This window comes from Watersipora subatra, chromosome 2 (genome assembly GCF_963576615.1).
Source record: "Watersipora subatra chromosome 2, tzWatSuba1.1, whole genome shotgun sequence".
Lineage (NCBI taxonomy): Eukaryota > Metazoa > Bryozoa > Gymnolaemata > Cheilostomatida > Watersiporidae > Watersipora > Watersipora subatra.
Genome location: NC_088709.1, coordinates 21436759 through 21576616, shown reverse-complemented (window position 1 = coordinate 21576616; position 139858 = coordinate 21436759). Strand labels below are relative to the sequence as shown.

Genomic DNA, 139858 nt, shown 5'->3' with positions numbered 1-139858 from the left:
ATCCCAATCTACCTCTAACTCTAAAGCTATGCATCACCGAGCTACACTTTTATTTAAGTGTTTCTAACATGAACAAAGAATAACAATTTCTTTTAACAATCATTCCTTTAATAATTTGTTACATATAATCTAGTTTTTACATTGTTTGATACAACAGATTGTTTTGATGTTCTACATAATTACATGCGGTATCCATTAAGAGTTGGTCACGGGTTTGTTTAGCTCGAAACAAATGAAGTAAGTTGCATAATAGTCCTATAGGAATAGTTGCTCCAACATAGGCCTACAATAGTTGTAACTTGACATGTAAAGCAGATCTCTGAATGCATCAACTTTTGTGTAATGTTATTGACTATACTAAGTCTCTGACTACGTATTTAAAAGACCCATACATGTTAAAGTCTGAATCAAATAATCAGTATAATTACAATCTATAAATTTTAGAAAATGATGCAGCATAACAAATAAAAATGTTTGCTTGTTTGCAAATATACTACAATAACAAGCAAAAGAAGCAATTCTGCGCCGCGTTTGGATGCCCTCCGTAAACTTCACACATTAAAGCTATACAACCAAGTATATCACATTAGTTATTTTACTGTAAACAAATTCATTTGTAATTATCGAGTTTGACTCCTTCAGCCTCATGGCCCCAATCCCGAGAAAAGAAGGGCCATTGGCAAGTAAAATATAATACTAAATAATACAATAAAATTTATTTATCCTAAGTTAATCACCTCCATCGTAATATTATATACCAGCGCTGAATAATAGGATCGACAGATAATCAGATAAATATTAGTTTCGTAGATACTTTTATGCTTCAATCTAGTTCTCAAACAAATGTTATTTCACGTCGTAACATTTACAGCCCTGCTTATTATGTGTAAAATTGTACAAAAGAGACAACTTGTAATGTCTTACTACACGAATCTGTAAAGAAATATCGACAAGTTATAAATAAAACATTAAAGCTGGTGGATTACTATATAGCAGTAGAACAGGGAATGTTCCGCGCCATGTTTACCATAAGCTATCGTACTTACTACACGTTATCGTGTTCATAGACACTTCATCTTTCCTAATTATTATTGTGGTATACTTAGTCAATTGTATAATAGAAGTAAAGCGTTGTATGGTTCTCCGTCTAAAATATCTTCGCAATAATTGGAGGGCTAACCTAAAAGCGGAAATTTATATTTGATCAACCAATCCAATGAAAACTTGCTTTCGGTGCCAATCATAAGAACTCAAATATTTAGTTTCGTTTCAGCGCACACACCCCTGGTACTCGCAATTAAAACGTGTACATCAAAACTAATCGCAACAAACATATTAGTAATCATGTTATTTTATCGCTTTTTTATTTTAAACGTATTTATTGTAGAACATTTTCAATTTTTTTCATGTTTGATATCATGTTTACACATTGTTATTATTTTTTACCTTTCGGTGTAAGACCGATTGCTTTGATCATTATAATTATTGATAATCAATATGACATAGGCAAAGAATAAAACTTCTTATGATTGTTGCAGTGAAGCAATGGATTACGATAAAATTTGCCGGTTGGGACTGCTTTTTGAACCAGTTTTCTCAAAGTTTTTGTCACATAAATCATAAGAATTTTGAAAATAGACATTCTCTACATGTATTGGCTGATCTTAATTATAACGTTTGAGTAAACTTTCACAAAACTTGTCAACTGAAATTCAGGGTTTACCACATTTTGCTTTTTTTCAAATTTTTCACAATTTTTTCTAAGTAGAACGCTTAACAACATAAACAGTTATTAAGAACTGACGTTATTGCAATAGCTCTTCGTCTGGTTGGTAATGTGGCTGTTCGTTATACTGCGTTCTTACTGTTTTTGCAATTTGTTTTGTTTTACAACTACTCAGTATTTTGTCATGTTTGTAAAACAAACGATCTAAAACAAAATAGTTGAATTCTTTGACGCCATTTCTACCTTTGGACAATTTCGTACATTTGGGACTTTCTTTTAAACTACGCCTTGTGATTTTACCATGAGCATACAATCATCTTTTCTTTAAACTATTAGAAGGCAGTAACATTGGGCTGGCGCACTACTTTTAATAAAATATCCTTGTTTATTTTATTGCATGAAATGATACTATTGTACAGATTTATTAAATTGATTGCAATAATCATTGTATTAAAACTTGACTGAAAAAGATTATAGATTCTTTTTTTCAATAGATGGCAGTGATGTTATTTGAGCAAACTGTTTTTCTAGTTTGTTTAGCAATATATTTGGTTTTATTTATATTTATTTTATATAATTGTTTTTGTTCAGCCTACAAACTATTTCTATTGTAGACAACAACTGCAACTATGAGTATCGGGCTGCTTTTGCATTCCAGTGATGCTGAGTTTGAAGCGAGTATTGGCCAACTGACTGATCAGGTAATTATTTTTTAACCCGGTATATCATATTTCAAGTTAAGATTTATTCAATTTATACATGCAATGCTCTGTATACAGTAAGTTTGAAATAATTATTTTATGTGTATCTACAATATATTTTTCGTGGACACTCCATCTTTCCTATATGTCTGAAAGCTTTCAATGAATCATTAGAATCAGCAATTTTGTTACAGGAAGTGATCGGAATAATGCATGAAATCATACAAGAAATGGATAAAGAGCAGACACGGTTTGACTCGCTGTCAGCTAGACTTGATCTAATCAAGGATCAAGCCTCTGCTGATTTCAAAGAAGTTTCAAGTGAACTCGTCAAATCACAAAACACGCTCACATTGCTGATGAGTAGAAACATGTTCTGCTTTAATCTGGTATGTCAAGATAGCCTTTCGTCTTTTGAGGCATTTTTTAAACAGTTTTTATGTTGTCCATTCAGAAAGTACTGAAACAATCAGACTAAAAACCGCAAACTTGATTCATATGGCTAACTGCTCATGAATGCTTTTTTATCTTTGTTAAACGAGTCATTTAGCCAACAATCTTTAACATCTATAAAATCTATACTCGTTCATGCCCATTAGCCAATGTTCTTTGTCTTTCCTTCATTAGTTCAACAGTTCATAGTGTTCTGAATGTTACGATGAGATTCACTTCAACTCAGTCATACTGAAAATCTTAATAGAGAACTTTTTCAGTTGTGAGTGCAAAAGTTGTTTTATTAAGCAGGGTTGGCCAGAAACAAATCATTAATTTAAGTCATGATTTTTTAAGAAAAAAATTTCAATGATATTTTCCTAATTTTGCAAAAATCAGTGTTTCTTGACCAACAATCATGTTTTGATGCATGCGTAACAATTTTGTAAACACGCCTCTGTCATGATTTAACAAGAGTGATGAAGATAATCATCGCATGTGTTCAATTCTACAGAAGATCCTTAGAGGTCAGGACTCGTGGGTTTATACAGTAGACCTCAAAACAGGATCAACTTTGAAGTAGCAACTGTAACTGGTACATTTTCCCCTTACTACTCTGTTTAATAAATAACAGCAAATCATTTACTGCAATCAGCTCAAGTGCCAGTCTTGAGAGAGTATTTTCCATCTTGTTATGTTCATCTGAAGACAAGAAACTGGCTCGGCACCAACGCAGCTTCACATTATAAATCAGAATTATTAAAAACATGTTTGCTTTGTTTTTCGACACATGAATGTTTTAAGAAGTACAATTAGACCATTCATTTGAGATTATTAAGTATCATTATTCATTCTAATGGGATCAGTACACACCAAAAATTTGCGATATTACTCAATACATACGCATTTATTGGTTGATATAAAACGATTCAAAGATATGTAGCTAATGCTTTATTTTTGTTGCAAAAGCTGAGCATTCTGACTAATTGCTGTTCTACATCACCTTTGAGCCCATCATATTCTAATGAATGGTATTTTCAAATCTTTGCGTCCTCCGACTTCGCTTATGCTAAATGTTTGTAGGTTTCAATATCTTTCATGGTTTATCTGCTCAGTTTTTATGTGACGATTACAGGTTTCCAACTTATTTCAGTCTACGTGCCATGAGAAAACAGTGCACAACCTATATTTTTTTAGGTTCTCATCTGCTAGTCCCGGCTGTTTTGAGAATTTATTCGCTGAGGGTGGTTCAGACGAGATATGAGTTTTTAGCAGATTGCACCCCTCAATTGCTTCCTGTCTGTCTATGATAGTCAGTCAGGCTACAGTCGAAGTATCTTTTGCTAAAAATACATAAGACATGTTATATATAAAATTGAGAATGTAAACAATAATTTTTGCGTTGCCAAGATAATTTTCCACACAACCTTCTTATATCGGAAGTGGCAAAGTTTATTAACCTCTTCATAGAAAACATAGTCCGAAAAATCAACTTGGTCATGTCTGCAATGGTTTATATGCCTCAACTTTTTTAACATTTTGGCCTTTCAACTGTTAACAATGGGCTTTTCAGTTGACCTTATGCGTGTTTGTCTTCTTATCTAGTAGTGCGTTCTTCTTACCTACTTCGGTTTTCTTCTATATTTTTGTTAGTAGCAGCTATGGTGCAAACCTGCGATATGAAGGGCTGATAAGTAACTGTCTACATAGGTTCTAGATCTGAAATTTATATCAAATGTTTACATTTCACAAGGTTCTTAGCAGCCTCGATAGGTTAGTTGATAAAGAAATGGAGGAGTTAGTGCCTTAGTGGTCTACAGAGCCTTAACTGTTGACAAGTTCGTGTCCAATTGCCTGGAACATATAAATTGTCTCCCGCAGTCAGTCGGGACGACTAAGACTGTTTATGGTTGTGAGTTGCATTTGATAGCAGATCTCCAATCAGCTTGATTACCCGCAGTCGTCTGCCATGACTTTATATTGATCTGCCTCCATTTTAAATTTCTCTTAGCTACATCTTTATAGTGAAGTTTAGGCCTTCCTTTATTTTGTTTACCATCATATAGTTTCAATTATAACAGCTGATGTGGGTGCCGGTCTTGTTTTATTCTGTGTACATGGCTCAACCATCTGAGGATTTTTTAATAAGGGTGTCAGCCATTGATGATAGTCCTGCCCGTTTTAAGATTTATACCGTTGTTGTGGTCTTGTCCTTTTTCTTGATGTTCATGATGTCTCTCGAGTTCTCAGTATTACTGCAAATAGCTTCTGTACCTGAACTTGATGAATTGTCCAAATCTCTGCGACATAAAAGAGTGTTGACAGAACCACTGCTCGATACGCTTCGCATTTCATCATGATTGAGCCATGCCTGTTTTTCCAGTCTCTGCTGGAGCTCGCTAATATGGCTATTAAACCTAGTTCCCATAGAGTCCGCAAGCACTAGCGACAGCACCGCAGGGCTATCAGTGATGAAATGTGGACATGCCGAGTACCGTGGGTAGTTGCCAGCGGTCAACGCAAGAGTTAAGCGCTGTTCAACTTTCTCGAAGAGCCGCAAGCAAAGCCTTTCCTAAATGCTATGTACATGTGAAGGTCAGCATTTCGAGATGGCATGGCTAGCAGCCATTTTTACGGAATCACTAGCGATGCAGCTTTATGTGAACATTAGCCGCCGAGCCTAGCGAAGCAAGTGTTTTGGCTATGCAAGATTACCCCCATGGTCTCGCATTCGATATGAGAACCAGGCTTTAGTTTGAACAGGAAGGGCATACAACCTGTTCTATCAGCTTTTCAGCATGTATGCCTCATCAAAGGCGAACAGTTATCATAATACCTTTATTTAAACGTTTTGGCGCTCTATTTTTTAACCCTTCCCTTAGAGTGGTGCTTTATTAGAGGTGGCATTCAAATAAAGGGTGGCAGTGTATTTTTCAGACCTTCTTTTATGGTGGCGCTCTATTAGAGGTGGCGCTAAAATAAAGGTTGCGTTCAAATAGAGGTTTAATTGTAACTCAAAGATTATTACTGAGTTATTTCTATTATTGTCTGTAACATCTACATGTTTTCACCATCCATAGTGTTTGGTAGATTTTCAAAACACTCCAAACAATATGAATGGGCTGTTCTGTAAGCATGTTTACAACAGTATCATTCACACACCACGTTGTCTTTTTTCAAGCTCCTTTTTTAGCTATAAATAACATGTCCATGGATGGGTTCTCATGCTAAGCACTATGTTTTACCTTATAGCTTCGTGTCTGCGCTAACAATCACAACAATTCAGCAACTCACTAAATAGTCTGGAGTACTAGACTCTAACAGGTGTAACTGGAGTTCAGTGAGAAAGAACAGTACCATACTATGTACACGTATTATAAACAGATTTACATCTTATGCTTTCAATAGGTTATTAAGGATTCCCACGCATGTGATTATATCCCTGTTGCATATCACCATGAATGGTCACCTTGGGATCACCATGGTTATGAATTCTCTAATAAGCACAAACAAGTGATAACTTTTGTAACTCTTATGAAAAATTCAAAATTTTTCATAGGAGCTCAGAATTTTGAAATATAAATTCAAAATTTTTGTTTTTTTCTTGAAAAGGTACATATTTATGCTGGAAGAGAAGGAAAGAATCTATAATTTTGGGATTGATTCTAAAGCATAAGTCCTCTTCCATAGACCAAAAGCTTGCTGCCCGTAGTTTTATATCATAAACTGTAAATTTTGCGTGTACTATGGGTAAGCGATGACATAATAAAGGAATTTATGTAGTAAACCAGCGGAATATCATATAGTTTTGTCTATATAATCTTGTCGTTGCATTTCAACAAACTTTCACAGCTTATATATTGTGACAGGTAAAGTACTTGACTCAAACCTTATTGTACGTACATTCAGCTTTAGCTCAGGTTCCTAAGACTCGGTTTCAGCCAAATTCTTTTTTTAGCTCTTGAGCTTTCTTAAACAATTCTGTTTCAAGAACGCTGTTATTTTAATGGGGAATTAATCATTTTAAAATTGTAATATATTTGTAAATTGATGGTAAAATATTTTACAAATATAGTAAAATTTGAAATATATTGCAATATTGTTGTAAATTGTAAAATAATATTGTAGATGGCGTGTCTCATCCTTTTAGATGGTTACTGGTTAGTTTCATCGGTCGCCATGGGTCCTGTCGCTAGTCATAAGTCTACAGCTGTTTATGTCGACAGCGAGCACAAAAGCATTTCATCATTCTTCTATTCTCAAACATGTTCATTCATATACAAATAGTTACCTCGTTACAATTAATCCATTTGCGTTCTATCAACAGACACTGGTTCCGTTATCTTGGTATGCAATGTATATGCATAACACTTTCTAAGCTCGCATTTATCTCAAATGTTTGATCGAGACTCAAATACCAACCACCCTTTAAGCTCTAGATAAGGGACCTTGTAGAGGAATCTAATTTCATTTCTCCTTTTCTCATTACAGCAAAACGAAATGCAAAACTCGACTAAGCCATCTAAAGACATCGTTATTAGTGACACAAAACCGACCTCTACAGGAGATGGTCGACGAAAGTCATCACTCGGAACTACTACCAAACGAAAAGTAGTAAAAGTTACTCGAGTTGTCACGCGAAAAAAGATTCCTGATAACGAAGATCATATCGATCCAGAACTTAAATCTATTATGGAGTCGCGGAGAACTAGCATTAAAAACTACACAAATCCCCCACAAACAGAGTCAACTGAGAATGGGGATCCCAAAAGATCCGTTCGAGAAACTCTAGCCAAGCCAACAATTAATGGTCACAGCAGAAAATCTTCCATCAATTCAACGGGAGGGGCAGCACCCGTGACAAACATAGATGAAGTCAGCAGAGAGGAAGTGCTGCAGGCTCTGCCAACAAAGAATTCAGTCACAGAGGATAATGCTGCCGTTTCTGACACAGACACTGCTAGCTCCTCTGAGACAGCGATAGGTATGCTCTTACCTCTCATAGCCATGTGAAAGGTTACACGAGGCCTTGTCTTTCTTTCTTCTTTGGGTCCACAAGGTGATTTAAGGGTATAGATGATAGTCATCGCCTATCCCTATTGCAGACCTATTGCATAGGCTTTATGAACGTTTTAACCGCAATCAAGTTTTGTCGATTTTAATCTTGAAATATTCTGGTAATCAGACCACTTCAAACATCAAAAACGCGAATGATAGAAAAACAACCGATACTTTCTGATAAAATTTACTCAAATTCTGTATAAGTTCATCTTGAACGAAGGGAATTATTTGTAACTCTTTGAAAGGAAAGGCAAGAATGTATGCACTTACAAGGTGTCACTGAACACTCCACGGACTCATGATTCGTTCTCGGTAAACTGCATTTTTGAGATGAGAAACATGCCTCTCTCATCTGAATGACAAAAACCACCATTTTTTTGGTCAAAACATTGACTTAGTTTTCCATCTGAAGCAGGCGAAGCTTAACCTCGGATGTATGCAAGTTCTTTGTTCATACACTTGATGTTGTTTCATACCAGAGCAAGGATTAAAGTACCTTGTCTCCTCATGACCGCTTTCCTTTTTAGTAGAATACATGCGCTGCACCGCTTGGTCTATGGACTGCATAGAAACTGACACGAGTGGCTTAAGCCGTACCTGTCTTGCTAACACATATATAACCCACTCGGCACAGTGTAATCAATCGCCTATGTAAATAAGAGAGCTGTAGCATCTTTTTTATGAATGCGTTTAGTCTTTGTTGTGACTGTTAGTGCAGACACTGAGCTATGAAGTAATACCTAGTGCTTAGCATGAGAACCCATCTCTGCGCCGTTAGTTATAGCTAAAACAGAGACTTGTCATGTGAAGGATGCTGTTGCAAATTTGCTTACAGAACAGTCCATCTTTATCATCAGGTGTGTTTTGAAAATGTAGGAAATGGGTGGTTAGAAGGTGTAGATGTTAACAGGTCTTAATCAAAAATGACTCTGGGATAATCTTTAAGGCTGTTGTTGGGATATAATGTTATTTTGAGTCTCACTAGGCTATGATTAGGTTTGTATATTCTTTGTGGTGTGGTAGTAGGAAGAGGTGGTGACTAGTAGTCCCACTGGGTTATCAGTTCCACCTATCTCTGGACCTTGAGCTAATTGTTGCCTTTGATGATGCCTATGTGCCGCTTTTCTCTCTTTTTGACCTACCATTACACTTAGCTTCTGACCCTTTAGTTTTCAGTACCATAAGAAAATGGGGTGCAACATTAACAAGGCAGTATATTTGGGATGTATATCTAAGGCTGCTTTGGGATCATATAAACCTGTTTAGTATATAATAAAACAGTAGATAGAATTATTACATAAACTTGCTTATGTAACGTCCTGAGACATGGTAGATCTTATTAGTAAGCTTACTCACATTATCCATTGGATCGCCGAACCAACACCAAGCGATATATGTGAGTATATATTAGTATAGGTAAATCCCTCAGCGGATACTGTTTGCTATCTTAACATACATCTGTGCACTGTACATACCGAACTTTACACGCTCCGATGCAGAGGTTAAGGTAATGTTGTCATTTCTTCTACCACTTGGAGCTTTTTTTGGGATTTCAACCCCACCCAGTTGTTTGTAGGTCAGTCCCCTATACCACTAGGTCACTGCAACAGCAATCAATAAGGCTGGCTTGTCCTGAGGGGGATATAAGGTGGGCTTTAAAAACTTAAGGCTGTAATCACATTCATTCCACCTTTTGCAGATCTGGCTTTTGATTTCAACGCGAATGACTTTGAAGCTGAGAAAGTCAAAGAGAGAGTGTTTCTCAAGTCATGGAACCCTGTAGGTATCCCTTGCTAATTAAGATATGAATTATCATTAGATCTATTCAGTAGGGGATTAGATGACAAGACTGTATTATTCTGTTTGGATCGGGGCTGGTTCACACTATGTTGCAGTATGAAGACTCTAATCCCACAATACTTCGTTGATCTGATCATCTGCGATAACAATACTCGCACTAAATCCATCACATTTACTTCAACGAATAGTCCACAGCAAGCATTCTCATTAAAAAGGCAGATATATTGATATCATCCAGATATAGCATTAGTTTGGAGCGAAATCCTCATATGATTTGTGATTTATTTTATGTAAAATATAATGTAATAATATAGGTATATTTGAGTACTGGGTGTGTACTATGCTACTATCATACACTCTATCTGCGGTGACTGGTAGCGATTTTGTATTTGTGTGAGTAGCCTCTAATCTTGAGTGTTTGTAGAGCTTGGTTTGGTACGGGTGTTGGAAAAAGTAGGCGTGTAGCTAGTAACCTAGTCTACATAATATGATAGCCTTATCATATAATTGCGTGTTTACAACTAGCTCAACATGGTCATTACGAGATAGCAATTCTACACCCATTCATGAGACATATTACAGGTTATTCGTTGTTTACCTTCCTTTTAATCTCATTATATCGGCTCTTTTCTGTTTAGGTAAAGATTCTGAATGAGCTTTATGCGCTGAGACTCGCCAAGGAGGTATGTTACCTTTTCACAATGGACATTCATCTCTTTTGTTTTTCCAAATCAGCATTTTACTGGTGACTCTAGCTATAAGTGTGTTGGAGTGCGACTAATTGCCGCTAAATAGGTTGGACCACACCTGCTTCTGGGTCGATCATTTCCTGTCTAGTAGTAAACAGGTTATTCCATAGTGGTCAGCTACCCATCTAGTCAAATCCAGGTACTTCTATGAGTCCGACTTGGCATGAAGGACAATCCTTGCACGAAGTGACTTGGTCTCTAGGTTATTGTCATGTCTCCACAGGTACCCCTGCAAAGAACTGTGAATTTATCTCTAGGTTATTGTCATGTCTCTGCAAGTACCCCTGTAAAGAACTGGTCTTTGTTATAGCATTAATAATTTGTTGTTTTTGGAAATTGGGCTAAAACAATATGCAGTACTAGTGACTGGCAGACTCATGTGCCATGAAAAATCATCAGGTGTCCCAATAAAGCAGAGCGAATAATTATATGCATAAAAATTTCACCTACATTGCATGAGAATGGTTGGCTCAGTTGGTAGTGTTGCAGGTGGCAAGGCTTAAGGTCACAGTTTCAAATCCTGTAAGGCGTGTCTTTTTCCCTGAACGCGGTTGCGGATGGACACGGCTTTTATTATAGTAAATAATGGGCATTTTATAGGTATTACTATAGGTATAACAGTATTGCCTACTACCACAGGACCACTAATACTTACACCAATTTATGCGTATCAGTTGTCCTGACCAGGATATCGCTGACCAGGATATTCTTCTTTGTTGTTGTATATTACAAATAACTTTCTCATTTGTGAAGCAAATGAAGAATTTGTGACAAGTGATGACTCGTGTGCATCAAATATGCTGCCAATTTATTTCATTGAATAATTGTTGCAATATTATTTGCCTATATATATATCCGTCTCTTAGCAACGACAGATCTAGTCGCTAAGTGAAAGCAAAGAATTAGTGGAATCTGAACAATGCGATAATGCTTAATATTGTTGATAGTAAGGACCTGCAGAATTTTGAGTAACTTCTCCTGTATTAAACTAAAGTGTTTGTTTAAATGGTCAGATGTGTTTCTCGTCAGAACATCTCTGGCGGATTAGTTCTTAGACCGAATGCAGTGGTTTCTTGTGAAACCTTCCTGTTGATTCGGGGATATGAGGTGTTAAGCTCCATCTTAAGTTCACCATCGCAAACCATTTTACCTTGAAGTGGGAACCAGTTGTAACTATGGTGTTCACACTGCCCAAGTTTCTTTCTGCTTTGATGATGCTATTGATCTTTAAAACAACAAACAGGGCTTTCTTTTTTCTGCAGACATCAAGTATTCGCACTGAGGATATCATAAATATTCAGGGGTACTTGGAGCAGCTTCCTGTTGGCAAGGCTAAGTCAACATTACTTAAGACGTGGAAAAGAACATACTGTGTGGCTAAGGATGGAGTTATATACCTCTATAGGGTGAGTCACTCATCATTTTATGACTCATTGTATCTGTACTAGAAACTAACCGCTTCTAGTTTGACTCTCTGTCAGTATGGATGGAGTTATATACCTGTATAGGGTGAGTCACTCATCATTCTATGACTCATTGCATCTATACTCTCTACTAGCACAGCTCTTCATAAACTAACATCTTCCAGTTTAACTGTGTTGATATCTATTATTGAACAACCAAATCTTGTAGCATATATTATAGTTACACATACCTGTAAATTATGAGACAAGAACAATTTGTGGTGTCAATAGCAAATTTTACCAGGTCTACTGACTATTCACTCACTTTTAGACTTACATTGTTGTAATATTGTCAAAACACCAGTTACTAATCACATGCACAACAAGTGGTCGTAAAGGTATGCGGTAAGAACATAAAAGCTCTGTAACTTTGAACTATGCTGACCTAGATCATGGCTAACCTGTGGGGTACAAGGAACTGGTAGTATACGTATCAAATACACATTCTACTACACTACAGAAGGTCCTGTACTTTATGCATTCTATAGTAGTATGTCGTCCTGATCGCGTTTGCCTATTTTAGTCTCAAAACAAAGAGTCAGAGTCGTCTGCTTATTTCTCGATTATGGGTGGAACTCTAGAAGAATTGCCTAACAGGATGATAGGCATAGATGATAAGGTATGTGGTGAATTGTTTGTTCGGTCATTGTTCCATGGGTGGTTTGATAACTGACTATTACAAATATGACTGTGTATGTTGAAACAGTTGTATGTTGAAACAGTTGTATGTTGAAACAGTTGTATGTTGAAACAGTTGTATGTTGGAACAAACATTCTAATAAGAACATATTTTATTTTGTTTAATTTGTTTTAGTGCAAAAAACAATGATAAATACTTTAAATAGATATATATCATTAAAAGAAGTATATTACATATATATAACCTTGTGCAAAACACTAAATGTAAAACTAACTTTTGTTACATCCAAAGTAATAAAGTAATAATTAGTAAAAATATGTTTTTGTTGTTTATTTGTCTTCATCTCAAAGGCATGTGAATGTACATGCAGGCTTGTCAGTGTATAAGTTTAGTCATAGAATGAGTAATGGAAAAATTGAGTAACTCGCTCTGACACCAGATCTTAGTTAAATTAGCTTTGTTTATATATATATAAGTTTTCTAACAATTTTACATTATAGTTTTAATTTTTGTCGGGTTCTTCAACTTACAAAACTGTTGCAACAATTTTTGGTCCGTCGTATGGTAGATATTACTTCCTATATCAAGAAAATATTTTGCTCAAATTTTTTGTCGACTATTGAAAAACTTGTAAGTAGAGGTGACCATGAGTCAAATTCTGACTGCGTGAGGATGAAACGTAAGTGCAATCTTTAACACTGCCTGAGATCGTCTCATATATTTATTCATAGAATGATTTCAGATATTAATCCCAGCAGCTCTAGTTGAAGGCTAGTCTCCTGGCATTACATTTACTCAGTCTAGTTTTAAGTTTTCTTAGCTAATAGTTTTTTAAGAACTGGAAATTAAGTTTTGCTTTAAATTTTCAAGTGTTTAGATCAAATGGTTTTTTCATCGAAAATTTTAATTTTCAAGCTGAACAGAAGTGACATTTATTTGCAAAACAATCCAATGAATTGATCATAAATATCCTCATTCTGAGCTGGTCCATTTGTTTTCATCTTATTGCAAAAGTTTTATTGTAAATTTTTACTTATTACACATAAATTTCTTTAATTTAGCGGTTTTCCGTTTGTCAATGTATGGTCTAAAATTCCAACCGTATACATTGTACATTAGAACAATAAATTAATTTATCCATTGCTGTCACGCAATTCTCACTTTGATACGGATATTAAGCAAGCCAGTAATTTGGGCAAGTGCGATTAGGTTTTCATGACATGTTAAAATTTGCAGAGTATAATTTTATGATGATTTTCTGAGTGACGTGAGGGTTGGTCACACCAAAAAGAACCGATGTTTTGACACCTGAAGACATCAGTTTGTAGAGAGATCATTGCTGTCAAAGTCCTCAGTCTTGCTCAATTTGGTTCAGAGTTAAGGCATCATCAACTTGCTTATATTCTTATCAAATGGTTGTGTCACTTTTTCCTTTCCCCGGTTTATTCTTGCTTTTCTGTTAATAATAATTGACTCGTACATAAAAGAACAGTAAATTACCAAAATGTGACAGCGACACCTTTTGGCAGGTTTGCTGTGTTTGAGATGGCAACAATTTTTCTCTAATTTGCTGGAAAGTTATTATTGGCAAAAGAACTTTCTATTTTTTCTGTTGTTTGCTCAGGGAGTCTTCAGTTTAGTTTCGTGTGACAGTTTAATGGCAAACTTTGATTGTTTTTGTCCAAAAATGGCCTCGTCAGAAATGTATGCTTGGTCACTATGTGACCAAACTCCCGGTGGTGCATTAGAATAATGCTTGTTGATTTTATATATATACACACATGCATATATACATACACATGTATATCACACTATGCATGAAAAATGTTGTTATATATATATATATATATATATCACAATGTTTTTTCAAGCACCGTGAGATATCATTTTGAGTCATGTGTACAGCCAAGAAAGATTCCTGTACATACACTGGCGATCGGCAATGCTATATGATGTACTCCACATATATGTTGTTGTGACACATTTGTTCATAATGGTCACAAACCTGCTATGTAGTCAGACCTCTACTGTCTTTTATTCGCTACACTTTGACATCTACAAATTTTCTAAGTAGGTGTTCTATGTCATCTTAACTATTCGTGTAAATGCTTGTTCTGTGGGATGCAGAGGGGCCACTACCTTATGGTACGATGCCCCAGTGATGCTGATCACCGCGATTGGCTAAGGAGTCTCCACACTCAGATAAGATGCTCAGCAGCTGTCAGCTATATTCGACCTGCTCTGTCAAGTGCCCCTCATCCTTCCAAGGTTCTCATCGTTGACCTCGGCAGCTGTTCAGTGCGAGCCGGGCTCCTTGGTACCACCCGTAGGTATTTTTCAGTTAGCTGTCTTCTCGCCTAGTTATTTTTCAACTTCTGATTTTTATAACTCCTTTTATTTCTTTAGCTACTTCTACTGTTGTTAACAGTCTGCATAAGTTGCCTTTTGCTGCCAATGTTGGCTTTTGCTGCCGATGTTGCCTTTTGCTGCCAATGTTGGCTTTTGCTGCCGATGTTGCCTTTTGCTGCCGACGTTGCCTTTTGCTGCCAATGTTGGCTTTTGCTGCCGATGTTGGCTTTTGCTGCTGATGTTGCCTTTTGCTGCCAATGTTGGCTTTTGCTGCCGATGTTGGCTTTTGCTGCTGACGTTGCCTTTTGCTGCCAATGTTGGCTTTTGCTGCCGATGTTGCCTTTTGCTGCCGATATTGGCTTGTGCTGCCGGTCCTGATTTAAACCATATCTCTCAAACAGCTGACTTCATCAAACATGCTCAACTTATAGCATGGTAATTATCTCGACAGCAATCCATGATCGCTGTCGAGAGGATTCCTATGGCAGTATCTATTATAAATTATTGACAAATGAGAGCTGATACAGTTAACAGAACCCTTGCATCTTTATTAAAGTTGTAACATGACAAATGAGCCATGGAATGGATGATATGTCATGCGTCAGTAGTGCCTGCAGGTTGTGGCACTCTCATAGTACTGTTGGCAATGTGATGCCATCGCTTTATCGTGTTTGTTCATCTTTCTATTAACCACGTCTGCGTGAATTTGATGCCTCAACTAGCATGGAATGAATGCATCATAGCCAGTCACTGTAAATCCTAAAATCTTGATGTGAAGTTTTATTGGAAATAACATTGAGTTCACATGTAGTTTTTTGAAAAAGTAATGGATTCCTTACAATAATGATGTTGGGATGAAAATATAGCCACTGTTCCAATTTTCAATACCTTTCTCATTACCAGTTGGCTGGCAACGCTATCTATATTTGTCATATCTGATCACACCCGTCAGTTATACAGGAGATGGCATGCGATTCGTAAAAACCTTTCCTACATATTTTTTGTAAATTTTATGGAGATATGTAATCTCAGCTAATAAAAGTAACATTGTTTTTGTGTGAAGTTTGTGTTTGTCGGAGTTATATTCATCACTCTCTGTACAAACAGCCAAAGGAAGTAAAGATTTGGCCTGACTTGGCAGGTGCTATATCTATTATGAGATGTGGTTAGCAGATAGAGATGACAAAAATTGGATGGAAATTATCTAATTCTCATGCAAGAGACTGGTTTTTCAAACACCTGTGACTGCTAGTCAAGATGAAAAACGTTTTCTTTGACACTCTACAACAGTTGGGTGCCTTTTTAGTTCATATCTCAAACCGATGCTAAATACACTAACAGCTTTTGTTGACGATAAGCGTGAGAATTAATAGAAAAGAAGAGATTAGCAGACGTACACAATGTATTCCTTGTCAACACTGACTGTCAACAGAAGTGTTTGTTTCTGCATTTGTCAAAGTTTCTTTAGCTTATAGCCTGGTTCCCATATAAGCTGCAAAGCACCGGCGACAGCGCCGCGGGCTATCAGCGGTGAAATGTGAACCTACTGGCTAGATACCGCGGGTAGCTGCCGGTGGTAACGCAAGAGTTTAGCGCTGTTTAAATTTCATGAAAAGCCTCATGCAAAATCTTTCCAAAATGCACTGTACAGTTGAAGGTCAGCATTATCGAAGCAGCATGGTGAGTGAACATTATTTATGCGATTATTAGCGATGCAGCTTTATGTGAACATAGCCGCCTAGCATTGCAAGCATTTTGCTGCGCAAGATTACCGCCGGGGTCTCACAATCAATATGGGAACCAGGCTTTAGAGACATATTCTATGACTCATAGGAATTTACAGTGGAGTCCACATCATGCACAGCTTCTGGTTACAATACGCATATACATGTAAAGATGATACTCACAAAGCCAGGCAATTCCTGACACATACCACACATTCCTTAAGGCATTGTTGGAATTGAACAACCTTTAGAAAATCTACCAAAGTGGGTTCTTCTGTTACATTGAGGACAGCCTAAGTGCTTTACAAAGATTTATAGTGTGATCACCGCGTCTGTTTTAGCCTCCTATCCTCAGATTTTCATCCCCTGTGTTGCGAGTAAAGACAAGACTGGTAAGGTGGTATTTGGGAAGGAGTGCTACGAGCCAGATGTCAGAGTGAATGGTCTTCAGTTCCCAGTGGCAACAAATAGAAAGGTTGACAAGGTGGGTGTTGGCTATGGATTGTAATTGAATGAAGCGCTTCCATCATCTTGAAAAAATTAATTACATAAAAATTGGTTCCATTTTCAAGTTTTGTGTATTGTTTTTTCAATATACTAGTCATAAAAGTTAACATATAAGTTGTTATGGGGCTATTTGGGATCAAATCAATACAGAAAAATAAAACATTTAAGATCAAAATTATATATAACTTTATAATTCTATGGTTGACTATAATAGTGGACTTATTAAGTACTTAAGTTGAAATTAGTGGAAAATTACAGGATGTTTTATGGTTTTGCATATATGGTGTAGGCTGAAGTGCAAACAACTCATTTATAAATTCAGGTACAGTCAGATTTGGGCTTAGCTCTAGTTTACCAAACATGACTATCTCCTATCATCACTAGATTGTTATAACCACTTTATTGCATGACAGCAGGCGATGACGCGTAGCAGTAAACGAATCTACAACTTGAAATTGATAATTTTTTGCAAATCTTTGACACACTCACGGGTAGAACGTCTGGAAAAAAACTTGCATAGTGACTGACGTCTCTAGAGGTCTAGCATTTGTAGAATTAATTTGACGTTGGAGAAATCTTTATGCACCATTATACGTTTTTCAGTAGCAATGCAAATAGTTTACAGATATTTTATTACCTTCCTAAATAAAACTGCATGCATACAATGCATGCACTACAAGCACGCACTAACTCAATCAGTTAAGAATACTCGTGCATTACAATTGTTTACCTCTCTTTGCTGCAATTAGCCATACTGGTCCTGTAATGGTACCGCTTTCAGACGAGAGTTCATAGACCTCTAGTTAATCATGGTGCACGGGACTAGGTTCAGTGAACCCAAAGACTCTTAAAACTTTAATAGATGAAACACTTGAGTGTAGCATGTACAACTAAGTGCTTATACGATTTGTACAGCAGTTAATTGGTATGGCCACTGCACTTGTAGCATAAAGCAATTCTTTCCTTCATCAGTGGCAGGTTCATGCTGATAGTATCACAGCTAGAATCAGTTTAAATTGTTATTTGAGCCCTTATCACCATTGATGATCCTGGGAACGTTTTTACAATGGACACTGTACCCAGATATTGACTCGATTAATAGTGTCTGTTATCATTTGTAAGGGGTCCCTGTTAGTACTGTACAAATTCAGCTCTCAAAGACCAGTTGCTATGTACGATATTTATATATTCATCGGCCATCTTGCTTTACTCTACTTCTCAACTTGCTTGCTCTCAGTACTAAATACTTATCCTTTTATTTGCTTCAAGTTTCGGTCAGAATATCCTCTTTTTTCTGCTTTGGTTCACTCATCCTCGTCTTCTTGTGATCTCACTTTCACCATCTTTGTTATATATAATTTTCCATGATTTTCATACTTCCAGAATATATTCAGCTCCCCGCTATTCCATGATTACTGCCACAGCATTCAATATCTAAGTCTATAGTAGGGTACCCATGTTTCAAATTAAATTCTCCTTCCTCCCTTCCTCCATCTACCATTTATGTTTTTGTTGAGAACAGTGGATGTATTCCCACTGCCAGATATGTTAACTTATTTACTATCATTGTTGGATTCAGAATACTGAATGGTTTAACTCCTTCATACGTCACTGATATGTTTCAATTCTCAAGTACCAGATATCCACATCATGATGTTTTTATTCTGTATTTACCAAAAGATACACTCAATAATTGTATTGCTGATTACTTTAATATTTTATCAAGAGATAAGATGTATACATAAACTTACTAGTTTCAAATCTTCCTTGTATGAATTTTTGTTTTTGCAGTTTATGTTGTGACATTTTGTTTGTATCAATTTTTTTTGACACCATTTGTGTCATATACACATCGATACCTTTTTATTGATTTATTTTGGGTCTAATCCTTTGCTTTATGACTACTAAGAGTGACAAGCCAAACTGAGCTCTAATGTAATCCCAAAACTCAGGGTTAACTACAAACTCCATGTTGTGAGATATTTCTGCATTATTGCTAAATTCCTCAAGTGTTTTCTGCATTATTTGTATCACAACAAGACTTGGAGCAGATTAAAAAACTTCAAGTTTTCATGAGTTTTAGGATTAGAGCTATGCTTGGCTTGTAGCACTTGGTAGTCAAAGAGAAAAGGATTTTTATTTAAATAGATAAAATGAGTGTACTTTAAGCTTTAAAATGATCTATAGATTTACGCAGTTACAGCTAAGCTAAGGTGAGAAAATCTTGAATGAACAACAAACACGAGTGTTGCCATAATTTTGGACACCGCTGTAAATATTACCAGTTTACTATCTGTCCTTTGTAGTGTTGGTAAGTTTGGTAGTTGTCTTCTCATGATAATATTAATACATAATATTACACATTGTTTTATAGTACAGAGTAAATGTGACAGCACTGCAGGAATTGTTCACAGATGTCTTTGAGCAGCTGGGTGTGGTCTCCTCTGACTATACGGTAAGTCAGTCTTACCCTCTCTATGAAGTGTACTCGTATCAGCAGCGGTGTGTACACCTGCTAAATTCTTTCATTTTCTTGCACGCACACCACAGGCAGATCTCTAAGTTTGACTTAATATCTCTGTAAAATTCTATCCTGTAGAAATGAGAGCTCGTAAGAACATCTTAGTTTCTTATATTGGAGAAAAATATGTAAACAAATGTATTTTTGTCGGAAGCAGATCAAAAAAACATAATCATTGGTTGAATTTTACGTATTGTGTCGTCGTTTCAGAGTTAACCACATAAGCATTAGGAATTGATAAGTCAATTGAGAAAGTACCCATAAGTTTGTTGGAATCAACTAAATCCTCACAATATCCATGTGAAACCCATATGGATTTTGCTAGACATAGAACAAAGGACTGAGAGAGTAATGCCATTGAAGTACACAGGCACATATCGGTTCCATTTGAAAGCATTACTCTGCCCATAGGGTACACTAGCTTTAGTCCTATTACTGTGGTAACACTTCTTGGCTGCCTCATCCTCAAAGCTAACAAAACTAATTATGTTAACTACATTCTATTCTTGATAACAGCTTTTAGCTCATTTTTCTCAATTTTTATACATTGACTATTAAAGAATTCATCATTTAAATAATATTAGCATTTGGGTAGAAAAAGAAGACGACTCCAAATATCAAATTGAGAGTGAGAAGTCTTGTTTTTAGACTAGAGTTCTGAGGTTTCTACTAGCTAGCTACTAGTTGAGTGTATGGTATAAACAGGCCGCTACTGTCAATAAGCTGTTGACACGTTTGAGCTTTTCAAAAATGTTTATTCCGCCTCATATTTGCTCTGTATCTATATTTAACATTCCGAATAGTTTAAGTAGGTGATAATATAGTATAAGATAATATAATGTGAGTTGATGTAATATAATGTAGTCTTTACTATAAAAAGCATCATGTACATCTGTCTGTCAGAAGCCATCCTAGATGGCGTTAGAAAAGATTACACCGCGCAAGTATCAAACCTAGGTATTCAGATTTCAATCCAAGTGCACTACCATCAGCACCACTTTACCACCTTTACTCATCTAAGAATATTTGTGCACATAGTTATAACACATGATGATCTCTCACAGTGCACCAGACTGTCAGGGTACAGATATAGTATAATAGTAAATAATATTTACAAGTCAAATGTTACACATTGTGTGCAAATAACATCTAAAACTACCTACATGTATATCTGTAGATAACATTTGATTCAGTGTGTGTAAGTAAGGTTTCAGACGGAGTGTTAAGGTCACATCTTAGACATGACCTGAAATCTGGTGATAACAACAACTATTGGCCACCTCCACCAGCAACACTATGAATGTACTCATAAGGCCAATTGTTTGCACTATGCTTTACTTGTACACTCAATATGTATAGCACATTAACGGTAAGCTCAAAATTGTTATCTATATATATACATATATATATATACATATATACATGTAAATTTCAGTGTTTGTATTTTGGTTAAACCCTGGGTCCAGTTATAGCAATTCAATTCTAGCAATGAAAAATTTGCACAGCACTAGATTTGATCTCGGGACCTTGAGATCTAGAGGCGATGAACTTAACCATTAATCAACATGGCATACTATGGATTCATTGGGCAAATAGTCATTAAATTGGTTAAGATACTCATGCTTAAAGCGCTTTTTTGGGGTTAATAACTAGCACTGTTGACCGTTAGGCGTAACGATTGACCACCCAAGACGCGGGTTTGGTTTTAGTAAAGATCTACTTTTCCAAGAAGTTACTCAAATTTATTAAGTAATTATTCTATTACCCGTGCAATGCCGGGCATTCAACCTAGTAAGTATATAAATGTACATAATCAGATTGATAAAAATCCGGTGGAAATGTCATGTTATCTGCAATTATAAGCGTATATTAGCATAACATTCTCCTTTGACTCTGTCATAACAGGAGGTTAGTAATGCCATGACAGTACTTAAGATTGCACACGGTTAGAAGTGACCTGGTATTTATTGTAAGCCTTGCATTGTTTGCTTAGGATGTGGACATGAGACGTAGGAGTGTTTGTTTATTACCACCTGACTTCCTCCACTCATTCATTGAACTCTCAAAATATAAATTGCTTCTAATGTTGGCAATGCGTATCTTGTCATGGTTAGAGTACACTTGTGTGATTACTTCAGCTAGCAAGTTTATTGATAATAAAAAGGCTGACACTCCCTCAGATACTTTCAACTTTTGTTTATATAGAAACCTTGTAAGACAGTTGGTAGATACAGGGCGGATATTTAGCCAAGGAAAGCTTAGAATCACTCCATGACATATTTCACTTTACAGAATCCGAATCTGTGTTTATATGTGTCTGCAGATGTATGTACATGATCATTTATGTAATTTATTTAATGTAAATGTACGTTGATCATGATCAAATCATTGGATTTGATTGGTTAACTGTAACCCTTTTTTATTTTTATGATTTTTGTATGGTATAATTTGTAAAACATTTCTGTTTGAAATGAAATTATTGCCAATAAATTAATATATATATCAAATGGAATAAAATATACTCAAAAGCGTTCAAAGTATTGGCGCAAAGATTTTGTATTCTTGAGCATGTACACGAATGACTCTTCAGCCAGCATGAGCAGCGTGACCTTGTATGAGCATTCCCTCCAATATCGAATATGATATCTGCTTAGCTTACTGCCTGCAGAGGCAGCGTAGGTTTTAAGAGCATTGCATGCAAAAGCAATAGTTCCGTGATCTTGGCTGAACATGTCTGAGACCAGTGGCAAGGGAACCTTGTATGCAATATATGACAGTTTGTGGTTATTGGTTATTTCTACCGTGGATTCTTAAACTTTGACAGCGTCGCTGTCTTATCTTATCGGAAATAGTTGCCAACAGTAACTACTTCTGATAAAACAGGGATAAGAGAAGACAACTTCTGATGAACAAAACATCAGTAACTTACAGTATGTTATGTTTTTACGTGTTTGTTGTTGCAGGTGATGTTAGCTACGCCTCACAACTTTAGCAGTCGTCTGAAGGAGGAATTACTGAAAATATTATTTGGTAAACTGCATGTGGTGGCAGTGAATATGGTCAACCAATGTCTCCTCACTCCCTATATTTATAATGCTACCACAGGACTGGTCGTCGATATAGGACAACGGGTTGAGCTCGCGGCGCTTACTGATGGTTAGTGCTGTTTGGAATTTGGCCACCTCTACAGTTTTCAATGTGGTCTTTGTGGTACTTGATTGATAGAGATTAGGAAATTGTTATGTTTTGACAGCTTAGATAGATATTAATTTTATTTACACCAGTCAATGCCATTCAAAGCAAACTTGATTGAGACAAAAACAACAACAAAAATAGTTAAGTAAATTATATGTATTGAAAAAAAAGCTCTTTTTGCATAACACTGTTCTGTAATGTAAATTGGCAGTGTTGGCGTCTGTATTGTCAATAAGCATTTGAGAATCATTAACTGCTTATAACCAGTTATCAACAAATTATGTCAACAAGCAATCAGCAACAAACTTGTCCATAAGCATATGTCTATTAGCAATTGTCAATAAGCAATTGTTAATAAGCAATTGTTAATAAACAACGGTCAATAAACAACGGTCAATAAACAACAGTCAATAAGCAATCGTCAACAAGGAACTGTCATAAGCAATTGTCAATAAGCAATTACCGATAAGCATATGGCACAGTGAGAGCTTCCCACAGTATGTCCTGCTCATAGTACATTGTAATGTTTTATTGCAGATCATAACCACTAAATACACTAAAGTTACTGTAGATAACTGTAGTTATTAAGGTTAACATACTATTTTGTTACTGATTTCTAATATGTACAGTACGTATATAAAATTTTTGATGATTTTCACCAGGGGTGTTTTCATTAGATAATTACTATTGGTTTCTATACCACTCTATACAACACTTTCCCCTTACGATGCCAACCCTGGAACGGATTTAAATTTTATAGTGAGGATGCAGTGTATTAGTTTCTATCTTACAGATTTTCACTTTTTGTGGGGTGCGTCTGAAATGCCCGTCCCAATTCACCACGAAAAGTGTAGGATTTCTGTAGCTAATAAGCTACAGATATACGTAACATATGAATGGGATGCCAGCTAGGCTGATATTTTTTGTTCAGTCAGCATATATATATATGATATATATATATTTATACAGTGTATAAATATATATATATATATATATACGTGTATATCTATTTCTATATATCAGTTGAATGATAGCTTGCGCTCTCTCCGTTCATAAGCCTTCATAATTGAGGAATGAGAAATCATTTATGTATATTTCATTTGTTGAAATGTGTGGTCTTCATTGAACATTACAATTTGTATGGAATATGGATGGCAAAGCCTTTTGTTTTTGTGTTGCAATAGCAGTTGTTGTAAATGGGCCAACTTTCATGCAACCACAAAGTTCTGTACATGCAATTAATGAAATAACAAAAGAATGGGCTCTGTGTGGCTTGAACCCAGGTTATTGCGATTGCGATATTTTAAAAATTTTGTAGATATCTAAGCAAACTGGTAAGTTTTCTTTAGACACATGTATTCTTTTCAAGGATTAAATTTTATATCGTTGAGACAATCGATCTACAGACTGTAGTCACAACTTTGAACCACTGGTACAAGTATCTAGCTGCTAGAATACTTGTACCAGATGTGAGATTACATGCACCAATTACTGTCATGATGTCATTTTAATATTATTGCATACTGTCAGTTCTGTTTTACATTTTATCAGGGATTATCTGGAAAAATACAATCAAAATAACAAGATAAAGATGGTATGCTAATGAGACAGGGTGGTAGGGTACATATACCAATGGTGAGATAGGTAGACCACTGGTAGTCCATGGAGTTGTCCTATCATACCTATTCTTCACCTGATAACATCTTAGTAACTTCTATTGAAATTCCAGGGTATTTAGTGGAAGGCGGCCTTAGAATCCCTTATGGAGGAAATCACATAACAGACACTCTAAACTCTTGTTTGATGGAGTACAGATTGTATACTCCTGCTGAGCATCTCATAACAAGGCTTATCAAGGAAAAGGTTGGTGGTTTAATCGTTATCACATTCTCGCTGCCCGTCTACAGTCCAAAATAAATCACTTTCAAGTGGATTCAGACTATATGTTGGCCACGAATTTATTTTTCTGGTTCATCTGTGGAATTTAATTTTTGATTTCCTTTAAACCAAAATTCATCTTTCAAGAAAACTTTCTCATCTTACAAAATTCATCAAATTACAAAAAAACTTTCATCCATGTATTGTGGCATATATAATGTTTTCGTGTGTGTGTTTCTACCGTAATCCTCTCAAATTCAAATAATCTGTATGGTTTTTGAGGTTTTTAAGTGCGTCTTGCATTCTTTAGCTAGTCAAACTTAAATAGCACTCAATTTTTGTTACAATAACATTATTCCTAGTATTGCATCACACATTACAATAATTATATTCTTATTATACAATAATTTAGGAGACGTCAAGAGTAAAATATTGACATGTTTTTTATGAATATATGAAAAATGTTTTTACTTTACTCATATAAGGGTACGGTTTATCTAAATGTTGGTACCTTTTTATAAACATATTTTATTACCAACGTACATGACTACAATTGAGCTTGTATTTTGCATACTCCAACTGCTAGACTTGTGTACACATCTGGCATGCAACTATTTGTTGCATCTGTGGTTATAGATATGCCAGATTTGTGTTATTCTCCAACCAAAAATGGGTTGAGTTTGTGATTTCTGGACTACTTCTACAATATTTAGCGCTTTTCCTGACGATTGCTTTCATTTATAGATTTATCTCCACTTTAGATGAACAACTCCCAAATCTAATCAAAACACGAATGCCTTAAACGTTTTAGGCATCTATTTATTCTGTCAAAGTAAAGTTCCTTCAAGGTGTTTATTATGCTTGATGTGTTTATTCATGTAGACATGCTTCATATCTCAAGACTACGACAACGACTTGCTAGAATGCATGGGGGATAACTCTCGGTGTCAGGCTACCATTGATCTTGAGCAGTTTGATCTACCAGAAGGAGCTCATCTCAAGTTAGTTGAGAAATTGTTTTCTCTTTTTATTATATTGTTCATCAGATAAGTTTTTGTCAGCATGCTATATTGTAAGCGGTGTTGAGCCTACACTCTACACCCTACACTCTACAGCAAATTCTATTCAATAATACAGTAACCGCTCCTATAACGTAAATAATCCACTCCAAGAATGTTAGCATTATAGGGATTTAAACCATAACTGTCACGAACAACTTTTATCGTATTTACTAGGTAAATCAGACACGCTGATTCCGATTTTGTACTCAAAATAAAGATTAGTCCACTAACCTTCAAAGTCATTTAGGCTTTTTTAAAGCGTTTCATTATCCGTTTCAAAAACAACACAATTGGCATTACAAGCTCCGCCCATAAATATGTGACGAAACCTAGCTTTTTCAGAAACGGAAGTTAGGAATGTTTAGTCCGATTTAGAATAATAGAGATGGGTGTCTTAAAACCCATTATTATCTAAATCCAGCCTGTAAAATAGTTTCAGTTTTCTATGAAAGGGATATAAACTATTTCAAATTGCTCGCAGCTTGTTACATGACGTTTAAATGGGCTGGACGCCGAGAAAAATGAGCTCAAAAAGCGCGGTTTTATCACGAGCTAGCGTTGTTATTGCGCTTTTTAAATATGCAATGCTAAATAGCTTATCTACTTTTCAGAAAAGACTGGTATTATTTTTAAGGGTGAATTTAGATATTAATGGATTTTAAAACACCCATATCTATTATTCTAAATCGGTGTAAACATCCCTACGTAACTTCTGTTCCTAAAAAGCTAGGTTACGTCAAGTATTTATGGGCGGAGCTTGTTATGCCGATCGTGTTGTTTCCGAGACCGATATTAAAACGCTATAAAAAGTTCTTCATTACTCTGAAAGTTAGTGGCCTAATCTTTATTTTGATTACAAAATCGGAATCAGTATGTCTGATTTACCTAGTAAATATGATAAAAGTTGTTCGTGGCAGTTATGGTTTAATGTTAAATATGAGCAGTAAAATTTATGTAAACTGTTTAATTCGTTCCAAGATTGTCCCAAACTCACCCTTTGGCCGTTCGAATAGAAAACAGCTAAACCTAGCTTTTTTAGTTTAATGACTGTACAGTAGCCGTGGCGTTATCAGTTTATATCAACAACTTCTTTTTCTTATTTTATCTCTTTCACTTTGTTTATAATTACGGTAATTTTTTCTGTTAAGTTCAGAGGAATCTCACGTCTGCAATATCAATTTAAATTGAATTTTTGACTTCTTTCTAGACAGCAAGGTCTATGGTGGAAAAAGAACAAAATAAAACAGATATTTGATGTCTAAAATAAAGTAAAACAAAAATATACAGTTACTATGGTAAGATTTGTGTCTGTCTGTTTGTCCATTTTTCCGAAGACAGGGTTAGAGGTTGGGATAAAATATTGATCCCAACAAGACTCCGAGTCATAACATTCAGATTAGTAACACTAACAACTGCACTAATCAACCACCTTTAAGTATTTCTGAATAAGTGTGCAGCTACTTATTCTCTCCGCTTTATTGGTGATCTCTAGACACACTAGACTGGGAGGGTGCTAGTATATATAATAGAGATACCCTTTTACATCGTCTTCTCTCGCAAGTGCAGCAAGAGAGAAAACGATATTTTTACGCTTAGTTATCAAACCCTCGTTACTCAAATTGAATTTGAGAACTTGCACCGACTTGACACTTTACGTTTATATGGAACTTCTGGTAGTATGAAGGAAAAACTTTATTCTTGGACTTTTTACACAAATTATCAATGTTATGTGGAATTTACGTTATAGGAGGTATAGGTTATAGGAGCGTCTACTGTATTTAATATAATAAAGTTGTGACTTGTCTGTTAGTTTGTTAATGACGCCATTCGGAATGTAGTATTTTAAAAATAATCTCTAAACATATATAGTCAAAAAGTACAGAACATAAGATGCTGTGATAAGTAAACTATATTTCCAAATATTATAATAAATAATTAATAAATCTCTGCGTTGCTATTTGAATAATGTATAATATAGTCATATATGATCATATATAGTAATATATGATGAAATATTTTATAGATATTTTAAGCAGCTTTTGTCGCAAATTTTTTGAAATGGAGAAAATAATATTTGTGAATCTATCGTGCATTACAATTAACTTTTTGTAATAACAAAATGCTTTTTGCGAATGTATAAATAAATTAACATAAATCGATGTTTATTTCAAAGAAACACGAGTAAGTTGGGGCATTTATAGTATTCTATATATTCGGTATTTCCTGATCTCTACTTTCCTATAGTCTAAAGAACTCTAACAGATTATTCCATATTCGTATACCTAACAAGCCACTTCATATCTGCATTCCTCAAACAAACACCACTGAGCATATCAGACATAAACATCTTACCATCCTATATCTAGAACATTCTATATGGTAAGGATTTTTTTAAATACTACCAAATTGCCATGCGAATTGCTTGTGTTCTACACAGCCTGATTCGCTTTTGTTGGCAGCGGTCGGCAAAATGAAGTCAAGATTAAACCAAACAGGGGTAATCTGCAGCAACATGTAGGGCAGTTGAAATATTCCAAACCTTGTTTGTTGCTATTATTAATAAGAAAGTGCTAATGTGAGTCGTCCTCTCTTATTGATAGGCTCATCACAGTCGATTCCGCTCGGTTCAAGGCTGCTGAGGGGCTCATAAAGTCAGAGCTGCTTGGACTGGATAGTCCGACGCTGCCTCAGCTTATTCAGCGCACGATAGCCAAATGCCCGATGGACTCACGGCGGGAAATGTGGCAGAGCATTTACCTCAGTGGGGGCACAACTCTTCTTGAGGGCTTTCCTGAGAGGCTGGAGACTGAGCTAGTCAAAATAGCGCCTTCGTCTGTTACAGTCAAGGTAGGCATGTCAGATGGATTTTGTGATACCCGACTTCTGGCCCTGTCTGCTGATGCCACCCACACATAGCGTACATTTTTCTCCTATTTGTATGTGTTGAATCGCATAGGCAGTCTTCTTAATGCAGTTCAACTTTTCTAAATGAAATACATTAGCTTTGTAGGTTGAAACCATCGTATGTTGAAGCAAATATCCTCATAAGAATACACTCTAATTCATTTAATTCATTCTGCAGAACAAACACTCAAAATGTCTCAATAATGACAGCAAGTAATTGCCCTTAGCATTAAAACAAATGCATTACATAATACTGCTGTAAAAACGTCATGTCAAAGGTTTTGTTTGTAGATTGTTACTATTATATTATAGTTATCTGACAATACCATAAAATTGGCTCCATAATGATATGACAACTTGTTCATAGGAGGTTTGTATGAGAGCAGGTTTTTCAGATTTATTTGGAGTTGTCATTCTTTTTATCGGATGGCAGCCAATGACTGTTGCTAGTAGAAAGGTGTTGAGATACCTCTGCCTTTTTAGTTTAAGACAGTTTTTACTGAGGACTTTTCTTCAACGAACCTACATGCTGTTAAGAACTAGAGAACATGTTTGTAAGCTCTAAAGTGGTGGTCCTAGGATTTGAACCTCCAATCACTCATATAAAAGTGCATTGGCGTTGTCTTGCCATGCCTTGTTTTGTCCTTTGATGGTTGTGTGATTCTTAACTTGTAATTTTCTATTTGAACAATCAACAATTATTTTGCTATTCTATAAATATGTTTCAGAACCAATATGTCTCTAAATTGACATCTCAGTTTCTTGTTATACATTTGCTCAATTGTTTTTTTTTGCCTAATCAATCGATGTCACTCGTCTTTTTCCAGGTTCATGCGAGCGCTCATCGCTACCATGCAGCCTACATCGGGGCCGGTATGCTCGCCACCCTCCCCAACTTTAGGCAATCATGCATCACCAAAGAGGAGTGGTCCAGTCATGGCAGGGCTGCACTCAACAAATGGAAGCAGTATTTCCAAAGTGCTTAGACTATTTAAACTAGATACTATGCAAAATATAGCCTGTGCTACCACAGTATGACTGAGCACCTGAAGCCAAAATCTATGGACAGAATGCATCAACTAGGTGGCTTCTACATGGCTCTGGGCTGCTATAGTACTCAGCTATGACTACCTTGGTAATTTGCTATGACATTGAAGACATTACATAGCTGCAAGGCCACAGCTGCAAATGGATTGCCTTCTTATGCGGTCTGTCTAAAAGCATAATGGTTAAGGTACTGACTGTAGTGCTGAAGTTGCAAAGGGCTTGACTTTAGTATCAAAGTAGCAATGGGATTGACTGTATTGACAAAAGAGTAAACGCTTGACTGCATTGCCAAAGGAGCAAAGGCTTTGTCTGTATCGCCAAAGGAGCAAAGGGTTTGTTTGACTTATGTATCAAAATAGCACAGGGCTTGATAGTATTCTCAATTAAGCAGAGAGCTTGACTATAGAACTACATGGGAGGAGGTGTGAATGAATCGCTACCATGAAAAAGGATTTGACTGTAATACTATAATAAGAAAGTATTTCAGAGTAGCTCTACAGTAGCAAAAGGATTTGACTAGTGATTCTATAAAAAATCAGTTTACCGTACGATTACAGTATAAAAGGGTTTGACTGTAGAGTTGTGGTTCTTACGAAGTCAACAGCAGTTATGCATATTTGAACTCAGTCATGTTTATGTTGAGTAAAAGAATATTCTCAGAAATAGACAAGTCATTATTTTTGTATTGACACTTTACATTCCTTATGTTGTATTTCCATATTCAGTTGTTTTGTACTTTATACAAATTTACATTCCATTATCACTTTTCCTTCCATTTGCTTTTTTCAAATTCTTTTTAAGTTGCATGTGAAGCTTAAGTTTTGTTCGCTCCTGGGAAATATACTCACTTTGAATTGTATCGGGCATCGCTGTAGCCGAGAACGACAGCAGTTTATTGAGAATGCCGATACTGAGAAACAGTTGTTCAGGTTAACAGGATTCCTTCAGTGTTATTTAAGCTTTGTTAATTTACCTTGAAAACCACCAGAGTAGTTACTGTTCTCATTTATATAACTGTACGATACACTAATTTAACAGGTTTTAGAGAAAATCATGGTTCTACATAAAGCATCATCAAGTGCATGCATATAGCAGCCAGAATTTTCACTCTCTGATAAATTTAGTTGAGTATAGTTTAGTATAGAGAGCAGTTTAGTATATCACTTGCTTTACATAATGACAGAAGAAAGCAACTCCCATTTTAAAAGACAGTTGCTGGTAGCGAAGATTTAGCTGCCTTTGAACAGAAACCACCATATACCATTACATGCAGAATTTTATAGCAGTTAAGATAGAGTGAATTTTCCACCATCAGCAACTGGCAATCAATTTTTTCAATGAACATGCAGATGCAATTGACCTTGACAAAAATAAAAAATAGCCTAACTATTTGCTTATTGTATTCGCAACTAATTAATTTTGCAACATAATTTGGGCAAGTCTTCAAATAATTGGTGGCCTTGAAACGGCTGGGGTTTTTGGCTAGTTTTGGGAAATGGCTGGAAGAATTGGTAGCTGGATTAAAATGATGACATCAATTCCATCCTTTCTGCTACAAAATGAAGCTAAAAGGCTTTTGCTTTATTTTGCTAGAACAAAGAAATTTCTCCATTTAATGGTGTGCAATATGTGGTAATTCCATAAATAAACATGACTCCAGCAAGGATGTTAAGGTGAAAAAAGTGTGAACTATTGGGTGGTCTCATAATTTTTTACAATACTGCAGATGATATGAGACTCTCTAAAAATGTCTCTGAAAAGATTGGCCCTTTTAGCTATTCACCATTTTTTAGCTAGACTGTGAGTAGCTAGAAAGCTAAAAATAAGAAGCAAGAGTCTAATGTTGTGTGAAACAACATGCAGAGCACAAGCTATGATCAGCATTGTTATGACAACATTGACTGTTTCAAGATTGTTGTTATTTGGCTAACAATTCTCAACATGTTTAGCAAGAATATTTTTGCAGCAGCTCTTAGTTACTGAAGTCTTTTTTAAATAAATATAAAATAATTTTATTGGAACACTGTAATATAAAATAAAGGTCACCTTTAGCATATCAGATTCAATTGTCAACAAAAACCTTATATACTAATTTTTGAAGTTACTTTTTGTATACTGTTCCAAGTAGGTGATACAGCAAATATTGTAGACACTAGGAAAAACATTTCAAAATAACTTGCAATTGTAATACTAAGAAACCACCAACCTGAAACAACAACCCACAATCATACAATCATTAGGATTTTAACATTTTGTATTAAACGCTGACGTATCTCAAAAATTGATTAAGGCAGCGAATAGCAATACTGGTTGTAATTTATAAATTTATAAATAGTAACAATGAACAATAGAACTTCATATATACAATCAACACTGGGATGTTAATATATTAATGTTTTGTATGAAGCATAGTTGAAGGAAACATTAGCATACATGTAGTCCTTTGACATGACACCTCATTGGTTCTTTAAGATGTCAGGCTTTGAAGCCTGTGATCAGCTTATGTCCAAACTATGAACAGGTTTCCTGTATAACAAAGTTTATTCCCTACTTAGTACTTAGACAGCAGAGAAATATTAATTTATTTATCTTAGTTAAGACTGGCATATGCTAAGGGTGTTAATGTTTCCAAGGCTCTACTCAGCCATAATCCTTGCATGATGTTAGAAGCTGCCTTCCATCTCTCTTAAGGCCAAAATGAATAATAGACTAAACCAACAATAAGCCGTATAATTCCTTAGACACATAGGGGAGGCTAGGACTTGTTACAAGCCTTTTCTCACTCACTCGAAATATTTACAATGATCTTGACAGTAAGTCAGCTTCGAACTACTAATGTTACTAGTACTATCACTACCGCTAGTTCCCTTGCGACTACCATTGTTACTGCTAGCACTCCTGTTACTACTAGTACTACTATTACTACTAATTCTACTAGGGCTACTGTTACTAATATTACTAGTACTATTACTACTACTACTACTACTATTACTCGTGCTATTTCTATCACTACTACTATTACTACTACCTCTGATACTATTACTGTTACTATTACATCCTTATATATAGCTACAGTGCCCGTAATGAAAATAGTTGGTAGTCAAGTGTGTGTTTAGGGATCGGGAGGTAACAATACTAGCAGCACATGCCAGAAATCTGTTTTATGCAACCAGTCAAGATTTATTTGTCAGACTTTTGGCTGAGCCCTTTAGCCGTTTGTAAGTGTTATACCAACTAGCATAAGTTCTAAATAAGGTGTCTAGCCAAATAGTTCTCAAAATTTCATTTGAATTTTCTTTTATTCGTTCAATGCATAAAACATAAAACGCATAATGCATAAAACAATTGCTAAAAAAGTGTTTCTCTCTCTCTTCGCTTCTTCGCTACTCAATACAACCATAGTTACATTTATACGGCAGTTACGCTCTCTAGCAAGCTCACCATTTGAAGGTTGTAATGGTACGCAATACGTATACTTATAACTTCTACTATTACATTAGAACTGTGTCTATTTGTCTGAAGCCTTATTAAGAGCGTAGGGAAAAGATATAGCATCGCACAGTAATCAACCCCCCGATATACAGATTCCTAGTCAAGTGCACTACCATCTGCAGCACTCCATCACCTTACCAGTTACCACATCTAAGAATAATTGTGCGCATAGTTATTCCACATGGTGATCTCTCACAATAGACAGGATTGTGAAAGTACTAATAACCTATTATAGAAGACACCAAATGGAACTATGGCTACATAATATTTTAAATATATCGGTGTATGAGAAATATGACAACTTGTATATCAAGTGTATAGGAAAAGCTATATCGGCGTAGCAAGATAAAGCTGTATATCAAGTGTATAGGAAAAGCAATTGAGAATGGAAGGTAGCTGTAAGGCTGGTTCTATTAGAACAGCAGCAAGATAGGATGCCGCTCTGCCCTTACTCAGCAGGCCACTTAACCTGATTTGTCTGAATCTTTGGAGATAATTAGCTAAGTCTCTGATTAGATGTCTTGTGGGAGCAGCTCTGCATTGCTCTATTAACGATCTGATAAATTGCTAACCAAGTTTCTCTAAAAACCGATGCTACAATAGGGTGCTCTCCGTAGTATCCTCCAAAACTGCATGTAGTCTCAAGCTAACTTGATGCTTACTAATGATGATATGATGAACTCATCATTCTGTTGAACTTTGACCCTTTCTGCTTATCGCTTCTTGCTGTCTAGATGATTTCTGAACAAGAAAAAGGGACGTAGCGTTGCGTAGGAGAGAACGATCTGGATTATGTGAATAGCGCTGAACATGGAGTACGCAAACTAAGCACCCATTGGTAAGTACTATTACTAGAATTGACAATCTTACGCTTGCTTCTGATCTGGTTAGTAGCTAGTTAGGATGACCATGGCATAAAGAAATTTCCTTTCTATTATGAATTATGTAATGTGTGGTTAGCAGTTATACCAGTTCTGCATAACTTTGTGTACAACCTATGCATTTGCTTATTTATAAAAATGATGTATTATAATACATGGCTATAAAATTATACAGGTGTTGTAATACATAATTTAATAGTATACATAATATATAGTTTTTGAGCCGGACAAAAAGGATGTAGAAAACGAAGAGTTAAAACGAATTTGGCAAACAAAGAGTTATACATAGCTATTGATTTAGTCTCAAGAATATAGTCACTAGATAGGATGATTCAAGCCCTGACTAATGCCCAGCAGGATAGAATTCAATTTACTCTTCTCACCATGATCAAATGTGTACAGCTAGGATATACAACAAGGAGGTAGCTTTTTATTCTGACCATGCTGCTGTAAGATTTCTCAGACTAATACTTTCTGCAGGTTTAGCTAGTGCTCTAGTCTGCTAGTTGTTAGGAGAGACGCAGGCAATAAATGCATTTGTATTCTCAGTGTAACTATGAACCTGCAGCGCATAGTCATCTACAGTGCTGTTGATACATGTCATATCATACTCTTTCTTTTGGTGGAAAAATCAACGTAAAAGTCGTATTGTTGTCAGGTAAAGTCTAGGAGAATAAGTCTAGGAGAGTAAGTCTAGAAGAGTACTTACGGTATGAAAATCGTACTCTGTTTATCCAGACTTGATGTTCTGTTCTAGCAGTATATGGAGTGTTTAACTGCACTCTATAGTCTAAATATTTGATCTGAATAGACAATCAAACCATTCTAAACCAATATTTGCAGAGCTTGAAGGTAGAGAGAGTGGTTATTTATGAAAGTTATTGCATTGTTACTAACAACTACTCCAGAAAATTTTGTTTTATGAAGTTTCAGACATATTTGGTTAATAAAGGCGTGAAGTTTATCCTCATCTTTTAATGAAAGTTGCCTCCTGGAAACAACACAAATTTTAAAGATCCTTTTTGGTATCACTGGTATGTTGTGATGTTATGGGATCAGAATGCCATTATCTTCATGTAAATGAAAGGAGAGGCTAACACTTGAAAGAATGACTCATTTTTTGTTTAACTTGGTTGATTATTTTTGTTATCGAATAACAATAGTGATACTGTATGGTGGAACTTATAGTAATGTTACCATACTCTACGTTTCACCAGACTTGGTTCCCTTCTTTACCAATTAATAAGTTCTACCAAAAATGGTCCTTTTTCTTACCATACTATAGTATGCGATCTATGATCTGAGTTACGACGGTTGGTTGTAAGTTGACACCTTCGTAACTCATAACTTCGTAACGATAGTGAGTGTACAATTTTCAACATAAAATCTAAAAGTGTTGTTAATAATATTATATATTATAACAATAATACTGTGGTATATTTATATCTCCTGTCATTCCAATTAACCTTCGTCAAAGATTTATGACAAATGGTCCTATACAAAGACAGCCAAAAATTGTCTTTAAATCTGCTATGAACATCTTGAACAGACAGTTGACTCCCCTGTCCAAGATAGCATAAGCTGGGTGTAAAACTTCTCTTCAAGTTTGTTCTCATATTGACATCGTCTTTTTCTTCTGAGAGGTTAACCACGACAAAGTTTTATCAATGGTAATCTTGAAACATTCTGGCAGCCAGATCAATTAAAGCATAAAAAACAATTGCAAATGATAGAAAAATACTGATACGTTTTATTAAAATCTATTAAAGTGTTGTGTAAGGGATTTTTAAAATTAGACGCAGGAATACTAATCTACAGTCTAAGTCTGTAGGAAGGTCAAAAACTAAGTTTAGTTATCTACTTTCTAACCCTCTGTACTAATCCATGCTTCCCTACACGGCATTACTATATATATTGCTATGCATTGTATATATGATCAGTTTTACATGGTTTACATACGATGAGTATGATGTAGCAAAAATATATACAAATATTTATATACAGTAGGCACTCCTACAAAGTAAGTAAACCATTTTGAGAATATTTACGTTATAGTGATTTTACGTTATAAGAACAGTAAAGTACATGTAAACTGCCTAATCTGTTCCAAAATTGTCTCAAAATCACCCCTTTGTTCCTTCAAAAAGGTCGAAACTATACTGCAATTTAACACACATAGTATGGTTACCTTGTTTATGGTGTAGATGTTGAACCTTTAATTTATATCTTCTATATTGCTAAAGTCCTCTACATCATTATTTGTGCGCACGGGTATACGCTGTGCATAAATGTCATGTGTTTTTGCATATTTTTGGCCCATTTTATAAAAAATTCACATACATATGCTCCATGCCTTTCTCCAGGCTGCTAATATTATTTGGTTTGAAAACTTGGTCTGGTTCCTAAGAATCAGCCTCCCAAACACAGACCTACAGGCTATCTGGTATAAAATGAAAGAACTTCCCGGCATCACAAGGCTTACTGATAGTAGAATATATAGTGTAAGCTAGTTTATGTAAAAACTAACATTTGTGAATAGTGCTGAAGAGAAGTTCTGCATATAGGCACTGAGGCCAGCGCTCGTTCAATGTTTCCTTCCATGCTGGATGCCTACATAAGGAAATAATTGCATGCTCAGTGTAGATTACAAGAATAGTAACAGACGCCGAGCTGGGGGCACGTATTACGCTGTTAAAACAAGATCATACGTCTGCTTCTCATTCCTTATTAGAAAATAACCATAATTCTTAAATGTTTGCTGTTAACAAAATTGAGTTTAATACTGAGCATTATATCATCTACTTTCACAACTCAATGTTAAGAGGTCAAGGTCATTGTGCTGACATAGTAATGATTACAAAGGCAGCAATAGTACGTTGACGTTTGCTTCTTGATGTTTTATGTCACTCTCACTATTTTCTATGTCTACGTTAGTTATTTCTTAACAAACCCATTAGAGCGTGTCGGTTTTTTATAAACACGTATAAATAAATAATAATGTGTATATTTATATTTACAGTGGTGATCATAATTATGGGAACAGCTAGCAAGTTTTTTGTTTTCGTTTTCATTTATGGCATACACTCTCTTTATTATCACAGACCGTACATACTGTTAACATACCGTACATACTGTACATATCTGAGAAGTAAGTTTGGTAGACACTCTGCCTGACATCAAAAGTATTCTCAACACATATTTTACCATATTCTGTGATTGACTTTGAAGGCCAGCCAACTAAATATTGCTAATTGACTAATATATTACTCTAAAGGTTACCAAATTAACTTTCATATAGTTACATGAATGTGGATGTTCAAAAACCATGTTTAATTGTGCCAATGAATACAAACTTTATTTTTAATTGAACTGTTGTAATATTGTGCAGATATCGTTATATGTTACTCCAAAACCAGGCTAAAAAGGCAAATATCAGTTGATAATATATATTAATATTCATGTGTAGAACACTCTTAGTTTCTCAATGATGAGTATGTTGTACTAGTTCACCTAAAAATACTTAACAAACTGAATTAATAACAAATAACGTGTTTATTTTAAGTCGCCCATAATTACGATCCCTCTGTACTTGAGACACTCTTTCTAGGCAGATACAGCAATTGTTTACAGCTTGGGGCATCTGCTAAACAACAGAACTAGTAAATTAGATTGCATGAACTGAACAGCACTCTATACCTAGAGTAGTAAATATACAGACCAAACAGCATACCATTATGATTTCATACCACTCATGGCATACTGATGTATACTCGATGTATAGAGGTCAATGGGATAATTCTTTTTACAGGTTTCTCTATTCTTATTAGCCATTAGAAGAGTTATAGTAACTGTAGGATTCGGGTAATAAGCACAAAGTGCAGTCATCGCTGACAGAATAATTCAATGATATTTGAGTAATACAAAAGTTAAGGGTTGTCTCATTGGCAATCGGTTTATCAGGCCTGTCAAACAAGTTATCAGTAAAGCCATGCCTTCATCAATGAAATATTCCCCAAAATGTTTTACTTATTTTAAAATTTTGTCTTGATGACCGCTTGGAGTTTATATCAATTACTAGCAGGTTGGAGAGCTTTCACACTACTGTGAGAAACTGCAATGACAGGGTGTATGGAGCGTTGCATAGCGTAACTAAATTATTTGTTTAGACACTGAAAAGGTACCTATCTCAGCGCTGAAGAAGTACCTGTCTCTCTCTTTCATGATGTAAACTATCTTATAATGGTCAAATCGGTTATATGTCTTATTTCCAACTCAAAATTAAGGTAGCAGCATATAGCAAACTGCAGATTAAATAGTAGTGTATGACAGTCAGAAATTTCTAAATAAGGCTCCAACAAGGTAGGATTACCTTATCCAAGATACTGCCATACAATATACTTCTGAAGTATTTTAATAAACAAAAACAATAATAGTTGAAGGTGAACAATCCATAAAAGTCTTGAGGCGTATGACTATATGACTATATAACTATATGACTATATGACTATATATGACTTGAGGTATATTGTATGACAGTATTTTACCCAATATACTGCCATCCAATATACATGCACTTTTAAACTTTCGTGGTCAGAGAAATAAAAATACTTCAAGGTGAATTATTCAAAAAACTATTGCATCGCCTCCATTGTGATCTACATTGTGTAGATAATGGTTTGTCCAATTATACACTAAAGTATTTATTGTTCATTGTTAGGTTTGAGCAGTTTTCATGCAAATATTATTGCGGAGCTGGTTGAATCACTTGAGTGCCAATAACACATAGATAAAGAGTTGCTGAACTCTTAACTATATAGTACTACTAGATGAACGCCCGGTGTTGCACGGGTAATAAAATAGTTACCCAATGAATTTGAGTAACTTAAGCTAGTAAATCAAGCAGGTCTAAATCTTTACTAAAAATAAGAGCCGCGTCTGAAGCCAGCTTAATAATTGTTACGCGTAATGATCTCTCACCAATCATGATGTTCAAGCATGCTACTAAGAAATTAACCGATAATATTTTTTCAAGCGCTTCGAGCGTGTGTATTTTAACCGATGTAATTAGTATGACCGCAATGATTCCATTGCATAGCAATTTAGCCGCTTGACTTATTAGATTGAATGTCTGCTTGAAGATTTGGACATTCCGAGTTCGAATTCAGTGCAAAGCAGATTTGTCAAACTCTAAACTTCATCGCTTTAACTGGAAACAAGAACAACAGATGACAGACATACAAACACGGAGATTTATTTATAAAGATGTAACTCGCCACGTGGTGACATTAAAAAAGACTAAATTAATTAAAAGTAGTGATTATTTTACATTAAACAAGATATTAATGTTGAAAAGTTTTCAATTGAGAAAAATACGATATGTTGCAGTTTTTGTTATAATAAGTTACTTGCTAGTCCAGTGAATTGTTGCATTGATATTAACTATGAGCATTGATAGATCTAAATTATTTTAGTAGTCTGCAAATAATATTTCTAGACCAACATTAATTTAGAAGATGTACAACAAAGATCTCTCTGAACCCAAGATGTCACTTCATTTTTCTGCAACATATATAGAGCTCAAAATGAAAATACTTTCGTATTTTTCATCAACAAACAAATCTGCGAGAGCGTTGAACTTTAAAGCAGGAATCTACTTTGATGAACAGCTGGTCAAGCGTAATGATTGCATAATAAGCCTGCCCACATTTTCACTTCACTGCCTGCTTAGACTTGGCATGTGTTACAGACATAATTATGTTCAATGCATGAGCGCATGTGGTCTCCCAATTGTGGGCCTATCTGGCCCACAAATTGGTCGGAAGTCTATGATCAGAGGCTATCAATTAGTACTGGATAGTGTAGGAGATATAAGTGGATATAGTCTGTGAACCAGGTAGTCAGTGTTCTATAATCTGAGGCTATCCATTAGTAATCCATGATGACATAAATTGTAGAGATTTTGCAGCACCGCTGAAGTTTGTACGTATCTCATAATCAACTAGAGTTACTAGAACCTATGAGTAAGGGTCACCATCCTACCCCCCCCCCCATCAGTGGCATTGTAAAGGTCACTCAGACTAAAAGACTAACCAGCTACCCTGAGGCCTGTAGAAGCTATCTCCATATCTTTTTTGAGACAGCAGTGTCTAGTGAAACGAAGCGCCTTGTTTTCTCTTCTGTGTCTACATAAAATTTGTTTGCTTCTGAGGTATAACTTGCGAAGTCTTCAATAATTTCCAATATGGCTGAATACATGAGATGGTAAGACCAGCAGATTTCATTGTGCTTTGTGTCTACCTTTTGTAACTATATTCCCTGTGTGTGTTTCCACAGAGGATAGAGTGACAAAAAGCTAGCAACAACCCCTCAGTGTATGGATCCTGACTATAAACTTCATTGAAGGATGGTGAATCAAAGCTTGAGCCATTCTAGTGGTGGATCCAGCAAAAAAGGATCTGATAAAACCAAGGTAAGTTTTTTAGAGGAGTATAATCAAACGGCGACTTACAACCACCTCTACTTGTAAAATTTTCAGTTTATGTCATGAATTTAGAGTAAGTAATTGCCGCGGTATACCAAATAATTCTCAGCATATGATATCCAAGATTCTCAAAAATTATTGGTCTAATGCTGTTTGATCCAACAGCTGGTTGGCCGGTTATTTGGTTGGTGCAACAGCTTTTGTAGAGATATGTTTACATCAAGTTTTGGTCAATTTTTATGATGACCTGGTTTCACATGCGTATGTTTCAATCCCGTAACAGGGTCGATAGATATTACGCTCTGTTCAGAGATTTACGATTTACAAAATTCCTCAGACGACTCAATTTGGTATAGCAATCTTGCAATATCGAATCACGATATAATGCTAATCGTCTATTTATAGCCGATTTGTGAAATATTGCATTGTGTCATGATATTATTGTGTAACAATTTTGTAAATTTTTGTTCATATTTATTTGTATATTTTCATTTTAAAAGAAACTGTTTTGTGATTGTGATAACCAGAAACATTGATTTCATGAATTCCCATGTTTATGGAAGACCATAGAATGAGCTTATTATAAGACTAGAAGGCCTATGTAGTTCAGTTCCAGTGACTCCCTGTTAAAATCGTCAAGTGTGAGTTAGATCACCATTACACGATTATATCATTTATACGATTAGTGATATCTCTTTAAATGGCAATTTTCAAATCATCGACCTTCAAAATTCAGAATCGGCTCTAGTGGCATCATATTTGCTACAAATCAGAGACTAGTAGGCTAATGATAGGTAAGGCCTAGTGTACTGAACATGACTTGTATGTATTCCACAACTAAACTCTCTACGGTACAAATTCCAAGTGACAAAACAAACAAGATTACTCTCACCTTGAACAGTATGTCATGTACAACGCAATGTCATATCAAACAGAAAGCAACTCGAACAGATCTTTTTATTTACAATGAATGCAACACAGGTCACGCACAACTACATTTTTCAGTCCTATTGGGTTATTAGTGCCCTGCAAAAAGTGATAGAATTTGTGTTTGTAATATGAAACTGTAAACTTAATCTGCGATGATTTGTTACCGCAACAAAATAACCGCTTGATAGAACAAGTTCAAACTGCGGTTCAGCCAATTTCTTGTCTTCTTATCAATTGGCCCAAAACAAAAGTTTTTTGGAGATTTGTTGGCTGATTGAGATTTTGACAAAACCTGCTCAATTAGCTAGTGTACATATAACCTTACGGTACACACTGTAGGGTAAAAAACTTTAGCTGGTTCATCTCATGAACATGTGACCAATAGTATGAACTAAACAGCTGGCATGCTGTAGAAGAGCATGCTATACAATTTCATTGATTTTTGTACTAGATTTGATTTCCTGTGTGTTTTGGTATGATTACCTCACTTTGCCTTATATTATATAATTTTCTTAGCAGTGGCTTTGCAGGCTAGAGACCTCGACCCTTGCTTGACCCTTTATCAGCAAGTTGGGGTTACATTCGTTGAAAAGGTCACTCACTGGGGAAAGGGTAGCTGACCTCAAGATCCCTATCCCTCTATCTCTTTATCTCTCTTTCTCTCTTTCTCTCTCTCTCTCTCTCTCTCTCTCTCTCTCTCTTTCTCTCTCTTTCTCTCTCTCTTTATTGCTCTTTACCTCTCTCCTGCTCCTTCTCTCTCTTCCCCTCACCCTCTTTCTCTCTCTTTCTCTCTGTTTCCCTCTTCTCCTCCCCCTCCCTCTTCTCCTCTCTCTCTCTCTCTCTCTCTCTCTCTCTCTCTCTCTCTCTCTCTCTCTCTTCTCCTCTCTCTCTCTTTCTCTCCCTTTATCTCTATCTCTCCCTCTCTATCTCTCTCTCGCTCTATTTCTACCTCTTTCCCACCCTCTTTCTCTCTTTTTCCCACCCTCTTTCCCTCTTTTTCCTCCCTCTCCTTTTTCCACTTTTTTTTCCTTTATCTATCTCTCGCTCTATCTCTTTCTCACTACACTCTGACATGCAATCACTAAGTTTTTCATCGTCTGTGAACTCCATTATAATCAAACCCTATTAATTTCTGCTGTTAACTCCTACATGTACATGTAATTGACAAGAATCTACCTCACAACTTCTTTTTATATTTCTTCTTTTCTTCTGAGCGTCTGAGTTGAGGCACTTTTTCCTGCCTATTGTAGCCAGGTAGTAGACTAAGGGTCAGGAAGGTATAACTCATGAACAATTGGTTTGAATTTAAATCCTAAAAAGATCACTGGTAGAGGCAGCAAGAATATGCTACCACAAATTGCTTTCTCTGCCAAATCAACGATACAGATTTATTGCCTAACATAAGTTTGTTAAAAAAATTGTATAATTTTTTATTATAGATATGAGTTTCATATGTAACACAAATTATACTCAAACTAAATTTATCAGAGGTTGAAAATTCTGGCTGCTATATGCATGCACTTGATGATGCTTTATGTAGAACCATGATTTTCTCCAAAACCTGTTAAATTAGTGTATCATACAGTTATATAAATGAGAACAGTAACTACTCTGGTGGTTTTCAAAAATTATAAACTAAATATTATATGTAAGATTGTATTTTCTGTCAGAAAAAGACAGCATGGGCAGATTATCATTATGGTTTGAATAAGTATCCACAAGCTATAAACATAGGCTATATACATAGAGGTTGTAAAAGATAATATTATGCAACAATGCCACATTGTGATGCAATGTAGGCTCTGAAAAGTTATAGCAGTTAAACAGTTCTACTGGGTACATCAGCTTAAGATGTTCGTCGAGACTTTTTCCTAGGCCGTGTTCGCTCAGTTTTGGAGAAACGATCACCTACTGCATGTATGTAATAAAGTTTTCAACACCCAAGTTTTGTAGACAATACGCTTTTGATGATCAAATTATATTAATGATATTGATCAAGTTTTCTGTACACACTTTTCAAACTTGCTGAGTTTCGTCTTTCTCTTGTCTACACTGAGCTAAACATTTATATTCACCAAATGTCGATCACCAGCAGGCTTGTGTTGCGCCAGCTGATTTAGATATTTGAAACAACCACTTCCGCAGAAAAAACGAGAATAGCGTGCCAATTTTGAAAGTTCTCTCAAACTCAAGTGACAGGCCTACAGTTAAGTGCTGAAGGCTTGTTGAGTCACGCATATAGCAATAGAAGATTGCTAACACTAATTACCTACAGGGTGTTGGTTCAGTCTCCTTAATGCTTGTAGAACCTGCTTAGGTACACGAAGTTCTGCTAATCATAGAGTGCTAGCAGGGGTCAGCACAACGCCGCTGTACGCTTCTTTGGTTTGATCTAGGCTGTGAATTGCTCTCAGTTATGATGATGTATTATAATATACTGTATTATAATATACTGTATTATCTTATACTGTATTATATTATACTGTATTATATCATACTGTATTATATCATACAGTATTATATTATACTGTATTATATTATACTGTATTATATTATACTGTATTATATTGTATTATATTATATTGTATTATATGGTATTACTGTAAAACTTCTAATTGAATGCCATGGTGCTCTATCTTTCGACCCTTCGTCTTTCCTTGCGGTCAATTGGAAGCGGCATTCAAATAGAGGCTGGCGGTGTATTTTTCAAATGGCTCGTCAGAATTTTCGGAAGATAAATTTAGCCCTATTACGGGCGAAGCGAATGTTGCCTATATCGTGCTTCCTTTTATCGGTCGAGCGATATTAAAACTTTTGGATGCAATAAATCTGCTAACTTACCTCCAACTTGTTAAGGATATCTTAATAAATATGCATCGAGAAACCAAGAAATATTTCTACCAGCTAATATCTATTGCTTGCAATTCACCTGCAATGATATTATAGCCTATGTCGCTCTTTGCAATTTGTTGGCACTTTCAATTTTTATTTCATGCCAAATTTGAAGAAATATTTTTATTTTACATTTATATTTACCAATGTTGCATAAAAACTCATTGCACTCGTTGATATGTTTGCTACAGTTTGCAGCCAAAACTAGCTTTTTATGTGCAATAGAAAAGGAATTACGAGCGTCAATCACTTGTATGATCAGATTACAGCAATGGTACTATCAAATAATATGCATTAAATTTGCAAATTTTTTAGTTATATAATGGTAATCTACCAAATGCTACAAAAATATATTCTTGAGCAAGTGATATAATGAACCATACTTGTATTACATGCAGAAACCAAAATCAACGTTTTTAAAACAAAAATATTTCCATCACTTGCTCGGATAGCCGCGCTCTGATTGTTGCTTTTGATGAAACAAACATCTTCTGGTTGTCCAATACCTTCCACAATATCTTCTGCCCTCAGCTAATAATTAATAACTGGGGACAGTTATTAATTATTTTTATGGTGTTGCTTTTAAAGTTCATCTACCATCGTAAATTTAAACCGTTTTTCATATATGTACTTTGAAGTATCAAGACTGCATTAAACAAGGAGCTATGATTAGCCTGAGATCGCTACGATTAGCCTGAGTCCATTATTGATTATATCTACGGTGGTGCTTTGAAGGTTTTAACGAAAAAAAAACGAAAAGCTTTGGAGATAATTGATTGTTAATAATGTAAATGATTCACTATTAATACGATTATGTGTACACTTTTCTACTGATCACTCGATATTATGGGTTCATAAAGATCAAAGGTAGACAAAGTGGTGTTTAAATAGAGATGGCCTTCAAATAGAGGGTGGCGCTCTATTTTTCAATCCTTCTCTCATAATGGCGGTCAAATAGATGTGGCGTTCAACTAGATGTTTTACGGTGTATTGCATTTCGCAGCGTTTGACTATATCATATTCTGCTCTAGTATATTAAGTTACATTATAGTCATAACAGATCTGTTATATATTACCATCAAATATTATTAGTTAAGTTATTGAGGGGATGTCATCAAGCAGGTTTTAGGCTCCTCTTGAACATCATTATGAAATAGCTCTTTCGCAGAAAGTAGCAAAAGATATAATTGGTAACTTGTCATGACAGTTTTCGTCAATATTTTGTTAATACAGTTGTTATGGTGATTCAAATAGGAAGTCAGTGATGCTTATCATTGTAATTAGGTTGCCAACAGTACAGCAGTAATATCGGCAAGGGAATATCCTTTGTGGATATCCATCTCTGGCCTCTCAGGTTACTCATACTACATTCGTGCTGGTTTAACGGCTCACCTCTAATATTGTATCTTGAATCATCTGAAGATAATATACACATAGAGAAATGATGCCCTTCATGTAATCTTGCAGTCAGCATGCTAGAAAAGTTTGTCTGCAGTTCATTGATATTTAAAGTACATATAATATCTCTACTTGTCTACTGCAAGCAGTAGGTGTTCTTGATGAAGGTTGTAGTGTACCGTGATGTCATACAAACTTGATTAGGTGTTTCAGAGTTTATATATATTAAAGATTATATTATATAAAAACTATATCAAACAAAAATGTTTTTCAAATTATGCCATAGAAGAATCATAAAACAAAAGTATACGGCTGTATACAGCTCTATAATACTACATATAATAGAATAGAGCAGTATTAATACTGTCTTACACTAGTCATTGCTATACTATACTAGTATATGTGCTATTTATTTAACGATATGTTATTACAGAGAGAAGAGGTGTCCCCAGCAGATGATCGTCCTGCCCACGTACTTAATGATAGCGATGGACACTTGATTTATAAGATAGGAGATATTATCGCTGATTGTAAGTTAAAACACAATAATAGTAGATGTTTTTCTTACTATATTTATTGGCAATATCTTCATTTTGAACAAAAATGTTTTTCAAATTATGCCATACCATAATCATAATGATAGCACGGCTAGTTAATCAAATCAAATAAATGGTTTGACACACAGTGTTTACATCGTATTACATCTATGTAACTAGCAAAGAAGGATTGACAGCTTTTATTATTCTAAAGAATGCCACACAACATTTAAAATGTTAAATATTTGCATTGCCGCGAAACCACAAGCTTAAATAGAATAATTTTTGCATCTCGTACAGGTTAATCCATCCTCGTAACAGGTTAATTTTTTTGAAGCCATTTCTAGCTGTTCTGCATTTTTTGAAAGCCATTTTGGCAGCATAAAATATTCTACTTTTATAGCAACTAACACCATGACAGTGTAGTGTGCCATGAAAAATCACCTAGTGTAATAACTAACAGCACAGTTATTCCAAAGTATGTGAGGCTGTTGATTTGTGCAGGTGGTAGAGTGAAGGTCAGCTAAAATAAAAGTCGTGAGTGGGAATTTCAATGAAAGAAATACTTTGCTTAATTCAAAACATGGCTGTGGACAGACAGACAGACAATTCTCTCACCATAGTAATAATTAGTAGACTGACAGTCCTGTCAGCCGTGAGAGATTGCAATGTGTAATAAGTATCCTCACAATTATTCTGGTATGCAGCAAGGTGATTTAGTGGTGTAGATGGTAGCGCACGTGGTAAGCTGGATCTTCAAATTCGATTGCCATGTGATGCAATATTTTTTCATCATGCTCTAAGCATGGTTTCAGACAGACAAACAGACAAACAAACAGGCCGATATACATGGCTTTTACTATAGTAAAAATAATGTCTGCACCATATTTTAAATTCATTTAATTTCATTTAACTAAAAGTAGATATGACAAAAAGCCATGATAAGCAAGGATGTTTGTGCTAGATTACTAACTCTCTATTTTAGTGCCCAGCATTTGCAGTGAGTAGAATATTAACAATGTACTTGCTTTATCTTTTGTCTAAAATGGGATGTCTCCATATACCCTTTGATAAATTGTTATTCACGCTTAGCTTATGAAATAATCTGGTATTATACGAAATTTGCTAAGAAATCAAAATATGTGTATGTGTATACTTACATGTATCTCCTGTTGCAGATGAAGTGTTGGGCTGCCTAGGAGAAGGTACATTTGGCAGGGTCCTTGAGGTTAGGTGCTTAAGCAGGTAGGTTGGGAGCTAGCATAAATTGTAATTATTTCAATACAAGTTTTTTTTGTTCATTTTGATGAAATTAATTCCTGACAAAAGGTTTTGTTGACATATACTAAGTATTTTTGCTGTAAAAGCTAGAGTTTCGGTCGTAGAGTTTTAATGTAAAGTTTTTTTGCGGTTAGCAGAAAGTTATGCACAAGAATCAATGCATTTGACAACCAAAAGCCATGTTTAGCATTTGTTGTAGTTTTGTAAAATGGGCTAAAAAAGAAAACCTCTATTACCATTTTTACATTTTGAATATAAAAACAGCTATTAAAAATATCTGGGGCCATATGTTGAAAAATTTCAATAACGGAAACACGATTTGGTTGCTGTTTATAATTTTTTCATCATAAATCAAAAAGAAAGATAAATTTGGAAACTGGGGTATTATTCTGTGAACCCTGATTAAAAGGAAATCTAGTTGGTTCATTTTTTTGCAAAATGATAGCCCAATATCCTAAATTTATTGTTGCAAAATTTATGGGCGGATCTGTTAACTTTGTGATTTGTGATCCGTGATCAATGTTTTTGTATAAGTACGTTGTACTAAGTATGCAGTAGGCTTTCCGTAGCGTAAGAGTCAATGTCCAGTTCAGTGTTTAACAAGTGATTTGTTTGTTTCACAACTTTACGTCTACCTTATACCTGCTAGTAAGTAACACCAACTTGAAATGTGTTTGCCAGTTTTAATGGTCATGCATTTTGTAAAAACTTTCTTCACAAAATTGACAAAAACAACCAAGTAAAAAATGCTGAGTAATTCATTTTTTGTTTCAAAAGGATAGAAGGATGGATTACATAATAAAAACCACAAATTATATAAAAAGATATAATAAAAGATGTCTGTAAGTATGGTGTGTATAGATTGATATGCCTTTGCAAGCATAGACAGTGCAAGGTACAGCGGACACCCTTACAACACAAACCTCATTTTATATAAGTTCTACTGAACGTAACGAATATGGCCAAATATATGTGAAGTTTTTGCATCGTTTTTACAAAAGAAATTTCGTGGCGTAAAGCGAGAAGTCCTTACAAATTTTAAAACTCGATTTGAATAATAAGAATCCCATAGCCTTAAAAACTTTTTTTTTATTTTACCGCACTTGAAAGAGAAAAGCTACATATATGGGTATATTGGGTATCTTATTATAAATAAATTATATATTTTATTACTTCATTGTAGACATGTAAAATTTTTTTTTTGTTCTTTTTGCAGGATAGATCTTGCTGAGAAAAAAGTGACAACGCTGATTTAAATTAACGTTGAAGGTGTTAACCTACCCTTATTTTAAAATTATCAAAAGCACAGACTCTAAAATAAATGAAGTCGATAAGGAAAAAGGAAAAAGTTGTCGATACAAACGAATAATGTCGCAGTTACTGTACAGTCATTAAATTAAGAAGTTAAGATCAGGTTTTTTTCATTTTGAAGAGTCAAAGGGGTGAATTTGAGAGGAATAGATTAGGCTATTTACATGTATTTTACGCCTTATGTAGTATAAATTCTCCATCACATAAACATTCTCATAACAAATTATATACGTTGTAGGGGCGTCTACTGTATTGGTTAAGACTTAGAACAAGGGAGTGTCTTATAAATAATTCCTCTCAGATCTTCATCCCTTGCATGATCTTCCAGAACATTCTTAGTGCTAACATAGTAGTGCCAAGTTAACATCACATTGTAAACGTATGCTGAAAGATTTTGCATTTTTTATCAATCATTCTAGCAAATGATGTCATTTTAAAATCAGCCTACCAATTTACATTAAACACCTTATATGGATATATGTGTAGCCTATGAGATGAGCGTACTAGCTCTGAAATAATTAGGGGGCACTCAGCATACACCTAAAAAATCTTCAGTGCATAAGCTCAGAGCTAAAAGACTATATAAATATCTAAAAATTTTGTGACACCAAAATATTATTACTGCGTTTTTATGCTTTGAATGCTTCGTCAGCTGCCAATGAGTTTGCATCCTACCCTTTCAATGGTTCAGAGTTGCATCACAGATCTTTCGAAGATTCGCGATGTATCCCTCAAAACAGAACTTGTTAAAGTCATCTCGCTTTCTCGAGTATCCTAGCACAAATTTAGTGAAGCAAAATGGTGTGCCGAATGCATCGGGATTTTACTGTTTCTATGATTCGGGGTGGAAGCAACTCAGAACTCACTCGAAGCATGGAAATACAACCAATGACAGAAGTGCCTATTAACCAATCTAAAATTAAAATTAAAATTAAGACAGCGGGAGCTCACTCAGCACCAATTTGCTTCACTGCTCTCTCATGCCATTCTCTCCGATTCAAGCACACAGTTTCAGCATATAGTTAGCCCGCACTAGGAAGGAATATTGTAGTTGAGTTTCTGAGACTAATTAGCAATTCATGTAGTTAGGAGAGTACTTATTAGCGCTGACCAGGCGTAATGAGTAGAGCAACAGCTTTCTATTACACCTTTTTATTGCTTTCTTATGTTCTCCCTCATGATTTTTATCTTTCAGCGAGGATGGCAGTCCTCTCGCTTTGAAGGTAATAAAAAATGTTCCAAAATATCGAGAAGCGGCTATTTTAGAAATCAATGTTCTCGAGAAGATAAACAGGATGGACCCTGATGGACAATCGTAAGATTACAGTAGCTAAGCTTTGCTATAAGGGCATCAGCTGACCTTGATATGGCCTTGACCTTGATATGTATGTCTTTTAGCTGACCTGTATTGCAACTCCTGTAGTCAGCTAATAATATATCTCTGCTAAATTACTTGCGGTGTATTTCTCTTAGCTGGCCTGTGGTACAACTATTGTACTGTAGTCAACCTGCGCTATAGTATTGTACTGTAGTGTACTATTGTACTGTAGTCAACCTGCGCTATAGTATTATGAGATGATTTGCAGTGCTTTCCCATTAACTGATTTGTGGTACAATCCCTGTAGTCAGTCTGAGATATACAGTGGAAACTCTACTTACAAAATTAATACGTTCCGGAAGCCGTTTCGTAAGTAGAAAACTTTGTAAGTAAAACTGATTTCATCATATAAATGCCCTAACTCGTTCCAAGCCTCCATCTAACTCAGATATAACATTTGTATAAGTTATCATTATATTCAGAGGTTAAACCTTGAAACAAATATTGGTTAGAACTGTATTACTACTCAATAAGTAAAAAAGTACGCGTGGAAAAAGATAAAATAACGAACTGAAACTATCAACAGTATGTTTGTGTACTTTCGGTAGTATGGATGAAGTTGCTCGAAGACCGCAGAAAATGGGAAGAAGATCTGAATCTGTCAGAAGATATGGGTGTTGTATTGTTATTTAGGTTCTGTTTTAATCAGAATAAATGTTTCTAAGAACATAAATAGAATGATTTGTTTACATCAGTATGAACTAAAAACTTTGTCATCATACAGAAAACACAGAACTGAATTGCTAGAAACAAAAGTTGTCCTACTCTCTATGTGATACATCATAACTCCATATTATACAGCGAATGAAAACAAAACACTTGTCATTCATTGACTTTCGCTAGCAAATGAAACTGAGACACATTTTATCCTGTACCCGACAAAAAGCAAACGGGTCAAAATACGAAAGGCCTTTCATATCTGAAAATATCGTTTGTAAGTCTAAGCAAATTTCTACCAAGCCAATGGCCATTTCGATAACTTGAAAATTTCGAATGTAGAGTTTCCACTGTATAGGCTATAGGTGAATCGCAGTGAACCTTCCAGAGTTAATCCGTAGTAGTTTTTTGGTATTTATTTGTTGTATCGCTCTAATAGTTAACAGATCTCTAACAGTTGATATGCAGATTCAACTCCCTAGTTGTTAGTAGAGTTCTAGTATTCAGCCTGCAATCACCTCAACTAGTTTTTACACCGTTAAACTCTGGTGGTTCACTTTAGCATCATTATAAAATAATTAGCCTGTGACACCAACCAGAATGTTAGCCTGTGGCCCAACTGCAATAGTTGGTCGATAGAAAATATTTGATAGTCAGTCAGTAGCACAGCCCCATTTAGTTTTTATAGCATGTGACACCAATCAGATGGCTAGTACGTAATAAAATTACAGCCATCAATTTGAATGAATGTGTGTTTTAACCAATTTACATGCCTCACTGTAGCTCTTATTATTTCTGTATCTGAAAATTTTAGCCTTTGTGTCAAGATGACAGACTGGTTCGACTATTATGGACACACTTGTATAGCATTTGAGAGCTTGGGCTTGAGTGTATTTGACTTTATGGTGAGTTCAATTCATCCAATATAAAATAAAATCCATATGAACTAATTCATATGGAAATATGTCCTTGATCCATTAATGGTAGCTGAATTATCCACAGAATATGAAATGTGAACCAACTTGTCTTAAAATGACTTTGTTATAAGTTAGCTGTACACAAGTTTCATGCTGTACAGACTTTTAGTTAACTTTATATGACAAACATATATTTTTAGCTCATCATATGTAATACATATACTGAGCATATGTATTACATATTTGGCATGTAAGTTACACAAACATGCCAAGTATTTGTGTAACTTACCTATAAGCTGAAATGTGGCAATTTCTGTGAGCCCACTAGCAGGAGCACTGCAATAGCACAGTAGCACTTCAGCGCCTCGACTAGCTGCAGTGCTACTGTGCGCGCTCGCGCATGCCCACACACGCAACACACACAAACCGTACAAACCGGGCACTGAATCAGAAATCACAAAGTTTCATGTTCCAGGAACTATTGATCAGCAGTTACAAATTCAACGGCAGGAAACTAATAAATTTTGGTAACACATTGTCCAAATATAATACCCATTGAATGCTTTAATTTTATAGAATAGTCAATATTGTAAGCCTACAGTTTTGAAATATAACCTATAGCAAGCAGATATTACTATCTCCCTCTCTTTTCTCTCCCCTTCCCTTACCAATAGTTTAACAGGTTTTCCATCCAGAGTTTTTCAGACTGCTATTTATTGTGTTTCCATGATGCGGATGATGCGGATGATGCGGATGATGCGGATTTAGAATTGTGTGCTTGTTGAAATACCTTGCGATAAGCGCTTCTAAAGACAGTCGCATGTTGCGGATTAATGCGGGTGCTTTGTTAAAAAAGTTAAGGAATTTTACACCAGAGGTCATAATAGCACGCTTGTAACTGTTCAAATCGAAATACGAATGACTGAAGTGTGAAAAATGTTTAAAATGGAATAGCTTGCACAGTATTTTTATGTGAATCATTTGCAAGTGCCATTTCCATCTTTCGCAAGCACAAAATATTTGATAAAAATTTGCGAGTAACGAAACTCGATTGACTTGCTGGTTGTTGTCATCTTCATCTTACGGATGATGGATTACCTTGTCATGGAAACATATTGATTGAGTGGTGGATTATCTTCTCATGGAAACATATCGATTGAGTGGGCTACCAGTAACTGTGATAAAAGCAGACTTGTGGATTATCTTGTCATGGAAGCATATTGATTGAGTGGGCTACCAGTAACTGTGATAAAAGCAGACTTGTAATTAGTAACAGTAGATGATGACAAAAGAAGGTCAAATACACATGAGTCATACATAGGATGTGTCAGCGTTTGATATAATTGTATCTCATTGTATTTGTAGAAGGAAAATCATTACTTCCCCTACCCTATGGACCATGTCAGGACTATTGGAAGGCAGATATGCCAATCTGTAAAATGTATGTATATATTTATAATGTGCATAACTTTATATCTCTTTATACATACTTTTATAGTATATCTTTATACAGTCGACCCTTGTTTGCTAGGATTAATACAGTCTGGGCCATGTGCGGACATTGAACAAGTCTGGGTAATGTGCGGACATTGAACAAGCCTGAACATTGAAAATTAAGTACTGTACAATACTGTATGTTGAACAGTATATAATGTCTTGTACACATACTCCTAGATTACAATATAGTATAATATGTATACACAGTACACATAGGAGAGTAAAATATGGTTATACCTGCAATAGGGTGAAGTATGCTACTAATAGCAGTAATAATAACAAACTAAAGTTATGGTACAACACTCACCCAGGTGCATGAGTTGCTTGAGTCGCCTGTCATGAGAGCCACCTATCAGTCAAAGTTGTAATTATTTGAACAGACACGACCGACCGATGCCCGAATCTCATAAGTTAGGGGAAGTGAAGTCCGGAAAAGTTGGGGTCGACTGTACTTACCTTTATAGCAAACCTTTCACCATATGAGAGTTACGAAAAAGCAGAAAGCTATATGACATAGCATACAGATTTACACTAGGAGGCCTGCATTGTGGAAAGGCCTTCAAAATTGTCTCAAAAAATAAAACCAACCCTTGGAAGTAAATTCAAAGCTGTCTTTTGTAGTCTGATGGGTATTTTAATGTTTCCAGTTTCTCCCTTATGCAATAATATGAAGCCTGAGCCTTACATAGCAAAAACTACATCTGTGAAATAAATATATATTTTATTTACACATAAAATATTGTTCAGTCACATATATGGTAATTCACTTGAGCGGATGTACTTGATCAGTTGGGCTAAAAGCAAATGTAAACCCTGCATAAGTTTCCAAATCATTGTAAGGTCAGTGCAAGGTCATTGTAAGATGATTTAGGTTGGAGAACATGTGCTGAAATAAAATAAACTGGTGTCAAAATTGAAATAAGAGTCATCTCCTCTATTAAGTGCTTTTGCTATTATTGACTTAATGTTATTAATGTTTTTCATCTAAAACTGCATGATTGTTCTCTGTTGCATTGCTAATATTTCCTACAAGAACTATAAATAGTCATAGAAAAAGACGAATATATTTTAAATTCAACATTCTAACATAACCAATGCATGAGACAGGCAACATGATCGAATACACCCAGCGATATCCTCACTACATACTAGTAAAATCTTCAACTTCCTATCTATTCCTTTCGGAGCACTAATTGTTTTGGTGATTTTCTTTAAAATCTTTTTAGATTCGATTAAACTCTTAATAAAGTTTCTCATGCACTCAGCATTTGAGAAGTATGTACACATTGTTAATAATCTTTACTAGAGTGTTCCGTTTGTTTGTAGTTCTGCATGACAACCATCTCACTCACACCGACCTCAAGCCAGAAAACATCTTGTTTGTGAATTCAGACTTTGAATTGGCGTACAATGAAAAAAGGGTATGCTACTTGAACATTTGTAGGAATCGTAGCTGTGCTGTGTACTGACTGTAAATATATATCATAGGTTACTATTCAGTTTCCTATAGTGCATTATCTATTAAGTCTTGTTTACTAGTTGTGTTACTCATCTGCTAGTCTCTAATCAACTAGCTTCGGTTTCTCTTGCTCCTATTTTAGTAGTTCACTTACTACTAGTTGGTGTCTGCGGGTGTAGAGACTCTTATATTACTGTTTACTTGTGTCTTGATTATATATGTACTAGCTACTCATGTCATGACTACCTGTGTACTAGCTATTCATGTCATGACTAACTGTGTACTAGCTACTCATGTCATGACTATTTGTGTAATAGCTACTGATGTCATGACTACCTGTGTACTAGCTATTCATGTCATGACTATCTGTGTACTAGCTACTCATGTCATGACTATTTGTGTAATAGCTACTGATGTCATGACTACCTGTGTGCTAGCTACTCGTGTCATGACTATCTGTGTACAAGCTAATCGAGTCATGACTACCTGTGTACTAGCTACTTGAGTCATGACTACCTGTGTGCTAGCTACTCGTGTTATGAATATCTGTGTACAAGCTACTCGAGTCATGACTACCTGTGTACTAGCTACTCGAGTTATGACTACCTGTGTACTAGCTACTCGAGTCATGACTACCTGTGTGCTAGCTACTCGTGTCATGAATATCTGTGTACTAGCTACTCGAGTCATGACTACCTGTGTACTAGCTACTCATGTCAAGACTACCAGTGTACTAGCTACTCATGTCATGATCATTTGTGTACTAGCTACTCATGTCAACTTTCTATCAGTATAATATCAGATATCCAATTATGTCTAGCAGATATATTCATAGTATCTGAATGTAAACAAGAAATAGGTATTTCAAGATAATAAATTTGGCAGAAATAGTCTATTAAACAATTGTGTTTCATCTCTTTTGTTTAGCGCTGTATTTTTTTATATCGGATAAAATCTAAATTTCGGTTTTAAACATCGTACATAAAAACAAAATAAATAAAAAGTTCAATTTCGTTGTAATTTGTTCTGATAACTATGGCAAGCACAAATAGATGTTTATTGATTTGGATAAGAAAATCTTCTGTTGAATTGAGTTTGCTGCCAAAACATAAAACACAGGCGTATTTAATAAAGTTAAACTCTAGTGTTAGTAGACACAGTTAATGAACTCTGGTTATCTTCAGATAACTCAGCGGATGATAGCCCACCCACACCCACAGGTTATTAACATCTAGTTCCGACACACTATAATGAATCAGCAGACCACGTTCATACAGTAATCATACCTCTGATATAACAGTTGTTTAATTGCCTCACCACTCGCTGCTAGCTAATGATTCTACCAGTAGATCGTTGGCAGGAAATGTTATCTATTCATAAAAATAGAGGTTGATGAACAACTTAACTATTTCGCAAAGGAAAGGCTCACCTTAATACCTATACAAAAATATTTATCACTCATCACAGAGTTAACAGATTCACCCAAAATTTGCCACAATGAATTTAAAATATTGGGTTATCATTTTCTCAAAAAAGTGAATTAGTTTTCTTTTTACTCAGAATTCACAGCGCAATGTCGCGGTTTCAAAAATTTTTATTTTTGGTTTAGAATGGATGAAAATAAAAATTGTAAATGTGTTCTAAACCTATTTTTTGTGAAATTTTTCAACATTGAACATTAGATATTTCTGATAACTAAATTTTTATATTTTAGAATGGGATCTGTTTTTGGTCAAACTTTGAAAGATGGCAGTTTTATTTTGCAACCGGCTTTATGAAACTTAAAAACACTAGATATAGCTTTTGTTTGTCAAATGCATTTATTCTTGTGAAGCATCTTGTGCTGGTACCAAAATCAAACTTCAGATTAATGTTTTTACAGCAAAAACCAAGTGTACATTAGTAACACCTTTTTCGGCATGAACATATTCCAGCAGAATGAGCAAACAATTCCATAGTAGAAGATTTAACGCGCATAGTTTGTTGCCTGTTCTCTCCAAGTAATGTAGCAAATCTCCTAATATTGGCTCTGTTTGGACACTTTGTTACCATTTCTGCAACAGCGCACATTAGTGAAGAAAAGAAAAGTTTTGACTAATCCAAACATTTCTGTTTGTATCAAACATTTTTATGTCAGCATTCAAATATGCTTCTATTATCTTGTATGTAGACGACAGCTAATGGGAACACAGTTTCAGATCTCAATCAGTTACATAAGTCCTTTTTAGAAATAAGTATGTTCAGCTGCAGACAACTAAAAAACTGACAACTTAAAAAATGTGAAAAATGTACGATGCTGAAAATATATTTTCTTAAGTAACATCTGACTGTTATTTCAGCACAAGAGTGAAAAGGTAGTCAAGGATCCTTCCTGCAAGCTCATAGACTTTGGTTCAGCAACATTTGACGATGAACACCACAGCTTGGTTGTATCAACACGACATTACCGAGCACCAGAGGTTCTGCTAGGTAACTACAAGTCACATAAAATAATGCAACCTTATTCGTCGAAATATTTTCACAAATATACTTCACACATTCAATAAAACTATTTTTATTGTTCTTACGCGTCTGTTTTATCGTCATTGTAATCCTGTCACTTTTAGCGGTGATATTTTATAACTTACCGTAAAAATTCGTTTAATTTTTTAGCCTTAGCTTGAAGGAGTACGTATCATTGTCTAATAATCATGACGAGCCTGTTGGTCATTTGTGATAATCGAAAAGTGCTGCAAAAATTATTTGCGAAGTGTTGGGTCACATGATCAGATTACGACTTGCCGATTAGACCAAACCGAAACAAAACTGTAAAGTAGCGAGCATCTATATTTGATACGGGGTCTTCGGTAAAACCGGAAGTGTTTGTCATAAACTAGTGCTACGATAAGTTTTATATCAAGCTTTTTATTGGCCTTACAATTCACGTGAGAACATCACATGACAAGACAATAACCAAATTTCATGGCTACGTCATCGAAATAAAGAGATTCCAATCTACGTCGGCTTTTCGTTTTTGAGCTTTTAAGAGCTTGTAATCACATTTCCACATATTTTGCACCTACAACACAACAGAGTAAGACATGGTGGATCTTTTGATACCAAATAACTGTAATGTGAATTTTGTTGCAAGTCAACCTTTAAGGCTGGTTCACACTATATCACCGTATCTCGGCATCGATGCCACAATACTTCAGTGACGTAGTGTTATCAATTTTATTTTTAAATTTTGATTAAGAAACTTCTTTGTTTTCACTGAAATCAAATACTAGTCCCGCAGCAACGGTCATAAACGGAAATAAATCACTCTATCAGCGACCGCGAGTTACCATCGCCGAAGTGGTTCACATTTTAAAGGCGGTTGTCGATGCTCGGCGAAAGATCGGGAAAGTTTGACAGCTGCAAACATTCCCGACGTGTCCGCATTGTTTCATCGATGCCATCGGTTTACAATTCACATAATCGACGATGAACGATGAAAGAAAAGTGCTGACATACGACCATATGAACCGGCCTTTAAACTGTCAATAGCAATCTACTGAATGGTGTTAAACCTCAACCACTCTACCAGATGGCTGTGTGTTAGCATAATAGGAGCCAAATGGTATTTTGGCAACCAGCATCTTATGCATTTAACAATACTTGAAGTATCAAGTGTAAAGCACTAGGGCTACAGGGTGAAAACAGAGCCTCACATCTGGTTATCTGCCATCTCAAACAAATTTTCATAGAGATTTGTATCTGACGATATTTAGTTCAATTTTTTAAAACTTAGCGAATCTAATGTTGCAAGGACACTAGCTGACCAATTCACAGGCGATTGTTCGATCGTGACAATCATTGATTAAGCAAATAGTTCAACCTGCTGACTCAGAACAAGATTCATATCACACTGCAAACATTTTTATAACTAGTCAATCTCGTTCACCGTGAGAGATTGTCATGAGTATTAGGCATTCCAAAACTGCTGCAAGGTAGTTGAGTGATTCAGATGCTAGTGTCCTTGGCTGGCCGACTGTCCAGGTTTGAATCCCCTACAATGCAATCTTTTATCTCAACATTTAACCGAAGCCTTGGATGGACACGTTTCTATAGCAACGGTTATCTCATTTTTGTATGATTTGTAACCAGTAGGAATATCATATGCATTTGTGTATGCATAATGTTTGTCGTCACCGTAGACCAATCAAAGTGCTACTTTATGTCGCCAATTGGTCAATGCAAACATCAGTCAAACATTAATAGCCGACTATTGGTTACAGTAAATGGTTTAAAATACATGTACACCTTTATTAACTGAGTGTTTGTCATTTGTTATTTAAACAATAACAAACAAAGTCTTGACAGAAATATGTAATCTCGAAGTGATATATCAAGAGAGAGCAAGTCTAAATGCATATCCAGATTTGTTATTTTTTATCATGCTTTTGGTTGTCTAGCTAATAAAACTTTGTGCTTGGTGATTTTTTAGAACTTGGCTGGTCACACCCATGTGATGTTTGGAGCATAGGCTGCATTCTCTTTGAGTTATATACTGGATACACTCTTTTCCAGGTAATTCTTAAGTGACCTTTGACCTTTGGTCATCATAGTCTTACCAATGACTTGCAATGTTTCTACTCCTAAAGTTTATGTAATACCTTAATATATTAGAAAGTAGATATTATATAAATAATTGTTTAGAGGCAAAGTTTTATTTACATTCCTCAAACTCAGGCAAGTATAGTACAACTTTGACCTTCGCACAAAAAGGTCAAAAGAAACTTTGTAAAATTTTGCAGCTTATCCATTTCCTTTAGCATAAAGAACTTATAATGGTCAATGTATTTTTTTTAAGTGAGTTTATATTTGTGAATTTCTGTTTACACCTGTTTCTATATACAATTGTTGTTTGTTGATTATATTACCAAGTTTACATAAGTCAGATTTGTACCGTTGCAATGGTTGTGATAACCAATTTTCTTTAAGCGTTTCAAAATTATAAAAGCGATACATGTACTTTGAATATGTTAAAAACCCTATCTTATATGTCACCAAGAAATCTACAACAAAAATTAAAGAAGTTCATAATATCATGATTGTGACAGATATGCAAATCCAATAAAAACCAAAAACAATAAGCAACAATAAACAGCACACAATAAGCAGTAAATGATAAAACATATGTGCACAAGTAATTTTACTATATGTACATTTGAATAAAACTATCCATAAGGAAGTTGTCATCTCTTTTAAAGACGTAGGCAACTGGATATTATTACTATTCATGCTCATCTCATAAATTGGAAACATGAACATTGCAGACCCATGATGACTTAGAGCATTTAGCTATGATGGAGAGAGTCATAGGACAGTTTCCATATCGGATGGCGCGCAGAACCAAGTAAGTTCGTAGCTAGATTGAAATGTTTGTTAATGATTTACGTCTGCATAGATTCCACAGAATTTTAAGCCAAAAAAGTTATTGCTCAGAAATACTCTAAATACCTTTTGTAGTTGACTGTTTTCTTTTTTAATCGCTAGTCAGTGTTGCCTACCAAATAATCTTGTTTTAGTCTTAAAACCTCATTCTCTGGTCTGATAGATCCATTTCATATAGCGTTCAGTAACATTGAGAAGACAAATTATGGAGAAAAAAGTTTTTGCCATGAATTGTTTCAAACAATTGTGCTAATTTTTGTTTATTACATCAAAAAGAATACTAAATAATTCTCAGCGTTCCTCATTTAGGATGCCATTTTTCTATCACGGTCGTTTGGATTGGGATGCAAATAGCACTTCCGGACGATACGTTCGCGAAATGTGCAAACCTATATTTGTAAGTGGAGCATGTGTGATGGTTGAGCCCCTGACCCTGAGGCTTGACATATACATGTGGTATGTGATGGCTTTCCGTTTGCTTTTCTGTATGACCTTCACCTTACCTTTCTTTCTGATAATATCTTTGGTGGCTTTTGAATCATACTAATTAATAGTAATCAACTCTATTTCTTATTAATTTCCCACAATTCTCTGCCCTACTCTGATTTGGTGAAAGTCAATATGTTTAAAAAAAAATTTTTAATCTATTGAAAGAAATATAAATGGAGTTTTAAAAACTTGAATACAAAATATGTCTAAAAAAATGATGAGCCAACGCATTGCATGTATACATTTAATTTTGATTGGTATTCTTTGAAGTAAACATTACTAACATTGTTTGTTTCAGATGATTTTAATTAAATTGTTTTTATAATATTAGATAATATATAATAAAAAGAATATTTTAAGTAAACATATCAGATCATCATATCATGCTGTGTATGAATAAAATGGTACATTTAAAAGATTAATAGTGTACATGTGTTGGTGATCATATCATACCACATTTTATAATAATCCTCGCTGAGAGTTAAAAACGTTAATATTCATTTTTAATTAGTTTTAGAAGCAAAAAATGAATCTTAAGACTGTATAAAAAGAAGTTTAAATACTCGGCTAGTAGCAAAGGTTTTCAAGCAAAAAATTTAAATATTTCAACAAAAACTATTAAAAACTAAAAACACTAAAAAACACTAAAAACATTGCATACAGATAACAGTCTTTAGTGTGGTCTCTACCTTGGTAGGCCCATGTCCAGCAGAAGTACTTGCGTGCAGCAGGCAATCAAAAGCTAGTTTTAACACCACTTTGTTTGCTGTGGATTGAATGGAGAATCATGCTAAATTATTTTCTTTTGTCAAATGAATGCTATTTGAGATATGCTTTGTTGGCTGAAGCTGTGAGTATGCTTTCCCTATAACTAGTGTATTCATGTTAGTTTTGTTTAACACCTGTATTGTTACACAGGTAAGTCTTTCAAATGCTGACTCTTCCTAAAAAGGAAATGCACAACAAATCTTAAACATCAATCTTTAGAAATCAGATCACTCAGATCCCTTCTCAGCATATTATAGCAGCATCTCTTGAAAAATGGTTTAGCTACAAGACCAGCAAAACCCATAATTATTATTGCACATAGCAACCCAATTAATTGTGAATACTTCGCATTATTTGTACCTTTAAATTTTTTCAAATTTTGTCTTTTAAATTTTAATTTTTTTTCAAATTTTAATTTTTTTCAAATTTTGAACAGATTTAAAATTTAAAATCTTAAACTATTATTAAAATTTCAAATAAATTTCTAATTTTTCATTTAAATTATACTAAATTGCTTTAAAACTGTATGTAGAGTTGGTGAGTATGCTGCAATTTCCTCTCACCTTAATTTTAAGGTAAGTGTTTATCCGCCCCACCATCAATAGAGAGTCACAGACTAGCAAACCAGTTAAAGCAGTTGAACAGCAAATGACTGCTCTCTGTTTGCTCGCTATTAGTTCATTAAGACTATAGCTTGCCTCTTGCTCACCATCCAATGCTTACTCCATCAATTAAATAATCTTTTAATTCCTTGGAGGGTTGTAAAAGTTCTTTTATCTGAAATAAGGACTAGAATATATGTATTATTTGGCTGCTAGTATTATGATATAAAACTGTATTTTATCTTGAGTCCAGTGCTTAGCAGCAAATCGCAAAACACAATTTAACCTGTGAAAACAAGTAACATAGAAATAGTTCATAGCTGTTTAACTGATATAAAATGACCTTATAAGTTTTCTCATTGCAAATCAATGTCACCTTTTCAATATTTCAAATGTCAGAAGTTTCTGTGAATGTCTATGACTTTATGAACAGTCTGATGCTGCAAGTACAAAACAGAAAGAGATGATACTAAAAAAATTAATGCTTGATAAGTCTTGAGCCATAAATGGAATTTCTTTTGAGAATTAACCGCTCATAAATTTACTTATTTTTTTAGAAGTTTAGAGCAAAATCTAAAAATATTTTGGCCTCTTTTAATTAGCTTAATGAAAAAATCAACATTTAGTTCTTTTGAATCTTAATTCAATTATCCTATTTAATTCGTGTAGCTGCATGCGCATGCCTGCCAATTATAGCAATTATATATACAGTCAAACATGGATAACTCGAACTTCACGGGACCGAGCAAAAGTGTTCGAATTATCAGAGCGTTCAAGTTATCAGAGCACTGTCACAAGTCTATGTATTTACTTATTTATTAGTAGATACATGTACATATGCAAACTATAATATAAATAAAAAGCACAAATGGCTTGTTTCAAATTATATGCTTCTAATGTAAAGTTTAAAACGTTTTTATCAAAAAGTATAGAGATTTTTCTATCACTTGAGATTGGTTTGTTGTTTGAGGTGATGTTATTGCCAGAACGTTTTTTTAGATTGACATTGGAAAAACTTGATCGTTGTTGAAATGCTCAAAAGAAAAGACATCTTTTTCTTTTGAGCGTTTTACCCACGATCAATTTTGCCAATTTTTCTTGAAGTTTATGCAACTTCAAGAAAAAGTTACCAAAGAAAAATCCCTTACTTTACCTGGGATTCGTTAAGAGCAACACTCCGAGGCAGTTCAATTAAAAGTTTTACGAGGTTTTACGGTACATTGTATATCACTCACGCTTTTTGAATGGAGACTTATTGAATGTACACACGTATTCTGTGTTTAGGTCAAACGATGAATAGTTTTTTTAGCTAAGACAACGTATACGTTTAATAAAAACAATTTTTAAGACGTTTTAAACATTCAACATTCCGACGTTGATTCAACACGGAATCAACGTCGGAAAACTCATCGTCACGGGCTAGCCGGGTCACGCACTCAAGGATTTTCGCCACGCACATACAAAACAACATGCTGTTTTTGTTTTGTATGTGCGTGGCGAAAATCCTTGCGCGCGTGACCCGGCAAGCCCGTGCTATTAATCGTATAGCAGTATAAATCAAATTTGACCAAACCTTTAGAAAAGTCGTTGACAAAATTATTTTGCCGATGGTGGTAATAACAACGCTTATGAATTACGAGAAGATGAGGTTTACCTCTATGGCTTTGAATAAAGTGATTTTCTAAAGCGATAACAACCGTTTCGGCAGCCGTTGGGCAAAAAAACAGTTCGAATTAACAGTGTTGAGTTCGAGTTATCTATAGCAATTTATCATTACGTGGGAACGGACCAAAGAAACCGTTCGAATTAACCATGTGTTCGAGCTATCCGTGGACGAGTTATCCATGTTTGACTGTATATACATTATGTGTAAATTTTTATTTTAATTCAATTTTAATACAACAGTCTATAAGTTTGTAAACACAAATAAAACATGTTATGCAACTGTCAAAACTAATTAAAAACTTATAATCGATCTCTATTAGTGATTGTTGTATCATTGTTTTCATATCTACAGTAAAATCAGAAATTAAGTGCATAGGGCAGACAACTCTTTATGAAAGTTGTATGACTCTGTGAGCTTAGAGTTTGGCAATTGCAGAAAGGTGCTTGTTTTAAAATTGCTATCAGTTTTACTTCAAGGTGTTAGATCGCTAATCTTAGTAGAAAAGATGTATCACGCCAAACAGTTCAATGTCATACATTTAAAAACCTATGTTTACTTATAGCGATATATACGGAATGACAATGAGGCTGCTAGGTCACTGTTTGACTTAATTATGAAGATGCTAGAATATGACCCAGCAGAGCGTATCACATTAGAGCAAGCGCTAAAGCACTCGTTTTTCACAACCGAAGAAAAGCCAGCAGAAGATCTAATCACTCAGACCTGTAAGTAACCTTTTTTATTTACATTGTAACACTAAATTCTGTAGATCTCATTCCGCAGTTACATTGTGGCTATGCAATAACAACATGCCTGGTTGATGCATTGACCAATAAGTATTGGCTTTAACTGAGTAAAGGCCACAATAGCCACGTCAGCTTTGACAAACATTTTTACTCTTTGAACTACCATCACCAACTCGATTGTCAATCATTTAATTTCTACAATGGAACCTGAGCAGTTTGTGGCGGCAGGGCCAGTTATGTAACTATTTGTTCTGTTATGTTTTTATTGTAATAGGACCATCAATACAGATGAATCTTTCACTATGTATCCATTAAGTGATTAATTCACAAGTTTGCGTCACCCGTAAGATGCAGAAGGCAAAATCTCGCAAGTCAAATGAGTTTTGTTTCTTGCAAAGTTTTACCAAATGTTTCAAGTTTGTGAAAGTTGAAAACAACACTCGCGAGTGATGCGCAAGAGAATGCCGCGCAAACTATTTTATTTTAAACATTTTAAACACTCACTCGTTCTTATAATGATTTGAGCAGTTTTGAGTCGCTATGACTTCTGGCATAAAAATCCTTATCTTTGTTAACAAAGCGTCTACGTTAATTCACAGCACACGGATTAACTGTTGCTTAGTGAAATACTTATCGTACTATTACTTAATGTGTGGACAATTCCAAATTCGCTTCATCAGCACAATTGAAACATAGTTGATGTTACTCGCTAGTGAACCTCAAATAAAAACTGTCAGATCTAAAAACAAATAAATGGATTTCAGCGTTCTGTTTAATTCGAGTTAGTTATATGACCAATCACAAATACTCTGTCAGCAATCTGACCAATCACAAGTACTCTGTCAGCAATCTGACCAATCACAGGTACTCTGTCAGCAATCTGACCAATCACAGGTACTCTGTCAGAAATCTGACCAATCACAGGTATTCTGTCAGCAATCTGACCAATCACAGGTACTCTGTCAGCAAAGACCAGCAAGCTGGTTCAACAAAAACACTTCATTTAGTAGCCGTTGTGTGCTGGCTACACAAACGAGGCATCTAGCCGGTATGTGTAACCATGGATTCCAAAGTGCTAGTAGTTCAAGCTTAGGATTTTAATATTGATCTCTATAGATTTACTTATATCTTGTCATCTATTTTTGGCAAGATGTATTTTCCAATTAATGTCAACTGCAGGTTTTTTCAACTTGGAACCGAATGTGTGAAAATTGAATGCAAGGCTTTATAAATGCACACAAATTTGGCTAACAGCAGCACATAGCTGAGTGCTCTGTTTATTATTCATAAAAAATTGAAATTGAATGAAATTTTTGAATTATTTTACCATCATTGTTGTCATATTTGCCATATAGGCATTCACCGCAGTCTCCACTAAATGGAAGAAGGAAGCTTTTTCATACGCCCTGGTATATATACTTGGGGGCATCTAAAGACCGAGAAGGCTACAAAGTCCTTTAGGGTCATTTCAGAGGCATGGCTTCCCAAAGCTGATCGGGTGTATTTAGCCCAAGTTACTACAGCGTATGTAGGCAGGCGCACAAAATACACCCACATATAAAACAATAGTTTTAAGGAATTCTGTCATTTGGAAGTTTATTTCTAGCTTTTACTCAAGTACTTTAACTTGCTGTTTTCAGGCTATTTAATGTTTCAACATAACTTTATGTCTCCTCATCGCTGCCACATACTACTTTTTTTATTATTTTCACAGATGATCGTAGGACACTCAGAATTTCCAATGAGCTGCACCATGCATTTCCTCAATTCACTGTCGCACAAATCGCTGTCATTGTGGAGATGGAGATCACAGCAGATGCTGCAGCTGTCAAGTTATTGGAAATGGATGCTTCAAAGAAGACTCCAATTAGCAACGGGGACACAGACAAGCCAGGTATGTACTTCGCACATGTCATAGATGTCATAGTCTGGTGAGGATCCAATCATAAACCACTTTATCACATGCAGTGGACACTTGTTTAAGTTGAATTCACAGCTCTGTGATTGCTTAACTTGGTTCTTTACCATGTTTTTTGTAGTCAATACTGATTAAACTATCAAAAAACGTATTTATTAGGTTCTGACTGTATTTACTAACCAACTTCAATATATATATATATATATATATATATATATATATATATTAATCTTTCATTTATTATTTCAGTTTTTTATGAATATTTATCTGTTTTAATTTAATAAGAAGATATTCATGGACGAAATTCTGTTAGTTGCCATAATGCTTGGCTCTTACACACTCTCTCAGATGGTGAAGCGCTACCTGAAGTGACTGAAACAGCGATAGCAAATACTCCTGAGTCAGTGGAAGCTGAAACAAAACATGAAGAGCAAAAACAACCTTCAGTAGCCAAAAGTTTAACGAGTGACAGTATGGATATGGAGCCAATCGAACAGAGAATAGCCAAGAAGGTATTTTCATTGAAAATTGAATAACGATACAAACTGTAATAAATTGCTTTGGTGTGAAGTAAAGATAAAATACATGTACAATATATAGTTATGCTTCAGTCAACTTGCTCGACATTTCATTCGTTTTCACTTTAATTTTAGTTGTGTTGGAGTTGTCCTCTTAATAGATTATAATTGCAGTTAGTTACCTATTTAAGAGGACTATAGTTATGTCTATGTTAGATTTATCTTTTTAATATTGTACAATTGCGGCCATGTTAGAGTTGTTTCTTTAATATACTACAATTGGCCACAATTGAAGTTATGGTAGAGGTATTACCTTAATAGACTACAATGGCATTCATGTTGGAGTTGTCCTCTTAATGCGCTTTAATGGGGGAGTATGTAAAAGATATCCCTTTAAAAGATGATAATTGTAGCAAATATCTTAACCATTTTGATAGATTGAACATGACAGGTTTCAAGCTCTTAATAAACAAGTGATGCTATAAATGTCCTTGAGTGTAATGTGAAAATTCCTTTTAGCCTGTGTACCACCGCAGTGACACTGTGATATGTTGTTACAAATACTAAGTCTAAACAGAGGACTGGTCTGAATCAGTTCTCACTCTATACAGGCGTCAGCTCTAGCTCTCAAGGATGAAAAGCTAAAGATATCTGGTAAGAAAGCTCGCCATCCACCTACCCCCCCTGCTATTGTATCTCCAGTTCTGTCACCAGTGAATCCAGACCTTCCACAGATTGTGGTAAGTTTTTACTTACAATAGATGTTTGTACTTACAATAGATGTTGAGCAATTTCTCATATTTGCTGTTTTAACTAGACATTGGATTTGAGCCACATCCCAACTTGTTGGAAGAATGCAACTTTATTAGCAAAATAAAAGAATAGAGTTAATGTAGTCATGTTTTTAAGATTAGGAAGCCTGGCCCCGAGATAATTTGGGGAAACATTTTTCAACCTCATCCTACGTCCAAGTGAACTCGGCATTCTAGTGTCGCTTTTGTGTACTTTGTAGGATTACCAAATTTTAGTCATTTTGTGTAATTTGTGTTTTCAGTATAATCTAAAATTTTCAAATTAATTTAACTGCTAGTTGTTGAGATGTCGCCAAAATACTGAGGGCAAGTTTACAAGAGGGCACTTCTAAATGAGCAAGAAATGAAAAATGGCTGCCATCAAAACATTAATTTCTAATGACATACTGATTTATATTCCTAGCAATAAACGATCACAATTGACAACGTTAGAAAGCTTCATTTCTTTAGCAACAGGAGATTTACACTAAAACCACTTGATTTTCTATTTATAACAAATATACACCCTCCATTAGGCTCGGTTTACATCATCCATTATGTTTCCTCAGTTACTCCTAAAACAGCACATCTTTAGAAGTGTGTGAAAAATAAACTATATAAAATATTTAGTTTCTGTTTCTTTCCTTGATTTTTAAAAGCTCCAAGCTTGAAAATGATATTTGGTTAATAAAATGGTGCTATTTTAAGTGCTTTTACAATTGATGGACAGTTGTAAATACAGTCTGGGATCAGGAGATATTTTTGTACATACAAGAGTAGGCTTAAAAGCGTTAAGGCCAGAACCCATGAGCACAACACAGGTAGATGACAAGATTTGAGGCAATGATTATTTGCTCATTTCTTGCATGAGGTCAGCTCATTGTGCACATTTCCCATTTGTTTTAATAAATGGTTCATTATTTTTCTGGTTAATGCCCCGCTTGTTTTTTACTTGAAAAAATAGACTCGCAGTTTTACTCAGGTCACACCCTATTGGCTAAATTGACATGCAAAAATTTGTAATTAGTTACAATTTCGCTATCATATAATCACATTTTTTCATGAAAAGAAATATTTTTATTACAAAATTTTTTTTCATGTTTTTAGATTCCAATATGCAGATAACATGTGCCTCATGACTACTTGCATAAAAAATCTCAGACTTTAGAATTTTCCAAAAAATGAATGTATATCATAGTGGGTAGAAAATTAGCATTATTTGTAACAATTTTAAGTAATTTGTAGTGCCGTGTGCAAGGTATACATGTATATTATTTATGGAATAAATATAATATTCCATAATTAATAGCAAATTAGCATTGGGTAGCAACATTTATAGCTTTTTTATACTCAAGTACCTCCAGTTCTGACGTGAGTTAAAATTACAGGCTACACATCACAGTTTTATAAAGACTCTCTTTCTTTATCAGGTAAAATCTCCTAATATACCACCAGCAAAGGATGACCTCATGACCCCGCTGTCAAAGATGACCTCTCTCCCTGGTACCAAGTCAGTCGGCTCTTCTCCTTTTGTCCTCGATGCGGACAGGATATACTCAGGTAAAAACTGATGGCAAACTTTGAGACTAAGTGAAAAAATTGTAAGTTCATTATTTAGAAAACTTGTAAATCAATAAGTTAATAATTTAATAAATAACTTATAAATCTAGACAATATAATGATTCCTGCTCATGGATTAAGCTTATTTCGCAGAAATGAGTTCGCCAGCAGTAGATCAAATTTTGAGAGGATTTGGTGGAAGAGAGAACAAAGCGCCGGAGCGGAGTTGCGAGCACTTGCTTCCTCAACATAATATGGAGGAGGGTATGAAAACAAACAAGAAAAGCAAATCTAAGCACCTTGACCCAGCAGTAAGTTTATTTCAAGTTCTTAAGTCTACATAAGCGTAGAATATTGTAATACCGTGTTTGGTCTACTCAAAAAAGTTCTTCACTCTCTGTTGTATGATATAATATTGGCCTTCAGATGTTGATCGAGTCTCAGTAGCAAACCTACGGCTGAGCAGCATGACTAAGTTCTGCCAATTACTTCAAAGTTTGCTCAGTCCGACAATTTCCTTTTTTTATCGATCTTATCGCTCATTCCTAGCTAAAAATTCTGACAGTGATGCGTTGCAGGTAGTTCACTGACTAAGAGTGGGCAATCTCTAAATAATAATTTTTATGTTCATGAGACTGTTTATGTTGCAATACTTTAAGAAAATTACTGGCTGCACGAAAGTGAGTAGTAGGCCTATACAGCATTTTCAAATTTCTATGCAAGAATATGTACTCCACCAATCCGTAGCTAGCTTTATGTGCCTATAACAATCCTATTGTTTTACGATCATTGCATATTCTAATAAGAAATCGTAGCAACAATAATAACGATAATAATAACAGTATCTGTATCTTTAAAGTAGATAGTCTTTCAATAACTTTATTCTACAGGGATGAATACCTAATTGTCTACAGAAACCATTTCTTAGATCTTACCAAAATGTTGCTAAGAATAGCAGTCTTTTTAGTGGCGTATGCAGATACAATCTATCTAACTAAAAGCACCAAAGGAAACACTGATCTCAGTAATAAGAAATCCTTGTGTCATTCTCATCCAACTACTGTTTGATCTTTGATTTCTAGAAGTTAAGCTCAACTGAACAGACATCTATCAATCAACATAAATTCTGGATTGCATCTGTTGCACATAATAAATAACAGTTTAAAATAAATTTCCTGCAAGTTTATTCGTGCCAAGCTCTTTATTATATCGTAAAAGGAATAACCACGGCGGCCAAATACTATTTGGTAAACCATTCAAAAACAGGGGGCACTGGGAGTTGAACCCAGGGCCTATCGGACTGCAGCCGATTGCTCTACCACTGAGCTATACCCCCACGCGGTGATATTAGTTTGCAATAATAGGCTTATATCTATTGTAAATAGCTACGGCTGATTTCTAATAGAAATGAGCCGTAGCTATAGTCGTAGTTATAAGTGATGCAATGAGGAATTCATTGAAACGCTAGTACTAAGGTTAGTGCGCTAAATCTACTGTAACCTAATCAGCCCGTAGAGACAGATCTACAGCACTCTCAGTTATAGTGGTGCACTATTGAACAAGAAATGCCAATCGACAATACAAAAACTTAAATAACAACTTTCATTTTTTTGGTTCAGATTCACTTATTTAGATTCACTAGATACTATAATGAGCCCACGCTTTATGTACAAAACTATAGACTATATTATGCTTTATATAAAAACTAGTACGCTGACAGTCAAGTAAGTCGTGAGAGATCATCAGGTGTGCCAACAAAGCACAGAGAATAACTATCTGCAAAATCATTTTGAAATGTCTGAAGGTGATTGATTGGTGCAGATGTTAGAGTGTCGGTCTATGAAGCTGAATGTCATGAGTTGTCATCTCTTTAAAGTTAATATTTTATGCTAACCTCTAAACGAGGCTTTGGACAGACAAAAGGCCAGGCGAACACAGCTCTTATTATAGTAAACATATATTTTGTTTCACTTTACGTTAGACATATTTAATGTTTTCTAATTTTTTCCTTACAGCTTAGACATTACTGTCTGAAAATAATTGATTTAAATTGACATTGAAGGTGTGCGCTCACCTTAACTTAAGGTTGTGAGTTCGAATCACTCATGATGCAATTTCTTTTTTCAACCACCAAATGTTGCTTTCAACAGACAAATTAACACGCTCGACTCGTATTATAGTAAAGACCACAGACCTCCATTAATAACCTTCTACAATCACATATGATTGGTATATATTAGCAGTGCATGAGATGGTACATTACATGTATTATCCATAATCAAGGCTGGTAGTAATTATAGAATTAAATTTCATCTTTCCCTCACCCATCCTGTGAGGTCACTTGAACTGAATTCTATTTTATCTGGTTTACTACTTGAATGTAAAAGGGAAAAGTAAAATAGAAGATAATAAAGTGATGCCTGGTCATTATAAGAATGTAGAACAAGATGTACTTCCTCTCTTTCACATGAAATGGCCTTTTTGGGTAAAACATTACTTGTTCAAATAATAAGACCGTCGCCTTGACATAAGAAACAAGTTCTGCTACTTTTACATTACATAAACATTTAGTTAGGATGCCTTGGAACTCCTATATCAAATGGTGTCTTAGTGGGAGTTGTCTCCTCACAAATTTAGTCTACAGTACTTTTCGGACGATTACTGCTACTTTTTTCTGATGATTTGAGCCATGCGGCTTATATACGGGTGCGGCTATTCTGTGGTTGTTCTTTCACCTCTAGGGCGAATTAACCGGAATCTCTGGTTAGTGCTCCTCTAGCGGTAAGAGAAAAAACGAAACAATGCCTAACGGCACTGTTCCGTTAGGCACTAGGTTAAAAAGCATCAGTTAATTAACCAACGTTTAACCACTGTTTAAACAGCAAAGTCGCTGCGGTGTTAAAAAGCACCGTCCTGAGTTCTGTGGCCTATACAAAGATGCAGCCTATGTATTAATTTATTATCGTTTTTTTGAAAATAAAGCAGATGCAGCTTATATAGGGGTGCGGTTTATAGTCCGAAAAGTATGGTAATAATTATTGTAAGAAAACTGTCTGTCCTTTTATTTTAAATTATAAAAATAAAAGGACAATATTTCATAATATCTATATTGTTTATATCAATAAAATAAATGAATTTATTTTAGTTATTTAAAATAAATTTTATTTATTTTTAATAAATTTTATTTATTTTAAAGGTTGACTTGCAACAAAATACACATTACCGTTATTTGATATGAAAAGGTTCACCATGTCTTACTCTGTTGTGTTGTAGGTGCAAAATATGTGGAAAGGTGATTACAAGCTCTTAAAAGCTCAAAAACGAACAGAAAATCGCAGCCACACGAGACCGCCAGAGTTTGGATTCCCTTTCCAAAACGGCTCAAATGTGATGTAGTTGTGAGAAATGGTTTCTGTTTACACTTTCTTGCAACCTTATTCGTCGAAATATTTTCACAAATATACTTCACGCATTCAATAAAACTATGTCTACTGTTCTTACGCGTCGGTTTTATCTTCATTGTAATGCTGTCACTTTTAGCACCGATATCTTATAACTTACCGTAAAAAATCGTTAAACTTTTTAACCTTAGCTTGAAGGAGTACATATCATTGTCTGATAATAATGACGAGCCTGTTGGTCACTTGTGATAATCGAAAAGTGCTGCAAAAATTAGTTGCGAAGTACTGGGTCACATGATCAGAGAACGACTTGACGATTGAATAACGCCGAACCAAAACTGTAATGTAGCGAGCATCTATATTTGATATGGGGTCTTCGGTAAAACCCGAAATGTTTGTCATAAACTAGTACTACGATAAGTTTTATATTGAGCTTTGTATTGGCCTTTCAATTCACGTGAGTACATACGTGACAAGACGATAACCAAATTACGTGACTACGTCATCGAAATAAAGAGATTCTAATCTACGGCGGCTTTTCGTTTTTGAGCTTTTAAGAGCTTGTAATCACATTTCCACATATTTGGCACCTACAACACAACAGAGTAAGACATGGTGAATCTTTTGATACCAAATAACTGTAATGTGAATTTTATTGCAAGTCAACCTTTAAATAAATTTTATTTATATACATAAATAAATCTTCTGATGCAAAGCAGAAAAAGCTATTTATAGTATTAGTTAAAACATCATAGCTTTCCTTTGTTGAATTAAATAAGCAACTGTGGCATTTATGAAATCCGATGAGGTTCTGCAATTGGTGCGAAGGTTTAGGAAATCAGCTCGACCCTTGATGTTGGTATTGCTTTCACTCGCCAAACTATCAAACATTTGCATAACTATTTATTATACTCTTGGTCATAGCAAGAAACTGCATTGTTTCTTGTCATAGCCATGAGCTACAATGTATGTTACTTCATACCATAGCGAAGGTCTGTATTACTCCTTGACAGCTCTACCTTTTTGTCACCACCAACAACTACATTACTATTGCCATTGCGAAAAACTGTTTAATTTCTTTCACGGTAAACAGCTGCAATACTCCTACTCTTAACAAGGAACTATATTCCTTCCTTTCATAGCAAAGAGCTACATTAATAGTTGTGAATTACTAAGTTTCCATACAGCGATGGTGTCGCAACACATGACCATATGGCGCAGCCATGATCTGCATGATCTGCTGGTCGACCAAGCAAAGCTCTTGGGCGCTGACGCACTCAGGTGTCACTACACTATTATTGTTTCAAAACTTAATAATTGTACAAACTAGATTTTCTTTGTCATTTAAGGAGCTATATTATTCCATTATAGCAAAAAGATAGTTCACTATTTGCTATAGCCAATAGCTTCATCATTTCAAACCAATGATTCGACGAATGGCCAACTTGAAGCTTATATTAAATTCACTGCATTCCTGAGAGTATTGGTTCATACATCTATCTGCCAGCACCTGCTGTGACTAACATGACTACATTGCTGCTAAATCAATCAATTAGCCAATAACCTTTCAAGTTGATCAGTTGTTCATCTTTTGACAGCGAGCGTCAGAGAAGCAAGAGGAGGCAAGAAGAAAGAGACGAGAGAAACGAAAACAGAAAAGCAAAGCGGATTTGGTTGCTTCCGAGTCTCTCTCTACAACTGATAGTCTGCAGAACATCGATCTTCTTGAGTCACATGCAGAAGTTGATGAAGCCACAAATAACAACTTGTCTACTGATGACTCCCTTGTTACTGGCAGCAGCTTACCAGCAATTGACACCAAACAACTCCGGCCTATCACCAATGACTTAGTTGAGGAAGCCAGCCACTCATTAACATTAGAAGATGACTTACTAACACCGGTCAATGAATGTTCAGCGTCATTCGATGGCCTCCTTACGCCTACAGGAGATGAATCCAGTTTGTCTCAACCTTTCGAACCAATACGAAATACCTCGTCACAGGATATCATTGAAGTTGACAACACAAAAAGGATTACAGAAAACCTTGAAGGTACAGTAGACGTAAATGGAATATAATAATGCATTCTTGGAATGTTCATGTTATATGTATTTCGCATTGTACAAACACTAAAACTCACGTAAATCTCCTAATCCGTTTGAAGATCATCCCAAACTCACTCTTTTGTTCTTCAAATAGTACAAATTAAACTCAACTCTTTAATTTACTGACTGTTCATTAAATGTAGCACTATTGGTCTGTACTGACAACATTTCTCATTTTTCTTATCACTTTCATCTGTTTAGGGTCCCGTGATTACAATAATCCTGATTACAGTAATCTCGAAGGTATTTATAAATAATGATGTTAGTTGCAAGCTTCGCTTTATCTAATCTTGGCCAAACTTTTATTATCCAATCAAGTGAACTATATCTTTCTATTTTATCGAAAAACAGTTCAGTTGCGCAACAAGTTTGTTCATGATTAGATGGTTTTTATGATTCCTAGAAACAAATTTACCGGTATTTTGTCTCCCAAGCGTTAATATGTTGCCTTTCTCGTGCAAGTCAGCGATGAACATTATCGCTCAAAGAACTTTTTGAGCTGTTCTCATGCTTTCATCTGGTTGACATTTACTACTTGGCATTATCTGCAAAAGAAAAAACGAGAAAACACGATACTTCGATAAAATGTAGCATTTCGGGCCATAGAGAGTAACTAAAGAAATAAAAAATGGACACAGAAAAAATATTTGGTCTATTTTTGATGATTTTGCTCTTCCATGTTTGTTCATTGTTTCCTTATTCGGTCATCGTTGTGATGAGCTAGTCTGCCAGGCCATATTCATTCAAAATAACAACATTATTTTTATCTGATGTTTAGAAGCTGGTGCCAATAAAAGCTCTGAAGAGAATTTACAAGTTGATGAATTGGCAAAACCTGCCCAGGAACTGATTCCATGTCAGACAGAAAGTGAAACTACTATTGCACGAACATCTTTTTCATCAGATCTTATATCGGCCACCCAAGAAGAGGTGCCTGTCTCACAGGAATTCACACCTGCTGCATTAGTTAAAACATCTTCTTCGTTTGAAGATTTATCTATTGCTCCAGAGAAGGCAACATCTCCACCACCATCTTCATCATCGGGAGACGTAACTTCTGAACAAGTGAACACGCGCTCTTCATTAGATGATACTCCTGCAAGAACAGAGCCCCTTGATGCTTCATCTCAAATGCTCTCTCTATCAACCAAACCACTTTCTAGTTTAGATGTTTTATCAACTTCGGATCCATCTGCTTCTTTAGAAAATCGTCCTTCTGCTACAGAAAATGGACTACATGCATCAGTGATCTCGTTGTCTCTTACAAGCAATAATCTCGAGAAGCTAGCTGGTAAACCGGCTCGAAGTTTGACAATAAAGCCACATTCAGAGCTATCTGATAACTCAAGCGGCAGAACCACGGAGTCTGCCCGAGAATCTCTCAGCTCCATTACCGATAGCTCTACGGTCAAACTAGTCTCACCTAATGACAACTTTCACAAGCCAAAACCCATGTTGCGTACACAAAAAACGCTTGGTGGTCTGTCGTTTAAGGATGAAAAACAACCTAAAGAAACTGACAGAAGTAACCACCATCGTCCTGAGCTACAGAGAAATGCAACATTTTCAGGGTTTTCTCATAATGACGGGAATAAACCCAGTTTCCTCCATGTAGGTCGTATAGCGAACTCCAATGCCTCAGCGAATATAGCAGGCGTTAGTCCCATCGTTTCTCCAGTTTCGCCAACTTTGAAACAACCGGAAGTCAATAGAGCACTGGAAAGTTCTAAACCAATAAAGACAGCAGACAAGTCATTTGATGTCAATGACCAAAACATCCGACAGCTGCACCGGCAGGCTACATTTGGTGGAAGGCCAACTGCTGACGATCCATTGTTAGACGCTTCTAAATTAAATAAGGCTATACCGGAAGCTGCCGAACAAAACCAACTGACCAGAGCGGAGCGACGCGAAATTCTCAGGCGCTCCAAGTATGGTGGAACCATGTCGAGCACTGAACAAGAACAGCCACACGTTGCTAGCAGCTCGAATAATCGGCAACCTCATCAAGATAAAAGCTCTGCGAGTACGAACAAATCGATAAGTGGTAATGCAACTACATCAAATCTAACAGAGGGTAATGAGCTAAACAAGAAGAAAAAACTAGAAAAAAAGCTTGCAATCGCGCCAAACGTCAACAGCAGTTTGCCTGCGGATTTATCTCACCCTGCTCAATCTGTAGCGAGTGAAGAGGCAGAAGGAGTGAAGCAGCAGAGATGTGTACCTAAGTGGGACTATGAAACAGGTGAATTAATGCTAGCAATTTATGAGGTTTTCCCTTTTGTAAAAACATTATTACCTAAAGTTGTGCAGACAATAGCACTGCTGTTTTGGTCATTGATACTTATATTAAGAGAAATTTAAGTACACTGTTAACTTCGTTTTTGGATACAACTTAAAACATTTTAAAGAATTGCTTAAATGAGTAAATGTATTTTGTCATGACTGCTGCTAAAACATACATGTTATGAAAAATGACACTGAATTTATGTTAATACTATGGAAATTTAGTAAAAAATGTAGTTTGCCTAACTTGTGAAAAAAATAATACTGTTATCACGAACTTTAAAAAAGTAAAAGTTACATGCATCATAATTAATTTATCTTATTTTATGCTGTGAAAACTAGATAACATATTTTCATAGCATAAAATTTGCTGAGAATATTTTATGCATACTGTCAACGGTATTTAGTGATAAGTATGCTAAATATTTAGCAGATATATTTTGTAAAATATGCTCGGACAATTTTTTAAAATTAATAAGTGTATTATAAAAATTCTTTTAAATGGAATATAAATGAATTGCATCAAAGCTTCTACATTTTATAATAAAAATTTAAAAACTAGCATCCCACTACTTCTACTTTGCAGCATTAAGGGAATGTGGTGACATGCAGGTAAAATTTGGTATTGTTTTGCATCAAACATTTGGTATGTCGGATACACAACCTTTGCTTCATGGCTGTTTTTTAGGCAAGCAGGTAAACCATCTCTTTATCAAGCCTGTGTTAAGGATCTCTTGAAAACTTTGTAGTTCTTTTCCTTTAACAATTTTGTTCTGCAGCATTTTTGGCAATGCTTTTCTGTAAACACTTTAAAATACAACAATAAAATAATGGTTCACGCCAAATAATAATATTTGCATACTTTGTAGGAACTTATGTCTTTGTGATAGAAGATGATCCGTCTTCTAAAAAATCAAGTCACAAGTCGTATGGAGGAAGTAAAACATCTCGATATGATCCGGGCGACCTTGGTCATTCAACCAGTAGCACCGTTTATGGTAATATCAGCAATCCTTATTCTGTAGACCAGGATTCAAGCCGGCATGCTCCAGCTACATACTCATCCTACACCAGTCCATATATCTCCCCAGCTAGTAGTGCGGTTAACAGCAAACCAAAGTCTAGATTTAAAAAATACTCAGGTGCTAAAACATCATATGGAGACATGGCTGGGGTGCCCTATTCATCACACCCTAACTACGAAAGTGAGAGATATAGGAATCCCAACTATGGTAATCCAAATGTTAAACACAGTCAATACGCTTCTAATAAAAAGGAGTATGCAACTCCCAAATATACCGGAGGAACTACCAGTTATCCCAATAGAGGAGATGGAAGATATAGTGGATCCACGACCTCAGCCTATAACCGCTACCCAAACGATGCAAGTTATCAGAAGGATTATGGATCTAGCTCAGGACAGAAGAACACAGGATATGCTTCGGGAGCCTCCTATTACCAACCCGTCTCTAGTCGTCCCTATGGAGCCGCCACATCTCATTACCAACCGCATTATGCCAATGTGAAACCTACTGCGGTAGATGCTAGGCCTTCCCACAATGCGCCTGAAACAACAGCTCTACCTCAGCAAAGCCTTCGGCAGAAAGAGGAAACTCCTGAGCACAATGTCTCAGCCGCGATAGAGCAAAAAGCGACTAAATACGGTGGAAAGTATGAGACATCAGATGGTCGGATTTACTACGGAGGTAAACCTAAACGATATAGCAGCAAAAAGTCTAAAAAGTATCAAAACCGAAGGAAGACGATGCACGCCGATGACTATCATGCTGAAAAATCTGATAGACCATCTGTGTGATGTTTAAATGATATTAGAATTGTCAAAGCTCAGAACAAGACACCTAAAAGAGCAGATCGCGCTACCCTTTGTTGAGATTTATTTTGTTTGTGTATCTTGTGTGGAACTATATGCATGTATGCGCAAGTACTCCTTGACAAACTTTGGAGTTAGCTCCTTTTGCCAAGCAAAATGAATTTTAATCTATTACGAAATCTTTTATATTTAATAGACTTTATATTACATAGAAATGGAAGATGGCGTGTGAGTCCATTAATACCGCACACATGCTTTTTTGTTAGCGTTGCTTAAATACTCTGCAGCCAGGAGGACATCTGCATGATATATTAAATTTTTGTTTTCTAATCTTGCTAGAAATTATTCAGAATTTTTAATATTTATGGACAAAATAATATGAATTAGTTGTCATATACATTATTGATTAATTATTGTTTTTTATTAAAACTAAATTATTCAAATAAATAATTTGTAACTTGGAGCCTGTATCATGCAAGTTTGAAAATTTGAGTATAAAGTAAAAGATGATAAACTTTTCAATTCAGAAGCTGTTTTTGTTTATCTGTGGCAATGGGTGTTTAATTGTCTTTTTCCTAGCTTGTCCAAAACATACCATGTTAACACACTTATTTTTATAACTCTTTAGTGGATGTTCAGGAAAGAATATTTGAAGTTGTGTCAGTGAAAAGTCCTCTGAAACATATAAAGGCCAAAAGGTTTGCTAGCTCTCAAATATTTCACAAAACTGATCCAAGAGGTGATGTCACAACGCAATGCAAGACTAACTGAATGACCAGCGTTGGATGAGTAATAGAATAATTACCTAATGAGTTTTCAGTAACTTACTTGAAATGCTAGATCTTTACTAAAATCTTCACTAAAACAATACTCAAGTTTTGGACCAGCTTACTAATTCTTACGTTTATCAGCCAAAGTACTAGTTATTAATTCCAAGCAAGCGCTTTATGCGTTGGTATCTTAACCAACATAACGACTATTTGCTCAATGATGTAGCTCAATGGTTAAGTTTGTTACCTCTAGATATGAAGGTCCTGAGATCAAATCTAGGGCCATGCAGATTTTTCATTGCGAGCATTTTAAACGCTGTAACTGGACACAGGACTTAATAAAAAGACAAACACCAAGATTTATATATATAGATGGGTTCCTGCAGTTATAACTCACTCTGATTAAGTCTAATAACCACAAGTAATATAGTTATCCAACCAGTTATTCAACTAGGTTCATGTAAGATTAGGTATGTTGGTAGTGCAACAATCCTGCAAAGACCGAGTATAATGTCTGCTTAGCTTAAGGCAAGCAGAGGCTATGTGCATGTTTTTAAGAGAATTGTTACACAAACAATGACTCTGTGATTTTAATCGAACATGTCTGACTCCATTGGCAAGAAAACCCCAACGACTGAAGATATACCTAGTGGCAGAGAACGGTTCAAGGTTGGATGTCATTCTTGTCACCATCTGTGGCTTTTTTAGTAATTCAACTTTGACCTGTTGTTTGCAGGTAAGGCATTTTAGACCACTAGGTCATCGCTGCTCTCACATGAGAAAAAAGGAACTATAAGTCAAGTATTTTTGTTAACTGCAGAGAAAATCTCTGTAGAAAAATGATCCTAAGCACAAAAGAGCTGATGTAAGGCTTAAATCAAATCACACTGTACATTATGTATACCGCAATGTTAGAGCACATAGCAGAATCACAAAATAAGCTTTAACCACATACACATAACCTTATGCCAAGAATGCAAAAAACAACACAATTGAATAACAATGAAATAACTTTTCATTCTACGCTCAGTTCACACCTGAGCAAGTGAATTTCAACTATGAAATATTTTACAAGCACATTGCATACTTTATAGGTCGTTGATCTAAAAAAATGTATGAAGGACATCTTATAACAAGTCAACTATATGCATTACCAATTTATTTTTAAAACAGAACAAAAGCTATGCTGAGATCACGTTGCCTCGTATTATTTCAATTGCAACAAAATGTATCAAGTACCATTTAACACTATTTATGGACAGTTACTCTGGCCTAGATTCGTACAAGGGCTAGAGAAGGTTGTGAGTCAAACATAATTGAGTTGAACATTCAGTTTAGTGTTCTGACCTAAGTTCAGCTGAGTCGTCATCAAATAGGTTCCATTGGGTAGTCAGACTGGCCTCAGTTCAGCTGAATAGACAATCTGGTGCGGACTCAATTGAATTATTGAACAGAATAATTTACTAGTCTAGTTGAACAAGTCTAGGTACAACAAACCAGACACGTGTAGATGTATTTGGGTGGACAGTCAGACTTGGGCTCAGTCGGGTATTCATTCAGGTCTGGGTTCCACCTAAATATAATCTTATGTGTAGCGGTTGAAAGGCTGACCTAGCTATTTTATCAGTTCAACTGTGCCATAACTGTACTGGCTCATAAGAGTTAGGGATGGAGTTCAACTGATTGTGTGGTTAATAATAGTTTATTGAACCCCCATTGAACCATAAACTCTTGAACCATTGAGCTGTGAAAACTGTAAACAAATACTTAGAGATTATTAACATAATAAGCATAAAAGCATTTACTATTTATCACTATCAGTTCTACATAGTTTTTTGTAGAGTGATACATATGTATCTGTTCTTTAGATGCTTATTTACATGTAGATAATACGAATTTTATTTCGAGCAGCATTTACATATACATGTACCAGCTAGCGCAAGCATGTACATGTATGTGAAGTTGTTTACCCCTCCCATCTGGGCGTACTAATTATAGGCGGGGCTTATAAATTCATAAACTCAGTTACTGGTTTGCGCTAAAGGTTCTTTTAGCAATCTTAGCACTACGCTCGTAAAGCTAGACCGCAAGCTATACGTTCGTATCCCGTACCTTGCTTTTCTTCTTAGTGCGTAATTTGTGCAAACGCCGCTGATCAGTCTCAATTTTACAATTATATTACTAATCATTTAAAGTTGTCACAAATAAAGCATGTTTGCAATACTAGGAACAAATCTTTTGATCTCCGAAAATATTTTAAGCATGCAGAACTAGATGACAACATAAAATCAATGCCATTTTCTGGTATAATAATGCTACACGCAATGCGCCGAGTTCAGGCTGCTTAGATATAAAAAGGCTTAAAATCAACAAAATATAGATATAGATGTCGAATGCGGCGGTTGGAGGCGTGCTTGTCTGTACGTTAATATTTGACACTAAACGAAGTCATAAATATTGATATTTCTACAAATAATTTATGGATTCTAGTCCAGTTAGTTTAAAAAACTAAATGTTAAATATGACACTTCTGATTATTTAGCGCCAAACAATGCAGCCAAGTTATTTGCTTGTGCAATGTGATGTTAGATATAAATGCATCATTGTCTTGCTGGAGTAAATATTTTTGTGAGCTTTGTTCGTCAAACAATTTGATTTAACACTGTTCATAATTGGCCAACAAAATTGTGACAGCATCGAAGGCAACATTGAAATGCGAAGCTCAATAGAATGAAGGCTCACCCAAAACGTAAACTAGGTTTCTGACTTGCAAAAACTTTGGTGACTAACTTTTAAATGGTAACATTAGGTTAGCTACACAATTAGACTTCAAGACAGAAAGAAGTACAATGGATAATACACCATAAACTATCATAGACAGTCTGCTTCCCACATGCAACTGATACAACCTATTTAACCAAATCATTCATTTTAATTATTTGCACCATTCAGTCTGTTACGTATGTGCAAGAATGGTTCACAAACTTAGAGTTTCATTGATTTTTTACCGTTTATTACCATCGGCATATGACATCATTTCAATAAATTTTCTACTTTTCTAGTGTTATTGGCACTAGCACAGAATTAATGTCTAAATTAACACTGAGATACCACCACATATTGGCATGGTATGTAGTTCGCAGTCACTTGCTAGTGGGAAATCCACAGACAGGGCAAAGCCAGGAATGCATGCTAGAATTGCTAACAATGTTTATTCAGTGTTATGGAAGTAGCCATGTGCTGAGTTAAAATGATAGTGTTGATTTATAATTGCCAATTTCTATTTTATGGATTTGTAGATTTGTCTGGCTTTAATACAAGTTAACAAAGCAGTGCATTATGGGTGGATTTAAAACAATAAAGGTAGACAAGGATATTCCTGGTGTGTGCTGGATTACATTAAACCGACCTGAGAAGTATAATGCCTGGAACTATCAGGTTAGTAGGAACACAGGTTTTATACCCTTTTGACATTTTTAAACACTGGCAGCTCAGTACTTGCAGCCATTCAATTTATGTCCAACTTTTCGTTTTTTAATTCAGTCGAAGAATCTCATCGGTGAACCTCTTTTCATGTCAGCTAAAGTTGAGGTTATTAATATGTGTTTATGTCTAAAATACTAAAGAAAATTGCAGTTGAAGTTGTCATGTGATGTAGCCTTTGACTATTTGAAATGCTCAACTTGCTTTACAAAATCTATTTTTCCACTAGATTTTTAAATTCAAGTATTTGGACAAACAAATTTTGGAGTAGTATAATACTTAACAAGTTATACATTGTTTTTTCATAGAGTTCCTACAATCCACAATTAACATTGTTTTAGTATGCTTATATCTTGTTCGTGATTTTAGCTTAACTTCTATGTATTAATGTTGTATGTTACAAAGGTTCTTTTCAAATTTTAAATAACGACAAATCTTTGCAATTCTAAACAAATTAAAAGTTGAAAGCCCCATCTTTACATAAAGTAATAATACTAGATATACGTGTAGGTTATTTATTGTGACTCACAACACTATCTGTTTCAAGCAGGTGTAGTGGAATGTGGTATGGATTATATATGTAGTGATTTTGTAGTGATTTAAAATATACGAATTCATGATTTTATATTGGTTAATACACGCTGAACCTTGAGATGCACTCTGAAACTGGTAGGATGTCATTTCTACATGTCAAGTCTTTATGTTTTACAGATGATGAAATCAAATTTTACAGTTTGTCATTAGCTAATTACTGGTGTATTTTTGCTGTTCCTATTTTAAGCTGAATTTTCCATGACAATGAAATTGACTAGGCCTACATGTACATATAGCTTCTTTTGTGGAAAATAGCTCTTGTTATTATTTCTTGTTAAATTTATTTATCAAATAGACAACAACAATAGCAAATGCATCCATTTCCTTTCAAGCATAAATTACCAGAAGTATGTGTGTGAGCGATCCCTTAAAGATCGAGTATGGTATCTGCATAGCTTACTGCAAGCAGAGGTTGTGTTCATGTTTTTAACTGCATTGTTACACAAACATCGGCTCTGTGATCTTGGCTGGTCATGTTTGAGTCTAGTAGCAACAAGTGGCCAGTTGGGCAGAGAGCAATGCAAGGTTGGATGTCATTGCTGTCACCTTATTTGGGAATAGAACCCTAATCTGTTGTTTGGAGGTCACACGTGCTAGACCACTATGCCACCGACAGAACATGTGACCAGCCGTTAACACTAATATATGTACATAATTATTGGCAAACACTAACTATTGGCTATTGATCAGTTGACCAGCGATTATAACAGATCCGGTAGGTACATATATGATAATTGATCTGTGGCATGCGACTTTCACTGTAGGTAAAGTAAAGCCGCACAATTGTTTATTCTAAAGACAACATATTATTCTTCATTTTTAAGTTAGTCAGTATAGGATATGATAGTAACTCTTTAGTGATTGGTTATTATTCTCTATGTTTTTCAAAATGGCTCATTTTTTATATCAAAAGCGGGTTTACAATTAGTTTAACCTTGACAGTCCTTGAATTGTATTTTATTACATAATTCTCACAAAATTATGGAGCTTGATTTTGAAATATTGAGCTTGAAGTTTACAAGTTTAGAGCAATCTAAACTTGTAAACTGTTATCTAACATGCACAGTTAAATAACTCAAATACCTAAACAGAGTGAGTTATCTACACTTTTGTCTTTGGAATAAGCTCTGTAGCAATTGTTGTAGATGTATGATGAAATTGTGCCAACCTTACAGTCAGCCAATGCGGATGCAAGCTGCAAGATGGTGGTATTAACAGGTAATTAACAGTAGTTTATTGACAATTGCTTATTGCCAATTTTTTAGTGCCAATTACTTATTGGCAAATGCTTATTGGCAATTGCTTATTAGCAATTGCTTATGAAAGTTCCTTATTGACGATTGCTTATTCACCGTTGCTTATTTACAATCGCTATTTACAGTTGCTAATTGACAATTGCTTATCACCAATTGGTTGCTTACAAATGCTTATTGATGATAGCTTATTGACAATTTTTATTGGCAATTGTTATTTTACAATTACTTGTGACAGTCACTTATTGAAAACTGCTTATTGACAGTTGCTTACAGCAAGTGCTTATCGACAATAACTTCTTGACAACAGCTTAATGACCATTGCTTTTTGTCACTTGCTTATTTTGAATTATGGATAAGTTTTAAATATGGATGTTTTATATCAAATCAATGACAAACCACAAAAAATATTTAGGACTTCTGTTCTGAACACACTGGCATTACAGTAAGGCAGTAGAAACAGGGCAATTTATGCTACAGGTTTAGGTTCACCATTAAACCAACAGTTAGTTTACAATATGCAATGTAGTGTTGTAGAATCTCAACTTTATTGACATGAGTAACATAACTCTATGTAACATAACTCTATGTAACATAACTCTATGTAACATAACTCTATGTAACATAACTCTATGTAACATAACTCTATGTAACATAACTCTATGTAACATAACTCTATGTAACATAACTCTATGTAACATAACTTTATGTAACATAACTTTATGTATATAGCTATGTACAAACAGCTCTCAATTCAGTGCTAAAATATTTCACTTTGTAGGCAATGGCAAGTACTTCACAAGTGGGAATGATCAAAACAACTTCACTAATCCTTCAAGTGCTGATCGATTCGCATCATTTAGGTAAGTAATACTCACTTAAGTACTTCAGTTTATGTATCTATGAAACTTCAAGCTATGACATAGAGATAACATTTTAAGTAACTCTTGTTTATAATGTCCAGATAGCCTGCATGCATAATCTTTCATTCTTTAGAATGACAGACTACAATGATAAATTCTGTACATGCTTTTGAAGGCTATCTATCTGTATATGGCGCATGTGTGTGTGTTACTAATTGGAGTTCTGAGTATGCTTATATGTATGGAATATATGCATATACATGTATATAAACTCTTATGTTATAGAGCAACTTATATATATACTTTTACTAGCTGTGCTACCCGGCGTTGCCCGGGTAATAAAAAAGTCTTTGGTCAGAAAATTGATTTGTATTTAACATATAACAACATTTGCCATTCTAACTTTCAAACTACATATCATGAGAAAAGTTTTTGTGTTGTATTGTTATTGTAGTTGCAGCAAAACACTATATTTAGCCATTACTTGCTAATGATTTAACATTTAAACACATTTACAGTTTTATTTTTCTTCGTAATTTATTTCAACGAAACAATTCTTGCAAGTTATGAAATTTAAAAGTTACAGATGTTTGAAAAAGTTTGAAAACCTTTACAGTTGTTGTGTTTTTTTCCTAATTCATTTGAACTGCACAAAAAATACTTTTCTCATGATATGAAGTTGACAAGTTAGAGTGGTAAATGTTGTATATGTTAGATGAAAATAGATTTTGTGTCCAAATGCTTTTTTATTACCCGAGTAACGCCGGGCATGCATCTGTGTATATGTATATATATATAACCCACCACTATATTGTGCAAACAACTCACATGTATCACTCATACCATCCAGATAACCCGAATTAGCAACCCGCATTTATGAAAAGCCGATAACTAGAAGCATTGCTGTGATTTCTCATCAGCGCTCACTGGAACTTTGTGTTACAATAGAATGGTTCATCCAGTCAGTTGATTCGCTATTCCTGCAGATCATACAGGATATCACTGATAAAATAATTGTCCTGTTGCTAACACAAGTCAATAGAGGAGGGTCCTAATATTTGTAGAGACTTGATTGACTTACTGATAGACATGGCCAAGCCAATGATAGCTTTAGTCAATGGGCCAGCTGTTGGTATGGGTGTGACAATGCTCCCCCACTTTGACCTTGTCATAGCCTCTGACACTGTGAGTACATCATTCTTTACTAAATCCTAATGACTACACTTATTTATCTTTATATATCTCAGTGTTTGTTTGTTGGTCTGTCATTTGTGTGTCCAGTTATAGTGACTTGCATCTAGCTACGAAAACTGCTTTGACTGGACTTGGATCTGGAGCCACCAGTTCTGCAGACAGACAGGGCTATCCAATACAGTCTTTGCCATACTATGGGATAATTGTGGATTTTATTTTGCAGCACAATTACAACAAGCTGCGCATACTTATGCTTACTAGGCTTACTATTGGTTGCTACTGCATTACATTTGACGTTACGATTATAAGCCACTAATGATTATAACTTATAAGCAAGCTGGCTTCAGACAGATGCCGACAGGCTCTTATTATAATGAAGATTTAGACTAATTTAAGTTACTAGCTTGAGTTACTCAAATTCATCAGGTAAATAAACTTAGCCAATGGCAACTAAATTTAGCAACTAGTTAACGCTTTACGTTATATGGAATTTTTTACGTAATACGAAGAAAGACCTTTACATAAACCTTACACTCACAATACCTGAATTGTTCTTTTAGCCATGATGAGATATGCATATACAGTGGTGTGCATAAACTTGGAATCACATTGTTTTGTTCACTCTATATCGAATGGATCTTCCATTTGCTTTCTATTTTCCCGCCAATTATGATGCCATGCCAGATATTATATATCAATCTGATCAGCAGAAGATGTGCTTTCAAACAATGCAATGATTGATTTAACACAATCATTTCAGAGTGATTTATATTAATCCTATTAAACAGATTAATTATGGTGTTTTAATTATGGTGTATTAATTGGTGGTTTTAATTATGGTGTATTAATCTGTAAACAGATTAATTATGGTGTATTAATTGGTGGCCCTTTTCAGGGCCACCAATTTGTATAAAAGAGTTTGTTTGTATCCTATTTTATCAATTTTCACTAACAACATTCATAGCCTGCAATAAGTCTGCCTTTCGGTAGATCCACCCCCAGCGATAAAAATCTGAGAATATTTTCGAATATTTGGCATCATCTTGTTCTTCAGAAATTTCCCTTTCAAATGATATATATATTGATGGGGTTGAGGCACTTAACTCCAAAGAATTCCTTAGACAACAGCATATAAACATACATACTTGAAGATTTAACTGGTGATGATTCCAAGTTTATGCACACCACTGTACATGTAATTCTTAGCCCTCGTTATATGACCTTAAATTCTACATGAAAGACTAGTTAACAGTAAAATGTGTACAATGTGACCTGAACATAGTCCAATAGGACCTTTGAGGACTTTCCTTCAGTGCTTCAACTTAATCCGTGATAGTTGAAGTTTTGTAATTATTGCATCTTTCAATTCAGCAATCTAATAAAGCATTTAATATTTGTAATAATAGCTGAATTTGTTAGTTTAACTTGACCGGAGCGATAAAACGCTGATCTTATAGTTTTTTAATTGACATATCGGACACGCTGAACGTTTCATTATGAATATTAAAGATTGTCTCCTTCTGACCCAAACCATGAATCAGAAGACACCATGGATATAGATTGAAATTTACTACAGTGGAGCCTCTATTTTAGATTGTATTAAAATAGCAAATTTCCAGTGTAATAAGTAAACATCTTTGTCATAATAATTGACTTGACTCCACTCCTAAAGTAATTTCCTAAGTATGACGTTCAGTTTCTTGAAGCGTGGCTTTTGATAGGTATAGTGAAAAGTCTGAAATAAAGTGTGACAAATAACGAAATCAACTAGATTATATTACTCTCTCAAGTACTAAATTACAGTAGTTTATGCTTTTTATATGCATATCTATAACCACTTCCACATTGTCCATTTTTTATGCAACTGGAAGTCTCTGTTTCTGTTCTCTGTGTCAAGGTAAAGTCACATTAGAAAATTTTTTTGGTTGATTTCTAAAATTATTTTATTAATTTATTTTCTTTACATATCTTTTATAAAATAAATTTTATTATACAAAGATTCCACTAATCCACTTTTAAGAAACTGGAGACCTCAAAATAACCTAGTCCTACCAACTTCATCCTACAAGAACACTATTTCACACTGAGATATTAGCCAATTGTGTGTGCATAAGTTGTACTTAGCAACAGAAATTTCAATTTATTAGAGTAGAGACCAACTGCTGAATGAGCCTCGTATAGGACCTTTTCATTATTCGGTTTTTCATTATTCGGTTTTTCATTATTCGGTTTTTCATTATTCGGTTTTTCATTATTCGGTTTTTCATTATTCGGTTTTTCATTATTCGGTTTTTCATTATTCGGTTTTTCATTATTCGGCTTTTCATTTTTCGGTTTTTCATTAGTCAGTTTTGTATTATTCAGTTTTGTATTATTCAGTTTTTCATTATTCAGTTTTTTATTATTCAGTTTTTCATTATTCAGTTTTTCATTATTCAGTTTTTCATTAGTCAGTTTTTCATTAGTCAGTTTTTCATTATTCAGTTTTTCGTTATTCAGTTTTTCGTTATTCAGTTTTTCATTATTCAGTTTTTCATTATGCAGTTTTTCATTCAGTTTTTCATTATTCAGTTTTTCATTAGTCAGTTTTTCATTAGTCAGTTTTTCATTATTCAGTTTTTCGTTATTCAGATTTGTATTATTCAGTTTTTCATTATTCAGTTTTTCATTATTCAGTTTTTCATTAGTCAGTTTTTCATTATTCGGTTTTTCATTATTCGGTTTTTTATTATTCAGTTTTTTATTATTCGGCTTCTCATTATTCGGTTTTTCATTATTCAGTTTTTCATTAGTCAGTTTTGTATTATTCAGTTTTGTATTATTCAGTTTTTTATTATTTTTTTTATTATTCAGTTTTTCATTATTCAGTTTTTATTATTCAGTTTTTCATTATTCAGTTTTTCATTGTTGCTCTGATGTAGATTTCAGCCTGGAACACAAATCTTCACATAGTACTAAATGGTTGCGCTGCATATGATCCAGCTTATCTTCTGTCTAAGCAAACTTTGAGATAGATTGCTTTTCCTTTTTGCAGGCAACCTTCTACACACCATTCACTCGACTAGCGCTCTGTGCGGAGGCCTGTTCTTCTTATTTATTTCCAAAGATTATGGGCTACAGCAGGGTAAGTACTCACCTACAGTGCATTCTAGAAAGAAAGCATTGTTCATGGCATGCTAGTTACAATGGTTGTTTGAAAAGAAGTTGATATAAACCGAAGTGTGCATGAATGGAACCGGAACCTGTCCTCAGCTTTCACATGAGTAACACTTCACCACTCGTGTCACATGAGTAACACTTCACCAGTCGTGTCACAGAAGGACACTTCACCAGTCGTGTCACAGAAGGACACTTCACCAGTCGTGTCACAGAAGGACACTTCACCACTCGTGTCACAGAAGGACACTTCACCACTCGTGTCACAGAAGGACATACTTTAGCAACTTTAGTTTTATTAGCAGTATGAAAGGTGACATATCTATTATGATAGTGGAACATACAATGCAGCATAACTGTAGTGAACCATGATTGGTGCTTATAGTACTCATGAATATATGAGTGATAATCATGTGGCATAAATTATACTCTTCCGCAGCTTTATCCTTGCCGCTTCACTTACAGTCTGAGAAAATTGGAATGGAAGCTCTACACCTTCTGCTCTTTAGTCACTAGTATAGGGCTATACTCGTGGATTCTTGTCTACAAACATGATGACACATGAATTTGGGTAGATGAATGTAGTAGATAGTGGTATGTAGGTTGGCCAGGTTAAGAAAGCCTTCATTGAAAACTTTTCTTCAAATTAATTCAAATGGCTAAGTTTTTGTGATTGTAGAGCTTTCACCCATCAAATAAAGCATTTAATATCTGCTGTGATGTTTAAATTTGTTATTCAGTTAGGTTTAACTTAGCCAAGGTAACGACAGCATATTTCTTCCTACTCTGTTATGTTTAACTCCTAGGATTAACTCTGTGTTTTTCTGTGCAGGCGGCTGAGATGCTCATGTTCAACAAAAAAGCTACTGTTCAAGAAATGTTAGATTGGGGTCTTGTTTCCAGAATTATTCCAAGCGATGGGTTTCAGGCAAACACCCGAGCAATTGTCAAGGAGTTCTCTCAACTAAATAATGACGTAAGGCATCACCATTTGTGTGTCTGTGTATGTCCAGTTATAAATACTAAAATCTTGGAATTAAAATTCCACATTCTGATGGATTTGAACTCACAACATTGCAACCGCAAGTTTTAAATCCACGTGCTCAACCACTGAGCTATACAAGGGGTATTGATCAATGACATTATCATATACCGTATAGCGTAAGCACACGCTAGATGACGTATTAATTAAAACAATGCATTCTATTAACTCTATGAATGACGATGCTTTTTTGTGTTTTCGTGAACTTCTATTTCTGGTTTTTCGTTAGGTTCAATTGCTAAATCACGATTAAAGTCAATACTTTTCACGCGGACAATTGTATTATCTCAAATAGAAATAGCCTCTACATTCCCTCTCTGTTTGGTCAAACAAAGACAGTCTGATATCCCATTTTCACATTTGTACCAGTGTTGAGAGGTACCAGTATCGTCGTATTCAAAGTTTTGATGGATAGCTTCTGCTGGAACAGTAACCTTTTTATAACCGCACACTTCTATGCAAAAATTGTTATTATTAATTCAATATAATCAGAATTTTTATTTTGTTTTCTCAGTTTGTATTAATGGTATCATTACTGAATCATATTTTATTGTAATCGTAGCAGAACCGACTTAATTTAGCTTGATTTACTTGCTAATTATTTCACATTTACATTTAAACACCTTTATATTTGTTTTATTTTGTTTCTTAATTTAGTTGTCCTGCACAAAACATTTTCCTCCTGATATGAAGTTTAAAGTTACAGTTGTTGGACAAAGTTTAAAAACCTTTTAAACAGTTTTAATTTTTCTCTAAATTTATTTAAATTGCGCGAAACACTTTTCTCTTGACATGAAGTTTGAAAGTTAAAATGGTAACTGTTGCTACATGTTAAATAAAAATAAATTTTTTGTGCAAAAACTTTTATTACCCAGGCAACACCGGGCATTCAGTTAGAATATACAGTCAAACATGGATAACTCGAACTTCACGGGACCGAGCGAAAGTGTTCGAGTTATCAGAGCGTTCAAGTTATCAGAGCACTGTCGCAAGTCCATGTATTTATTTATTTGTTAGTAGATACATGTATAAATACAAACTTTAATATAAATCAAAAGCATAAATGGCTTGTTTCAAATTAAATGCTTCTAATGTTAAGTTTATAACTTTTTTATCAAAAAGTATAGAGATTTTTCTATCGCTTGAGATTGGTTTGTTGTTTGAGGTGATGTTATTGCCAGAACGTTTTTTAGATTAAAATTGGCAAAACTTGATCGCGGTTAAAACGCTCTGAAAAAATACATATGTATTTTTCTACCGAGCGTTTTAACCAAGATCAATTTTGCAGTAAGTCAGCTATTACAAAACTGCTTTACTATTAAAAACCCATTATCAATTTTGCCGATTTTACTTTAAATTTATTCGAATTTTACCTCGCTTTTCTTGCTTTCGGAGGGTTATCGCTAAGCAGATGTTTGGTAAAATTTGATTTTTGCAAACCTTTAGAAAAGTCGTTAATGAAAATATTTTGCCGATGTTGGTAATAACGAGGCTTAAGAACTACTAAAAGTCGTTGTCTATTTCTATGGTTTGGAATAAAGTGATATTCTAAAGCGATAAGTAACAACCGTCTCGGTAGCCGTTTGGCAGAAAACTGTTCGAGTTAACGGAGTTTCGGTCGAGTTATCTAAAGCCATTTATCATTGCGTGGGAACGAGCCAAACAAATACGTTGAGTTAACCTTGTTTTCGAGTTATCCGAGGGGGAGTTATCCGAGTTTCACTGTATTTCCATTAGAATTAATGTATGTTAATTTTAATTCGTTTCAAGTCGACAAAACGACTTCAGTAAAGTTATTTTTCTAACATTTTACACCATAAAATGTACTATATATTGCATGCTATGAATAAAAACAAGTAGATATAGACGGAGTTTAGTTTTAATAAAAAGTTTTTTATTTATGATGTTGAAAAAATATAACGAAAACTAAACATTTCTTATGTTTTGCTCTTAAAACATCGCAAGCATTAAACGTTAAGATACAATACACAAATTTGCAGAAATCGATAATGAAACAGCAAAATGCAACAGATCGGTTACATCAGAAATCGTGTGAAAAAGAACACGAGCACAATCACAGTTGTCAGTTTTGGGACAAATGGTGTGTCAATGTAGTCCCCAGCCTAGTAGGTGAATGAGATATCAGTAAATAATTGTCTATACAAACTTTAGGTTACTATCATCAAATGCAACTGAGATATTCCTATCAACAAAGCATCATTCTCGAACAGTGGGATCGAACTTTGAGTCAGTTTCGGGGCAAATTTTGTTCATCCGCTTTTTTGGTTCATTTTCATTGGCCAATTGCTATGAAGTATATGGTTTGAGGTTTGAAATTTGAGTTTTCTAACGTAAGCTAGGTTGTTGTCAGTTCAAAAAGTAACTATTTTCATTGCTACTCTGTCGCGTTTGACTTTAGTTGGTAGTTGAGTGTGAAATAGTGCGTTAGTTTCGGGACAAAATGAAAATGGTTATTTTTATTGAAATAGCTTCACAAATTTATTGAAATTAATAATGTTAAGAAGAAAAAAAACATCTTTCTCTTTTGAGCGTTTTAAACAAGATCAATTTTGCTGATTTTTCTTGAAGTTTATGCAAAGGTTACCTCACTTATCCTTGCCTCCGAAGGGCCATCCCTAAGCGGATGTTTGGTAAAAATCAATTTACATCAAACCTTTAGAAAAGTCGTTGACAAAAATATTTTGCCGATGATGGTAATAACGACGCCTATGAATTACGAAAAGTTGAGGTTTACCTCTATGACTTGGAATAAAGTGATTTTCTAAAGCGATAACCGTTTCGGTCGCCGTTGAGCAAAAAACTGTTCGAGTTAACAGAGTTTAGGTCGAGTTATCTAAAGCAATTTATCATTACATGGGAACGGACCAAAGAAACCATTCGAGTTAACCATGTGTTCGAGCTATCCGAGGGCGATTTTTCCATGTTTGACTGTATATAAATTTCAGTGTTTTCATCTGTTGTTTGTATGTCTGGTTATAGCGATAAAGTTTTAGGATCGCAAAAACCTCTTTGTACTGGAGTTGAACTCAGAACCTCCAATTCTGCAGACGGGCTTTTCTATCCACTACACGACACAGCCTACTTTTCATACAATGGAACAACTGTGCACATAGTTATTACATTGGTTATAATACGGACGCATAAAGCACTTGTGAAAGTGCTATTGGCTACTATGCATGGCTCTTTTTATAGTGAAAACTAGATGAATACCCGGCGTGGCGCGGGTAGTAAAAAGCTCTTGTCCAGAAGATTTGCTTTTAATTAACATATTCAACAACATTCTAACTTTAAATAAAGGTGTTTGTTTATTTCTGACTACTGTGTTTATTGATGTGTACCATGCTTATTTCTATGTAATTCTTACTCTACCGGCTGCAGTACCTACTACAGATATATATTATTGCATTAGTGTTGTTGGGCAAGTGTGTTCAAGCATTTTTTTCCCGTATGGGCATGCATTATTTTTTGCTATGGCTTCACACATAATGCTAGCTGCAGTGTTAAGCGTGAAGTCATGACAGATTGGCATGTGTAATAAGTATGCGCCCAATTTATTCCATTGTAAACCCAGTTGGACAGTGTAATGTATTGAATAAAAAGCCTGTCTGCAAAACTGGAGGTTGTGAGTTCTTAAAACTTTATAGCCATAACTGGACACACGAACAACATACCAACAGAAAAGCAATAAAGTTTATGTATATACTGTAGATATACATGTACATGTATCCATAAAAAAATTAGGAATATAGCATTACAAAGTCTCCATAGTTCTACTACTTAAAGTCCCATGCTCTATTGCAGGCACTCGCTGCTGGCCGACAATTGATTCGATCACAGTCCATAAGAGACCATCTTCACAAGGTAAACCGCCATGAAGATCAAGTCCTTCAGGAGCTATTTGCAAAACCTGCAGCATTGGAAGCTGCAATGCAGTTTATCAATCGTAAGGCAAAACTCTAGTCAGTGCTTTGTTATTCCTTATTTACAATCAACCGGTGCATATGATTATGCAATTTTTTAAATGTAACAGTAATATTAGTTTTTACTGGGGTTGATTTTGTTACGACTTAATATTGAATATGATTTTAAAATTTCTATTCACTGATGCAATTATTTATTTTCAAATTCCACATATTAGTTTTTACTGAACACGCTTTTATTATGATATACTGATACCCTGGCAGTTTAGTGTCATGAGAGATCAGCAGGTGTGATTTGGCAAATTACCAATAAATAGTCCTTTTTCGAACTTTAAATTATTTCTGTTTGCTTTTTCTATCATAAAACAAGGGACAAACTATTTGCGCAGTTATCCTAAAATGCTTGAAAGTAGTTGATGAGTGCAGGTGTTACAGCCGCGGTCTACTGAGCGGAATGTCATTAGTTCGAGCCCTGTGTGACGCAGTCTTTTATCCTAACCTCCACCCTAGTTTCAGATGAACTTGCATTTATATTAGTATAGACTCATACCTTGACAGTCCAGTGCACCATGAGAGATTGTCAGGTGTGCTAATAAAGTACAGAGATTAATCATGTGCACGATTATAAGGCTTTGGGCAGGTGGACACAACTCTTATTATTATGAAGATATGCTCTTAGATTTGCAATGTCCATTGTGGCTGCTTGCTTACCATTGTCATGAAGGCTGTGTTAGCTGATTACATCTAGTTTTATTTGTTTATCAAAATAAGGTAACATTTCACAGTGGAAACAACATATTCCTGTTTATCTGAGGTAAAAATTAAATTTACCCATATGGCTATTCAGACCGTCAGATAGGGTAGGGAATGCTACTCCCAGTATAACTTGAGATAAGCCAACTTTCTGTGATGTCTCTTGGCATCTCTTGTGCTCAACAGTTTAGCTGTGTTGGTTCCAATTGTACTCTTTATGTGAACATCTGGTAGTTTAATAGGCGCTCCACCAAAGCTCTGGTGCCAATGTACGTGTCTGTTTCTACTCACATCGTGTTCATAGCAACCACCCCTGTTTAAAAGCTATGCAGCTTAGTATACCTCGCGGGATCATGAGATTTTGTAGCAGTTTATTGATAAAGTTTAAAATATTTCTATAATAAGTTGTTATTAATACTCATTATCATTAGGTTGATTCAACGTAAACTCAAAAAATACATTAGTAACCTCTTCACAGGAATTATTTTTTAAATATTTTCTGTTAAAGCAAAAAAATAATATCTGCCAGGTGTAACGGTTTATACGGAAAAAACTCTTAAAAAGATGGTTATCCCTGTTCTAAAAACTTTTGAAAAATGAATAAATAGCATTTAACAGCCAGTGTAGTCCAACTTAGACAACGTGTTATCAAGCATAATTATTTTTAAGCCAATAGAGTTCCATAGCGATGAATGATAATAATGTTAGGTATATCATAGGTGTAGATGCTATTTTTATCAGAATATTCTAGAAACTAACCCGGGAGTGGCTTCTGCAATGTCTTTTTTGGTCACAAGAAACCTCTCTTTTGCATTATTAAATGGTTTATAAGCTTTTGTGACACTCTTGGGTTGCGTCTGCTCAGTCTGGTAGTGATCAGGAGCTGGTGTTGTCTCAAAAAACTCCTTTCTAAATCTATTGTATAATATTATAAAATGTCACATGATTAAGTAGGCTCTGGAGCAAGTTTATAAACATAGAAGATAGGAAAAGTAATTCACACCGCATTTTATCAAAATAATTTGTTCAGAAACTTAGAAATGTCTCTAAACTGATGTGGGTACTAGTGTATGAACTGACTTACTCTCTGAGTACCATGTCCTATAAGGACGTAGGTGATCATCGTTCTACACCATTTCTTATGACCAGCACTGTTCTTGGCAGGTTTCAACACCCGTTTGACATTGCCTACTGTTGGGTGTTTTTTTGAAACACCATCTCTAGCTAGCTGGCCATTGGCTCACAGAGAAGCTCTGCCACCCTTTGTCAGGTATTGTTTTTAGTCCTGCAGGGTTGCTAGCCAACCTCATTCTTGGAGCGCAACTGTGGGAGCTATTGTAGTCACCGAAAATCCAACAAGATTTATCAATGGAGCAATTCTGGTTGAATTCCCTTCCGATCACCACCAATGGTCATGTGACTTACTGATCATAAGCCAGCATACTAACTACTGACCCACGGCTGCTCCTGTAACCATGGACTGTCTTCTTGAACTAATTTCTTAACTATTGTAACATAATCTATTTGCTATTTTATGATTATTACTTTAAAGTGATATTGTTAGCTTTGTTTATTAACTTATAGCAAAGAGAGACTATCCAGCAATATTGCGTCAGCGTTAGAACTCGAGTGGAGTTACCCTTACGGAAGAAAAGATATTGTTTCAATGCCCACGAATATGTCTAAATGGGGTCAGTCGCATAACAGGACAGTACCCATGATGTCACACAGTCACACACAATGTCTATCTTTTGAACAAATGTACTACTATCCAGCATTAAAAAGTGTACTGAGAAATGGAATTCTAGCCCTGTGTTTTCACGCTTTGAAGTTATTTTCAATCAAAATCATAGAAACAATAAAATTCGAACGCATTCGACATGCATTGCTCTATTCGAGGCTCTGCTAAATTTGTACTAAGGTAGTCACTGTGAGAACTCGAGTTTTCTTGAACAAGTTTTATTTTGAAGGCTACATCACGAATCTTAGAAATATATGTATAGTGCAACTCCGAATTGTTGAAACGGTAGGGTGCAAAATCATCAACAGTGGGCAACTCCAAACCCATTTAAAGCATAGAAACACAATGTGTAAGGGGTTGAGAAATTCATAGCATGGTACCGTATTGTCAAAGAATAGCTGTCAGAGCACTAACTAGAACTTGTGATCCAAAAGATAAGTCTTACCGTGGCCCTGTTCTGGCTCCCAATGTATACCCCTTTTTGCTTGTCATATTGTGTTCCGTCACGTAGCGTAAGTTGGTCTTGTTTTCATTGTTGTATGTGCCCGGGCCAGCGTTTAGGTTTCCTCTTAATGACCTTGTATCGTTACCCAATCGATTTGGAGGCAATGCCAGCGGTAAAACTGGTCTACTTGTTTTTGTACCGAATGATACATGGCTCGGTTTTTCTAAATATGAAGTTGTTGTAACATGAAACATTTTGAAGGTATATTATTTTAAATTTACTTGATAATTTGAGCATTCCATGAGTTGGCAACGCTGAAACGAAACCAACGACAAAGAGCAAGCTTTTCACAAGCGTAGCAGAACATGAAGCCACTTACAAAAAATCAAGTTGCAGACCTTGTCTAACTTTTTTAGTGTTCTACCTCGTTTGAAGAACTGCCCATGATATAAGGGGACTCGAGTTCAACTCTCAAATACCACAATTCTTTTTCACAGACAAGTAAGACAATCACATTTAGTTAGCAATAGAAGAAACTTACCTGTAAATTCCTTAGTATGGTCATGTAATATTCCATGCTTAGAGTTGGTAGTAGATGTCAGCGATGCTGACTCGCCGCATCTTGAGATGGTAGCTGATCGTTTTTTTAATATTCCTTGAACATTTTTCCTTGAACTGCGGTGAAGGTTTTTCGACTTGTGGATGGCTTCAGAAGTGGCAATACTCACACGGCTGAGTTGATCAGAGTCTGGAGCAAATTTTATAGTCGCTGCCGCTCCATAGTTTGCCATAATTTGTGTAGAGGCAATTTACAAACTTGTGAGTCACCAATTAAAACAATATTACTAGTAATTTACTTTCGTATAACATTGTCTCGGCTATCCGCTGTAATAGCATTGTTTAAACTGAATTGTTGAAATAGCTGAAGGTATGTAAGGATACCAAACTATTAGACAGAAGAATGACATCGCTGCCGGTAGATTTGGATACTAACAGAAAGTTTCAAACTTCATTGAGCCTTCAACAGGTACACTGTTTGTAAAAAAACATTTGCATAGAATTGACAGAAAGCAAGTTTTACTCTCATTTTAGTGATTTTAGATAACCTCTCTTAGAAAACATTTTATGGTTTGTTGTTACTCAGACATATTTAGTAGCTGTATGTTTTTTCCAAATGTTCTTTATGGCATCTTAGCATACAGAGTAAGTAGTATGGGCAATACTAACAAGCATTATACAGGACTTTATTCATATATATACTTTTATATATTTTTGCATAATATATATATTAATATATATTTTTAAATAATATAAATATTTATAATAAAATATTTATATCTTTACATAATATATATATTTATATATATTTTTACATAATATATTAATATATATTTTTACATAATATATATTAATATATATTTTTACATAATATATATATTAATATACATTTTTATATAATCTAAACATTTATATATAGTTTTACATAATATATATATATTTATGTTAATATATATTTTTACATAATATATATATTTACGTATACTTTTTTCATATAATAATGTGTATAAGAACTTGGAATTTATGAGAGAAGAGTAAGAAGAAAAGGTCTTACATTTACTCACCGAGGTAACATTCGGTTGGGTTTGGTAGAGTAATCAGCCAGTAGGTATTATTACTAGAGGCTACTACAGAGCTTGACACAGACGTTTAGTTTCCTTTAGTAGGTGTGTTAATATTGTAGTGGACCCTCTACTTCTTCACACCAGAAGAACCAGCCACTTATAGAGTGAGATGTTAGCTTCCTCTATTTATGCTGCTCAGCAACTGTTTCATGAAAAGTGTTATAAAGTTCTTGTTTTGTTCTTCGCTAAGTCCATCCTTAAGCTTTAACTGGGTAAGAACCTTCCTTTACACCAAGCGAACCTTTCTCGTTGTGTTGTACTGTCAGAGCAGTTGTGTGAAGCACTTTGTTCTTCACTATGCTGTTACTTGTTTAATTTTATATTTTTTGACAATTTTTTAAAACTATTTTTAAAAACTGAAAAGTCATGTACTTTCAAGACAACTTTTTGTTAGGAGCTAATGACAACCATAATCCAATACTTCTGCTAGCCTGTGGTCCAATACTTCTGCTAGCCTGTGGTCCAATACTTCTGCTAGTCTGTGGTCCTCGGGAATGTGAGTATGAATATTAAACTTCAAATCAAGTGATTTTGCTTAAAGATTTGTTTAACAGAAATTGCACGCGTTTTGATTTCCTTACTAGCGGCTAATGTCTATCAGCCATAAGGTAATCTTTTCTAGAAGAATCTTTCTTAAAGGTCAGCAAGAATAGTAGCGACTGCTAAACATGAGAATGACATGGCAGCACACTGTCACACAATCTACATAATCTTGGTGAATGCTTTGATCCAATAAGAGCGCTGCAAAGCAAACTACAGCTAATTATGACAGGGAAGTATTATAGCAGCGAGTGAAATGGTGCTACATAAATGACACAAAGACTGAGTAGATTAACAATTATGGGCACTTGGAGCCAGTCACATCAACAGCTTGTATTTCTAACCAGTTGGTTTGTGATATTTTGAGGTGGTTTGGGATATTTTGAGTTGGTTTGTGATATTTTGAGTTGGTTTGTGATATTTTGAGGTGGTTTGTGAACATTTGAGGTGGTTTGTGATATTTTGAGGTGGTTAGCGATATTTTGAGGTGGTTTGCGATATTTTGAGGTGGTTTGCGATATTTTGAGGTGACTTGCGATATTTTGAGGTGGTTTGCGATATTTTGAGGTGGTTTGCGATATTTTGAGGTGGTTTGCGATATTTTGAGGTGGTTTGCAATATTTTGAGGTGGTATGTGATGGTTTGATTCAGTGGTGTGAAGCTGCTTTTTATTTGGTAAATCACTTTTTCTTATTTAGAGTTTTTGTTATCGATTTTCTGATCACACCTAGTGTGATGAGCTTAATAGTTAACAAAATGCCTTTTTACGATAAATAATATTTATGACTGGATCTTTAGCGTATTGGCTAATTGTTTAAAACTCTATTAGAGATAGGGCTTATAAATTTATTGTTATAGAGTAAAACAACATGTTTTTGCTTGTACTAGATCAGCGCAAAAACATATGAAAACAAACTTTGTACATAAAAGAACATATCTAAACCTTTTTTACATATGAAAAATATTTCTCTAGTGATTTGCTACAATATGTTGTTACAAAGACTAAGAGCCTAATATAACAGTAGCAAATTGATTGATTTCAATCAGTTTTATCTGCTGACTCTAAGTCTATGCAGCCGAAACAGTGTCATGTGAAAAATGGTGCTTACTATTATTTGTAGCATTTGAGCAATAACTCCTTCAAAAGTTTAAAAATATCAACTAACTCCAGCTCTGCCTGTTAATCCCAGTATAGCTTGAGATAGGCATGCCTTCTGTGATGTTTCTTGGCATCTCTTGTGCTCAACAGTTTAGCTGTGTTGGTTCCGATTGTGCTTTGTATGTGTACATCTGGTAATTTAATAGGCGGTCCGCCAAAGCTCTGGTGCCGCTCTACGTGTCTGTTTCTCTTCACATCGTATTCATAGCAACCAGCCCTGTTTAAAAGCAATTTAAGTAATGCCTAGATGTACTCGTACAAGTTCATACACGTGGACAATAGATGTACTCGTACAAGTTCATACTCGTGGACAATAGATGTACTCGTACAAGTTCATACACGTGGACAATAGATGTACTCGTACAAGTTCATACACGTGGACAATAGATGTACTCGTACAAGTTCATACACGTGGACAATAGATGTACTCGTACAAGTTCATACACGTGGACAATAGATGTACTCGTACAAGTTCATACACGTGGACAATAGATGTACTCGTACAAGTTCATACACGTAGACAATAGATGTACTCATATCTCTCATGCCGAACTAGTGTTTTAGTTTATTACATTGCTGCAAAAGCCAATAGCTCACCTTTACTTCACAGTTCCACTTTTACAAGCTTCAATGTTATCTAAATTCTTACTGAATTACCACTAAAATTTACACTTTTCTGTTATTAATACAAATTTGATTTATTTTACTGAATTTATATAGTATAATAAATACGCGTCTTGCTATTATTCAAAACAAGTGTGAATGGATAATATGTAAATCGAATCTAAAGTTTTAAAAACTTTAGTTTTTAAAACTGTATCGATTACAACGGGGATTTAAAAATTTCATGTTTTAAGTTCCCAAATTACACATTTATTATTTTGTGCTTTGAAACATTCTTTTTATAATATAGTATATCACTTAAAGTTAATCATTTGATTTTTAATGAAATGAGTTTTTAAAATCAAATTATACTTACTCAAATTCCATATGTATTATACTCTCAAAAGCTGTAAGAAGAATTTAAAAGCAAACAGACATGAGGTAAAATTTGTTATATTAAATACATATCTATTCACAGCTCTCTTTTTACTTCCTGTTATAATTACCCAAGTTGTTAACAATTTTAAATTAAATAAAGTTGTTATATTTTCTATGACTACATAATATTAACAAATGCTATAGTAGTAATTGACTAACCCAGGAGTAGCTTCTTCCACGTCTCTTTTGGTCACAGGAAATCTTTCTGCAGCATAATTAAATGGCTTATAAGCAGCTGTGAAGCTTTGAGGGTCAGTGCATTTGGTTTGGTAGTGATCTGGAGCTGGTGTTTTCTCCAAGAACTCCTTTCTGAATCTATAACAGAAATTCGTAAAAGTGGCATCGCTAATTCTCCTGTTCTTTAATTCTTTAGTTGTATTCAGAGTTGAAGGCCAAAGCTTAATTAGCGAGCTGGCAGTCAGAGTTTTCCAACACGCCATTGATGGCTAACACATAGCACAAGGGCTCTTTATTTTCTTCTTTATTGCAGACATGAAACTGTCAGTTGTTGTTGTGACTCCACTTCAACAAAATTACTTTACTTGCAAACATCTTTATAGTTTATCAGCATGATATTTGAAACTAAGTCATTCTACTAAAAAGGCTTAACAAGCGTAAAATAAGCTAATCTCTCAGGCATAACCAATTAGTATTCGTTTACAGAAAGATGCTGGAAGGAGGGAGTTATTCGCTCAGTTAAAGTTTGAGTTGTCTTTTCTGTCTAATATTAGCTCTGCCACCAAGTCGTCGCTTAGATTTGATAAAGTTAAACCAAATGTCCAGCTTCCTGATATATTTAGATGAAATTGTTACCAGCACATTTCATATTCAAAGTTTTACCAATACTGTTTTTAAACTTGTATTTTGATAGCACTTTTTATAATTTGCATTATGTGTACTTCAACTGTACTCTAAGTTCTGTCAGTCTTTAAGGCAAAACCTTTTTTAAAGCGCATAATATAATCAAGAGAGAGAAAATGCTTTTATAAAATGCTAATCAATGCATTTTATAAAACTACGCAGCATTCCTAATTCTGTGAAACAAGTTGGCATAATAAATTTAAACGATGTGTAACTTACCTTGGTCCAGTTCGAGCTCCCATTGTGTATCCCTTTGTACTAGTCAAATAGTTTTCAGCTTTATAGTGAAAGTTGGTCTGGTTTTCATTTTCATAAGCGCCAGGTCCGGTATTTGGCTGTCCTCTAATTGGTTTTATCTCGTTACCAAACCGTGTTGGAGGCATCGCCATAGGAAATACTGGACGACTTGCAGTCGTTCCGAAGGATACATTACTTGGTTTTTCTAGAATTTTAAGAGTTGAATAATGAAGATGAAGAACATAAAGTATTGTTTTTTGTCAGTGGAAATAATTATATGAAAATATGTAGCAAACTATGTTAAGTGTTAGTGCATCATGCTATAGGACTTATTTGATTGTGTGGTATAAAGAACAATTGTTTGATGTATTATTGCGTGTTAATTTTTAACAAAATTTTTAGCTAATTGTTCTGCTTTTTAAACACAGCTGCCCTAAATCTAATCAAACAATGGAAACACACATTCTCAAACAAAAAAAAACATTACCTACGAGTTTGGACATGTGTTTGTTTGCAAATAAATATCTTATTGAATCAAGCAAAGTAAAGTTAAATGTGAAACCTTTCATATGTATGCTTATTGGGTTTTCAAAAAATTAAAATTTTCAACTAAATTAGAGCTTACACATATATTAAACATGGTAAACTATTATAATTAAATGATGCATACAACTTGTCAAGTCTGTATTCTTTACATGTAAATATTAAAGCAATTAGTAAGTTAAAAACAATAATAACCTTTTGTGTAGCACTACCTCATAAATGCCATTGACAGAAATACCTTTGTAAGCACTTTTAGTATTAAATAAAAAATTAACAAAAAGTTGTTAAGCTGTTGTTGACAGTTGGTTAATTTAGATACTGAACTGTTATAACTCTAATTCTTTATAAAATTTTGCTATTCTGAAAAATTAGAAACTTCATGATTCTTATCCAAGCTTGGGTCTATCAGTATAACATGTCTCATCCTGCTCAACATTTTAACAATTTTAATAACTACTTCTGACATAATATTTGGCGTGCCAAGTCTCACCTTGAAAGTAATCCATGATGTACGTGTTTTCGGTAGTATGATATCGCTAAAAATGAAAAGGCAAATTAAATGATAATGTTATGGTGTTACCGGGCGACCAATAAACGTTAGCGATTACATTTTATTTTTGGTGATATCAACAAGCATGCGCTCTACATATGTATGCACTTCCGTTTCCTAAGTTTTCCTTCACGTAAGTCCAAATTCATACTGAAGGTAAAATAATGGTGAAAACCACAGATGTTTCGTAGTTTCATAATTGATAGTTGCTGTCATTCATTTGTATTTACATGTTTTCGTTCTAAGTACATGTTTTAGACACTTATCTATTATTGGATTGGTACAAACATTCCTAAAATGTCAACAACATTAGATAATTTTTATCGTTTTCTTTTTCAAGTAGAATAGCTGGTTTTGTAGGATTTTTATAATTGTTATCTATAAGCCAAAATAGCTAGTTGATTTTTTGTTTTTTTTTAATTGTGACGTCGCTTAGGGACACATAAAATCGGGTTCTTCGATTTTTTAAAATATTTGAACTGATTCTCGCAGTTACCATACCAGTTTTAACCCATTTTAAAAGGGCATAAGAGCAATACTACAAGCGTTGAATGGGATTTCATTTAATGGAGATTAGTGTTCATTCAATCCTTAGACATTTTTTGTCTATGGTAAGAAAGATAAATATCAGCAAAATTAGTCCCTGCAGATATTTTATTGAATATATTGTGCAGGCCTCAATAAAATAGTTAAAATAAAGCGACTGATTAAAATAAAAACAACCAATATATACTTACAAAAGTTATTTATAAAAATAAGTGAAGTTTATCACAAATTGTACACATCACCGAGTTTTATATCCCAGATCGTTATTGTAAGTAAACACTATGTTAAGCATTACATTTAGCAGAGACATTCAGTGGTTGGGTAGCTCGTGGGCTACAAGTAGTGGTGCTGCTTTGATCCAAAAAATTGCAAAGTTTGAAAATTTGTGATAAAGCTCATAGGAGTTCAGAATGTGAATCACTGGTAATTTTGTGTGGCAAGGATATCTTCGGTGAACTTCTAAGGTTGCCAGGCTTAACTTTTTTACTAGGGTTGTGCGGCTAGTATAACAGTTGTGACCCTAGCGTCACGGCGTTGGTGAGGGATGTGACTGTTGAAGTACTTTGATGTTGCTTGGTATCACCACAATTCATTTGCAGTTTGAATGCATTCCTAGATAAGGCTTGTGGTGTATAAAAATCATACATGGTAACCTAGTACATCCATCTTTTAGAATCCGACTTTTTGCTACACCGTCTACAGTAATTGTGTGTAATGGAAATGTGTTTATTTTGCATAATTGTTTTATTTTGCATAATATTTTGTTCATAAAGAAAATGCTGTGTTTAATCGCTATTTAATTTCATACGCAGAGATTGACTTGAATAATCGCTTTTCGATCGCCTCCACATGTAGCATTTTGACATATATGTCATAGGCTATAATATTTGTGCATATATTTGTCTCAACTTCTGAAGCAATTTGTAATTTATAATGTACTTTCTGGACCAATCACCGCCTTGTAAGCAAAAGGAAAAAACATTGGTTCAAGTTTAAAATGAAATGTTACAATAGTATATAGTTAAACTTTTTCTGTTATTTTTATCACTCACTTTATCTACTAACCCCTGCCTTGCTGAGCCCTCGTGTCTGTAAGATATACAAATCTATTTAACAACCCCTCCTTACTCATTATTACTTTATTGAGTTGTTTATTGACTATAGTTTGAATTTTTACATAATTTTGTACAATAAGTTAGGGTTACTGTTACATGATATGCAATTACTTCAAGAATTTATAAATTTAGAACTTTAAAAATCAATCAGACTAACAAAAAATTCTTGTAAAAATATTTCCTTCAAAATAAGATTATTTTGACTTACGAAGCCAATATCGCCACGGATTAACATTGAATGTCAAAGTTTGACTAGATTCATTTTTGATAAACTTTCCTAACATACATTTTATAGCAAACAACATTGTATTGTTTTTGTTAGTGGTGCTATTTCTTCGAAGACCTACAAAAGTCATTAGATCTGGTAGAAAACAGCCCAAGCACCTGACACTATGATTCATAGTATGTTCATAGTCAACAAAGTCGGGTAAGCTCACACTGCTGATCATAGTCTATGATGTCTACTGTTACGATCATATGTTTAAATCTACATAAATCTCACTGTCCCACGCATGTGTCCAGCTATAGAGTTTTATGTACAAAAAATCTGCTTCGCAGCGATTTGAACTCGGAACGTTCAGGTCTGTAGGTAGAGATTCTTTCCACTAAGCGACATGGATATTCCCAATACAAGGGAATAATTGTGCACATGGTTAATACACTTACCAATATTTAATGGTGATTGGTTAAAATGTCTACACAGCACGCTTGAACTAATTTACTAAAAAAAATGTTACGAAAAAAAACCCGCAGACTTCCCCAAAATGCTATATGATGCATAGCATAGACTTAAGTAAACTCATAGCACGCACAGAAACAAACAATCACCTTCATTTAAAAGTTGGATGGTGAATAGATGTTGATTTTATGTGCAAAAACTTTGTTTATTACCCGTGCAACACCAGACATTCAGCTAAGTGGTGACTAATTATGTGTCGGTGGAGTTAATGTTTAAATATCTTTATTTTGTCTATGTGAAAGATTTTTAGAATTTAAGTAGAATGTTTTAAACTTAATGCAAATATGAGAAAACTATCGCGACTTAATTCAAACCATTCTAGATTCTCATGTTGTTCTGTTGTTTGCAGCGATGTTTTTATGGAAAAACACTGGAAAAGTGTCATACCAAAGACCATATGTGATTATTTCTTTGAGGCCAAACGTGTCGTGAGTATGTTTTGTCATATTGCAAAGGAGCTCGGTATATCTTTATCATTGATTATCTGCATGCACTTGACACAAACATACAGCTGTATCCCGGTCACTATGTCTCCATAGTGTGGATGATGTAGATTTGCAGTTGTGTGCACGTTGAGGTACTGTCTGATAAGTGATTTAATAGACATTTGATTAATGCAGGTGCGTTGTTAAAAGATAAGGAACTTTATATTAGAGGTCTTAGCGATGCACTGTCTTGTCAAATCAAAATTGGAATGACTTACACTGTAAGTGTGAAAAATGTTTAAAATGGAGTAGCTTGCGCAGTATTTTTATGGGATCATTCGCAAGTGCCATTTCCATCTTTCGCAAGCATGAAACCTTTGATAAAAGTTTGCGAGTAGCAAAACTCACTTGACTTGCTAGTTGTTGTCATCTTCATCTTACGTATGATGCAAACATGTGGATTATCTTGTCATGGAAACTATTGATTGCCATATTCTTACATGTATTGTCATTCACTACCCTGTTTTGTCAACCCTCTCTTGTTTGCACCAATTCTGTTCTAAATTCAGGTCTAGTTTAAATAAAAAATCTGTTCAATTGGCTTTCCAGCCTGCTTCCATTGTTTCCACTGTTGAATGTGTTCACAAAAATATATCAACTATTTTCACGGCGTTAATTGTAGGCGAATACAAACGAGGATGTGCCACCTGTTATTAGCTGTCCTCATCACTACCTAATTAACATCTACAGAAATGGCCTATTCTTCATAGCCGTAGTTACCAATGAGGTAAGAGAACACTTCATTACGGTCCGCCTACAACCTTTCTAAAAATGTTTTGCAGCTTTTGGGCGTCGCTAAAACTTACCTGAAGTGTGTTGCCTGAAGTGTTTAGTTGATCGAGATTATACCGTATATTAGTTAAAACTAGTCAAACATTATACTTGCTTGTCGAGACATTATTACAGTCTTTTATAAGTTGCTAGCAGTAAACGCGGCGTTGCTAGGGATTTCTTTTATTTTCCGTCCGATAGCTCTCAGCACGGCAGTGGATTTTTAACGTGAATTGCTAGACTCCTATACGACAACAATATATGAATGTGTTCATGATAGATAATTGTACATAGTGCATGCGAAGGCTCATTCTTGAGTTTATGATCAGATGCATGTTTAGGAGGCTGGTTCTCGGGAACCAGACAGAGGTCTGACACCGAATATTTTGGTCAAATGATGTCTGCATATGTCTGGGAAGTTTGGGAGAGATCAGGTGAAAATGTGGAAACACATATCATTTACTCAGACTAACCGACAGACACACAAAATGACAAACTTTTAGATTTATATACAGTGGAACCTCGGCTCTTGAACCTAATCTATTCCAGAAGGTTATTCGAAAACCGAGTTGTTCGAGATCCGAAACAACCATTCCCATTAGAATTAATATATGTAAATTTTAATCCGTTCCAAGTCAAGAAAACAACTTCGGTAAAGTATTTTTTTAACATTTTTCACCTTAAACTGTATTGTATATTACATACTACAAATAATAACGGGTAGATATAGATCGTATTTAATTTTAATAAAATATTTTCTATCTATGATGATGAAAAAGAATACAAAAAGTAAACATTTCGTATGTTTCACTCTTAAAACATCAAAAGCATTTTAGGTTAAGATACAATACTAAAAATTGCAGAAATTGATAATGAGACAGCAAAAATGCAACAGATCAGTTACATTAAAAATCGTGCGGAAAAGAAAATATAAACAGCAATGGCACGTTTACTTCACATATTTGAAGGAGAATCCTTCTGCAAAACAGGGTAACTCGACTGGAAGAGTTGTCTCCCTAGCAAATCTCTTCGGTAGAGGGATGTCATCCGAGATAGTTCCTTATTTTTGTAAATTATTTATAAAGTGCAACTTGCTTTTCCTTTTGTTAACGAATGTTTCCATGCTATTTCCAGAGCTTTTCTAAACGTTTAATTCCAATGTGCATGCTCTGGTTTGGCCGAAAACCGAATTTACGTTCAAGATCTGAGCTGAACAAATCTCAAATTTTTGGTCAAAAGCCGAATTGGTCAAGAACCGAAGCATTTGAGAACCGAGGTTTCACTGTATACAGATTAATATGGGGAGTTAGACCCATTGGACTGTGGGACTCCAACTCTATTAATATGTTGCGCGTTCAAACAGCAGCCTGATGAGATTCTTGTGTCCATTAAAATTGATTAAAAGTGAAATTCAGCCCTTGTTATCATTGAAATGAATAACTGCCAGGTTTCATTGAAAGTTAAACATGGAATTGTTTTCCATAGGCAGACAACTCTTATGACCTGCTGACTCCCAGTTTCTAAATTATTACTTGCAGCTTTCATTATATGTCTGTCACTGGTTTCTCTATTGTTGATATGCTACGGATGCAGCCATTGTTTTTTATTACAGGTTCCTCCATTGTTGGTCATAGAGCTCCTTCATAGGGTTATGGACATTATCAAAGACTATTTTGGTGCTGTGAATGAGGGGGTCATCAAGGAACAGTTTGTCATTGTATATGAGGTACTTATATTTTCGTTGGATGGGAAAAGGAATGTTAGCTAGGTTCACCATTTTTGCTGTATACAGTGGCTAATGATATTGCTACCACCATGCATTTTGTAGTTACTCGATGAAATCCTTGATAATGGCTTCCCTCTTGTCACGGAAACCAACATTCTAAAAGAGCTAATCAAGCCCCCGAATATCCTCAGGTCACTACAGGATGTGATGTTGAATACTTCTTCAAGGTCAGTTGTCACAACTCGTTCGTGCCCCTGTCTAACAGCTGTCTATATTTTCTTTTACTTCATTTGATTTTGTCTTTTATCTATTAAATTGGTTTGCTAATGTTGTCAAAATAACCCATTAACACTTTCAAGGCTTATTGTTAACTCTGATTAAGGCTCAATAACCCAATAACACTTTCAAGGCTTATTGTTAACTCTGAGTAAGGCTCAATAACCCATTAACACTTTCAAGGCTTATTGTTAACTCTGACTAAGGCTCAATAACCCATTAACACTTTCAAGGTTTATTGTTAACTCTGACTAAGGCTCAATAACCCATTAACACTTTCAAGGCTTATTGTTAACTCTGACTAAGGCTCAATAACCCATTAACACTTTCAAGGCTTATTGTTAACTCTGAGTAAGGCTCAATGTCGAGTGGTACTTTGGATATACTTTGCTCCCCCTGACGAGGAGTGTCAGACACTCTGGTTATTCAGCCCTGACATTTGAGAGTGAGATGCCTGACACTGGTTATTCTATGCCTGCACCTGACTTTGAGTAGTCTGACACTAGTGATTATATGTTGACATCTGAGATCAGATGGTCTGAGACTCTGACACTGGTCATTATATGTTGAAATCTGAGATCAGGTGGTCTGAGACTCTGACACTGGTCATTATATGTTGAAATCTGAGATCAGGTGGTCTGACACTGGTCATTATCTGCTGACATCCGTGATTAACTAGTCTGGCACTCTAGTAATTATATGCTGACATCTGGGATCAGGTGGTCTGACACTGGTCATTATCTGCTGACATCTGAGATCAGGTGGTCTAATAATGGTGATTATATGCTGACATCTTTGATTAGGTGGTCTGACACTAGTAATTATATGCTGTCATCTAAGATTGGGTGGTCCTACAGACCTACACCATCTATTTGCTCCTTTCGGCGGAACTATAGTTACATATATTTACTACCAATAGTGTTGCACTAGGCTGCTCTCAGGTCAAGCCTTGTATTATAACCTAAAGGGACAAGTCCTAACCTTTTTAAGATCAGTTTCTGTACCCTTCATGTGATTACTATTCCGAAAATATATTATCCGAAAATTTGAATAAGTCTAGTGACATCATCTTTTTGCTACAGTGACATCAGTGCTTATATTTTCACCTGCGCCTATTGTCACCTGTCCGTATAGTGTCACCTGCGCGTATAGTGTCACCTGCCCTTATAGTGTCACCTGCCCGTATAGTGTCACCAGCGCGTATAGTATCACCTGTGTTTATAGTGTCACCTCTGCGTATTTTCACTAGCGCGTACAGTGTCACCTGCCTGTATAGTGTCACCAGTCTGTATAGTGTCACCTGCCCGTATAGTGTTACCTGCGTGTATAGTGTCACTAGCGCGTACAGTGTCACCAGCCTGTATTATGTCACCTGCCCGTATAGTGTCACCAGCGCGTAGTGTCACCTGTGCGTATTGTCACCAGTGCGTATAGTGTCACTAGTCTGTATAGTGTCACCTGCCCGTATAGTGTTACCTGCGTGTATAGTGTCACTAGCGCGTACAGTGTCACCAGCCTGTATAATGTCACCTGCCCGTATAGTGTCACCAGTGCGTATTGTCGTCAGTGCGTATAGTGTCACCAGTGCGCATATTGTCACATGCGCGTATAGTGTCAACTGCGCGCTTACTGTCACCTGTGCGTTTAGTGTCACCAGCACGCATTGTCACCAGTGCATATTGTTACCTGTGCGTATAGTGTCACCTGCGCTTATTGTGTCACCTGCACGTATTGTCACATGCGCTGTAATATCCTATTTTATTACAGTTCCCAATTGTCAGAATATAAGTGTTTGGGTCAGCCCCAAATCCATCTATTTTCAATTTATTTCCAATCCCCAATCCTACCCATGAGTGTTGATCCTATCTATGAGAAGATGAGTGTTTTGTGTCTGTCCACAGTGTGGCAGGTGCCCTACCCGCTGGTCAGCTGTCGAATGTTCCATGGAGAACGGCTGGAGTCAAGTACGCCAATAATGAGGCCTACTTTGACTGCATAGAGGAGATAGACGCCATAATCGACAAGTCTGGTGGTCTGGTCACGTGTGAGGTTCAGGGATATGTAAGTCTCTACACTGATTACATACACTAGTACCCTGGCAGTCCGGTGTTGGTGAGAGATCATGTGTAATAAGTATGGGCACAATGATTCCCAAATGCAACAGGGTGGTCTAGTGGCGCAGACGGTAGCATGCCTGGCTGCTACGCCGAGAGTCTGAGTTCGAACCTCGTGCGATGCAATTTTGTTTCCCAGCATCCAACAGTGGCTACGGCTTTTATTATAGGAAAGATTTAGTGCCTTTTTATGATCCAAACAGCAACAAAATTATTGTAATTTTTGCCATTGATTTTTGAAGTTGTGCACTCCTGGTGGTTTAAAACCTAATTGTATGCTAATTGGATATAGGGTTAAACATCACTTGCGCGTCCAACTTCTTGCTTTGTACAACCAGTTAATTGAACATTTTGAAAATTGGGGCCAGATAAATTTTGTTTAATAAAATCGTGTTAACTCTTTCGCTACCAAATTAATTTCTTCATCGTGATATAATTACATATTCCTAATATTTGGCAAGGGTGCATATAAATTATCGTAACTTTTGAACCACATGGTCTATAAAAATGTTTTGATATCAAATTAATCAGCATAAAATGTTATTTTGGCATTATTATGTCGCAAAAATACCACAAATGTGTTGCAGAATGATCGCAGACACTCTTTTCACATTTTCACCACGACAAGGAGCATGTCTGAGTTGGATGAGTTATCAATACTAGTACAGCCTGCACCATTATTATTACTGCTAAAAATAAAAGTTATTTTCAATAGTACTATTGTTCAATAAAAATTACCCAACTATTGATCTAGAATTAGTGAAACCTCTGTAGCTGTAATGCGTCTGACACGACTGGTCATTGCTAAGAAGAATACGCAATGAAAGATAAAGTTTTTGCAAAGCGATACTACGCTAAGGATTGGTTGTAAACATATTTTCTATTAGCTCAACACATGCAGTTAATGGTTTCCTTTCATGTAAGTACAGATACACTAGGCTATTTAATTGACTACTCACTAATCAGAAGTTTGTATGAAACCTGCTAAAGCCACATCATACGGCTCTTGGTCATACGCAAACGCTTGGTCGAGCCGTTCTGCACGGCTTGTGGTAGGGAAAAAGTCGAGCAGTAAGTGGGACCAACGTAGTGTCTCCTCTTTTGCTTTGTACAATACACTTGTCCCTGTGTTCTATTCGTACAACATGGAGTTATCTGTTTTCTATTCCTATAGCATTCCACATCGCTGATGAATTGGTATATGCTGTCCTCCATTTTCTTTATTACTGTCAACTGCACACTTTTCCTTGATTTTGTTATTTACTGATTTTATAGATTGACTGCTTGGTGAAACTTTCGGGTATGCCAGATCTGACCATGAACTTTGTGAATCCGAGGCTGTTGGATGATGTGAGCTTCCATCCTTGTGTTAGATTCAAACGCTGGGAGGTAAGACAAAGAAAGGATTATGTTACCATTTATATTGATTTTCTCGAGGTTCCTTGCCGTTTCGGTAAGCATTAGCCATTGTCTCATATAGCTTAGTTGTAACTCCATAGATTGCTCCGAATTCACAATGAATGTCTGCTTCCAAATAAGTGAAGACATCGAGCAATCGTAAACGTAAACATATTCATATTCTCTTTTCACAGTCGGAGAAGGTTTTGTCATTTGTTCCACCAGATGGAGCCTTTCGTCTAGTCTCTTACCACATATCAGCACAGAAGTGAGTTTTTGCTATTTTATTCTGTTATTTCAGCTTACGCTATGTACTCCTTATGTTATAAATAGTCTAAATGGTGTCAAACTTTCACGTATGACAAGTATTTCTAGTATGTTTTATTTGCTAATAGAATAGTGATACATGAATGGTCTGTCTTATGAGAAAGCTTTTAAGGTTGATTCAACGAATATTTCATGCCTAGTTGTTGATATTTTAGTAATATCCAAGTTCCCATCTATGCTAAACACAATATAGTCTACAGAGATGGCAGCAGTGGCAGGTTTGATGTCTCACTCGGGCATAAAAACACGGCAGGCAAAACAGTGAGTCCCTATTGCTCTGCTCTTTACACCCGCCCTGCCACATCTCTTGCTTATGACTTCTATACAGGCTTCTGATGACTGACTATAAATGTTTAAACGGAAAGTCTGCCATGAGTTGAATTGAATTTATTCCATATTGCTGATGAATTGATCGGTATCTGTGTCTCAAGTTTTTATATTCGCTAACGTTGTTGCTAATCGATTGGTGATAATTTCGTGCTAATGTTTTTTTACTCTTTCAGCGATAAAGCCTGCATAAAAATATAGTTATCAAGATAGCTCAAGAGGCTTTGTCATAGGGCGATGAGTGGTTTATGTGATCCTAAAGTATTGCTCGTCAGCTAACCAGTATAGTTGATCCAGGCTTATAAATGATGTAACGCGGTCAAAAGTGCTTTAATATTCATGTGAACAATCAGCAAAGCGTTGTGCTTTGCTTTTCCTATCTTTTTTTTCAAGTAAGTACTCCCTGTTTTCTCCTTTGAATAACCTTTATTTAGTGTGCGCTGCTTGCTGACCTCTAATAAATGAAAGTTTGCAAATGATGTTTCCCTACAATTAATATGACAGGAGATGCAATTCCAAATATTAGAGATGAAGCCATTGCATATGGTAATTAGTAAGTTTCCATAGAGTGATGCCATAGCGACACATCCCCATATGAAGCTGCAATGCCATCAGGGAAACAGCCGTGTTGCTCTCAATTTTCATGATCCAGTGTTGCTATTTGGGAGCGAAACACCTATTCAATGCGCCATCTTTTTGCCATGGAAACTTCCTTAGTGACCAATGGCGTCGCACTTACATGTGTGCATGCGCATAGGATTTGCTTGGCATTGGGGGTTGCGCAACCGTCACTCTACTATAGCGTTCTATGGAAACACGATCTGCTTGTCGGCTCAGCGTAGAGCTTCGGTACTGGTGCACCCAGATGTCACTGCACTATCACTGTGTGGAAACTAGGTTAATCTCTGGAGCTGTTCAAACAAGTGCAAGCTCTAGTTTACTCCGACTAACTAAAGTGTGAAACAAATGTGAACCAAGCTTATTGAGTTTGTACTTGTTTTATTCTATATAACTGCAGATTGAGAAGGCAGTTTTGGAAACGACATTTCCCAAATCAGTCCTGAGCATTTCTTTGACTCCCAGCCAAGGTCGTTATACCTTTGATCCAACGACCAAGATCATGGTATGGGATGTTGGAGAAATGGAGCCTGCCTGCATTCCTACCCTCAAAGGTTTGTTGTTAACCAAGACGGATGATGATGCAACATGTTAATCTATTGATATCCAATGATGCTCCCTGATTCTCTGCCTAGTGAATTACATATTAAAAAATAACTAATATGTAATGCCTTTATAGAATCGTATGCAAATATTGTTCAGCCCTGTGAATTTCGGAGTTGTAATCTCTCTAATATATTTTTAAATGTTAGCATTAGTGTATTCTGTTTTGTTTCACTTGTTTGTTGTAATTTATGTAATATATTTATGCTCATTTTTATGCTATATGTTATGACTAAAGTATTTATTCTTGGTTTTTTGGGCTCTGAAACAAATCGAACTAAAACCAATAATTGCTCAGAATACTGGAGTGGATTAGCACCGTATCACAAGTTTGTAGTCTCACTGTTGTAACAATTCCTACAATATGCAGGTAGCATAGCGCTTGCATCAGGAGCAGAGGTGCCTGAACAAACACCAAGCCTAAACCTCAGATTCCAGATGAGTGGTTACACAGCATCCGGTGTGCGTGTGCAGCGAGTTGACTGCTACGGGGAGGTGAGCTATGCAATATGGTCTTTTTCTTGCTGACTGTAAGTTGTGCTTCATTTTAATCTGTTCTCAGTTTTCATTTAACACTTTCAAGCCTGGGCCCGAGATAACTCAGGAATATGTTTCTTCACCTGATCCTACGTCCGAGTAAACTCGGATTCGTAATTTCATTTTGCTTTTGTGTACGTCCGGTTTACAAAAAATTACAAAATTTTGGTGGCTTTGTGTGTAATTGGATTTTAGTATAAGTTTCAAGTCAAATGGACTGTTAGTTCTTCAGATATATTAAATATACCGACTACACTTCTATCTGAACGAGAAATGAAAAATGGCTGGCGTACACTAGTTTTGTTTGCACTTCAGTACTTGCGGTTCACATAGAATTATGAAACTTTCATTGCTTTGTGCAGTATGTGTTTTCAGCATAATTCAAAGGTTCAAGCTAATTAGACTATTGTTCCATCAGGCTCAACATCAATCATTATGTTTCTTCAGTAACCTTTAAAACAGCACAGTTATGAAAAAGTATGAAAAAAACTATTTACTAATTTTATTTCTGTTTTTTTATTGAGTTCTACAAGCTTGGAGCTTTAATATGAAATTCAGTTCAAAAGAATAGTGCTATTCTATGTACGTACATTCATAGTAGATTGTAAGTTGCTAATACTGTCTAGGATCAGGGAGCGTGCTTGTGTATGCAAGATTAGGCGCAACGTGTTAAAGCAGTCATTTTGGAAGAATGTTTATAACGGGAGCAGTAACCTGACATGTTTGACTTGCTTTCAACAGGTGGTGGCACGGAGAGTATCAAATGTAAACCCACACCTTTGCCATATTTACATAGGCAGATAAGGAAATAAAATTATAGAGGAAATCAGTTTACATTGTATAGTCTATAGGAAGTTCTGCCTGTTTACATTTGCGCTCATATTTTTGTAGAAGTACAAACCATTCAAAGGTGTCAAGTATATGACCAAAGCTGGCCGATTCCAAGTGCGAACGTAGTTAGCCTACAAATGATTGGTCGTATGATGAGGAGAGCAAGCAGAGCACAGAGTTGCATCCATAGACTACATGCATCCATAGACTACATATAGGCAGTGCTGGCAAGCACTCATCTTCTAACCCTTGCATTACAAAACTGAGAATGTATAGTTGTTACTTTTTATACCATCTTATTTATTTCAATATAATCTTGTTATACAAACTGATCCACTGGAACGACTTCACGTCCTACCATCAACAACAATTTTTCTACAAATACCAGTTGAATGACCATTCGAGCAGCCTCTATACAGAGACACTAGGATCAGCCTGCGGTTTATAGGCAAGATATTCCTAATGCTGGAAGCCAAATAATGTGGTAATACAGAAACCAAGCCAGGGTAAAGACGATCGATTATAATGCCAGAGAAATAAATGTTTCAGGTAGTCAACTGAGATATGCTTGTGTTTGATGACGATATTCATGGAAAAATGAAAAACAATGTTACTTTTATAAGCCTGAAAAACACAACAGAAATAAAAAAGAAAACTACACATACGATCAGATTGTAAACAGCGAATTAGAGTGTGATACATTATCGATATAGGAAAAGATTTGCTAACGGAGATATGCATCAAAAAGTCTAACCAGATCTTAAATAAAGGTACATGATGTACTTTAGATCTGACGCATAATGGGCACTTTCGTGGGAGATTATAATTTTACTCCTATCTCAACAACCAAATGGAATTTACAGCAGATTTAGCTTATAGCTTTAGACCAAGAATTCCTTTGACGTAGTTGACAAACTTCTTGTTGGCGAGGATTTTCATGTGCTCACCACCCGACTCGGAGACATACTGATGGTCGAATGGCCATTTGCCTGTGTTCCAGAGGTCGCAGCCAAGGAGGCTGACATCATTCACTGTGCCGTCTCCCTGACCATATGTCACATAGGGAGAAGAGTCTGGAAACATGGAGCCCTGCAGAAATCGAACCATACATTGATTCTTAGGTAGATGAGTAACCAATAACATATTTAAAATTCACATCAGAGACGGGATGGTTAAACGTGCAAACAAATGCCTACAATGATTACAAGACCTGACACTGACATTAAAATGCTCTAGTAGGGATGGCAGCTTCAGGTTTTTAGTTATATTTATCATCATGGTCATTACTCTCAACAGGTGAATGTTAAGCTAGGCAAATGATTGAATATACTCACCATGACCAGCTACTAAATAATATACAAACAAAGGAATTATGTGATCAAAACTTTGCCTGGCTATGCCGCCAACAGAGGGTGTTTTACAGTGAAGGCCTGGTTATGCACACCAACAGAAGGGTGTTTTACAGTGAAGGCCTGGCTATGCACACCAACAGAAGGGTGTTTTACAGTGAAGGCCAGGCTATGCACACCAACAGAGGATGTTTTACAGGGAAGGCCAGGCTATGCACACCAACAGAAGGGTGTTTTACAGTGAAGGCCAGGCTATGCACACCAACAGAAGGTGTTTTACAGTGAAGGCCTGGTTATGCACACCAACAGAAGGTGTTTTACAGTGAAGGCCTGGTTATGCACACCAACAGAAGGGTGTTTTACAGTGAAGGCCAGGCTATGCACACCAACAGAAGGATGTTTTACAGTGAAGGCCAGGCTATGCACACCAACAGAAGGGTGTTTTACAGTGAAGGCCAGGCTATGCACACCAACAGAAGGGTGTTTTACAGTGAAGGCCTGGCTATGCACACCAACAGAAGGGTGTTTTACAGTGAAGGCCTGGCTATGCACACCAACAGAAGGTGTTTTAGTTGTGATGGGAAAGAAATAGTATTAGTGACAAGCTATGAGTGAACCAGCATTTTTTTAAATAATTACTTGAAGGACCAAAGGGGTAAGTTTGAAACAATCTTGGAATGGGTTAGGTAATTTATTTTACTGTTTGTATAACGTAAAATCCCTATAACGTAAATGTTCTCGGAATGAATTACATGTTTTTGTATTATAAGAACTAGAGGAGAATCTACATATTTCAAATAATTACTAATAGTTTTTACAAGCTGCTTGTAATAACAAACCAGAAACTGAACTCACTTTTAGGGAACCTATGACTGTTGTTGTGTGACTCACTATTAGGGAACCTATGACTGTTGTTGTGTGACTCACTATTAGGGAACCTATGACTGTTGTTGTGTGACTCACTATTAGGGAACTTATGACTGTTGTTGTGTAAGTCACTGTTAGGGAACCTATGACTGTTGTTGTGTAAGTCACTGTTAGGGAACCTATGACTGTTGTTGTGTAAGTTACTATTAGGGAACATATGACTGTTGTTGTGTGACTCATTATCAGGGAACCTATGACTGTTGTTGTGTAACTCACTATTAGGGAACCTATGACTGTTGTTGTGTAAGTCACTGTTAGGGAACCTATGACTGTTGTTGTGTAAGTCACTGTTAGGGAACCTATGACTGTTGTTGTGTGACTCACTATTAGGGAACCTATGACTGTTGTAGCGTGACTCACTATTAGGGAACCTATGACTGTTATTGTTTGACTCACTATTAAGAAACCTATGACTGTTGTTGTGAGATTAACGAATCAAAGAACAATTGATTTTGGAATACTTTAGGCGCATACTTAGTACATGTATCTGGCATTGCTCGTTATCAAAAAAAAAATGGTGCTCATTTTTGCTCTTTATGATATAGCGAATAAAAGCCTAAGAATCAACCATAGGTCCCATCGATGCTTGCCAAACTATTTTTTTCGGTTAGTAATCATGATAATCATGAGCTGGAGTTCTAGACACCGGAAGGATTAATTAGGAAAGATAGTGATGCTACTTTCATGGATAGCAAATGAGCTAAGGTGAAATTTTGGCAACAAGAACAACTCTAAGTCATTTGTACTGCTCACTCAAGAGTTGACTTGTGCCAATTAAGTTTTTCTCAATTAGTAAATCAGCCAGAGTTTTGCTAGGTAGCCATGATACATCCAGCCCAGTAAAAGTTACTGAAACATCTAGTAGCAGAGACAACCATTTCCATACACTGAGATTTATAATGCACATAGGAGAACTGACTGTGTATGTGAACTGGAGTGGCGTGGAGAGGTTCCAGCCATGGATACAATATATGGGAACACCGGGGTGCATGGTCTTGACGTCGACTAGGTCTTTGGTCGCCCGCCACATACTGGTCATGTCAGGGTAGTCCATATCCTGACAACAGATCAGATTCAGACTTACACAGCTGGTAAGGTTGATATGAAGAAAGATTGATAGGGTTTGTTAAACAGACAAAGCATAACTATTACTCTCTGCTACAGAAGTACGTTTCCTTCCCCCTTTCTTTCGCTCTCTCTCCCTCTTTAGCTCTTTCCTTTTCACACAGCAACTTTTGGTATCAAGTAAAATATTGCAACAATGTACCAACTCGGTTACACTATATTATTTTGCACATGATAATCATTTGGTAGTATATAACTGTTGGTACCCGCTTATAGCCAATAAAATCATTCAAGAGTATTACATATTCTAACTCTTTACCATGATTGTAATTGGTGCAACGCTATTGATGTCTAACATAAACAATAGGTACAGCGTCTTGGTGCTTGTTTGGAGCCACATCTCATTGGCTAATTTTATTACCAATGAGTACACCTGTTCCTATTTTGAAAATTCAGTAGAAACATTGCGTTTACAATTGCAATAATTCCTTTTATAGCACTTTTAAACAATGGCCTAGCTAAAAATGTTACTGTCTCAAGTCTGGGTTGCCTGTAGTTACACCACCTGACTGAGAACAATGATTGCGTGGCACCTCTTTTATGATCTCTAGACAGGACTGGAAACAAACAAAAAAAGATAGATACATTGACGAACCAAAAGACCACGATATGCAAAGTCTAGCAGGAAAAATATAGATGATATACCTCTGCCAGAGCATCGATATCAGTGGCCGAATAGTTCCTCTGGGGGGTTATGATGAACGGATAGTTGGTAGGCCAGAAATGCTCTGTCGCATATGGTAGCAAGAAAGCAGAACTGGGAAATGTTCTCTGCATTGGACGAACGGATATGGCTGAGATGAACCGCTCACCCAAGGTGTCACCTAGAAACAAAACAGTTAAAACAAGAGTAATGCAAAGGCTGTTTTGACATGTTTCTGGATCTCAGTATTTTAAAATGGCTCCAGACTAAGGGTGCTTTAGAGTTTCAAATGGCATGACAAAGTGTTGAGAGAATATCAACCATTGATTGAAGTACATGATCAACTTTTGACTAGTCCTAGGAGGTCCCAAAACTTGGGAGCTATCAAATACATGCCACCTATGCACGAGGAAGCTGAAGGCATGCAACCTGAAGTGTGGCGCCCATATCGGTATGAGCCATGAGCAGTCATCTCGCTGTCATCTCGCTCAGCAAAACACCTGTGGCGCTAGGCTTGGTGGATTATGTTCACATAAAGCTGCGTCGCTGATGATCGGCTAAAAATGGCCACCCGCCACGCTATTTTGATAGAGCTAACCTTAACATGTATATTGCATTCCGAGTAAGTTTTGTTTCCGGCTCCTTGCAAAAGTTGAACAGCTTTTAATTCTTGCGTTGACCGCCAGCAACCACTGGCACTCGACGCGTAGGTTCCCATTTCCATACCAATAGCCCTGCGAGCATGCCGCCGGTGCTTGCGGGTGCTTGTTGCATAATTGGGAAACAGGCTTGCCAATGTTGGTAATCGTTAGCTAATGCACCCGAGGCACATCTTGTCAACTGCTGTGCAAGTTACTTGAATCTGCACTTGCTGATGTACTGCACAATGTGCAAAGTTCTAAGAAAGGGTGCCAGCACTAACACCTGGAGGATTAGTGGCATAAAGAGGTATTGATGCCTTATTACCTAGTAACAACAGTGTCCAACACAAGTCTATTTATAATACCTTTTGTTTATATATCCAGCCATATCCTGTCAATGCCTTGTAACAGCACTGTATAGAATGACTAGAAAGTGTGCTCTCTGAATGAATGCGAGTTTATAGGGGGATTCTAAATTCCTCCCCGCGCTAGTGGGGCAGCATGACATAATATATGTAATAAACATATGCTAGTACCAAGAACATTCATGAATTTGGAATTATCTTCTACACGCTGCTTTTGGCAACGTGTGACCGACACAATAATGATTCCTTTGAAGATCAAAAAGCAAATCCACTGGAATATTCTAGTGTTGGGCTATTAAAGCCCAAAAACATTAGTTACGCGTATTTGTAAAGATCTCGGTCTATGGCTTTTTCTGATGCATCTCAATAAGTATGCTTATCCATTATCAATATCCAATCAGGTTACAATGTACCATCGTGTACACCACCAACCAAAGCAATTTCTACTGTATATCCCTAAAATTATGAGTAGTCCATAATTGGAACCCAAGCACCTTAAATTTGCCCAATGGTGTAGCCCCTACTTATAAGGAACCAGAGAGATTAATTATTTGAGTTCTGAATTGGAATTATGACATCCCGCCTTAAACCACCCCACACTGCGTAAAATAGTGGTTACAGCCAATTACTGGGTTTCCATTCATTAACTTTATTACGCCAAAGAAGAGATGAAATTGTGGAGCCGAGTTGATTGCTCCAAATAACTTTTACCTCGATGGATCCAAAAACTGAAATACTCGATGCAATATTGTGTCACCATACAGCATCAATGTACTCTTACTGACTGAAGGAATGAAAAGCGCGAATTCTGGAGAATGTTGGTTTTGCCTACTAACCAAAGCACAACCTCAGCATGTTGTATCAGATGTAGGAGTAAAAATGACACAAAACTGGCTTATTGAATAATGACCCTGAACAAGATTGGCTGATTAAATAATGGCCTTGAACAAGATTGGTTGATTAAATATTGACCTTGAATGAGACTGACCAATCAGATACTGGGCCTGAACATGATTGGCTAATCGAATAATTTACATGAAGAAAACTGGCTGAGTAAAATAACCCAAACATACCAGATACAAAAAGACGGAAGAGTTTGGCAGCACCTCCAAGAGGAGCAGAAAGCGCAACATATCCAGAGACATACTTGTCCTTCCAGCTCTGGCTTTTGGTGGACATAAAATGGACAAACACCTGAAAAAAAACATGATATAGACAAAATGTATGCAATGTATGTCTTCAACTGGTATATCAGTTTCTATGACAGGTATTTTGATTGAATGAAACAGTTTTGTAGCACAGAAATGACCATCTAACCTTGCCATGTTTTGATTGCAATTTTTTAGAGATTACTACAGACCTTGGGTTCGCTCTTGAAGAGTAAATAAAATAAGTCATAACATGAAAAGGATAAAAATTCAAAACTTGGTGCATAATATTTTAATAACCATAATAAAATTGATAATTTGGTAACCCCAATATCTAAAGATGAATCATTAGCTAGAATACATAAACCTGCATGTTGCTGTCAGAAGGTAAGACAAACCTTTTTTAATACAGCTACCAGAAACTCGCGAGTATCGTAATGCATGATAAAATATAATTGGGTAAAATTATTAGCGAAAAAACCGCTGTTTCCTAGTACCTAAAAATTTAAGTTGAAAGGATTATATATACATATTTTTTTACTGGGCAGTCCATAATGATTATTTAGAAAAACTGTTTTACATAAGGTGCAACAAGCAAAAAACAAATTAAAAGGTATTGCAATGTGGTGTCATTAAGGCGAAAACCAAAATTTATACAAGACCTAAAACTACTAAGCTTAGGCACACATCTATTTCCTTAGACAAAAGGATTACTATATAATATTAAAAAGTTATTTTTTTAAACTAGTCTAGACCGATAGCAAACTGAGCAGTGCCCTTGGACACCAGCCAGCACCAGCAAATTCAACAGGGTTACAGAAGGGATGAACCATTTCAATTTCATCTTACTTCAAGAAAATTAATTTTACAGCTGTCCGCTACTTTTATGGCATCAGCCTAGCAGGAATAAATAACATGTGCACTCCACCAATCGTAATCAATCTATTTATAAACAAATATATTTCCTCAACCACTCTTATCAGCCGTTATCGACTGTTTGCTAACATGATATGAGCATGATCCCCGTTATGACCAATTGCTGTAGAGGATGACATCTGGGCAATGAAGCAAGCATGCACAATGCGTGTAAGAGATTGCATGCCACGAGCATGAGAATGACATGTGATACACGCGTACATCATTGATAAGCATTGCATGACTAATTCTAAGGCTTGGCTATGCACACTGATTTATCCCCCATAATGAGGCACAATTTAAGCTAAAATTCTACCTTTAGAGACTGGACAAAACAATACAGGTTGATACAGATTACATACAAGTTGATACAGAAATCTCTCGCACCTAGGCAGTCCATCTGTCAAGGCTTCAGTACTTTTCGAGGTCAAAAATATTCATTAGAACATAAATAAAAATGAACAGTAAAGAAATAAAATATATATAACACGTAAATCTCTTTCATAATCTGGCCCAGTGAGATTCCTCTGCAAGTATCATTGGGCTAGCAGCTGTCGTGTGTCACCATTTTTCTGTTACGTTTTGTCAAGTGTAAAATTGCAATAAGTTTGTAATGCCATTCATCACAGTTTTTAAAAACTTATGACTCAAAATCGCCAAATGAACCTAAAAAAGGAGAATGCTTACAAGTAATGAACAAAAAACTAACACTTGTTTTCTATTTCAGAGATGTTCTACGTCAAGAGAGGTGATGATCCCGACTAATCATGAAAAGTGAAGGATTACTGTAACGTATTCTTCATGACGCAACGTAAAACCACTATAGTGTGTTATTTTGCTGCATTACCAGGTCCTTACTTGCTGCCTGAGACTTATGATGAATTTTGTTCAAGATAGCCAAGAACTCCTCAACAAATACACTCTTAACAGTAATATAATTAATAATATGTGCTTTCCTATTCCACAAACTACAAACAAGGACAACCACTCACCATAATGCTGAGGGCGACAACCCACCATAATGCTGAGGGCGGCAACCCACCATAATGCTGAGGGCAACTACCCACCATAATGCTGAGGGCAGCTATCCCCCATAATGCTGAGGGCAACCACCCTCCATAATGCTGAGGGCAACTACCTACCATAATGCTGAGGGCAACTACCCACCATAATGCTGAGGGCAATCACCCTCCATAATGCTGAGAGCAACTACCCACCATAATGCTGAAGGCAACCACCCTCCATAATGCTGAGGGCAACTACCCACCATAATGCTGAAGGCAACCACCCTCCATAATGCTGAGGGCAACTACCCACCATAATGCTGAGGGCCCACCATGATACTGAAGGAGGTTTTTTGGTGTAACTGCTAAACACATTTTGCTGTTTTTTGTTCGAAACCCAACATGATAATAGAGTTAACAACTCACCATGACAGAGATACTAGAACCCTGACTGAAACACACTGGCTACTCAATACAAAGGCCATCAATCTACAGGGTTGGAAAAAATCAGATTTTTTGATTTAAACTGATTTTGTTTGATAAATTTTGTGTTTTTGCCCACTTTTGCTCATGCAAATTGCCTATGAATGCACGCCAGAATGCAGGTAACCTTCTTTTCAATATTACAGACTTTCAATATTACAGACTTTCAATATTACAGACTTTCAATATTACAGACATACATGCTTTAGTTTTACAACGCTCACGTACTATATTTCAACATTTTGATCAACAACTTTTTCGGGCCACCTTTGTCAGCGAATAGTATGACGCACACAGCAAGTTGCATTGCTAGGAACATCTTGTGGCTACGTTTCTAATAATGTTCTGGTGTTAACCGCCGAACATGGTGCTCAAGCTAATAACTAATACGGTGCTGAGGCTATCTATCAACCTACCATATTACCGAGACTGTGAGCGACGACTAGCGCTGGCTTCTGATTAAGATCATAGCTGTGCTCAAACAATGCTGTCATATTTGCATACAGCTCCTGCATTTCATCTGCAACATGAAAATACCTCGCTTAATGATCAACTGTGAGAAACATAAGTTTTTCTAGACAATCAACAAGATGTAACAAACGAACAAACGCATTTGGCAGTCGATTAGTTTGTGAATGACTTAATTTTGAGATGACAATAAACTTGCATTAATGAGACTTGGTTGAATAAGATCTCATTTGACAGCGTGAAAAGACATCTGCAATTATTTTTTTACAGAAACGATGATTGCTATAAAGTTTTTTAAAGCATAGAAATTCAGTGCTTAACTTCTCATTTAACTTTACTCACTAGGTGCCTTCCTGAAATCATAGCCCGTCCCGAACAAGTTTCTGTTGTTTTCATATCCGGCAGATCGAAGGGCGTTGGCAAGTGGAGCAAAGTAGGATGCTACAGAAATAATCAAAACAAGCCACTACTTTGCATTAATTCATGCCAAGAATCTCTTTAGCTGATCTGAAAGCAAACTGGCTTAAACACAATCGAGTTTATTCAACTTACAAACAAATATTCGACTCGGATCAAGGAACTCTACAGGCACTGGGTCACCAAAGTTTGGCACAACGGTATAAACGCCAGGACGATTTGCTGTCGTCTTTGTGACAGGATCATACACCAACCTAATAAGCAGAGAATCCAAATAAAATACAAAATTATTTGCAGGTTCTATCTACTAATGATTTCAATATCAACTTCATTTTTAGATATATGACCTCGCTTGTTGAAAAGCTGATATAATATTAAAATAAAGCTTTGGAAATAATTAAATGTAGATCAAATCAATCTGTGTGCAAATAGTTAAACTAAAAATGATTTTAAACCTCAAAGCAAAGATTGACATTAACGAAAGCCTATTGGCTTTTATTTACATGAAATAAAAATCTCATCCCTGTGTAAAACTTTGGATTATTCAAAACGCCAATGCAAAACATTTTTTATATTTTAACAGTTATAAGAATAGAAAATGCTATAAAAACTCCTTATCGAGTTCTGACACAACGATACAGTAACTGTGAATTTCATACATAATTACATACCTCAAATTGTCCACAGTGCAATCAAGAATATAGGGAGCAAGAAGTTCTAAGTTAAGCCACAACGCAAAGTAGTCATCAGTGTGGTCGGAACAGAAATAATGCGGCACATCGGGTTTCGCAAGCTTAGCTAGCATCTGACTCCCACCATCGCCAGGCACTAACAAAAAATATTACTGCAGCATAAAACGAACACATATAACAAGCCCATCAAAACGTACCATTTCATTCAAATACAAGTAAATTTTTAAAGCGCTAGAGTGAGTCAAGAGATGTCCAAAAATGCCTAGTCAAATTGAATGTCCAAATTACTTACCTAGAACAACAGGTGTTAGAGAATTGGGGCTTTTGTGAATTTTCTTATGATAAGATAAACAAGACGGAATACCAATAAAAAGGGCTATTATTACATAAATGAACTGTTGTAGATGAAAAGTCTCCGCCATTCTATAATGGCAACAATTTTAACGTCCCACTTCTTATCGATTGGTAGCAGGCGAGGCAAAATGCGCGTTGTATAACTACAGTGTGGCTTTATTTACTGGTATTCAGCTTTTGATTGGCCAATTCTCTTTACAAGGTCGGAACGATTCTGCAGCGCATGCACGACAAAGCGACATATAGTTGGTCGAAAATCGTGAACACTATTCACTTCTGTGACCGATTGAGTATGACGGCAGTATTACCACAAGCGATCTATAGAAATGACAGAAATGGATAGTACGAACGTATAGGCTGACCAAACATTCGATGTAGACTTGCCGATGACAATTCTATCCATATTGCGTAGCCTTTGTCGGAGGATCAATTAAAGTTAGTCTTGAATTCAACATTTAGTCCTTGATGAATGTGGTGAGTATGAAAATTTTTTTAAATTTTTAATTGTGCTACCATTCTAACAACTACTTGTTCAGAGGTTAAAAATTTATTCAGTACTTATATGCAAAGAGATATGTGAAGTTGGTTTGCCAAGTTTTTAGCAGCTTTCGCCGAAGAACTTATCGTTGTCAAACAGATTTTGCTGGGGTTCCCCAGACTGATGTTTCCGGTTTAGGTTTTCAAGTTTTACGGAAGTATTTTCCGTGTCAAAAGCTGATACAACAGTATAATAGTATTCACTTTGTAATGGACTGAACAAAATAGTTATACTTAGTTGTGTTACCAATATTGGAGTTGTGTGTTTTTGTTTTTAGTTTTTAACTTGACCGGAAGTGATGTGGTTACTTGGATATGGAGCACGGACGTTTTTTCTAGCACGTGCTGACATTAGTGTTTCGACTGTAATTAGTTTACCAATTAAATAAACATCTTGAAGTCAATCAACTACTGACTTTATTATGGCGTCGTAGGCAGGATCTAATGTCAATGACATTAGATTGTATAATATACTATTGGACAATCCTGTAGTTAATTTGGTTCCTATCGCTACTATTGGAAGCTGCCGGTGCACAGTGATCGATTGAAGTGTTGAGATTTGCATTCAAACAATCTCCAGACAAATTACTTCCAGACTACAAGATGCCAGGTGGACTTGAAATACCGAAGGGACTAGATTTTTCAAATACACAAAAGGCCTGGCCTGAGTACAAGCGCAGGTTCTTACGATATCGTAGTGCTTCAGGTTTATCAGAAAAGCCTGCACAGCAACAAGTTGACATGCTAATATATTGTATGGGTGAGGAGGCTGAGTCTATCATTCCACACCTACAAGTTCGACCTCCACAGGAAGCAGATGAAGACAACAATATACCTGCGGAGGATGCCGATGAAACCCTATTTGATCGAACTGTGGAAGCTTTTGATACATATTTCAATCCTAGAGATAATCATCTGCATTATGCAGTGCTTTTTGGCTCTCGTATGCAAGCTCCAGAGGAGTCAAATGATCAGTTTATTCGTAGCCTACATGAAATGGCAGCAAAATGCACTGGCTGGGACCAAAATCACAGAGATGATATGATACGGACTCGCATTTTAGCAGGCATGAGAGACAAAGACCTGAGTCGTGAATTGCAACTGAATGCAAATATCACACTCCAACAGATACAGCAGCAACTAAGAACAAAGGAGATAATATTAGCCAATCAGAAAGCGGAGCAGGACGACCACATGGTGATGGCAGTACGCAGCACTAGGCCAAAGACATCACCACCAGCTAAGTATCAGCATCAATCAAAATCAGTAGAAACTAGGACAAGTGGTCGAAAGTCTGGTCAAATGATTGATAGTTGTCGATATTGTGGGAGCAGTCATGTGCGTGGTCGTTGCCCTGCCTATGGTAAGCGTTGCAAAAACTGCCGCAGGATGGGTCATTTTGAAAGAGTATGTGAATCAGGTCATGCTAAATCGGATAGAGGCTATAACCAGTGTAGCATTTCTCTTGAACATGACCAGGCCTCTAATTCTGGAGATGATGATTATTTCCATGTTCAGGCAGTCAGCAACACCACTTGTCTAAATGATAGGTATGTCATTCCAATTACTATACAAGGTAAAACTATTAATGCAAGAATAGATACAGCTGCAGCTGTTAGTACTATGTCTAAGCCTACTTTTCTTAGCATTGGATGTACTCGTGTGACTCGTACTAAGGCTAAACTGACAGGGTATGGTGGGAGCCATATATCTGTCATAGGAAGGGTAAAGCTACCCGTGGTAGATCCAAGTGGGAAAGAAAGCGTGGTAAAATTTTATGTAACAGATGATGATAATGAAACTCTGATTGGGGCCCCTGCAATTGATGAGTTACAATTGATCAGAGTAAAAGGCAGCAAAGTAAATCAGGTTACATCAAATAGTCTTGAGATGCCAGCAGAGCTGTCGCAACTTATAGCTGAGTATGATATAGTTTTTTCAGGACTTGGTAGGTTTGGAAAGCCAGTAGAGTTAGAGCTCAAATCTACTGCTGAGCCAAAAACTGTACCATCCAGGTTAGTACCGCATAAATTGAGGAAACCCCTGAAGCGGGAGCTGGATAAGTTGGTTAAGCTTGGTGTGATAGTAAGAGACACAAACCCCTCACAGTGGATGTCTCCTCTAGTAATAGTTAACAAACCCAACGGTGATGTCCGCTTGTGCCTAGACCCCCACAATTTGAACCAAAATCTTATTCGTGCTCAGTGTGCAATACCTACCACTACTGAGATATTTTCCAAAGTGTCTGGCTCTAAGTATTTCACCACCCTCGATGCAAATCAATCTTTCCACCAAATTCCCTTGACAGAGACGTCAAGCATGCTTACTAGCTTCCTCACACCGAATGGTAAGTTTCGTTATAAACGATTACCAATGGGCATATGTAATGCCCCTGAGATTTTTCATCAGAGGATGGCTGATGCAGTTGAAGATCTTCAAGGTGTTGAGGTGTACATTGATGATGTTTTAATTCATGCTGCCACTCGTGAAGAACATGATATTCGTCTTAGGAAAGTGTTGGATCGTTTCAAACAGGTTGGTCTTACTCTAAATCCAGCCAAAGTGGTGTTTGCGAAACAATCAGTTGGTTACCTAGGACATGAGCTTTCGGGTAAAGGCATTGCCCCGTGCCACTCAAAAGTAGAAGCCATACAGCATATGGTTCAACCTCAGGACAAGAAGGCAGTTCAGCGGTTCCTGGGATTTGTGACATATCTAGCTAAATTTATTCCCAACCTCGCCGACCACACACTACCTCTGCGAGAAGTAATGAAGAAAAATGTTCAATTCTATTGGGGACCTGCTCAATCTGAGGCTTTTGAAACCATTCGTAACCTGATAGTAGAAGCCCCAACTCTTAAGCTATATGATCCTGAAAAACCTGTCTATCTTTCAGCGGACAGCTCTAAGAGTAGTCTCGGAGCTGTCATTCTTCAAGACGGCCGCCCTATAGAATTCGCAGCCAAAGCGCTGACAGATTGTCAGAGCCGCTATAGTCAAATAGAGAAGGAGTTGTTAGCATCTCTCTTTGCTTGCAAGCGCTTCAAATATTATTGTCTTGGGCAAAAAACTATTGAGGTGGAGACAGACCATCTTCCACTTCTAGGCTTGATGAACAAACCGATTAATGAACTGTCTCCTCGACTTGCAGCTATGAGACTTGAGTTGCTGCCGTATCCAATTGCACTCAAATACTGTCCAGGTTCAGAGATGGTGTTAGCAGATACCCTCTCACGATCCTGTCCAGCAAAAATGAGCCAAGAGGATGACCTGGGGTCAGATCCTCTGTTGTCAGTTTGTTCAGTAGTCATCCGTAGCGCTGATGTCATGACCAAATATCAGAAAGCTACATTAGCTGATGAAGAGCTTCAGGTAGTCATGAGATATATTCAGGAGGGATGGCCTAGTCATAAGAAATCATGTGCATCGAGAGCTCTCCGATATTTCAATTTACGACATAGCCTAAGTATTGTGAATGATGTAGTATTTTATGGTAGACGACTAGTTGTACCAGTGTCCTTACAAAGTGAAGTTGTTGATACATTACATTGTGCCCACCAAGGGGTGACTAAGACTCTCCAACGTGCCTCAAATTCAGTTTTTTGGCCTGGCCTTCGTCATCGGCTGGAAGAGAAATGTCGTTCTTGTGAACCATGCATGTCTGTTGAGAGAAATGAAAGAAAGGAACCATTGATTCCGTTTGCTATTCCTGCTTATCCATTTCAGACATTAGGAGTTGACTTGTTTGCAATAGGAGGGAAATCGTATCTCATGATGGTCGATTATCTTACAAAATGGCCTGTGGTGAAACAGCTAGGCTCTGGTACTGGTAGTGCTGTGGTGATTGAGTGTTTACGTGAAGTGTTCTCTGATTTTGGCCAGCCTGAGTCAATAGTGTCGGACAATGGTCCTCAGTTTTCTTCGCAAGAGTTCAAGCGGTTCTGTTCTTTGCTTGGTATAGTACATAATACAAGTTCACCACTCCACCCTTCGGGGAATGGTCAGGTGGAGCGGGCCATTGGGACAGTGAAAGGTATGATGAAGAAATGTATAGAAGATGGATCAAGCTGGCTAACCGGCTTGACCACTCTACGAAATACCCCTATAGCCAGTAGTCTACCCTCCCCGGCTGAGCTTTTGCAGGGCAGATATATAAGAGACAGTCTCCCGGTATGTAGAGACCGATATCAAGTTACTGGTTATTCTTTGGAACACATAAGAGAAAAGTTAGGTGCTATAAAAAGTTCCAACAAACATTACCATGACTCGCATGCCGGCCCACTGAAGACAGTGCTCAAACCAGGCCAACAGGTCTATTACAAGGCTGCCCAAGGGAGGTGGAGACCAGGGGTGATTGCCAAAATCCTGGGTGAAAGGTCTTATGAGATTGATGCTGGGGCATTTAAGTTAAGACGTAATCGCAAAGATCTGCGTGAGTCACAGGTGAAAGACAAACCTACTAGATCTATCATAGGGTTAGGAGTGAGAGACAGTATCACTGATACACCTTCAAACTCTAGTGACAATCCCAATGACTTACTCACAAATATTGAACCAGAAGATACTTCAGCCATGAACTGTAATATTGAGCAAGCGGCTCCAACTGTACCTGCCATGCCTGCAGGCGAGTCACATGAGGCTAAACCAATGCGAGTTCATAAGAAACCAATCTGGCATAAGGATTATGATTTTAGATGGTGACGAGCTGGAGAGAAGAATAGATCACAAAGAGAAAAGGGAGATGTAATGGACTGAACAAAATAGTTATACTTAGTTGTGTTACCAATATTGGAGTTGTGTGTTTTTGTTTTTAGTTTTTAACTTGACCGGAAGTGATGTGGTTACTTGGATATGGAGCACGGACGTTTTTTCTAGCACGTGCTGACATTAGTGTTTCGACTGTAATTAGTTTACCAATTAAATAAACATCTTGAAGTCAATCAACTACTGACTTTATTACACTTCAAAAAACTTCTTGTACTATGTACACTTCTAGTTACAGTTTTAACGTTTCTAGCAGCAGTATGCTTAAAACTCCAAACGTTTATAGACAATAAATCAAAAGAATACACTGTTAAAGCATTTCAATCTCAGCGAACTCACCCCAGTTGTCCAGCAAAAAGCCTATCACATCTGTGTATTGTTACAGAATTGTTAATACCAGGTTTTTGTAAGTGTTTATTATAAATAATTAGTTTACCTTTCTCTCACATACATAACATGATTGTTAAAAGCTCTCTAATATATGCATCAATAAAATGCAATGAACGCTGCTCGTTTAAACTTAATATATATATATATATATATATATATATATATTCGAATCTGTCCAATACGCCCGAGGGCATTATATGAACATAAAATTTGAGACAAAATGATTGATAAGAACGCTAAAACCTAATTTGTTGCAATACCAAGATCGTATTAAAAACTGAGGGAGTCATCAACGCCCTGACCCACAACATTCGGTGCCATTCTATTATAAAAAGAGTGCTTATATTGGTCTATCCTAAAATGTGGGTGGACTACTCCATGACGGGTTTGGTGGGATGGGTTAAAAGAGATATAGTTATTGAGGTCTAGATCGTATAGACCAAACACAATTCTTTTTAAAAATTTCAAATCCAAATCTTCTCTTCTATCTTTTAGTTCTTGGATGTTATTTACACGCATGCACTCTGTGACACTATCCATAGGCCCGAGTCTGAAAATCCATCGAACCCCCCGTCTTTGAATTGTTTCTAATTTGTCAGTTAAGCCTTTTGCGTGCGGTGACCATACCTGACAGGCATATTCGAGTAATGGTCGAACAATTGTGTTATAGGCGACAATTTTTGTTGATATGCTTGCATTAAAAAGGCAGCGTCGGATAAGTCCGAGTGCCTTATTACTTTTCTTAGTAATGTTTAAAATATGCTCGTGCCACTTGATGTCGCTTTGTATGAAAACCCCCAAATATTTCAGACCATTCGCCTGTGGTATAAAAATTCCGTTCATAAAAAGTTTAAAATCTGGTGTCGACCTGCCCACCTGCATGTGGATACACTTTTCTGGATTAAATGTCATGCCCCACTGTGTGGCCCAATGCTGTAATGCTGTAACGTTAGTCTGCAAAGCCAGCTGGCTGGTGTTTGTCAAATCCATGCACAGCAGAGTATCATCGGCATACAGTCGACAGTCAGCGTCTTTCACACAGAGTGGCAAGTCATCGATGTAAAGAATAAACAATAGGGGTCCCAGCACTGAGCCCTGAGGTACTCCTGATTTAATACTAAAATTATGTGATGTATAACCATTCACTTGAACTACAGAAGCTCTGTTTCTGAGCCACGCTTCTATCCATTTGAGGGTACCTGTATCAAATCTGTAAGCCTTCAATTTGTGTATTAAAAGTTGGTGGGGCACCTTGTCGAAGGCCTTTGCAAAATCAAACGAGACTATGTGATACTCTCGGCGTTCTGCCAGTGCTTTAGAAGCAAAATGTGTAACATCCAATAATTGGGTGGTAGTGCTAAAATGTTTGCGAAAGCCGTGCTGATTGTCACTTAAAAGGTTAAAACTACTTAAATGCTGCCACATAGAACTAGAGATAATGTGCTCAATTATCTTTGAGGTTATTGAGGTCAAACTTATTGGCCTGTAGTTTTGCGGTAGGTCCCGCCTACCACTCTTAAAAATTGGGACAATATCAGCCAGTTTCCAGTCGAGAGGCACATGGGATTGCTCTAAACTGGCCCTCAGCACCGAAACAAAAACGGGTAAAAATTTTGGAACGTTCTTACTGAACTCTTTAAGACAATAAGATGATATTTTGTCCGGTCCAGTTGCCTTTCTGACATCGAGATTTGTAACTAGATTTTTTACACCCGCAATATCTATGCAAATTTTACTCATCGGCTGAACTGGCGGTGATTTTAAAGAGAAGTCTGGACATGCAAAGGTGGTTTCATTGAACACAGAAGAAAAAAAGTCTGCTAGAGAATTAGCAATTCCCTCTGGATCTGTGTTTTCTAGACAGCTGATATTGTTTGATTTTCCCCTAGATTTGTTAATCATATTGTAAAGCGGTTTGGTGTTGCCAACTTTTAGTTCATTGGTGATGTGACACTCTATAAAATCGGTCTTTGAATTACTCACTTCCGTTTTAACGGCGATTTTCATTCCTTTAAGGTACTCAAAGTTCTGCTGTGTTGGGTATTTTTTGTAAACTTGGTAAGCACGATCTCTTTTTCTAATATTTCGTAGAAGAGATCGTGACATCCATGGCTTTCCCCTGGGTCTAGATAGTAGTGTTGGGACAAATTCTTTTAGGGCGGACAAGGTGGTGTTTTTAAAAATTTCCCATAGAGTCTGGGCAGATAAATTCTCTTGTTCAGTTCGTAATAACAACTCAAAAAACAGAGAGTCAATTTCTTCGTAGTTTGCTTCGCTAAAGTTATACCTAGTTACACATTTATCATGGTTCGTTTTGCTGTTGCTATTTGGGAGTTGGACTTCTGTAATGATCATATCATGATCTGAAATCCCAGGTTGAAGCAATGTATCAAAGTCAAGTTGATCAAAAAGGCTATTTTCGACAAAGAACAAATCTAGTGTGTTACCCTTTATATGGGTGGGGTCGCGAACTAGTTGTGAGAGATCAGAGCATTTAAAAATGTCCAGTGCCTCTTGATGAAATGATTGCCTTACTGATGATCTCCTAATTTGGCCTAAACCGGATGTCCAGTCTATGTCTGGTAAGTTAAGGTCTCCAAATAAAATTAGTGGATATCTGGAATTTCTGTCGCTGAGTAAGCCATGGAGGTTTACAAGGTTGTACTCACTGGGGGGTCTATAAAGTATTACTATGTCCAATGAGACTTGGGAGAAAAACGACACCGTCGTCATGAGAGACTCGCCAGGGCCAGCTATGTTTCTGATTATGTTTATTGGTGATGAATTGCGAATTGCTATCAACACGCCGCCAGCCCCTTGTTTCCTATCATTTCTATATACGGTGAACCTATTCCCTAAAAGCTCATTATCATCGAAGTTGCTATCAATTTTGGTCTCTGTTATACCCACAATATCTGGTTTATAGACTTCAACCTGCGCCTTGATAATGTCTAGTTTGCCTAGTATAGAATTGCTGTTGAAATATAATATTTTGATAGCATTTCTAGGTGATATAATATCATTTTTGGGTGGGCCTAGTTTGTGGCTGCCTTTTCCAGCTGTATAATTTTGTTGTTTTTTATTTTGTAAGTGTAGGTTGGATTGTCCACTCTGACTTTTTTTAACTCCTCCCTGAGACGAAAATCCGCCTCTCTTTCATCAGGGGATAAGTCTGGCTTAGAAAAGATATTATTTGCCCTGAGAGCATTTATTCTCTTTAGTAAATCCCATTTCTGTTCTTTTGATTCTGTGGACAGTTTTATAGGTCTTGGTATTTTTTTCCCTGTGTTATCTGTTTTAATATTTTCAACCTTTCCTAATCTATGAACATCTTGCGATTTTATTTCCAAACTGTGATGACAATCTTTGATTAGTTTTTGTACTATTTCAACTGTCTCTTGTTTTGTGCTACTTTCTGGTACACCAAAAATGATCACATTTTTTGCTCTCACAAGTTTTTGCTCATGCATAGTCTGATGTAGAGATTGGCTTGCAGCCTTTGCCAATGCTGAGGAGTTTTCCTCAATGCTTTTAACAGCTTGTGCATAAGTTTTCTGGACTGCTTCAACCTTAGGCTCCAGGTTATCGGAGATCATGGACTTCAAAGCTTCAACATTTTTTTCAATGCGATCTAATTGTTCGCCACCCCCACTATTGTGAGCATCACTGCAGCTCTTGCATATCCACCTAACTCCCTTGGGCTCCAAACGAGATATAAAATCAGCCTCATCTTTGCTCAACTCAACACACTTGAGATGGAACCAACCACTACACGAATCACATGATATGCAGCTATCAACTCGTTCTTTGATCTGTGCTCTGCATTTGCCACAACAAACTTTCTGTTTACCAGGCGGAGCTGAAGGCGACATGCCAGCCCTTCTATTACTGAGTTTTAAAACCAAAATTAAAAATCAGGACTTGAAACAATAAAAATTGTCCCACTCAGTGTTGTAATAAAATAATAAAAAGTCCAGCTCACTAATAGCGCCTGAAACGGCCGAGCTGCTATTATAAATCACACCAGAATAACAATATGTTATGTTAGTATTTAATAGTAAGTAAGGATAAAAGGGGTAAAACCAGTAAAAGGTATAAATATTTGTAAAAGTTTTTTTAAATCTGAAAGGCTCTCAGTAGCACGTCCTCTCAGGTCAAACCGGTCAAAACCAGGTCAAAACATGTAGTGAAAATTAGTCAAAACATGTAGTTTTTCTTTTAAGAAAAAGAAAAACAAAATTAAAACCCTTACAATTTAATGATAACTGAATTAGTTCAAACAGCACTGCCAAATCATGAAACATCTGAAAATATCAATAATTCATTTAGTATATGAAAACACAACTTGTCATTCTTTGTTGTTTACTATATTTTTGACCCTTGGTGCTCTATATACTATATGTGAATTGGGATACCTATCATATGCGTAGTAGGATTAGGTCTGTCGTTAGATATGTCATTTATAATAGTTTTAGCACTGACTCACATTCAATCAGCTCTTAAAGTAATCATGATATGTTTCGTCATTAGTCTTGCCTAAGGTACCATATGTTATTATAAAGCAATTATGCTGTGGTTTCGTAGCTATTTTTGCTGTTGATGAATTATGCTAGTAACATTGTTTTGCTGGAGTTAGTGAGCTACGTGTGCTTGAACAATAAAGGAGAGTATCGCAACAGAGCTGCAGTTGAGAGGCAATAATTTAGTAAGATTAGTAGACCTAGAAACTGAAACTACAAGCTATTTCGGCCTAAAAATGGCATCAGTAAAGCTGAACTGGTTGGAAAATTACAAAAAAATTCGGATATTTAAACATTTCTGCCCTTGTTTCTTGCTGGACCAGCCTTCGCAGTGTATAAACAACTGCAGGACAGTGAAAAAGGGGATTTTGATAAGCTAAAATCTGCATTGCTGATGACTGGTGAAGTTAACTGTTATGTAGCTTATGAGCAACTGCAAAAAAGAGGGTGAGCCAGTTGATGTTTATCTGGCTGACATCAGAAGGTTAGTGGCGTTAGTGGGGCAAGATGATGCGGAATCAATCATGAAATGTGCTTTCATGGCAGGGCTGCCAATAGATATTTTCATTCAGCTAAAATCTATGGCATCAGTAGAAAAGTTAGGCTCGAGTGAACTTGCAGCTCGAGCAAGAATGATGCTGAGCACCAAAGCATCTGAGATCGCATGTGCAGCAGGCGCAACGATGAAACACAAACGCGGTTGTTTTACTTGTGGAGGCTCAAATCATTTTGCTTGTGACTGTCCTGGTAATGCCACCCCTAAGCAACAGATCAGAAAGCCTCGGGTATGTTACACATGTGGTGAGCCAGGCCCTCTGGCAAAGCACTGTGCAGTTGGCAAGGAGACTGCACAACAGGGAAATGGTCAGGGGGAGCGTCAGCACCGGATGTTCCTCTACGACGTCAGTAATCAGTCAGGGGCTGCCATTTATCACCATCAAAATATAAGATTGCATGATAAAAACTCTAGTGGACACTGGATGTCAACAATCTGTGCTTATAAGTTGGCTTTGTCAAGAGTTGGGCTTGCCAAGACGTGGACCACAAAAGGTAGCAAAATTGTTGCATGGTGAAAGTACAAGATGCTGTGGTGAAGCATTAATACATTTGTTGGTGAATAATACAAATGTAACAGCTAGATGCCTGGTAGGCCCACAGCTTGTGTGTGATGCCCAGATGATTATTGGAATGGACTAATATTATAACCATGCTGGGAAGAGTATATGTTGCAAGTAATAATGATGTGCGGTTTGGAGGACAGCACTGTGCAGCAGGTGCAGTGACCGAAAATGATCCAGAGCAATTGAAGATTGATGAAAGTGGCTTCACAACTGTGTTTGATAGTGCAAAGTAGACAATAGAGTGGAAATGGTAGAATGGTGAACCTACACTTGCAAATGAGTGCAGTCAATACGCAGTGCCCAATGATTGTAGAGAGACCTTTGATGATGAAGTAAGTCAATGGATAAGCGATAGATCAGTGGTTCCCAACCTGGGGGGGAATTCCCCCCTAGGGGGAAATTTGGAATTTTAAAGGGGGGAATTTTAGTTTTTATAATTTCACATTTTACGAAAGCGCTTTTAAGCCTTAGCAAAATCCTAGATGTGTTTTCTGTTCTCATTCCTCTTCTATTACATGTATATTCTGGCTGGGGTAGTAGACCAAGTGCCTTTTACTGTACATTCATTGTAATACAGCCTGCATGTAGGTACTGTAAATGTAATAATCTTTACCAACAATTTGGAAAAATTCCAATAAGCCAACTTAGCCTTAATTAATGACCTTAGTAACTAAGGTCAAACTAAGGCTTAGTTTGACATTGTGCTGCTCACAGCGCACATGTATTTGACACAAAGACATACTCACTTATCAACTACTGCATTACAT

General features: G+C 35.9%; 7 protein-coding genes and 1 non-coding gene across 9 annotated transcripts; 4 read left to right on the top strand and 4 right to left on the bottom strand.

Annotated features, from left to right (window-relative positions):
- The first annotated feature begins 2345 nt into the window (after positions 1–2345).
- On the top strand, positions 2346–30607 carry LOC137387288 (uncharacterized). Its single transcript, XM_068073647.1, has 15 exons — positions 2346–2427; positions 2622–2816; positions 7351–7843; positions 9620–9699; positions 10359–10403; positions 11732–11875; positions 12456–12551; positions 14700–14898; positions 16987–17129; positions 19527–19607; positions 22637–22829; positions 24598–24731; positions 25629–25747; positions 28408–28654; positions 29539–30607. The coding sequence occupies exons 1-15, from the start codon at positions 2356–2358 to the stop codon at positions 29695–29697; spliced, it is 2400 nt and encodes a 799-aa protein (XP_067929748.1). The 5' UTR covers positions 2346–2355; the 3' UTR covers positions 29698–30607.
- Positions 30608–40534: 9927 nt separating this feature from the next.
- On the top strand, positions 40535–79418 carry LOC137388053 (uncharacterized). Its single transcript, XM_068074570.1, is given in 20 exon segments — positions 40535–40600; positions 46266–46362; positions 47547–47613; positions 50156–50275; positions 51810–51900; positions 53278–53353; positions 54736–54830; positions 57208–57337; positions 59337–59419; positions 60169–60256; positions 60505–60683; positions 64374–64536; positions 66272–66451; positions 66824–66987; positions 67605–67733; positions 69215–69344; positions 69498–69655; positions 74344–74704; positions 75938–77095; positions 78006–79418. Coding segments are annotated over 20 exon segments (4482 nt in total). The 3' UTR covers positions 78953–79418.
- Trnac-gca (transfer RNA cysteine (anticodon GCA)) lies at positions 70609–70680 on the bottom strand. The gene has a single exon. It is a non-coding gene; the product is annotated as a tRNA-Cys (tRNA).
- A 3618-nt stretch (positions 79419–83036) lies between the features above and the next one.
- Positions 83037–95577, top strand: LOC137387302 (enoyl-CoA delta isomerase 2-like). The gene is made up of 7 exons (XM_068073677.1): positions 83037–83175; positions 84960–85032; positions 85849–85930; positions 86995–87115; positions 90159–90248; positions 91113–91256; positions 95145–95577. Exons 1-7 carry the CDS (start codon positions 83077–83079, stop codon positions 95301–95303), a joined length of 768 nt encoding a protein of 255 aa, XP_067929778.1. The 5' UTR covers positions 83037–83076; the 3' UTR covers positions 95304–95577.
- A 556-nt stretch (positions 95578–96133) lies between these two features.
- LOC137388051 (ciliary microtubule-associated protein 3-like) lies at positions 96134–98993 on the bottom strand. The gene is made up of 4 exons (XM_068074568.1): positions 98744–98993; positions 98203–98425; positions 96776–96931; positions 96134–96329 (listed from the first exon to the last, which is right to left on the bottom strand). Exons 1-4 carry the CDS (start codon positions 98991–98993, stop codon positions 96134–96136), a joined length of 825 nt encoding a protein of 274 aa, XP_067930669.1.
- Positions 98994–101604: 2611 nt separating this feature from the next.
- On the bottom strand, positions 101605–103889 carry LOC137387309 (ciliary microtubule-associated protein 3-like). Its single transcript, XM_068073688.1, has 3 exons — positions 103705–103889; positions 102784–102939; positions 101605–101800 (listed from the first exon to the last, which is right to left on the bottom strand). The coding sequence occupies exons 1-3, from the start codon at positions 103872–103874 to the stop codon at positions 101605–101607; spliced, it is 522 nt and encodes a 173-aa protein (XP_067929789.1). The 5' UTR covers positions 103875–103889.
- A 1042-nt stretch (positions 103890–104931) lies between these two features.
- Positions 104932–117560, top strand: LOC137387296 (AP-3 complex subunit mu-2-like). Of its 2 annotated transcripts, none has more exons than XM_068073670.1 (13): positions 104932–104948; positions 106799–106903; positions 107565–107643; positions 108323–108427; positions 110084–110197; positions 110300–110424; positions 112375–112534; positions 113863–113976; positions 114180–114253; positions 114468–114573; positions 115658–115811; positions 116231–116355; positions 117289–117560. In XM_068073670.1, the coding sequence occupies exons 2-13, from the start codon at positions 106869–106871 to the stop codon at positions 117352–117354; spliced, it is 1257 nt and encodes a 418-aa protein (XP_067929771.1). In that variant the 5' UTR covers positions 104932–104948; positions 106799–106868; the 3' UTR covers positions 117355–117560. The 2 variants fall into 2 exon arrangements, with proteins under 2 accessions (XP_067929771.1, XP_067929772.1); XM_068073671.1 differs by having other exon boundaries at positions 104934–104971.
- Positions 117561–117692: 132 nt separating this feature from the next.
- On the bottom strand, positions 117693–127899 carry LOC137387295 (lysosomal phospholipase A and acyltransferase-like). Its single transcript, XM_068073669.1, has 9 exons — positions 127698–127899; positions 127385–127541; positions 126849–126967; positions 126639–126737; positions 126245–126348; positions 123352–123472; positions 121275–121453; positions 120424–120561; positions 117693–118317 (listed from the first exon to the last, which is right to left on the bottom strand). The coding sequence occupies exons 1-9, from the start codon at positions 127825–127827 to the stop codon at positions 118102–118104; spliced, it is 1263 nt and encodes a 420-aa protein (XP_067929770.1). The 5' UTR covers positions 127828–127899; the 3' UTR covers positions 117693–118101.
- Positions 127900–139858: the final 11959 nt, after the last annotated feature.

Bases quoted from the DNA above. Each gene is read 5' to 3' on its own strand.
- LOC137387288 (XM_068073647.1), top strand. From the start codon at position 2,356: ATGAGTATCGGGCTGCTTTTGCATTCCAGTGATGCTGAGTTTGAAGCG. The intron at 2,428-2,621 runs GTAATTATTTTT...ATTTTGTTACAG, and splicing joins TTGGCCAACTGACTGATCAG to GAAGTGATCGGAATAATGCA. The intron at 19,608-22,636 runs GTAAGTCAGTCT...TTGTTGTTGCAG, and splicing joins TGGTCTCCTCTGACTATACG to GTGATGTTAGCTACGCCTCA.
- LOC137387302 (XM_068073677.1), top strand. From the start codon at position 83,077: ATGGGTGGATTTAAAACAATAAAGGTAGACAAGGATATTCCTGGTGTG. The intron at 83,176-84,959 runs GTTAGTAGGAAC...CAATTGTTGTAG, and splicing joins ATAATGCCTGGAACTATCAG to ATGTATGATGAAATTGTGCC. The intron at 85,931-86,994 runs GTAAGTAATACT...TAATATTTGTAG, and splicing joins GATCGATTCGCATCATTTAG to AGACTTGATTGACTTACTGA.
- LOC137388051 (XM_068074568.1), bottom strand. From the start codon at position 98,993: ATGGCAAACTATGGAGCGGCAGCGACTATAAAATTTGCTCCAGACTCT. The intron at 96,932-98,202 runs GTAAGACTTATC...ATTATACAATAG, and splicing joins GGAGCCAGAACAGGGCCACG to ATTTAGAAAGGAGTTTTTTG. The intron at 96,330-96,775 runs GTTAGTTTCTAG...GCTTTTAAACAG, and splicing joins ATTGCAGAAGCCACTCCCGG to GGGTGGTTGCTATGAACACG.
- LOC137387309 (XM_068073688.1), bottom strand. From the start codon at position 103,874: ATGGCGATGCCTCCAACACGGTTTGGTAACGAGATAAAACCAATTAGA. The intron at 102,940-103,704 runs GTAAGTTACACA...TTTCTGTTATAG, and splicing joins GGAGCTCGAACTGGACCAAG to ATTCAGAAAGGAGTTCTTGG. The intron at 101,801-102,783 runs GTTAGTCAATTA...GCTTTTAAACAG, and splicing joins GTGGAAGAAGCTACTCCTGG to GGCTGGTTGCTATGAATACG.
- LOC137387296 (XM_068073670.1), top strand. From the start codon at position 106,869: ATGATTCATAGTATGTTCATAGTCAACAAAGTCGG. The intron at 113,977-114,179 runs GTAAGACAAAGA...CTCTTTTCACAG, and splicing joins TTAGATTCAAACGCTGGGAG to TCGGAGAAGGTTTTGTCATT. The intron at 114,254-114,467 runs GTGAGTTTTTGC...TTGATATTTTAG, and splicing joins TACCACATATCAGCACAGAA to TAATATCCAAGTTCCCATCT.
- LOC137387295 (XM_068073669.1), bottom strand. From the start codon at position 127,827: ATGGCGGAGACTTTTCATCTACAACAGTTCATTTATGTAATAATAGCC. The intron at 127,542-127,697 runs GTAAGTAATTTG...ATTTTTTGTTAG, and splicing joins TCTAACACCTGTTGTTCTAG to TGCCTGGCGATGGTGGGAGT. The intron at 126,968-127,384 runs GTATGTAATTAT...TCTGCTTATTAG, and splicing joins TGCACTGTGGACAATTTGAG to GTTGGTGTATGATCCTGTCA.